Source organism: Zosterops lateralis (assembly GCF_965231275.1).
Source record: "Zosterops lateralis genome assembly, chromosome: 9".
Taxonomy (NCBI): Eukaryota; Metazoa; Chordata; class Aves; order Passeriformes; family Zosteropidae; genus Zosterops; species Zosterops lateralis.
The window spans coordinates 6657400-6779295 of NC_139769.1; the positions used below are offsets into that span (position 1 = coordinate 6657400).

Sequence of the window (121896 nt, forward strand, 5' to 3'; positions counted from 1 at the left end):
GCTTAATGTTTCTTACAACATCTTTTAACCTGGGCTTTTTCAGTATTTGAACTTCAAAAATAGTGTACTGAGCTATCGTTTGGTTATAAACTTGACTGTATTGCTTCACTACTATAAGAAAATACTCCCAACACATGAATACCAATTAGTCCACAGCTGTTTATGAAGTGCATAATGGCTGCAGCAGATCAATACATTTAACAAATAAATGAACCACAAGGCAACCTGGCAAATATGGGATAAAGAGAATATGACAGCTTAGATTCTTTATAAAAGCATAAAACCCATCTCCCACCAAGAGAATAATAAATAATAAACTTTTCATTTGAATAAAAGTATGGGTTTGGAGAGATAAGAAAATATATGAATTTATGTTAATGCTGCTTGTACCAGACATCACTATGAATATTAAGAAAGTGTAGCTTAATTTTAATCACAGTTATGATTTACATTCACAAAGCATTTGGATCCCTATGGTCAATTAGGAGGGTAAACATTTCACTTTAATTTTTCTAAATAGATAACTGTAATGAAATATGTTTGTAAATGGCTGTGCTGTTTGTAAATTACTGCAAGGCTGCACCTCTCACTCAAATCCTACTTTTGAAGAAAGCATTGCTGCTTCATGAAGGGCAGGAGGGAGATGGGGAAAACCTTATAAAACCTGATCTCTGAATCTTCACTGAGTCTGCACTGAATTTTTCTTGACAGTCAGTTTGGCATTGACTGGCTGTCAGCAGGAGCAGCACATCTGAAAATGTGAGAGTCCAGCTCCTCACAAGGGGTGGAGGGAGTTGTACTGAGGCATCTTCCATAACACTTTTTTACGAAGAGTCATGAATTCATTCTAAACCTTTTTTAGACAAAATCTGCTTTGCACTGTAATGAGATGAACACAAAGATCCAGTTTAACTAAATACAGGGCAATACATGACATCTGTTAAGTCCTTGCTGACCAAATAATTCTTCATTCTTGCAAGGAAGTCCTAGTGGGGTTGGTTGCTGGTCCAGAAGATGAAAGCCTGTGCTCTCCTTCCCTTCATGCCTATGAATCTAGAATCTGAGTTTGATTTTACTTGGGAAAAAATAAAAAGGTAACTGCCAAAAGGTAGCTGCCAATCTACTGTGCACTGTATCTTTTTAGGTTTATTTCATCTCCTTCTGTGTTTCTGACCCACTAAAACAAACTAACACCATGAATTACAAAATGTTCAGCTGTAGACAAGAAGGACGTGTGCACCACACTGATTATATACTCTGAGAGATTTAAACGTATGCTTAAATGCTGCTGAATTTTGACTTAAATATTTTCTCATGCACTAATTGAAATAATTTTTATAAATGGATGCTTTAATCACTATACTGTGGCACCATTCTCTGCCCATGCCAAACAAGATGTCATTATTATGATATGAAGGATTAGGATTTTGCTTTGTCCTATTTAAAAGTCCCTTCAATAGGCTGTTAGGAGGATGGAGATAGGGTTATTTAATTACTGTTTCAAAGAAGATGTATTTTTTTTTCTGGCTATTTTGTGAAAGAAAAATTCATAATGCTATTCTGTCAATTTTTTTTCTAGAGGTCAAGCTGTCCCCAGGTGAACCTGACGGGGACATGCTTTTTTGGGATTAGAGGTAAGTCTGGGGCAGGAAATAGATGGTTCTTAGGTTCCTGCAGATTCAGGAATCCAGGGCAAAAATATGCCAGATTTCTGGGATAGATGCCAAAAGGCTCTTGGTGCTTAGTGTTGGACTAAAAACTGGGTTCTTAGTTGTGGGGTTAGAGTTAAAAAGTAAAAGTCACATGTTTGAGATTTCTGCACATGGGCTAAAGAGAGTTAAGCCAACAAACAGCAATGGGAGGGAACTTAAACTAGGCAATAGACAGTGCAAGTGGAAACATCCAAAACTCTGGCTCTTTTGTATTTAAGGAGTTCTTTGAGGTCTGCAGTCAGTGAACTCTCTGAACAAGGTACAAAGACAGTAATACTTCCTATGCTTGAAATGCACAAGGGGCATGGGAAAGAACAGGACAAAGCAGTGAAAGCTTGTGATGAGAATGTTCTCAGAATGAAGGAATTTAGGTTAAATTTTGCTCCAGCTGAGGAGATTCAAACATCCACCTCCAACCTTCAATGAGAACATTCTTCCTATCCGCAAATTGGCTATTTTACAGTGCTAGCAAGGGATACCTTCTCCACCTCCAGCTGAAAGTGGGCCAATGTAAAACCAATTATGCAAGAGTCATGGGGACAGAGAGGGAACAAGCGAGGGGAAGTCTGTGACCTAACGGATAGAACTGAAAAACAAGAGTGTAGGACAATATCAGGATTTGAAAACGTGGCCACAGACATACAACTCGTTTGCCACTTGACAAGCAGATGCCTAAAACTTTGCATCATTATAGTCAAATAAAATTCAGAAAGTATCAGGGTTTGAGGATGCATTAAATGAAGTCATCCAGGCATAGCAGAGTTATATTATTATACTGATTAGTTTTCTGGACTTCAAAAGAGACAACAGTAGAGCACAACCAAGGGGACTTTATTAACACAGATCTGCAAACATCTCCATAGGAGCACTGTGCTCCAGAGTTCTCAACAACCCAAAATATGTATCAAGTAAGTCAAACCCATGCTTTCTCTGTGCCAGGGGAAGTCCAAAAGTTCCTGACCTCATTGCTGGAAGCAAGAACAAATAGGCACTGATTAGACTCAAGTTAAGTGTATTCCACCTGAGGGCTCATTAACTATAGGAGAAAGGGAATTCAGATGCCTTTTGAATGTAATAAAACACTGTGCTTGTGCTGTGAAAAAATACTGCCTTGGTGGCAAAAAAAATTGTATATAATGAGTTTTGTGCTAAAATTATAAAGCTACAGTTTAAGAAACAAATTTCCAACAAATAACAAGTAGCATCTGCAACAGATAACATTAAGAAAGTTTTCCATAGCTAATATTGATACCAGAAAACATAGAACAAAGCAAAAATGTAGCATAGGGCAAACTTATAAAGTTATACTATAATTTGCTGCAATGTTGAATATAATCAGAAGTCTGATTAGGAGACATGGAGATACAAAAAACCCCAAAACCCTACAAGCATAATGAGGAGACACTACTAAGTAAAGATAAAGCTTAATATTGCTATTAAACATGGAAAGAGTGAAAACAGAAATTGGCGCACTAGGTTTTAAGTGAAAAAGCAAGCAATTAAAAATAGTCTTTATTAAAAAGAAAAGAAAACCCAAACAACCCCAAATCTCACCAAAGCACAAATCAAAAACAGTAAAACAGGGAAAGGTGGGTAGTGACTCACCTGAAGGAAAAAATTAATGGCACCAAAAGGCCACTGGGAGCTCAGTATAGAAGTGTTTTCCTGCTATTAAAAATTGTGGTTTTTATTAATGTCTGTACAAGTAGCGCTGGTCTGTAATAGTTTTAAACCAGATGCAGAAGGAAGATGACTTTGTCACTGATGTTTACCCACATAAAATTTTAGTGTTTGATTAGTGCTTGCAGCAGCTCTGGATTCACAGATAATTGTTGATGCATCAGCCCAGCCCAGGATACATAAACAAGTCTTTCAGCAGCTTCACTGTAGAAAGCTCAAATGTTGGAATCAGTTTATAAACCCCAGAACTGATGAACTTTGGAAGATTTCTATGACTTAACAGAATATGTTTATTTCTCCAAATATCTCAAAATACATACTCCAGGTGATTTGATTTTGATATCAAAAAGTCTATTATGTGAGATTCTCAGTATTAGAACAAGAACAGCAGTATCTCTGACTCTGCATTGGTATTCAGAAAAGTAAAGTCCATGTCAGAGGAAAAGAGGGAGATTAGGCGCACTGAAAGAAAGTGTGAATAAACCAGAAAATCACACAATAATTATATGCTGGGCAATCTCTTACATAATTTATCTTCAGAATCCTAGGAAGGGGCCTTTAAAGCAATTATAAAGGGATATATGTTTGCTAGCATAGTGGATTTAGGAGAAACATGAGATAGACAGAAATATGTAGAGTTAGAGCAACAAGTTTGCACTTTTCAGGAGCCATAATGAGATAAACTTTCATGAGAGGAAAAAAGTGAAACATCCATTCTCAGACAGAGCCACTACTGACATAAGCAAGTGCCAAAACCCAGAAAGAGTTTCTATTTGCAAACTAGTGGTCTTTGTAATTTTTTCTTCTCTATAGGGAATAAGTTAGACACATTAGCAGCCAGATTTAATTTTAATAGATGATCTGAGACAGCTACAAGAGCAAGGAGTGCTCAGAAACAAGGTGAAGCAAAATGAAGAGATTTGTAAAATGCAGGTGTCATAACTCTGCATAAATCCATATTAACAAATATGGAAACATGGAGGGTCAGCTGATAAATTGCAGAATTTCAAAACCTGTACCTATGTCTGAAAAACATGACATAGGTACATTAAAAATAGGAAAGAGTCATGATCTACTGGATGCCTTTCTGAAATATTTGGGACACATTTTCCTTTTTATAGAGGGCTCTTTTCTCGATGGAAATTGAATGCTTAGCTGACAACTTTCCCCCCTTACAAATAGTTTAGAAATTCCTTCCAAACCAGGATGAACCTAATCGACCTCCCTCCTGAGCCAAAGGTTTTCCACTAGGTCTTGGTGGAGACAGAGACAAGAGAGCTTATGCTGATGCAAACCAATCTGTGTTTCAGGAACAGAATTCCCTTAGGTAAGTGCAAGAAATTCTTGTGCGACATTTAGCACATCAGAGATTCTGAAAATGAGCCTTTTTCAGAATATATAGGTACAGAGAAAATGTTGTGTTTTTCTTGGTAGGATCTCTGTGTTTAATTGGGATGTTGGAGAAACATGAAAAATGCTTTCAGAATTGAATTAGCATGTGAAACGACTTTCCTTGTGCATTGGGTTCAAGTGCTTCAAAAACAAGGAACAAGAGAAGACTGTTCATTATAATTTGTTTAATTATTGAACCATTAGTGCCAAAGATTAGGGACACTGAAGAAGTTTAGTAAATAAATGTACTGGGAATAGATATCATATGCTGATTACTTCATGCTGGCTATACAAAATACCAATTTAATGTAATGGAAACTTTCACTTGGGAACCAGTTTACAGGCAATGCCTAAGTTTGAAGTGCCTCCTGAAAGCAATGTCAAAAGGGTTAGACATGGAAGTATAAATACCAAAATGGAAGAGCTGTGTAAGTTATCATATAAGGTTCTCGAATTTATCTGTGATGATTTAAACAGATGAAGTTGCAATAGATAGAATTAATATGTTTTACCTTAAGATTTGCATCCTTTTTTTAGTAAAAAAATTAAGATGTTAATAATTTTTTTTTCTGTGATCAACATAAAAAACCAACAGGGACATTGGTATTGCATAGACCATTCATAGATCAATCTGGACTATAATGCATTTTTACTGGAGAAAACCTATTACGGATTAAAGCAGAATAAAGATGGTCATATATTTCCCGCTAGAACTATGTACCAGGCTTTATCCCAAAATTATGGTCCTAAGAAATTGCATTTAATAATTAGGCCATCATAAGGTATAATGAAAAAGGAATCCTTTGCTAAAAAAAGAGAACATTTAGACTACTAAAATAAATAGAAAGATCTCTTCAGGGATGAATGATGCTGAAAATAATGTATATTACATTAAAATGTGTACACAATAAGTTAATATAGATTACTTGCTTAATTGAAATGCTTCTGGGAGAAAATAGCAACAGTAACTGCATAAAAAGCACTTCAGACATGGGATAGCATTTTGGTAATTAAGATTATGTCTAGACCATCTAGTTACGACTGCTTTTTTCAGAGGTAAACCACATTAAGATATTTAGTTATGAAGTGCAGATTGTAAATATGAAACAACAGGGAAAGAATAAAATGCAAAAAACTGAAATGAGCAGAAGTAGGTGATAAATATTGGCTTTGCTACTAATCAGGTAGTGTAAGTTCTGTGCTGCCTGGTTCACAGAATATTTTTCTCTCTGTATAATAAAGTACATTTTGTTGTGTTGGATGTCTGTCTAAAATGCCAAACAAACTGTCTTTCAGAAAAATTATATGGCACTGTTGCATTTCAATGTGTACTGGAAATCTGACAGGAATAATAAAAAAACCCTGAGACGGGGAACTCAGCTAGGTTTTAAAAGTATGCAGTGGGAATTGGAGTGCTAACAAGATTTCATCTGCTCTTTGTATATGACCTCTTTTAAGCCTGAACCTGTGTCTTTTATTAATATTTTTTACAATCCACTTAGAGAAAAAAAAAAAATAAAGTATCTAATAAGAGACGCTTCCAATTGTTTGGGTATTAGAAAGAGGAATAAAAGGAGTAATACACCTTGCCCAGGAAAACGTGGCATCATCAGAGGAAGGAATTAAGAAGGTGTTAAGGGCTGGTACTTAGAAGAAAAATAGTGGAAGAAATACCCTTGTAAGGGAAGATTATTTAAATGTCCATCTGTAGTTGTCCATACTTCTGTTCCAAATGTCCTGCTCTCTGTCTTCCTGAAAATGTTCAGCTTTTCCTTGAAATCTAAATTCTCATTACACAATGAAAAGATTAACTGTACAATTAAGCCATATTTTTTTAATTTATAAGAACCTTAATGGATTTCCTCTGACAGTAAAAGATCAATATGTAATATTTTTCTGAAGAAGTCCCTGTCACAGGAGGTTCCATCATAGTTTCTGCCCAAGAGGCAGCACTGGAGACTATCAAAACTTGCCAGCCCAGGGAAAGGACAGGGTAAACAAAGGTTCCATGGAATCAACTGTTCATTCAGTCCATGGATATACTGATTCTGGGGAGGTCAAAATTTGACTTCTGCCTACATTGGCAGTATCTTTTTAATATCCAGCTGCAAGCGTCTTTCCAGCACTAAAATTATCTTTAATGTAATGTTTCCTACCCTGGATGAAAATAGTTTTTATAATCTAAAGTGGGACTTGAGCCCAGTATCCCAATATATAAAGCCATTACATTAACTAGCTGAGATGCTCTGTCATAAAAAGATAACTACCTTTACATAAATAACTCCTGACTATGCAAGCAGGGCTCGTCTTTGAAGGTGAGAGAGAACATTGTGGTTTATGATATTATACGAATGATAAAAATGGTATTTATAGACCAGACTACAATGACCCTCGTGATGAGCATTGAGAGATTTACACTTTAAGGGGAAAAAAAACTTTTTTAAGAACTGACATCATCATCAAACAATTTGTGTTTCTCGGTGAATCCACAAGCTGAGAGTGGTGTTTTAATGACTAAAAATCATGAATATTAAACTGGAGAAAAGTTGACAGTATTTAAATGAGCATCATTAAGAGACACATAAATTAACAGGATTTTTAGTTCTTGTGGAACCGCCGTTTCAATGTTAATTAAACAACTGGAGTGCTCTTGTGCATTCCCAGCAAACTGTCCCTAATGTGTTCTGCTGAATATCATTATGGGTGGCTGCCTTGCTGTTTAATTATTTTCAAGCTGATTTTTTTTCCCCATTGCTGCAGTGGTTTTATGCTTGTCTTGCATTCAGAAGGCGATGGGGCTTAATCCCAAAGGAGTCTGTCAGTTTGATCTACATGTGGTGCTTATACTGAAATACCCATTTTTGTAACTAATAAAACATGCACATATAGTGTTGCTGCCTAACCCTGCTGAAAAAGCCTCACTATTGACTGCATTATCTTTGTACGTAACAACCATTTGATGACTTACTGGGATTTTAGCAGGAGTTCTCTATCACAGTGGTAATCATTATTTATTCCATTCTGCACACGCAGGTGGTAAAGAATATGAATTTAGATATAGAGGAGGGAAGCAAAATAAGCATGAGATCTAGTTATTTTCTAAATGTGAGGAGAAATGCTACACAGAGCACTGTGTGCTGTATCTGTTTAGCAAATTCACTCCTCAGCTGTTCCTTTCCTGCTACCTGCATTATGTATGTGTACAGCAGGAATTAAAACAGGGTTTCTTTTTTATCTTGGACATTCACCTGCCCCTCTCAGCACCAGATCTGTAGGGAGAACAGGCTCTGTTTGACTGTCCTTCAGCACACCTTGCCTTGTCAATCTCCTGTAAGTGGCTCTGCATCCCTCCTTTCCCAGGCAGCTGGACTCCGCCTGGCTCGCAGGCGTCCCCACACTGTGTGTTAAGGAGACACTCCCCCAGATTTCCACATGGATCCAGGCTCCATGTTGGGCTGCCTGCTCACCCAGAGCCTGCTCACAAGGCTGGAGGGGCTCTTGGGATGCATGACCACCTCTGCTGTTCAGGTGCCTCTGCTCCTGCCAGGTGATGCCTGTGCTGTCTGTTCTCTCCACACCCAGCAGGCTCCTGCACCCAGCACACACAGGGAAACATCCCAGGTAAGGTCAGTGGGGATTAAACTGCAGTGTGCACTCCAATTGTGGTGTTAAAGCCATGCCAGGTGTCTACACAGGCTCCACACAAAGGGCCCACTGAGGATTGCTCCAGCCTGCAGAGTGAAGAGGATGTGGCTGTTTTCTGCCCAGGCAGAATAGTGTGAAAACTCCAAATATTCAATTCAATTCAATGTACTAAATCATCTGCTATTGCCCTGCTTCCATCTCTGCTGCTTTGTGGCATCATTAGAACCAGAGTACCCTGTCTTCAAGTTATGGCCATGTATTACTGAAAGCCACCAAATCTAAGTCTTTCCTTGTAGGCTGTTGATGCATTCCTGCACCATTGAACCTCAGTTGGCCAAGAGCCCTCAGATGGCAACATGGCCAATTGCTGTCTGGCCAGCCTGAGTGACACAAAAGGTCTGTGGAAAATTTTTTAGCCAAGGGAAGAATAAAGAAAAGATCCGAGTTTTCTGTCTGGGAGAAGCCAGACTCAGCAGTTGGTGCTACTTCCATTACTATTAATCTGTGACTATGTAAGGCCAAGGAGTGCAAGTGTTGAAAAAGTTCTACCATCCTACACATTCATAACCCCTGTAACAGTGAAGACACAGCTCTTACTGCTGGTGACAGTGGATTTCTCTGTGGAGCTCAGCAAGCCACAGAGATAATATGCTTGGTGTTACTGTGTTGAAGTTATGAGAAATAAAATAGATGGAAATCAAAATTCTGACAGGTTCCTCAGATTTAGGGTTATTTTTCACTCCAATTTTCTAAGAAATGTGACTGAACATTTGTTGATGGGGGAAAAGTATTTTGCATCCAGACCTCAATTTAATTAACTGAAAGTTGGTTTTGAATGTTTTTTCATCCTACCTACTTACTCACAGTTGCCTGTATTAATATAAACCATTGATAGATGTCTTTAGGGGAACTTCCTATCTAATTAGTAGATTTTTTATGCTGCATCTTGTCATTAAAAACAAAATTAAAATAACAAAACAAAGCTAATTATGTGGTGCTTTGAAATACCTGTCACATAGTTGAATATACATTTCCTCCTTCCCCTACTGTACATTACTTCAGTTAATAAGTATTTATATATCACGTATTTCACTTTTTGCTGGATTGCTGTTTTGACATCTTTGTTTAGAAGGTGATACCCAGGTCCTTTATGAACTGTTCCTGACTGAAGCAACAAGAAACGAGGTAGTTGCAATTCACAGAGCAGGCAGTTGTGTGATGCAAACAAATTCTTGGCTTTCTTTGTTTAAACTTTTATCATTGGAGGTCCTCCTCCTACCCCAAATCTCCAAATAGCTGATGACTAGAGATGTGAGTATTGAATGTGGGTGTGAAATAGCACAGAGATCTGGGTGTCTGGCTGTGAGATCTGACCTGGGCTACATTTGGTGCCTGATTTAGCCTTGTTTTGGTTTGAGACATTGAGAAAAATGATACTCTTCCCATGCCTTCTCTTCGATAATGTAAAATAGTCCTTGGTTTGGGACTTTGGTACAAATTTAATAAGACGGATTTCCTATATTATGTCCAGATTTGTTTCAAATGTAATTCTAAATTTAAGATAATGTGATATTGTTCCAATTTGGCTCAAGTTAGTAACAGCATTTATTTGGAGGTGGACCAGCTCTTCGATGAGTCACCTACTTAATGAGCTTGTACTAACTGACCATTCACTGAGGATTTCCAGACTGCAGGGAGGTGGTCAGAGGCTGGAATGTGTGTGGATAGATCCTCCACTGCACTGGGTAATATAAAACTCATGGAATATGTGCTGGGAATAGCTGCCAGAGCGGGTAACTAAATTTAAGCAACCTGCATATTTTCAGATTATATACCACAGGAAGTGTGCAGAAATGCAAACAGTTCTGTGTTTTACTCTTTGGAAATAATTGGGTGTGTTAATTCCTAGGACTACTTGCACCAGTGGAAAGTTGTAAATGCCAGCAGCAAGTGCAGACTGGTGGTGTTGGTGCAAAGGCAAACACAACTGCACTGGATCAAAATCTTGGCTACAGATTTTGCAAAGGAGAATGACAAACCTAACTGGAAACTAAAACTCCCATCAGGTCAGCCAGCCAGCAAAACCCCAAATAATTTAGTATCTCAAAATAGGAGTCAGACAATCCTTTACACAGAAATCTGTAGGAGGAAAAATAAAGTCCATAAATGGAAAACAATATCTCAAGGGTCATGACACAAACATGAATTTGTACCTTGTGTTGAAGGGCAGTGATCTGATTCATTTACATGTTACAATGGTTACACTGACATGGTTCTGAGTCATTAAATCTGTTTTTTACCTTTGCCTCATTTTCTGAATTTCTTGGAAATATCCAGTACAGTATATAAATTCCTGCCTTTCTTTTGTATGAAAGAAGAGATATGAACCTTCAAAAAGCTGTTCATAGTGAAGGCAACTGTGTCATCTTATTCTTCTTGGTGTTTAACTTCCCTAGTAAATACCATGGAGCACAAACTGTTATTCCAGCACAAGGCTGAAAAGGTATGAAAAGCAGTTATTTCATCTTGCTGGATCCATAGCATGGGATCAAGTACTGTTGTTTCGTTGCTAAGTATTTTGGAGTGTTTCTGTGTCATTTGAGTACTGCAAATTGCAGCCATTGTCTTGTCGATAGGGCCTTATACAGGTGAATGGCCTCGTAAAAGTCACCACAGCGACAAAAACATTTACATGCCTATGTCTCCTTGATTTGGATTTTTTCCTTTGCTGTCTTTGAATCTTCTATTTACCACCTGCGCCCTAAGATGGTTCTGAAGATGCCTGCAGGTTTTCCAGTGGAATCTTATATCCTAATTCTTGCATCTGTAAACTAAGCCCAAATACTTTTCTATCATTTTTCATTCAATCGATGATATATATTATTGCCATCTGTAATCTCTAGACATTAAAAACTGTGGATAGTTTAAAAATATATTTTATTTGTACATAGGAAGTCTACTGAGCTTTCTGGCTTTGTGAATATAGTGGAGGTGTAATGAGTCCTGGGTTCAAAATCTGAGTGCTGTCACATGTACTTCAATGGATATGATCAGTAGATGAATCTTCTGAGCAGCATTTAAGACTGGCCTGCTTGCTTGCCCCAGCTGCTGATGCAAGTTTTTGGTTGCTGAATAGGGGAATTCTGGGTTAGATTATCATCCTGTGTTCATTTATAACAATATAAATTCTGTACTGGGTCCTATTTTAAACTCCCCACAGAGGTTTCAAGGAATGCCCCAAAGAAAGAAGCCAGCTAATAACACAAGGGCTTGAAGACAGCCTGAAGAACAGGGAATGTTCTAGGGACAAGCAAGCAGGCAGAAGCTGAACTCTTGCTTTAGTGCTTAGTTTTGTTGATATTACTTTTGGACATGAAGATTTTTGGGACTAGATGCAAGCCCAACTTAACTAAAATAAAATCGAACCTGTGTGAGAAAAAAGCTTCTGAGCAGGAGGGTATAGCCAGTTCCCCATCCATTGAAATTCAGGATTTCAACCAGCAGTAATCTGATACTCTTTGCTCTGCAATTCTGAGCGGCTCCAGAGCAAACATCAGAGCTGTACACACAAAATCAGATATAAACCAACTTTTCAAAAAATCTTTCTTTGTTCAGAGCTTTTAATGTTTATTTTTCTTGTATACAATGACGATTTTAGTTAAAATAACACTGCATCAGTTGGCTCAGGTTACTAGATAATTGGGGAGTCTTTAAAGCAGATTTTCAAGTTGAGAGTAATGGAGACAATTTATAGTAGAACAGATGGTTGGCCTTCATTTGCCTGTTGACAGGTAGCGTGTTGTCAGCACTTCAGGTTGTTATCATACAGAGAACAGCAGTTCAGAATCTTAATTGGGACCCAAAAGGATATACTCTACAGCTTTTTCTGGGCATTTACAGGCACAGGAAGATATACAAAAGAGAGTGGGGGGGAGGAAGGAAAGCTGATGTCTACGTGTGACTCAAATGCAAAACCGGTGAGTTTGTGCACATTGATTTCAGTGTACAAATCTCTTGATGAGAATACAAAAAATGGAGAGGCTGAAAGAGGTCAAAAGAGTACTGCTTCCCAGGCATGAGGTATTGCCAGGGAGTTCATATCCTCACACCAGTGCTTCCTATTGTAGCAACAACAAACAGCTCATTAAAGCCATGCAGAATACACTGTGTGAGCAGCTATGCAGAGCACCTGGAAGAAATTTGTGAAAACGGAGAGATTTCTGATTGAAATTTTTTTTTCCACTGTGATTGGGATGTTCACTATATTGAGCAGGAAGCAGCTGAAATCACGTTCTCTGAGGCAGCAAAATCGTGATTACTTACCAAGTACTTGTCCTAGCAGGAAGAATGTGCAACAAAATCTGTCGTGCTTTTCAAATAGCAAGGTTTGCATAGGTATTGCTAATCAGTCTCTGGCTTTGTTACCTCCATATTTTATTTTATTGTATTTAATTACTTTTATTTTATTTTGTGTGCTACACTCCTCCTGGGATTCTGTGTTTTCAAAAGGTCTATGGCCCCAAAGGGTTTGAAGAAGAAATGTTGTTTGGATAATGGCTGGGGAACTAAAGTAGGTGCAGACTGGCACCGTGGTCTGTCAGGGACAAATTCCTCTCAGACATGCTGCTTAGAGAGATTCCCCGGAAATAATGCCATTATCCCCAAGAATATTGTCAACCTTTGCTCTTCAAATATTCTTTATCTCACACATCCAGTTATGAACTCCTTTCACAACTCATTATTATTATTGAGGGCTAACACTGTGCTTGGCCTGAGCGAGTAATATGTAAATCCTGCTCAAAGGGCTAACAAGCTGTGGTGGACTGCTTTCTTGCAGAAATGAAATCAAAGTCTAGAAGCAGGTCACATCCCAGCTGTGATATTTTCCCAAGGAAAGCAGCTTGGTTAAGCAGACAGCCAAACTGTGATCTCCATCTGAGAGGCACATGATGCTGTATTATTTAGGAGTGGAGTATTTTAAAAACTGAAAATCGATCTCTAAAAGGCAGCTGCCTTTTTAAATCTTGAAACAAAAAGGAAAGGAAGCAAACACTTCTAACATAACATTGTTTTTAGGGGTAATGAGACATCTGAGGAGACGCTGTTATAAAGCTGTTTGAGATTCCATACAGGAGTGCAACAAACACCTATTGCTGCAGAAATTTCAGGAACACGTGGGAGATGCACACAAGCTGGATTAGAAACAGAATGTCTTTAGCAAGCTTTTTTTTTTTTTTTTTTTTTTTTTTTTTTTTTTTTTTTTTTTTTTTTTTTTTTCCCCAAGCAAGCTACAGATGCTACTTTCATCCTCCAAGAGAAAACAGGGAGACAACTTAACATTGGATGAGAAAGTGGGAGAATTTCACCCCCCTGTCCCTTCCCTTGGGGGATAACCAGATGACCTCTGCCTTCAGCACCCACAGCTGCCTCAGCTGGACTTTGGACATATTCATTCTGCAGCAAGGTTTAGACACTCACTGCTTCACCCTTGCTAAAGATTATTTTGGCCAAATCATGATTAAAAAGGATATTTTTAGCTGGCTTCTGCACACAAAATGTCAGAGGATTTGTTTCTGAGTCAGAGATAGAACTTTTGTTCAGAGAGTTTCTGGAGCACTCCCTGCAATATTACAGTGTGGAGTTACTGAGTTTAATGTTCTTGGCTGATAATTAAGTGGGTGTTAATATTGGATTGGGAGCCACAGCATCCATGCATGGGATCAGTGACACTCAGCTTTAGGCAGAGGAGATGCACCATGAAATTAGCAGGCTTGCTTCTGCTGGAAGCTGTGCATGCTTGGAAAGATTGGAACCAAAGCTGAGTTTTGATGCCCTGCACAGATGTGACACAGGTAACAACACTAACAACTGGCCTGCTTCTCTCCACTGCTGCATTTGTGGGTACACCTGGAAGGTCATGAATAGGATAAAAACACAATTTATTTACTCTCTTTGCTCATTCAGATCTTGGAGACTTTGCTGACCCTGAACTGCAGAAATTAGCTGAGCTCAGGTGCTACGAACAGGTTCTCATGAGGAAGCAAACCAAAGCCTCCTGACCATATCTGTGAAAAATTGGGTTGAGATGAATTTCAAAAGTGCTGTTGATTTTAGGGCTTTTATTGGCCTCTGTGCCATTACTGCTCTCATTGGGTGTGCCTGATATTATTAACCTCCTACACAGTCCTCCCCATCTGACAGAAAACTGCCTACCTTGCAATCTTTGCCAAAAACTTGCTTAATCTTCGGCAGCTCTAACAACTGTGTGCACAATGTGATGAGGTGAACAGCTGTAGAAGTGAGAGATATGGGAAATAGACTAATTTTTCTTTTATGGCTAAGAATAGGATGAAGGATCTGTGCTAATTCTAAACATAGTTATACTAAACCTCTGTCTGCTTTGGCTGCTCTTAAGCAATTATTCTCTATCTGATGTTTTATCCTTTGAATTAATCTGCCTCAGCTGCAGAGGTATGAGCAGGTGCTTGAAGACTACCTTGCTGAGAGGGCTGAAAACACAGAGATGGTGGTATTTGACAGACATTTCACATTTAGCTTGCCAGGAGTGTACTGTATTCATTTGCAGCTGAACCTTGGGGAGACTGTGGAGATCACAAGTCGTTATGAGGGGTGGGATCACAATACCCCATCTGAAACCTGCCAACCCCTCCTGGCCAGAGCACAAGGGCCCCTGGCTCCCTGTTCCCTTGTGGAGCAATGTGGGGCATCTGCCAGGGATGAGTGGGGTCAGAGAGCCAAAAGCAATGCTTCCTATGCCCTTGTTTCCCATCCTGCACTCCAGGAGAAGCAGGTACACTCTGCCCCTAATTATCCTCAGATAATAATTAAGAGCTATGTTAATTTCTTTCTCTAAATCTTTCTCTTTCCCTTCCATTTTCTTTCCTTACTGTAACGTTTTCTTGTAGTACTGGAAAGCATTTCTTCATTGTTTGGATTAATTTCCAAACAGATTAAAAACTGTTGTAGCAGTCAAGCTTCAGTTCCTTCGTTTATTAGATTCAGAAGACAGCAAATTCCTTAAAATACAGATATAAACAATTATGGTAATGCATTCTGATTTTATAATTAGTTTTCATCACAAGAAACATATAAGTTTGGGCTTCAAGTTTTTTAGGACACTCCTCCCATCTTTGACTTTGAAGTTCCAGCGTTTCTGTTCCCAGCCTTGTTCCCAGCCCTTGGTGAGACATACAGAAAGGGACAGAAACTTAACTCTCAGAGGCACCAAAATATGAGAGAAGGTCACAGAAGGACATGGACCTGCTGGAGTGAGTCCAGAGGGGGCCACAAAGATCATCAGAAGGCTGGAGCACTTCTCCTGTAGAGACAGGCTGATTTGGGATTGCTCAGTCTGGAGAAGAGAAAGCTCCGGGGAGACCTTAGAGCACCTTCCTGTGCCTAAAGCGGCTGCAAGAGACCTGGAGAGGGACTTTGGACAAAGGTCTGGAGAGGCAAGACAAATGGCAATGGCTTCAAATTGAAAGTGGTAGACTTACATTAGATATTGGGAAGAAATTGTTCCCTGTGGGGGTGGGGAGGCCCTGGCACAAGTTGCCCAGAGAAGCTGGGGCTGCCCCATCCCTGGAAGTGTCCAAGGTTGGATGGGGCTCTGAGTAACCTGGGACAGTGGAAAGTGTCCCTACCTGGGACAGAGGGGTTGGATCCAAATGATCATTAAGGTCCCTTCCAACCCAAACAATTCTGTGATTCTATGAAATTTTTCAATTACATTTTTGGGCACAGAATCAAGCTGTCAGAGCTTCACTGAAAACTGAATTTGGACCCTTGTTGTTATTAGATACAACAAGATCTTCTTAATTTTTGTTTTAATTACTTTTTTCTTGCATATCCAGAAGGATAAGAAATGAGTTTTATTAATACATAGGGAGTGTAATGATCATTAAAGAATAAAGAAAGGATTGTAGTATTCTGGTGCAGTCCTCCCACACGGAGCCCTGAAACCTAATTGTAGCCCTTGAGGGTTTGAGCATTGCCCTGCTTAATGATAATTTGTGTCATTGCTCCAAAAAAAGAAGTGGCTGTTAGGGCAGAAAAAAAGCTCTGATGAACAATGGGAGAGATTAAATTAACATGAATGGGCAGAAGCCCCATCTGTGGTCACAGGCTCCATTAAGACAGGTATTTCCAGGAGAAAGAGGGAAGTATCAGGACTATTGTACAAAACACTGATGAGTTCAGAACAATCTCACCCTTATAATTCTCATAATTTTCCTTCAAGGAAAACAAAGTCAAGCTGAAACAGGTGCTGGAAAGGACAGTGCTTGTCACAGTGGGGTGACAAGGGGGAAGTGGAGAGCCTGCCTGACAAGTGGGGATGTGTCTATTCTGTGTATTGAAGTACAAAGAAAGCCTTGAGCGAGCACCTGCCCAAGCTCCTACATCCAGATGGTGCATTCAAATCTGGAAATAGCAGCCTTAGTGTAGCCCTGAACCTTCGCTGAAGCACCCTGCAATGCATAAATCCTTTGCTCAGGTGGAATGAGGTGTTAAAGCACCTTTACAACTTTCTAGAACTAGAGTTGGCTTGCACTGTTCTTATTGGACCGTAACACCCAACCTAAAATCTTGCTGGGCCTACTCAAGTCAAGACCAGAGGAGTAAAATTTTTCTCTTCATAAGGATAGACACTGAATTGTGTGCACTTCTGTGGGAAAGGTGAGTGGAGGAGGAAAAGAAGAACTAATTTAACCTGAGGCAACAAAAGGTGTACTTAAACTGGTCATGAAAACAGTAGGAACTCCCACTGGCAGAGGAGCAGTTTTGCAGTGGGTTTTCATTAGGAATATTGAACTTGGTTCATAGGAGATGTTTGTTGCCTTCACTTGAAAATTAAAGGACACCACAGCATTACCAGCTGAAGTTGTTCCGCCCCTTGTGGATGAGAAGTCAGGTGGGGGCAGATTTACAGCACATGGTACCCTCAGTAAAGTCTGGACATGGGAAGTGAAGATTTGGTTAAAACTACAGAGTGTTCTGGAGACCAAGTTCTGGTCACCAGGTTGGGGTTCTGGAGTGAAGAAGTTCCATCACTGTTGATGTCTATGGCAAAAAGTACAGTGTGAAATTCTTTGTTGGACTCACCCAGTGCATGATGCTGCCACTGGTTGATGTCTGCTGATGGCCTGAGATCTGTGCTAGAGCACTGGTTTGGTGTGAACTAAATAACTCCTGCATGAGTGTGAACTGAACTCCCACCTCCCAGGCTCTCCCCAGTCCTGTACGTGGTCTTGATTCATTTGTGATGGGTCCAAATAAAACTCCTACAACACAGAAGATGATGGCTCCTTGCCTGTGGCAGGGGACAGTCCTGCACAGGAGGCTGTTGGTGTGGCATTGCACAGAAGAGAAACTCAGCTGGTGGGAAGAGTTCTCTTGTGCTGGTGTGTGTGGGGCAGTGAGGGGCTGTGGGGCAGGACCCCCCTGAGCACAGGTGCAGGAGTGCTGAATCTCTGCTCTGTGTGCTCAAGCACTGCACTAAAGGCAGCATAGATGCATTTATTTATTTTCCTCTTCAAGGCAATTTATACAGACCAGAAGAGACAGAGACCATGGGGGTTAAATATTCAGGGTGGGGATTTAGCTGTGTGGATCCTATCAAGGTTAATGAAAGTTATACCTCCAAGTCCCTTCACATCACTCAGGAACCCTTGTACCATGAGCCTTAACAAGAGTTAGTCATAGGCAGTAGCAGCACTAGAAATAAAACTCATTCCATGAACTAAATGAAACTAGTAATTTAAGAACAGCAAGTATTGTTGTAATTGCTGTTGTGTTCAGAAGCTGAAGAAAACAAGGAGTTAAGGAAGAGATTAAGATTTTGTAGGAGGTGATTTCTGTTTTTCTGTCTGACATCCTTTTCTGAGGCTTATGATGCAACAATTTTCAATATTATCCCCATGAAGATGTAATCAAATTCTCTCTTTATCTACACTTAGAGGTAAGCATGTCGAGCTGTTGGTACAAACTGGGCTATAGTCAAAATGCAGTCAAGATATGACTTTAACCTTGGCTGTAGCATTCCCAAATCTGGAGGATCCTCCAGGAGAGCCTGTGATTGCCCTGAAGATGTTTCACTTGATAAAACCTTTATGTCTTCAAAAGTGGCTTTTGGAGTCACCTTTCCCAACAACTCTGTTCTTCCGTGGCAAGATAAGGGTTAAAAAGCCTTTCTACCTCTAAGAGAAAACAGTAGATTATCAGCCTCATCCTCCTCAGAAACATCCAGATAGAGGTCAGCCGAACCTTTATGTGAGTCAGGACTCATTTTCTCTAATATAATCATATGTTTGGTGATGGATTCAAAGAAAATTGCCCAGTACTTGCAGGGTTAAATCACTAATAATGATGTTAGTAGTGATCTGGCTGGCAAAGTATAATTCCCCCGAGATCACTTTCTCCAGAAAAGGCAGCAGTGTGCTGTGGTGGGTTTTGAGCAGGCATTACACCCTGGGTTCCTGTGTGGATTAGGTGACCACTTTCTCATCCAACCCTTTCCTGACACTTAAAGTTCATGTGGCTTATCAGAGAGGTGATGAGAGAGTGACATTCGCTGCAGTCCGACCATCTTTTGTCTTTATTTGTCTTCATTACCAGTTTTTTTGGTAACCTTGGAGAAAGAAGTTACAGGAACTCTCAGCCCAGGTGACAGATTTGCCAGCAGGGCCGGGGTGAGAGCCGGAGAATCTGATCCGAGATGAATCCTCGCTCCTCTTGAGTGATGCACCTTCGTAGGCTTCGCTCTTCGGGATGATTTGGTGTAGCAAAAAGGTGCGAAACAGGGAAATCCAGACCCAGGTAATTCAGCTCACGTTTAAAAGGAGGTTTTGCTTGTTGATTAGATAATCCTTCTCTAGGAAATGCACGGCACCAACTGCTTTTCATGCTAGATTAGTGCTCCTGTGGTCAATTTGCTTTTACTAATGTCAGGGCCCCACGGAGCAGGTTCATCTGTCGCATAGCAACTGCTTCAGCAGCAGTGGAGGTAGCCATGCATAAAAGATTACACATGATGGCAGGGCACAAGTGTGAAGATTTTCAAAATTAGATACAATCTCAGCATGAATATGAACTGCAGAATTGACATGGAAGGATTTTTTTTCAACTCATCAAGTTTCCATATTTATCAGAAAAAAAAAAAAAGTTATTTAACAGCGGTGCATGTAAAATGAAGGAAATGCAGAGGGCAGTAATTTAGAAAAAGGCAGCAAACAAGGCAGTGTCTGTACACAAATAAATGCAAACAGAAAGCCCCACACACTTTCTGCCAACTGTGAGGCCACCTTCAGTTTCATGCTACAGATGCCCTCAGGAGAGGAGACGATCTGCAGTGTTTTATGTACATTTGCAAAGGTCACACTCTGCAATGTCCCACAGTCACTGGCAGGGGCAGGTGAGACACTTGATGTGCAGCTCACCTCGACAGCCCCTGGAGCTCCCACACCCTGCCCTGGACTCTGCCTCTTTTCCTACATTTTTCAACAGGGGCAGGGACATTTTCAGCTTTTAGCGTTTGCTTTTGGTCTGGTTTTTGCTTTGTCACACAGATGAGCTTTCTTGGACGTTTCTTTTCAAAGTGCATTCAATCTTCTCTGGTAAAAGACGGACAGAGGGAGGGGGAGATTGATCGATTAGTTATTTTAAAAGCCGTGTGTCAAGGACTGTGCTTTGTTGCTAAATAAGGTTTTTCTCTTCTGTCTCTAAAATAGAGCAGAAGTGAGGGTTTGAAGATCTTTGTATTTGAAATGCCCTGCTAATTTGACAGGCTACTTTTGCAGGGAAGGTTTGTTTTTGTTTTGTACTTTATTCCCTCTTACTGGGAGGACAAAAGGCTCGGCTCACGCTGCAGAGTTCTGTGCCTGATCCTTTTGTATGCAAGACTAGCAGACTTGCCTGAAACAGGAACCTTGGAGGTGAATCAGGCTAATGAAGCAGCTCAGAGAGGCAGTGTGCATTATTTTGTATCCCACAATGATTTTAAAGTCAACACACATACAGTACCAAGTGTTTTGTAGCCTAAGACACCTGTAGGAGATCCAAGGGAAAGCTGTTCATTCAGTTTCCTCTGTGCTTTCATTTAACTGATAGCAATTAACTCTTTTTTTTTTTTTTTTTCATAGCAAGGAATGTAGGAACCATTTTATTCTCTGGATAAATTTTATCTAGGCAAGAAATTGTATTATGACAGTTGCTATCCATGACACTAAAATGCTTTTATTAGGACAATTACAGCTCTTTTTACTCTAGGCTGAAAGAGAAAGTGAAGAGCTGGCTTTGCTAGCAAGAAAGCAGTTTGTTAGGAATGGCCTTTTGCTGCAAAGAGATCAGGGTCTTCTGGATTAATCTTCGGATTATATAGATTTTCCAAGGATAAGACAGCTAAGTCATCCTCCGTCTCTAAGGAAGACAGCATTGTAGCTGCTTTGGCTAATCTAAGACAACAGCTTTTCCCTTAGAGGGTGTCAGTAATCCAAAAGATTGGTAGATAAAATAATTGAAGTTCTCAGGGGTTAAGTTTAGAGACTGCAGCCATTTTTGCAAGAGCAGCAGCTTATTAAACTGACAAAGCCACACTTCAGTACCCACTGGCCCTTCCTTAGCTGCCATCACAGTGTTATTTCCTTGGTGTGTGTTAGGGGCATTGTGAGTGGAAAGCAAAGTGGGAGAGAAAGGTTTAGGCCTTGTAACAGCCTAAGTCCCTCTTTGCCATTTTAGGATTGATAATGCTGAGCAGTTCATCTGTGTTTACCCACCTGAGGTACCAGAACATGCTCTAGGCTGTGATGATGAGGGTTACCCTTCACCACACAACAGAAATGCTTTGCTGTCCTCATTTGTAAGTGGGAAACTGAGGCACAGTGTTTAGCTGGCACCCCTCCCATCATGCTGCAGGTTAATGGCAGGAGGGTGGAGAATCTCCAAAACCCATGGACCCACAGGCCTCCATCCTTCTCTTCATCACTGTCTGTGTGAATGAGCAGCACAGCCTTGCAGGTCACTGCAGCATTTCAAGTGATGTCTCCAGTATCAACATCCCCTCACATCCTCCTCCAGAAGGCACAGAGCTAATGGGCTGAGGGAAAAAACTTGCTACATCAACACCTTGCTCACATTTGGTCCTGTGGAAGATGAAAGAGAGAGTTTGTCCCAGGGGCCACACAGCCGTGGGTCTGTGTTTTGCAAGCACTCTGTTAGTAGCCTCCACCCATTGCAGTCACTTACCATATTCAGAGTTCAGTTTTGATACAATACATGAAATAATTTTCAGCCTCTCCTTACATGATGTTGCCAAGTCTTCATTTCCTATCTTGCACTTGGGCTGCCAGTTTTATCAGACCAGAGCACAGCTGGCAACCACTATTTTTTCAAGCAGTCAAGTCCTTCCCTGTCAGTGTGTGAGCAGAAACATGCTGCCATTTTTCTGGAGCTATTAAGACGAGCCAGTCCATCATCCTTCTTCTCTGATAGGAAGGTGAAAGTAAGGACAGCAGTCATATCTTTGTGTCTAGATATTTTTAGGTTCATAATAATTATGTTTCCACAGGAAAACCCGTGTGTTTCTTAAATGTGCCTACATTGTACAAACACACCCATATGTGCCATTTTAGTACCTGAAATACAGATGGATTCTTTCATTCTTCTCTAAGCTGTCCTTTATTTCCTCCTAAAAACACACACACAAAGAAGAAGATTTGACTGCCCAATTTGACTCACAAGGATTTCCATTGTCCAATCCTTTAACAACACTCTATGACAGTTCCTGCAGGTAAAGGTGCAGTTATGGGGTAACTGTGGCCAGGCATCTTTTCCTACCAGTCCTGAGAGGGGAAGGATGGGGCAGATCCTGAAGCAAAGTGCTTCAAAACCATTTAAAAGAAGGAAAAAAAAAATAAAAAAGAATGAATTATCTTGTGCATAGTGCCTATTTGCTGCAGTTTAACTTTAGAGTCTTGGTGAGGTGGCAGTACCAGAATTATCAAGTTAATGCTTTTGAATTTGCAGCTGTTCAGTCTCATTGTGTTTTCCTTGTACTTCTGGAAGGACAAACACAATCACAAGGAACTGAGCAGGGCTGTGAAACTGCTTTTTTGACTTTTATCATAACCTCTCAATCTTTTTTTAGTGTAAATAGTCCCAATATCTGCAATTTCTCTTCACATTCAGTTTATGCTTCCACCCAGTAAAATAAAACCATTTTATGTTACCTTAAAAAAAAAAAAAAAATCAATAGATTGGGTATGGTGCAGACACTAATGTTAATGTCTTTTCCCAGTATTTGTGACTACTCCTGTTTATCTGTGATTTTATGCTTCAGCAAAACTGTATGCAGCTTCCAAACTCTTCAGCTGCAATCTGGAGGGCTCTGATGGAATTAATTTTGATTTTATCATCTTTATCTGCTCTTAAATATTTACCAGTACACCACAATCTCTTTTCTGTCCAATACTTTGTTCAAGACATTTTTAAAATGTGTTCTATGTTCTTTTAGAGTCTGACTGTAATAACAGCATTACATGATGTCACTGCCTTTTCCTTACAAATATTTCAGGTCTAATGGTATGATCACTGAATTCTAATTGTGTGTTTTATTGCTCAGCTTTGTTCATTTTTGGAAACAAAGCCCAGGGCAATTATGATCCTCTTGCATCTCATGCAGGTGGGGTATAAACCCAACAGACTCTGAAATAGAGAGAGTCCATCAGAAATTATGATTTTGCTACTGTTTTTTCCCTCTCCAATTATTGCTAACACGGTTTTCAAATTGTGAAAATTGGTAATCCTGCTTGATACAATTTTTTGGTTATCTTTAAATCTATCTACACGTTTATATTCTGTTTTGAAGATTTACTTATACATATAACTCTCTTTCTAGCTCTTCCTTCTTATGTGTCCCCTTCTCCTGGTTATATCACTGCTGTGAAATCTAAGGGATTTTTTTTTTCCTGTATTACTGGATTTCCATGATTTACTTGAGTCTATATTATTTTGGAAATTAATATTATCCATTTTTAGGCTTCTTAATGCAAAGAATATAATTCAAGCATTATACATACAGTATAAAATTTGTTCCAATACAGAAAAAATAGTCTTCACTTAATTTTTTTTATTGATAATAACATTTTCTTGCTGGAAGGAGCAATCAGCCTTTCCATTTTCTCTTACTTTGTTTTTCTCATTATACCTTTTCAGATTAATAGTATTTTGCTATCACCTACTTTCACCTGAGATTCAATGTTTCCATTCCACTGTATATCCAGTCCTACAATTAGCATTTGCTAATTAAAACCATCATATTTCACAGTTAATAGCCACTGTGTCCTCTTCATTTCTTTGTTCATGTACAGTTTATTTTTCTTAGTCTGCATTGTTTAAGTACCATGTCAGGACTGCCTCAATGCAGATTCAGAGCCTTCATCCATCAGTGACAAACTGAACTGTTTGTTCATCAAAAATTTTTGCTTAACTCCCAGATTCCTGAATGACTATAAGTGAGCTTGAACTCTTTACCTCTCCTCATCATCTCCCACGCTTCACCCTGGGGACTTAAATCTTGTTTTCAGTGCCACCCACCTGGTCTGAATTTTGGCCCCCACTTCTCAGTAGTTTCTGTTTTTTCTGTCTGCTCATGGACTCTCCTCTCCATGCCAGCTCAGAGGCATCATGGCAGTGGTTGCCAAAAAGGTACCAAAAAGCACTGGGATTCCAGCCTGGTTCCCTGTGAGGCTGCCAGCAGAGACAATGGAAAGAGAAAAACATTTCCAAACAGCAATTAATGTTACCTTAGGCTCCTGCCTTAGGACAGGCAGTAAACTCTGCATTGGCAGTTTCTCCTCCTCTCTCCAGTGCCTGCAGTGAGAGCTCAGGTGACCAGGTCAAAGTTTGTGGCTAAAGGTGGGTGTGATGACTCCCACCCTCGGGTTCAGAGCATCCAGTGATGCAGAACATGTTGCCCCATAAACCAGCCCTGTTGGCAAGGAACTGACTGGTGCATTTGGGATCCAGGCTTTCAGGCACTGTGCAGGTATGGAAAGAAGCAGCAGCCCCACTCCACATGGACATGGTCTGGACTGAGCAATGTCACTGCCCAGAGGGGAGTTTGCTGCTGATGCTGTCACTGATTGAGCCCTGAGCTCCTCCCAGTAATGCCAGGTTGTTCAGAGGCCCTGAGCTCCTCCCAGTAATTCCAGGTTGTTCAAAGGCCCTGGATATCCACACACTGGAGCACAGAGCCTCTACTGCAGTTTCCACAAGTTGGCATCTCATGCAGCCAACATGTGTACCCCAGTGACCTGGGAGGTCATTAATTTAATGTGTATTTAATCCTGCCTCCCTTATTTCTGGCCTGTCAAAAGATTTCAAATTCACCTTCAAGCTTAATTTTATAATAACCCATAGGTAGTTTAAATATTTCAGTCAGTTCACCTCCTAATCACCTTTCCTTGAGGCTAAATAATTCCCATTTCATCATTCTCTCAGCTACTCTGCCAGCATTCTCCAGTACATTAATCATGTTGGTTGCCCTCTGCTGTACTTTCTCCATTTTATTTACATCTGTCTTCCACTCTCATGACCAAAATTGGACGTTATATTCCAGACTTGGTCTACCACCACAGGGTCTTACACAGTAAAAATGTAATTTTATTGGCTTTGTTGCAGATATACCTCTTTGTTAATGTGTACTAGCATCTTACCAACCTTCTTCACTGCTGAAGGAGGAGAGCATGAGCTGGATCAGTCAAATACACCCAGGGCTTTTTCCTCTTCATGTTAACTACTTCATTGCTAACTCACCCTTTCTAAGTTTAGTGCATCTCAGTTGATACCAACATTATTCACTTTCCATGCACCAGTTTTCTGTGAAAAGAAAAGAAGAGGACATTGCAATATGAAGTGAGGATATTGAAACAAATCAGCGATTTTTTTTTTCTCAAAAATCTGGATGATTTAATTGGAATTTTAATTTCTCTTCCACTTTATATTTCATGTTTCCTTTATGCTCTTCACATTTACAGTAGTGCTATTGAAGCTATTCTATGAACATAAATATCTCAGAGTTTCATTGACCAACCCTAATTTAACATCATTTTTATTATTTAATAAATATAGAGAAAATTCCTGAAAGGCACAGTCTGAGCATAGCAGAGTAGGGATATAGGGAATGTTAAAAATCCTGACTAAATTGCTGGTCTGATTTTCTCAGAGGTACAAGCTCATATTTTTCCTAAAATACCCAAAGAAAATAGTACCATAACAAACAAACCAACCAACACCCCCCACAATTCATGTGTAATGTGAACAAAGTTTCTGTCCAGGTAAATGTGGATGATCCTATTTTCTGGACAAAGCCAAGTCTAATTTTCTTCCCTCAAACATTTTGTCACATAATCTTCCCAGGATTTCATGGAACCTTGTATTTAGACAGATTCAGAATTATGAACCTTATCATAAATCAAGACACTTTGTTCTTAAAAATTTTTAAGATACTGATCCAGAGTGAAGAAACAGAATCAAACACCATACAAGGTAAGTGGAGAGGAGCATGGGCAGAGCATACCATTTTCTTTTAAATTTCTTATTATTTTAGTGACAGATGATTCCAGTAGTTGTCAGGTTGGGACTTAGGAAATTTGAGTTCAGTCTGAGTTCAATTGAGTTCAGTTCCAGGGCAAGTCATGTAATTTATCTTTGCCTCAGTTTCTCCCTGATGACAGGTTCCCTGTAAATGCTGAGTGCACTGGATCTCACAGTCATAGAGACCATATAACAAAATAAAGGGCTCAGATGACAAGCTCATTTTAATCCCATTTTACTGGAAGCAAGGGGAATGTTTTTATGCAGCAATTAAACTTAAGCTGCTGATGACCAAATCCTGAGACATGGCCAGGAGTCCTGCCTGGGTTTAAATAAGCTGGAGGGAAGGACAGAGGTGATTTCTGGAGCAGCCACACATCATTAAACCAGTTTGCCTCCTGCACTTATGGGTAAAAAAGAAAAGTGACTTCCATATTTCTCAGGAATCCTTGTAAACAAGTGCAGCCAGAAAGGTATGAAGAGGATTTGCAAGGCCTAAAAACATGGGCCAGAATTCCCTGGAGATTTGTATTGTAACTAGACATTGTATTCTGAAAAAATATTGTCTCCTCTGAGAACAAAGCTATGATGAAGACTTTCAGGAAAGAGTATGCCTTTTGACTGGAAACATTCTAGGTTGTTTGGGTAACTTGGTCACTTAAAAAAAGAGAGTAAACTTGAAGTTTTTAATTAACCATCCAGAATCTTCCTCTACTCCTTTCTGCTGTTCAGACTTCACATTCTGCCTTTATTTCCCCCTGGGTACCAACAGGGTGCCATTGAGAGCTATTTTTAATGTATATTTAATAGTTACAGATTTTTAATTGTTACAGATATTTAATAGTTACGGACAAATTGTTGAAATATGATGCTTAACTACATTCAAGTGGTAAAGAAAATATCTGAGGAGTCCTGAATTTCTCTCTCTGCCTAGAGTAGCAGCCAATATTTCAATAGCTGTAAACAAATAAAGTAGATGCAACTTGATATACATTTGACAAAGCTCTGCTAATTTAGCTCACATGAGGACTTGACTCCAGTGTTTAGACTGAATACATATGATGGTATTTATTTCTGCCCAGAAGGCAGTCAGAGGTAGGATTTCGAAACACAAATTGTGCTGGCATAATCCATTTAGCTTGGATTTAAGGATTAAAAAAGAGAGTAAGAGAATGACTTGGATGCTCATGATGTAAATAAGATTAGATAATGAATCATTTCCTCATGTGTTGAGAAAATAAGATTAGATTGTTGATGGTCATGTGAACAGTTTTTCACTGATGACCAAATCCAAACCTCTGAAAATAATCCTCTGCTTGTCCTCATCTCTCACGTTGTATCAGGAAAATGTTCCTGTTGCTGATAATTTTAGACATCAGGAGTGAATACTGCAGCTTTGTGTGACTCTAGGATATGAGATAACAGAGAATTGGCAGTGCACAGTTTACCACCATTTCTGTTGCTCAGTTTTTGCCATTATAGTGAGTTTATGAAGATTGGAAGCAAGCTGAGAACATGGGAAATAATGGAGTTCTGCCACCACTTTCATCACAGCCAGAGTTTATTTGGGGGTTTTTATGTAGTTTTGCTTCCCACCATATGAGGAGCTGAACTCGACCAATTTGTTGTGGGATAATAACTAATAGTCCTGGAAAACAGCACTTGTTTAGCCATCAGCTAAACCTGGAAAGCAGAAGGAGCAAATGCTTCATTCATTGAACCTCCATCTTTGTACTTTTCAGGTTTCATTAAATGTTTTTTTACCGAAGTAGTTTTAAATTACCACATTAATTTCAAAATCAAGCTAAGTTCCTTAGTAAATAAACCATTTTCTTCAGTATCTGAAAGAATTCTTTATAAAGTTGATTCACTAAGAGCTCTCAACTTAATGCATCAAAAGAACATCACAATTTTCACTGTTCATTATATTCTTACAGTAGAGATTCAAAACATTTATTGAGCTGCTTACATTAGGGATTCATGTAAAACATTATAAAAGTATTGCTGTTTTTTTTTTTCCTTTTTTTTTGTAGCGGTTTTTCTTCCCATACATTCATATGGGGCCAGTATGCCATGGCAGATGCATATTCAGCTTCTGTAAATCAGTACAGCTCTATTGACCTCTTCCAAGCTACTCCAGCTCATAGAGATCTGACCTATTAAAAATCTTTATTTCTGCTTTTGCATGTTTATATCCTAGTCAATTTTCGGTGATGGGAAAGGTTGAGATGAAGGAGTAGATCAATGTTGAGACCAATTGTTAAAATTTTAACTGTGTTCATTTGTAGAAATAATGTGTTACTGTGAGATTTATATAACATAAAGCAGTGGGGTCCATTTATGAGATGAGCCCTCCTGTGCCACCACAGCACAAATAAAACCCTGGCTTTTCTCATCTAGCAGTGGCAGGTAATAAAAGTGAAAGAATAACTGTACAGGGGAGAAGGCAAGCAAAGGGTTTGGACAATTGTTTACCCGAATCCTCAGCACTGTGGTGATGTGTTTGCATCAGCCCTTTTTTGTTGATTGCTTTGTATTCATAATGGAGTTTTGATGTAAGTTCGAAGGAACTGTATTTGCCAAAATCAAAAGTATATTCTACTGAGTAAACAGCAAGAAAATCTTAGTATAGTCTTGTTTTGTAAATGAAATGAAACAATTCCCTTCAAAATGGAGTTTCCTATTGCATTGAGCATCCTGTTAAACTGAAAGTTAGAAAATTGTGCTCACATCTAGTGAGCAGTTTCCAGGGAAATCTGACTTTACATTCGACATGGCAAAGTGACTTCACCAAAATAACACAAAATATCACTGTACTGCCTGTCACACCTCTACTCTAACAGAGCTTTCCTGTCAGAGAGCAGATGGGAGATACCCATCTCAGAGATAGCCTAGAGGCTCCAGGCCATGATGATATTGGTTTAGAACTCTGAATATCCCTTTTCATAGCATGTTATAGTGAGCAGCTATGGCTTGTTCCAGTCTTTATTGGTAGCCTGTTCCGTATGAATCATTCCTGTGCTTCTGAAAACCATGGCTTATAGGGAGCTTGTAAGAGAATAGTTTTGTAGTTTATCATTCCTGAAGAAATTCTTCTCTTGGACATTTTCATGGAAAGAGATGTTTGGGTCCAACATTTCCAAAAGCAGATCAATATCTACAAAAGCAATAAAACACCTCAGCAGAAGGACAGCAAGAGCAATTCGAGAGCAATTTGCCGCTTCCAGGAGAGCCTTGGGCAGCAGGAACCTTGGTGAGGAGCATCACCATGTACCTACCCAGCACTGACAGAGCAGGAACAGAGCACAGGGAAGGGTAAGAGGCCTGATTGCAAAGAGGAGACAGGTCTAAAGCAATTAACACTTTGCCAAAAGAGTTGTTAAGCCAGGAGTTAATGAATGACATGAGCTGGATGATTTCTGTAGGGTACTCGTTGCTCATGTTCACCAAGGCAGCACCTTATGCTGGCAAAGGAAAGGCTTGGAAATCAAGGGCTCATGGACACAGTGGACAGTCCTTCACCCAGCTGGCCCCTGGACCACCAGGATAACCTAGAGTATATTTCACCTTCTAGAAGAACTTTCCTAATTGTCCCCAGCAGTGCTATACAACAACTACTCCCAGGTGGTAACCAGCTCTTCCTAAAATCAGGGATGTACAGGAGCCTGAATGTTGGGATCTTTTTCCAGACATGTAACACTGCACTTTCAGATAGGATATCTATATGCAGGCAGTGTATCAATGTGTTAATATTCTCTGGAAGAGAAGGCTCTGGGGGATTTGTTTAACTACTTGATGCCTCTGGGTGCATCACATACCATTTGGGTGCTTTGTGTGTTCTGGCAGTGGGATATAAACTCAGAAAAACTTCCAGCAGCATTTGCTACTTTGCCTCCATGAATAACTGAAAGGAAATGCCAGAGGTGTCAGAACCTGCTTTTAGAGAAATTATCAAAGAACTTTTGGGGTGTTCAGGCTATGGAGACGAGTTGTTCTGTCGCAGCACTTTCTGTGGGGAAGTCACATTGTGACTTTGTATGTTTCTATTGTTATATTATACATTTCTGGTTATCCAGAGTTAGATTAGCAGGGGCTGATTTAGGAATTCATCGAAATGAGCTTGTACCTTCCATAAAGGTTAACTTTGACTTGTAAAAATGCATTAAAGATGAACAGTCTTCAGTACTGTGCTCCTCAGAATTTTATAGTGAACGAGCTACATGTCATTGATTATTTACAGAGCACTCCACACCACAGTAATTCCAAAGTAATATCAAGATATATGTATCCTGAAGCTTGTTGGAATGGAAAAAACGTTACCAGTGATATTTTGTAAAATAAGTACAGTATAAAGGTCATTGTGGGGAGGTGTAAAATTATGGGATATCTTGACCATGAAATTCAGTTGAAATAAGTTCAGAAATTATTAATCTGTCCTTAGAGTGAAATGATGCATTGGCAAATCTGCAGTGAACTGAATTTCACTTAGGTTTTTGTTTTAAGTGGAAAGCTGAGGGGAAGAGAAACCCCAGCTGCACAAAGATTTTCGATTTCACCATGTTCCCACAGAAGAACTGCAGTTTTGACAGGGCTTCAGCTTCAACTGGCAGCACGTCCCACAAGAGATTTTTTCCTTTCCTTTCTTATACAAAGACAGTGTTTAGTATTGTATCTCTGTGTGTTTGCCTCGAGCAATCTAAGGTACGATGGCTTTTCTAATAGCAATTCACATTTGATTTTCATACTGTGGCTGTTCAAGGTTTGCAGTAGTGTTTTAGTTTTAATTTGACAGAAATTAATAAGTTTAAGGAGAAAGATATCGTACATCAGTGCTGTACAGCAGTATTGTCACACTTCCTAATTCGTTAGACAATAAGAATAATCTACCACTTCCAATTTAGACTCAGTAAAATAAACACATGTATATTAATGATTTTAAAATATTTCTGTTCAGTCGAGCATGTCTCCTTTATGCAGAATAGCATCAGATCAATAATTAGTTGCCATGCATTTTAATAACAAGAGTTTTTGGTTAGGATTGTTTTTCATAATTTTGCATTTATGTTTGACAAGTTCAGGAACTTGTCTTATTTGAAAGAAAAAATATTAATGCAGAAATTACTTCTCATTGTATTATTGCTTGCCAAATCTAATATGTAAATACCCAGTAGAACTCATGCTTATGTTAATGGAGAGAGGATCATAGAAATCTTGTAGACAGAGTCTATTTGTCCCACTTTGTTCCACACATCAGTATTCTCTGTGGTACTTAATTATTCAGCATTTTAATTTTAAATTAAAAATAAATACTGTACACGAATGATAATTTGAGTGAAACGATAGGAAAACATTGTCACAGTGAAATGCGAGATAAGTTTCCTTATGGTGTTCTTCTGGTCAAAGAAAATGCCATGAAGAACCACTCCTTATATTTCCTAAATTTAACTCCTTGCCATCATTATGGATTTAAAGAACACATATCAGTGACTGGTTATAATGTGGAAAAGAAAGGCAGTTGAAATCATTGTATAGCCAAAGGCATAGTGAAATTATTATTTAATGCTGGATTTATTACCTCTGTGCACATTTTGTGGAGTATGAGGATTGCCACTTTTAGTTACAAAATTCACGCCTGACATAAGATGCTTTTATATACGGATTCTAATTTTTCCTAATAAAAATTATCAAAAAAATTAATTACCAACAGGCTTGTAGCTGGAAATTTTGCCAAGATTTGACTGATCTAGAAGGTTGCTCTGACTGTAGTTGTTGGGTGGGCTGCAATATCTGTCTAAAACAAGAGGAAACTTTCAATTCCTGCATGGACATATCTGCAGAAGTGACCTTCCTCTAGAAAATGGCTTTTCATTTACTCTAAATGCAGAGATTGACATCAGACACAGTTTTCTACGGAAAACAAAAATGCTATGGACATGTGAAAGACTTAAAAACCAACTCCTTTAACTTGATACCAGGATGGATATGAAGCTTGATCACAGGAATAAAGATCTAGAAGTATCTGCTTTCCAATTCACTTTTGAATTTTTGGTGTGATCAAAAATGGCGAATGATGGTGACCACTACCATGAGGCTGTCACACCAATACACCCTTCCTAATTATCCTGTTACCACATTGCAGTGATTGAAATACAACAGTTTGTTCTCAGTGACAAACTTTCTCATTTTCCATCCCTATGTAATGAGAGAAGCAGCATCTTTTCCATCTCTGCTTTGGATGTGGATTTTGGCAGCTGCAGCTTTCTGCGTCACACTGAAAAAATATTGATTTGTGTCACCTTTCACTTAGAAATTATATTTTTTAAAGCGTTGAAAATTATTATTTAAAATAATAAACATACTATAGGTGGGAATGTAGATTAATGCAACCAGGTGTTAGATTGCATGGAAATAGATTTAGTCACTTGCCTCTAGGTTTCAGAACATGTCAAAATAATCTTATCATAGAAATAGGCCTAGAACTAGAAGGATCTTTATGGGTCACTTTCAAGATTTAAAAATATTCAACTGTAAACTTTGAAGGTAAACAGAGGTGCTGACCTCTTTTCAGAGTTATCATGTATTTATTCTTCAAAGCCCCATTTGTGTTTAAGTGTCTGAGCTGTTACTCAAGATACAGAGACACCAGCAATGATCTATATGTTAAAACTTGCTTCCATTCTCCCTCAGCCCGCAAACCTATACTAATTTGTAAAAGCAAACCAAATTTCACAATTCCTTTTCCTTGCTTTCTCCCTCTCAGGTACCTGATTTCACTCGTGGCCTTCACCTGCAGATGAGTGTTTTGTGACCAGGGACCTCCCTCCTCCCCAGCCCAGTTCTGGGATAGTTCCCTGGAGGACTCTCTGTCTCCCTTCCAGGTTATGTGTGAGGATGGTTTTCTTTGCTCTCTTTACATTAGGAGCCCTCTCAGATTTTGCTTTGCTGTGGTTTGCCACCTTTGCTTTTCCAGACAAGTTTGGACCTGGACCTGGACTAAGCTGTGATCCAGCCACTTTCCACCTCATTCCTTTTTAATACATTCCACTTCAACCACATTTTCAAACTCACCAGCTTGTTAGCTGCTTTTGCACTCAGTGCATTTCCTTTGGGGTGTTTGGAAGATGACCTGAGCTCTAGGAATACACAAACCATAAACCAACATATTGTTATTGATAATACAGTTCAAGTAAAAGTCTGATTGTTGCATTGTTTATTCACAATGGAAACAAGTAGGAAGTCAACCTCCCAGTTATTACTGGTGCTCAAATCACACAATCCTGTACATTTTTATTGAGTTCCATCTTGCAGATAGTTGGACTTTCTTTTGCTGCACTATTCTTATGGAAGCCTCTTCTAGAACAACTTTGCTCTTATGATTAGAAATCTTTTCCTTAAGTTATCCCATTTATACTTTTTCTTTAGTGCCAAAAACCATCTGTAGCAAAGATTATTTTTTTTAATCTCCAAGACTTTTTTCCATGTTAAACTGTTCATCTCTCTTTCTCTTGCTTTTATCTCTCATCCCTCTTGTCTCAGTTGTCCTTCTTTGCACCTGGTCGAGTTTTTTATTCTCGATTCTGAGGAGGGGGAATGTTCAGATGGTTTCAAAGGAGGTGCTGACACAAGTTCCTTGTGCAGTGATGTCAGTCCTTTGCAGCTGGAAATACCTCCCTGGTATTTCCTACAGTTGCATTTGTCTTTTTGACAAGTGCATTACTCTGACACCTCACAGTACCTGCAATCATGGGGGAGCCTGGGCTGGTAAATCCAGCAGCTACTGTGAGCAAGCTGGGCAAATGCTACTTATGCATGAAGGATGTGAATATTTTTTGCAATAAATCAACACTTAAATCTTCACTTTGAAAAAAAGTATCTGTCAGTTCTAATTGGTAAATTTTAATAGTTTGTAGGCTATAATTTAATAATGAAGGGCTGGGAATTCTAAATGAAACAGAAGACAAGTATCAAAGCAAAATTCATGATAGAAAAAGTTACTGCTAAAAGTCACATTATCCATTTATTATATATGGCCTTGTGGTTATCTGAATAAATATTCTTCTTTCTGTGCCAATGAACAAAATGGAAAGGTTTACTTGAAATGTTGAAGCATGAAATAATATATTATTTTTTGCCATCTTGTTAATGGAAGCAAGATAATTTTCAGTACAGGGGAGCTGGCTTCCTTCACTTAGAGGACAATTCAATAAAGAAAGGGACAGAAATAAGTCATTTACCTTAGCAACATATTCCTGTTAAGTGGGGCAGCAAATCAATACCACAGGACCAGAGGTATAGGACATTAATCACCTTTTCTAGATGTGAAGACAAGAATAGCCTTTTCAGTGGTACCAAGTCCAGGATATAACTGTGTACTAATAGGAGATACTTAAAATTAAGATTGGAGCCATGTTTAATAATTAATTCCTACTTCACAGAGAAACTATAATCTGATTTATGAAGCAGGGTAGGATTTCAGTTAGTTTTGAAATGAGTTACAGACATATCTCACATTAAAGTGAGCTGACCATGTGCATGAGGCTGAAATGGTGAATTCAGTTTTGACTTGGCAGCTATATCCCAGTCCTGTCATTAGATAAATCATCGAATCTGTATGTTTCCATTCCTATACATGAAACCTTCCATCAGGTACTAACAGTTACAATCAAATGTTCCTAAGCATATCTAATATACCAAATTTTAGGAATGGACTGATTTGATATTACAAAAAAAAATATTTGAAATACATCCGCTTCTCTATGAAACAAGATCACAACTGTGGCAAAGAACACTTGAAACTTTTTCTTCTAGCTTTTGATTTGATAGAAATAAGCTATGGATTAATGGGATTGCTTTGGAGACTAAACTGCATGGTTGGAACAACAGTGTGGTTCTTTGTGCATTGCAGAGATATTTCCACTCCCCAAACCTACAAACCTCCAGAACTGTGCACCTTGCTGGGGGTACCTGTGCTCAGAGAAAGGGTTCTGCAAATGTGGAACCTTGTATTTAACCTGGAACTCTGACAAGTGCATATTCTAGAGAGCTGTTTTTCCCTCTATCAACACAATCTCCATTAGACTCCATGATACAGTTTTAAGCTCAAAGCCCTACAAAGTCAAAACTACTGTGGAGAAGTGGATGGATTGCCATATCCCTTCTGCAGTTCCAATTAATGGGCCTGATCATCAAACGAGCTCACACCTTGGGCTTTGCAGTGGGTCCTGAACTGTCATTCATTTGCTAATCCTGCAGCCTGGTGCTGGTTTAGGGAGGAGGAAATAAAGGCAGGGTTTGACTGCAGACCTGAAAGTGAGATTTCAAAGGTGACATTAGAGAAACCCTCTTCTGACTTACAAACTTAACACAGAATCAGAGAAAGATTAAATCCAGGAGCTTTGTTTTGATGGGGGGATATTTCCAGCTGCAATGACACTTTGCACAGATGGTTTTAGCTGAATCTAGATGCTTGGTGGATGGGCCATACAGAACCCTGGTCCAACTGCTCACAGCATTAGAAGTTTGCTTTGCAATCAGACCTGCACATTCAGCTCCAGTGAATCTGCTGTTCTGAATGTGTGGAGCAATGCTTTCAAATATAAGAAATTATTGAATTCAATAAATATAAAAAAAAATTGTGTTATACTGTAAAAAGGATAATAACAAATTTTGGCAATGCCTTAGAATATAACATTCTTCTGATATTCTTCCATTGCAGGTATTTTTACTGAGAAGAAATTATGAAATTTCAAAATGGTGAAAGTCTCCCAGGAATGGAAACAGTGATCAACAGGAAGTGTAAGATCCAGAATCACAGAGGTAAAATGGGAATTGAAGTTAACTCAAAAGCAGCAACAGGAAAAAAAAAAAAAAAAAGTGGGGTTTTCAGCCATCAAAATCAAATGACAGTAAGGAAAGTAACAGTGAGGTTGGCTTGTGGGAGGACGGGTTTAAGATTGGCATAGTTGCTTTCCAAAACTGAGATGATTTTGTGGCTCAGTGCTTGATTTGGGCAATGGCTCTGAGTTTGGATGGGAGAAAATTGGCTTTTTGGGAGTGAGTTTGGAAGGCTGAAAATGATGCCTTTGAGGTAGAAGTAAAATTCAAGGAGTGGTTTCCAAGCATCTGTGTCCCAGCTGTCTGAAGGAATTGGCATTCACAACTGCACTTCTGCTTGAAGGGTATTTAGAACTGTGCTAAAAAGTAGGAGTGGCAAGAGAAAATTCAAATATGATTCCTGTATTCAAAATGGGAAAAAACCCCCCGTGTTCTAGTTAAATGTAGGCATATTAACATGACATCAGCAGTACACAAGGCATTAGAGGGCTTTTGGAAAGCAGAGGAATAGAGAGCATAGCAAATGGAAGAAGTAGGATAACACACAGAATAGGTTTACCGAAAGCAGATTTACGAGATTAACTTGATAATCTTTAGATTATCCTGATCTTTTTAGACAAAGAAAATGGCATTAGATGTGATGTGTGTACACTGTGAGAGAAACATCTGACACAGAGCTACATGGAGAATTGCTTGATTGGGAATGATGAAGATTAGGCCCAGGATTGTAAAATAAATAGAAACTGGCTAAAGGAGATAATAACAGATGATGCTGAAAGAGGAAATATCAGGCTGGAGAGAGCTAAAAGTGGAGTTTCTGAAGGCACAGTCTGGGGACCAATATCACTTAATATTTTCATTAATCAACTCGGCACAAAAAGAACCTGCTAGAGAAATGTGCTGATGGCTGGAGGTGGGAGGGTTTGTCAATAGCAAGGAAGTTGACAGCATAAAGAAAACCAGAATATCCTCAGGGACCAGGAAGAAATAAATGGGATTACACTGAACAGTTCAAGTAAGGTCAGGTAGCTGGGAACTAATGACAATTTCTAATGTAAGGTGGGGCTTGTTGGTTGGACAGATACAGAAGAATAGGGGATATATTTGGCACTATGTCAAAAGAAGCATTTCCAGTCAAGCTGGGAAAAAATTAATACCCTTTTGAAGGCCATAGTAAGACTTTTTCAGGAATGTAGGGACCAGTTGTAGCCACCTGTGTTTGAAAGAAAGAAATTCAACCTGGAGCAGGAGCAGAGAATGGTGAATAGTTCAATAGGAGAAGAGGGACTGTGCCTTAGCAGACTAAAGTCTGCAGAGAATCCTCCATAAACATGACAGGAATGAAGGGGATTGTTTTAAGATCAGACAATAAAAAACTGTAAGGTGGTCATCAGTAAGTGACCCTGCATTTTAGAAGAAGGTTTCTAATGAAAGATGGAGATTTCTGGAGAAGCCTTCCACAGCAGCAGTGGGGAGAATCCCTGTCAGTATTTCTGAGGGAGATGGGTAAGTGTCTGAGGGATGCAGCAGATGTCTGTCTGTCTGTCTGCTGTAGCAGCACACTGAGCTCTGTGACCACAGGACCCTGTCCCATCCCTCTGTTCTCATTCATTCTGGTCCCATATTCACATAAATCCAACTCAGCTTTTCCCCCTGAAGTCCCCTCAGCCCCCCTGGTACAGAGCAGGGTCACAGCAGCTCTGCAGCTTTGGCAGACGGGGAGCAAGGAGATCCTACAGCCTCAGGAAACTGGGAAAAGGAAAATGTTTTGCCTGTACCCACCTCTTTGCCTGTGAGAAATGTGGGGGTTGGGGGGGTGGGAAGCAGTCAACTTTACTCCATAAATATCTGAAATAAAGCTCCTCATAAATAAGAGTTGGAATTGTCCAGTTATTATTTTGCCTAGTCAGGCCATCACCATTTCAATCCAAAATGTTCAGCTGGAAAAACCAGCTTCTCGTTGACAAAATGAATACTGTCCCCTTCCCTTGCCATTAGGGTTTCTCAGTTTCTGCTAATATTTTTCCATTTTCCATATTTAATTTGCCTAGCAGAATGAAATAAAAACATGCTGACATTTTCAAGGAAATCAGATACTTCCCCTGAAAGTTTCGATGGAAATTTTTTCAAAGAGCCCCGAGGCTCAGGAGCTGTTTTTCCATCGGGGTGTGGCCACCTAAATCCTCCGCCTGGATCAGTGGGGGCGATGCCTGAGCATCTCTCAGCCCCTCCGGACCTCCAGGTGATTATTCCTCGGAGGAAAAGCTTTTTTCCCAGCACACCAAGTGCTCTGTGTGTCTCGGGCTCTGCTCTGGCAGCAGTTTCTGGCTGACCTTGATGCGAGTGGTGCAGAACGCGGAGCTCCCCCTCCCTCCCTCCCCTCCCTCCCCCTCGCACTGCGGAGGCGCAGCAGAACTGACCACAGCCCTAAACGCTTTATTTTTAACTTTTTCGCCAGACGACACGTGTATCTGAGGCCAAACAAAAAAAAGAGCCCGAGAATGGGGTGTGAGCGCTCGTCAGTGTCAGCCCCGATCATTGTCAAGGAGGGGCCGGATCCTGCGTGCGGAGCTGGGGATGCTCGGGATGCTCAGGAGCCACAGCCAGGGATGCCTTGAGAGATGGATAGAGGCAGACAGACACAGATCCGGGCTGACAGAATCAACCCGCCGATGGATGTGGCTTGAATTTACCAGAAATTAAGATGCTGAACTGCTTAAGAAAGAGTTCCATGATCTAATTAAGTCTCTTTTATGTCTCCCTTTCTGTTTTGCCCTCCAAAAAGTACTTTTTTGTTATTTGCGGGTTGAATTGGAGGAAAATTGTCTATGGACTGAATAAAATGTTTGCGTTGTTTTGTAGTTAGTATTGAAGGATTGTGGTTTTTAAAGAGGAAGAAAATACAGCAGGACATAATAATGTCATACATTCTAACTTGCTCTTGCAAATCAGGACTTCATGATATTTTCTTTTTCAATAAAAATGCTATTTATCATTATCAAATGAAGTGTTAACGGAATCGACTCAAACACAAACTCATGCATACATATATCTATATAAATAAATATAATGTATACATAAAAAAATTCCTCACTGCTGAGTATGATCAAGCACCTTGTCAGCAAACTATATTATATTTGTTAATTTGATTCCTGCCAAAAAATCACTTAAGTGAGACCTTCTGATTTCTTTCTTTAACGCTTGAGGCTCCTTTCATCTAAGCAATGTTTATTAACCTATTTCTGAAAATCAGCATAAGCACAAGCTATATTTAATTTGTTCTTTTCTTGCACTTTGGGTCTGGTTGTTTTTTGCTTGGTTGTTTCTTTTTTTTCCTCCCAATGTGTGTGTGTGGTTTTTGTTTTTTTTAAATCCCAGTGTAAGAATTAGAAATTTAATGTTGGTCAGTATTACAATAACCCACTGGTTCAGAGTGTAACAGCTGAGAGGACAAAAAGTAAGGCTTATCATATTCTTTTATATTCTTTGATATTCTTTTATACTCTTTAGTGGAGACTGACTTTACTTCAACTCTGGGACTAATAGTAGTGACAACAAGAAAAGTCACCTGAAGAATAACACTGTGACCTGATGACTGCAGTGTGGGGCACAGCTTCACACCCTCTGCTCTCTCCCTGTCTTGCCAGTGTCACCCTTCTGTTACCTCAAATAGCACCTCTCCCTGTGTCCACATCAGAAAGGTGGGTGCAAATTTATTGAATTCAGTTAATTTGAAATATGCATATTAAAAGTGATAAAGGATGGAAAATCTTGTTTATACTTTCACACCAAAAAATGACTTAAACATCCAGTAATCAATAAACTCTGCAGTGAAACCAGAACAAGTTTGGAGACAAACAGCCATCATAATTTTTACAGACATGAAAGTAAAAATGCAGCTATCCCTGCATGGAAGAAATCCTGGTCCCATTTCCATGAAAAAGGTTTTGCCACTGAGGTGAGTGTGCCCAGGGTTTCACTCACACTTTCCAACACCCAGGCTTGAACAAGGCAAACCTGCCCCCCTGTTCAGCAGGGTTTGTCCTTCTCCCAGCTCTGCAGCCAAGAAAAAAAAACACTTGCCAAAACTAAACCATCTCTTGTAGAATTGACTTGAAATGAGGTTGTGGCTACAGATTGATATAAGAAGGAGCTGTCCTGTCTGGACACCCCAATATTCCTACCAGAAAGGATAAACTTATTTTCCAAGTTGCTGTAAGAAGATGATTGTGGTAGCGAGATAGTCCTTTTAAAAATGATCATGATCTGAGAGCTGGAGCAGAGAGATACCAAATGGGAGTGGGTAAGAAAAAGTTTTCTTATTTTTTGACCCCATTTATTTAGAGAAGTGGATGGCCCTCTGTCAGGACTTGACATTGCATCCCTTAGAGGAAGTCCTTCACCTTCCTCGTCAGGCAGGCAGGGAAATCAATAGGATAACTTGATGAAATTTAGAGGCTGAATCAACCTCAAATTTTCTGAGAACCCAGAAGAAATAAGCTTTGCTCCAGCCACTCAGTTCAAACACATGCCTAAAAGATGTTATACCTCACAAGTATCACTTGCATTTGTATACATTGGGAAATAGAGTGGGTAATAAATCTTCTTACTATTTATTGCTCTGCCAATATGTATCTTGGCAATATTAAAATATATGCATGCATGCTTATGAATTTTATTTTTCTTCAAAGGAACCAGCTCCTTGTACTAACAACCACAGCTCTGACTTGATAGACTCCTCTTTACCTGGCATGCCTATAGAAATCTCTAGAGAATTAGAATTCTCATTAAGTGCACTGGAAAGCAGAATTTAATCAAATGTACGCCGAAGCTCGCTGTTAAAAATATGCAACTATAAATTGCATTTCTGTAGAAGTTGTTGCAGTCCTACAGTGACCACTGAAGTATTTTTATTTATTGTACCATGAATACAGAATAGATAAAATTAAATTCACCATAATCAATGGCTCCCATTTACATGTGTTGCTTGTCAAAGTGCCTTTCTCCAGTCCCCACAAAATGCTATATTATGTGACATCTCACAAGTCTTCAGGAATATCCTAAGATGAATCTGAAAGATAAATATTGCAGTTGTGAGTCTTTCTGTCATGACTCAAATAATTTTAAAATTGCAGAGATATATTCCTGTAACAATGTTAAAATTGTTCTAATGCAGGATAAAATTGTAGTTTTAGTCTCTGTAATTTTTATAGTAGCTTGTAATTTCCATATACTTGTTCCAATCCTCAGATCACAAAAATTACAGAAGAAACTGTTTTCAATGGAAAATCTGCTCTGCTGCTCATCTTCCCTATGAAGAATGTACCCAATATTTAGAATCCAGGAAGGCTTTTATGAGTTGTTTGATGCTGTGTCAAAGACAGACCATTTGATTTGGATTACTCATTCCTGGAGTCTGTTAAAGGGATGAGTATGAGCCCACCTCCTCCTTTCTCCCCAAAACCTACTTGCCCATGATGAACTCATTCAATCTCTTCTGTTTGGGCCACTCACCAGCAGGCTGGGAGAGGTCTGAGAACCACAAAAAGTCAGAGTGAAAAATTTGTGTCCTTTAGTTCTGCTCTGAATTGGTTTTAAGTTCCCCAAATTAGAATGTTGCTATGAATTATGCTATGATTACACCAGAAGAGGTTTTAGAATAAGCACTTGAGCAGTAAAATCTTTCCTCAAAATGCGGGTACCTGATGTCTGCTGGAGAGCTGTTGACATGTGCCACTATCATTCACCAGACTGCACTGGGACATGGGGCTGGGGTGGGGATTTGTACCTCAGTGGTGCTTTCAGGTGCCTGCGAAGGTGAATGCTGTGCCAGGCTGCACAGACAGGCACAGATCCATGTTTTCCTTTGGATTGAACTACTGGGGATACACTCTGGAGAGGTACAAGGCAGCCCAGGGGAAGCCCTGCACGGGTGTTTTGGTACATATGGAGGGTGGTAAAATCTACTCCAGGTAGAATTTAGGGGAGGGTTTGTGCAGCTGAGGAAGGAAGAGCCCCTTAGGAGATGTGACAACATATAAGGGGATATTTTGAGTTTATGTCCAAGGGGACAAAAAGGAAAATCATCCGCTTGTTGTGTGTCTAGGCCAGCATCCCTGTGCCTTTCTGTGTACCTTTGGGAACAGTCTGAATTTCCTGGCTGGTGAAGAGTCTGTTATTCTTTATGCCAGTGGTTGGTAGAGAACTGCCTGCATCCCTGCCCCATCCCCACAACAGAGAAAATAACTCTGCACTTAGGACAAAGAAGTTGTCCACAAAGCAAAGAGAGCAGACTCCCCAGGGTAGGATAAGGGACCAAAATGGCACATCCTGTCCTAAATCCATCAGGCTGGAATTAAGGGGAGGTGCAATATCACTGGCAGTACCTGGCAGGAGGGAATTGGAACTGGGGAGTGAGATGTTTTAAGGGGATGAATAAATAACACTAATTGCTTGTGTTTGACACTGAGAAACATTTTGTAACTCTGAAGCAGATTTTGAGAGACCTTTTTTTGAGACCTGTTTTCTTCCCTTTACAGTTAGTGCACAGCCTGCGTGCTAAACCCTGCTCTGGTGGGAGATGGGGTTGAGACCAAGGTCTCTCTGCAGTCTTTGGCCTTTTCTCATTCTCTGGCTGCCAGGACTGTCTCTGAGACAGGGCCCTAAATAACAAACCTAGAGAGGAACAAACCTGGCCTAATGCTGCCTGTGCTTTTACACCCTTGACCTCACTTGAATCAGAACCCAAATAAACACCTTCATTTTTCAAAGGGAAACTGCTGGAGCACCAGTGCTGTAGCACTCAGAAGCCAGTTGCCTGAGTGCTCAGTGCTAAACCCAGCCTTTTCTGTATCAAATCACATCTTTTTAGCTCATTCTCCTCATTCGTCATGTCTGAAATTCTATAATTGCAAATTAAGACAAGTGGGCAATACAGACTTTCAGCTAGAAACTGATAAACCTCCCTCCTCTCTTAAAATATATTTTGTTCTCATAAAGAGCTGTTGCATACAGCATCACCTCAATTATAATGAAACAGCAAAGAAATTCCACATTGGGAAAGGTTTTCTGAGGGTATATTTCAGTTACTGCTGAAGATTAAAAATAACTTTCTCAAGCAATAAATTGGTTGAGACAGTAACAGGACTAAAATCATAGTGAAATCTAGTAATGAAATATTAATGCTAGCATGTTAAGATGGGAAAATAATAAAAATTCATCTTGCAGAGCTGCATGGATCGTATTAGTGGTGTCCTTAGCAATCTTGATTTTAATATGCAGGGCTTTCTACCTGCGTGCTCTTCCTGTGTACAATTCCTCAATGTTCCTATTAGCAGAAAAGATGACCGAACTCTTAAGTCATGTAACTGCTTCAGGAAAGCAAAGAAACCCTGTTGGAGTACATGGCAGTAGCTCTCTAGAATTAGGAGGCATGTTGCGAGTGACACAAAAAGAGCTGTCAAGTACCTGGTGCTTTGCTTTACTGCTCCACTAAATGGCCATTGTAGAGCTGTGCCAGACATGTGGGGAAATTTCATTTCTAGGGCAACATTATTTTGCGTGAACTGAAATAAGATAAAAACTAAGCGTAAAGGTATGTTTGAATTTCAGATTGTGCTTGATCTTTGTGTGCCAAGAGGACCTCCCTTGGATACTCAGCCTAGCTGCAGGCTTTCTTTCAGGTCCTGGAACCTGCAGCTTTCAGAACTCAGGCCAATTTAAATTGTGTAGACTGTGCTGCTTTACATAACCCATTTGAATTTAAAAACCTGCAAGGTAAATAGGTACATTCTGCATATGCCTGTCCTGCTGGCTCAGGGGTAGCTTTAATGTCACACAATTAAACAAAGTGGGGAGAGGAAGCCCAGCAAGGTCCAGCCATGTGGCTCCAGGTGTGCACAGTGTTCTCTGGTGGGTGATTCAGTGCCCAGCTGAGGTAACTCCATTGCATCAGTGTCCCACATCATCCAGTTCCAGGGCCTCTGGATGCCACAGGGCATCTCATGTGTTGTTGGCAGTGGTATATCCCAGGTGGAGGTGGCTGGATTGAGCTCATGGGTGTGACAGGACTGCATTTGTTGCTCTGTACAGCAGGAACTCCAGAAAGCCAATGTGGGAGACAAGGGGCTGAGCCTGAGCTGCATCTTCACGGGGGCAATGGAACCCACAGGACAGGAATAAAGGTCTTTAACCAATCCACTGTGAAGGGAAGGGATGGAAATATGGATTGAGGCTTTAAAGTGATAGCAAGCAGGTATAGATTAGCTGTTGGGGAGGAATTGTTCCCTGTGAGGGTGGTGAGGCCCTGGCACAGGCTGCCCAGAGAAGCTGTGGCTGCCCCATCCCTGGCAGTGTCCCAGGCCAGGCTGGATGGGGCTCTGAGCAACCTGGGACAGGGGAAAGTGTCCATGCCCATGGCAGGGGGCTGGAACAAGGTGATTTTTAATGTCCCTTCCAACACAAACCATTCTGTGAGTTTATGATTTTGTGAAATACCACAGGTTTATTCCATAGGCCTTCAGAAACCCTGCTCCTCACCCCAGGCTGGGGTCTCTCCTGATGCCAAGCAGCCACTGAGTTTCAAGGCTGAATTAGCATCAGGACATCACTACTGTGCATTTTTTTTTTGCCTCACTAGGGCCTGAATACCGTAGGGGTTTGCTCCCCTTGAAGCCTCAGTGAGGCCAAATACAGAACTGCTTTGCTGCCTGTGTGTCAAGGATAAGAAAGCTAAAAAACCATCGCAGCAGCTTCCTGGAGAGCTTCCTGCCCCTGAGCATTCCTGGACAGGCTGCCTGTTAACATCACCTCGCAGCCAGGTCCCTCAGGGACAGACCCCCTGGCCTGGATTTTGCCTGTCCCTCTGAGATGAGCCTGGCAGCCCTTTGAGGGGACACCCCAGGGTGACTCTGCAGAGCGTGGGTGCATGTGCCCTGGGGCAGAACCTTGGCAGGGTGATCCCGGAGGATGAGGACAGAAATGGAGCTCAGAGCATAATCTGTTTTAATGGACCCTTCTGCTGCTGCTGAATAACTCCCCAGTTTGGATTACTTTTACTGCAGGCACGATTAGTTAGCAATTGACAGGGCAGGGGGTATCAGTGGGGAGCCCACAGCTAGCTAAGAATATGAGCCAAACAAACATTATTTTCCAGCTTATTGGGAGAAAAGCCTGCAGAGAGCAGAAAGTTTTTCCCTCACTGTTTTCCTGGGTAGGGGTGCAGTCTTGAAAGTGATGAGACAAACACTTGAGGATTGCTGATAGCACTGGAGTGCAGAAAAAACAAGGAAATGATACTGGATCCCAAGGTGTAGGAAAAAAAAAAAAAAAAAGACCTGCTAAAGGCAGCTCAGTATTAGAAGAAAAGCTTCCTGAAACCATGTGAAGTCACTAAAACAAGTCTCTGAAATGCTACACAAATGGCTCTCACCTCCTTCCACCTGAAAGAACCGGGCATGTTCACAACATGTTTCTTCAGTGCTTGCCTTTGAATAATGAAACAAAATATATTGGTCAGTGAAGTTAAGCCAGTAAGAGTAAATCAGTTCTGTTTCCATCAGAGAACAGGCTGGAATACCCTGTACCACTGCAGCCATCTGTAATTCCCACATCGATTTTTCCTCTCCGCGGCACCAAACACACAAAATCAGCAGGTGCCTTTGAGTGCTCTCTCAGCCACATGGAGAAAATAGATAAAAGCCCTCTGGGCCTCCTGTATGTCTATGTGCAACCTCACCTGTGTGACACCTGGCTGTGCCCAGCACAGAAATCAGCACAGGCAGGTTTGGCAGCCTGCTGAATCCGCATGTTTGTGCTGGAGGAGAAAGTGCTGCCAGGAAGAAGTGACCTGCCCCTCTGCAATGATGATGTGCAGTGTCCCAACAGGAGCAGCCTTGCTGTGTGCCAAGCACCTCTGGGACTAAGGAGGCCATGCCCAGTTTGGTAGAAATAAAGCTCAACCTCCTCCTTCTGTTATTTGCTGTTCTTGTGGAAACCGCTTCCCCCGATCCACTGCAAAACGTTTTCACTTTTCAAATTTCACAACTATGGCTGTGGCCTTTTTAAGAGAAAATGCCTTTTAAAATGTGTCTGAGGGCATGGCAGCTTCTTCACTGCCCCTAATGTTCCATTCACCTGCCCCTGCCCTGCCCAGGCAATGGCACAGTGCTGGTTCCATCTGAGGCAGCTCCTGGCATGTTCAGCGCCTGGAAAACCCTCTGGCTCCATTTTCTCATTGGCTGAGCACTGACAGCTCCTGTGTTCCTCCTTTAATTAGACACTCTAAAAACTGAGAACACCATCAAACAAGGTGAGGTCCCACTATTACTAACTAGCAATTGACTGTATATTTAGATACTAAGAAAAATCCAAGTAAAAACCCGTGAGCTTAAGATCAGAGACAAAAAAGCCCCTTTTATCTTTCTGAGCTCATTTGAGCTCTTGAGTCAGGGAATGAGCCCACTTCCCAAGACCTCAGAGCCAGAGCTGTGTCTAACCTCTGCATTCAGCATTGCTGCCACTGGTCACAGCACAGGGAGCAGTCATGATCTGCCCACCCTGCAGTGCAAAGGTGTCCCCTAGAAATTTGCCTTTTCCAGGCACCCAGGACATGGCACCAAATTGCAGGGAATTCTGCAGAGCAGAGCAGAGGAGCAGGTGCCCCCCTCTTTCCCAGTGTCTTTGCTGTGCTCGTTGGTCTGGGCAGCAGGGCAGCACTGAGCCCTGTGTCCTGCAGAAAACCACAAATGCCAGAGGAAGATGATGAAGTGTGAATTCAAAGGTTAGGCTATTTTTTTGCCCCTAAGCTCTAAAGGAGGGAATCACTACCTTCTGAGATGGATAGTATCATTAATCAGGCACCGAGAGTTCAGTCCCTTGTAGGATGCCAAATCAACTGGACTTTTATCTTCCTAGCCCTGCACACAAGACAAATCCAGGCCTGCTAGTGCTTGGGAAGGGAGGGGGGTGGGGAAGAAGTTATTAGGAGAAAATTTTTGAAGCATAAACAAAATTTCAGCGAAAGGTTGTTCCTGCCATGACACGATTATAAATGAGATGATCAGCCACAGAGAACACTTTTTTTGTGGCTTTAGCAAAATTCTGTTTCTGTTCTAATGGTAGAAGTAAAATATTTAAAGGGAGAAGGAGAGGGCTCCTTTAAAAATTCCAGATATTTTAATTAATGCCAATAGCATTAAAATATTATGGCTTGAGATGCTTATGAAAAGTCTCTTTTATTCATTAAATTTCCCAGACCCAACATAATTAGAATTCTTAACATTCGTGATCTCTCAGCATTGGCTTCCAAAATTAATGGTCTGAGTAATTTTTTACAGCAGATGAACTGAGTTTCAAAATAAATGTATTGCAGTAGTAAACATCAGCTTTCTGTAAAGGGAGGACATGCCAGTCAAAGACAACTCTCAAGAAAGAAAGCATCCTCCATTTTCTCTCCCCTGGATTTCCACATTCAAAAGGCATAATGAAGGATTGCATTCCTGTAGTTAGAATTTAGGGAATCCAGGGACAGAAGCTGCCTGCACCACCTGTGTGTGCAAACCACACTGGGGTTTTGGTGTCACACATTCCCTCTGCCACCCTGGGTGCAGGACAGGCTGGTGCTCAGGAAGGGTTTGGGAGCACAGGTGAGTCAGGGATGCTTTTCCCACAGGTGCCTGTTTTGTTTGCTGTGAGGGCTGTAGGAATGCAGCTGGGCAAGGGAGGATGTCCTGCATGGTCCTGCCAAAAGCTCTGTGGGCCTGGGAAGGCCGTTTAACCCAGCGTTTTGCATGGGGTTGCTAAATGTTTGCTGCTCATTTTGGCACCTGATTTCCAGAGTGTGGAGCACTTCCAGCTGCAGTTCCTGCTGGTGGGCTGCGAACCCAGGAAAAGCCACGCCGAGCTCAGAGCTGTAAAACCTGCCACTTCTGACTGGGCACAGTGGGATCTCACAGCACTTCCTGGCAGCCTCCTGATGGTGAGACTCAGGATCCTGGATCCCATTCCCAGCCCTGGAAAGCCAGCAACTCTGGTGGGTGCAAATCACTCTGCCTGTTGCCCTCCATCTCCTCCTTTTTCCTGTTCTACCTTTTCTCTCCCCATCTCTTTGCCTTTGGGGTGGGGCTACTCCCTTCTGCACAAGCTGGAGGGCAGGATGAGTCCAGCAGAAGAGGATCCTCAGAGCTTTTAGGTTTCTCAATGAAAGAAAAGTGTTTGCTGAAGAAGGCAGGTTGGAATTTTTCCAAATGCTTTCACTTGGCCACACTTGCATAGATTTTCATGGCAGTAACAAAAAGGCACATCCTTAATACAAAGGTCACAGATCGACTGAATTTCTACTCCCCTATCCAAACTGTGAGGAGTCGTGGTGCATCTTAAAGAAGGGGATGTCAGTTCTTTTTTCTCTTTTACCATTACAAAACAGTGCATTGTTCCCTGGCCTTGCCCTTGGGAATAGCTATATTGTTTTGGCTGAAGCTTTCCAAAAAAAATTCAGCCTGCGGCAGATGCCCAGGATGGAAAAATGACAAGTTACTGGTCAAAATATGACAGTTATAAGCAGCTGAAAATAGAGTCTTGTAATTGGAAATGTCAGACGGTCTTGACAGTAGGCAGTGCTACCAGCCCACCAACCTCGGGAAGTTTGCTCAGGATTTCATGTGTAGGTAGAGGCAGCGTGTGCACCTCCCAGTAGTCTTGGTAATATTAAAAGTGGCACAAAAAGGAGTGGCAAAGTTTTCTGAGTGTCAAAGCATGGCATGGACAGCATTCCTGATGCTGGCAGCTTTGCCATCTATTTGGACAGAAGCTGGAGAGCTGCTGGGCCAGCTCAGCACAACCCCACTGCTGCCTTCTGCCCCTGGGGCCAGGGGTGGACCCATCCACGCCTCAGCTTCCCTGAAGCTGTTGCATTGAGAGCAGAGCTGGATTCCCTGGCATCTGAGCTGCTATACTGGAGGCAGTTTTGGAGGGAGGGAGGAGAGGTCTGTGTGTCCCAGCCCCTGCGAGCAGAGATCTGCCCAGCATCGTTGTGTGGTGTGTGGTGGGATGTTGGACCTGCTCTGCTTTTCTGGTCAATTCTTGGTCTGGTGTGTGTGCAGAAACTGAGTTTGATTCTCACAACTTTCCAAATTTAGCCACCCATTAGGCTTTAGAAAGCCATTTGACTTCTGTGAAGTTTAGAAGGCTCCAGCCAGAGCTTGCACTTGAACCAGCTGGTCACTGCCTGCCTCTCAGACACCTTCCCAGGAGGGAAATTCACCTTTCCCTGGTGCAGGGGCAACCAGCCAGCCCTGTAGTCAGTCACAGCAGTTTCATTAAGTTTTATATTTAACTTCCCCTCAGCACCTGGGACCAGAAGGACTGTGTTAGTGTCTTGGAGCTGGAACACTACATTGAATTACCTTGTTGGTTTATCTGGTCATAATAGCAAGAGAGATCCCAGTGCTCCAGTTAAGAGTCTGTCAGCATTTCCATTATAAACCCCTTAGTCTCAAGAGGTTTTAACTTAGCTTTAAAAATCTGTTCCATTGCACAAATTTAGTTTATAACATAGCAAAGAACAGTATTTTATCTCTTAATATTGAAAATACACACAGAGTCAGTTCATATTGAAATATATATGAGTGTAGCCAAAGATACACTGGGTTGAGGCAGTGATCAACCTGATTGGTGTCTTCTCTGCTTTTTAATTTAGCTGACATGATATTATTGCTCTGGCTATTTTAATAGATAAGCTACTGTGCTTTCGCAATCTCTTCCATTACTGGCACACAACGCCTCTAATATATGTTAATATGATTATTCACAAGTGCAGCAGAGTCACACTGGAGGAAGCATAAGAGCTTTGGCACAAAGGGTGCTTGCCCTCCTTTTCCTTTCATTCCAGACACTCATTCAAGGACACTTAACTTACCCTCTGAAAAAGCAAAGCAAAAGCCTTGACCAGCTGCCTGGCAGTAAAGATTTGGCAAATGTGTTTCTTTAAACAAAAAGTTTCTTGATTTCCTAGGAGAAAGCAGCTGGGACAGGGTCCTTCAGAGGAGCAGTGCCTGTTTGTCTCACCTGAAGATCCAACTAAAGGATAATGTCTTTGGATTGGGAGGATTTGAACTCCACAAAAAGCACCATTCCCATCTGGGGCACATGGCCAGACAGCAGGGCTGCTGCACATGGTCCCTGCAGGGCTCAGCGAATTGTTTCCAAGGGTTTGTTTTCTTTTTTTCCAGACACAGGCTGGCAGAGAAAGGAAACTACCTCTCCCAAAGTCGTCAGCCATCCTGAGAGCAGGTGAAGCTTGGAGACACTGGGCAGGCTAAGCCTTGCAAGGAGCCTCCACAAGGAGTATCAAATAAAACATATCCCCTAGACATTTAACTTTTTACTTTTGCTCTTTATGTGTTAAGGAATTTTTTCCCCAGTCTCTCTGACTGCTGAAAGCCCAAGGCAAGGTAGCTCATGCCCAGGAGACCCATTTTCCTGGTACGGTTGCATTGGTGTCACAGCCTGGCTACTTTTGCTTTCCACCCCCACCCATATTGCACATCCCTCATTTCTTCCTGCTCTTCCCTCAGTGGGGCTGTGGAATTTCAGACAGGGTTTGCTCGAGCTGGGATACACCTGCAGCTGCTGCCTCTGGCTGTGCTTGTTGGAGGCAGCTTCCAGGTGGAGTCAGGATTTTCTTGCTCACAGCTTTCCTCTCTCTTCTCCTGAGCCCCACTTGCCTTTTGACACTTGCAGTTGGAGTCTCTTCTCACACACACACACACACCCTCCCACCCCTTTGACATGGCTATTTTTCAGGTCTGAAATTTTTTAAGATTCTATTTCTCATAAAAATGCTGGCGAAGGGCCACCCAGGTCTGTGGACCAGCTGATAGGGATTAATCTCAATCCCAGGCTGCCGGTTTCCCATCGATAGCCAGGGCTATGCAGGCAGGGCTGCAAGCCCATGATTCAGCAACTTCCACTGATTAATCGAGTCACTTGATTTTTTATGCATGCGAGTGTGCCCAAGGCAGCTGCGATAAGTCAGCTTCCAGGCAGAGTGTTAGCAGTGCTGGGGATGTCAAAAGGGTTGGTGATATTGATATAAATATATAGAGAGGCGTAGTATTCTGATTAGGTTGTGGTTTTAAATAGTCTTCGGCAGCATTCGTTCCGTTGATAGAACCCTTTCCGCAAATTTCCATGCACGTTGTACCTCTGATGCTGCGTTTCTTAATTACGGATACACTTTATCTGAGTTAAACATGTAGCAGGCCCCTCAGCATAAATTACACTCGGGGTGTGTGTACTGAGAGCACTTCCCAGGTGTGTGAGAGGATAAGTGCGTGGTAAAGCAGTACACGCATCTCAGAAAAGGTTTAGGAAATAATTTCATTTTCAAAAAAAAAACCCCACCCTGCTAAAATCCCTGAGAACCCCAACACGGAGCACTTTTTGTCTGTGGCAGGGGAATGCTCTATCTCATATTTCCTACCCCATGGTTTGGGGATGTGCAAGAACTCCAGATGCTGATGGGCTTGGTGGCATTAGTGTGTGCTTTGAGACAGCGTGTTTATGGTTCTTTTATTGATACAATCAAGGAGTAACCAGGGAAAATGCCAGTACATTTCCCAGCATCCCATTAAAAAAGAAAAGAGAAGGGCACCTGCATTTCAGAGATCACCAGCACAGCTTTGGTCATCCTAATGCTGCAAAAGACAACTTTTTTGAGGTGCACAGCTGGTGAGAGTGTGAGGAGCAGGTCCCAGGCTCATTTACAGCCAGTGAGTGCCCAGCAGACCTGGGGCTCAAAGCCAAACCCAGAAAAGGCAGAAGTGCACTGAGTTTGGCTTCCAGGCTGCTCCAGCCTCTTCCTCACAGCCAAGCCTGTGTTTTACTGCTGTGTCCAGGTCCAGAGGCTTCACTGCCTCTCTTGGCTATCAAGGTTTCATAGCCACTTCCTCAGTGCAGGAGATCAGAAAATGTGACTTAGGCTCATGTGGTTCTGCCAGGTGTAAAAAAAATTAAGAGCAGTGTGTTAGAAGGACATGGGAGGCAAAATCAGAGAATGAAGGCTTGGCTCCAAAGGAGTCAGAGGGATGGAGATATTTGTGCTTGTCAGATTTTTTTCGCGGCAGCAGTAATTGTTGATATTTATTTTTCCTCACTTCAGTGGAACAGTGTTTGTTAATAAATCTAATAATAAAACATCCACAACAATTGCCAGATTTGCCAATAATTTTGTCTTCAATAAACTGAGTATGAAAAAAAAGGATTTTTGTTTTCTGTTTTGTTTTGTTTTGTTTTTCCTCCCTGTAAGAATAGAAGACCTGGGATAAAGTTAAGGAACCTGTAAGGACCACCTCCAAGAGTGACTTTTCCTGGCCAGGAGAGCTCAAATATAGTTTACACAACTTGCATTGTGAGCTGCAACATTTATTGCAAATGCAGCAATATAGAAAAAACAAAACAAAACCCCAACCCTGCTAGAACTGACTCACAGATGGACAAATTTGTTATTGTTTTCATGATCTTTTGCAATGTGTTTGCAGGTTTCCACAGCCTTGTTTAAATTCAAGCAAGGACCTTTTTGCACCAACTTTGCAGGATTTAATTTGTGAGTTGTACATTTAATTCTCCACAGCAGATGGTGATGTGTGGGTGTACTGCTGTATATTTGCAACAGATTCCTTATCTTACAAAATTAATTGTCTCGTGTGCTGATTTAAAATCAGAATTGTATTGTTTGTAAAAAGCTAATTCCTGCATACCATTTTGTTGGGACCTGTGCAATTCCAACAAAATGCAAGGGAAGAAAAGTCTTAAGTGCTGCCTTAAAACAAATTGATAGTGGCAGCTCTAGTCAGTCCTGATGCTCAGAGACTGAGGAGGTAACGACTGTGTGTGTTTAAAAGTCACTTAATAACATTTAGTATTTTGGGACTGCCAGGTTGCCTCGATGTTGCTTGAGAAGGTTTCTGGGGCAGTTCAGCCACGCTCAGTGACACACACAGTGACACCCCAGCACAGCCAAGGCCTCCAAACTGAACCCTTTGTCCTTTGGCAGGGCTTTTTTCCTTAGCAGGGATTTATTTGTAAATGATTGCTCTTTCAATGGCATTGCTTATGTCCATTTTCAGAGTTAGGGGATTTTTGTTTCCTCTAATTGATAAAACTCTTTGTGTCATTATGAAACATCCATGCTCTGGTCATGCAGCATCTCAGGCTCTTGCCTGGTCTTGGAGGAGAAAAAGAACTTGGGAGCATTTCAGTGGAGGTCAGGCACTGTCAGACTCACCAGCCCCATGGCACCACCTGCTCAGCCAGCCTTAGGTGGCACCAAAAATGTGGCTTTGTCCAGGACAGGTCACACTGGTGGCCTTGGAAAATGGGGAGCCCAGGGCCTGAATGGTTGTGGTGTTAAGCAGCTGTTCAGGATGGACACAGCGAGGCCAGAGGTGGTCATTCACCTGCTCCTCCTCCTGAGTGATGGCTATTGGGCCACTGTGGTTGCCTTATCAGAAATAGAATTTAGGTAATTTGGTTTTTTAAGTGAGGGACTGGTGCAGTGGGTGCTGTGGGCCAGGCAAGAGAACAGCCTGCAGGGAGAGTCCCCAGTGCCAAGGACCCTGCCAATCCAATCCCAAACCCCAGTCCATGGGGTGGACTGACAGAGAAGTAAATCCTGTCCCATTTGCCCTTGACACCAGAGCAAGGCTGGGCTCACCCCAAGGATCACCCAGTGGCAGGATGAGGATGTCACACCTGACAAGGCCCAGGGGTCTCAGCAGCGTGAGGTGGCTTTTCTGGAGGGCTTGGGGACAAGACGTGTTTTTGGTGACGAAAATGAGCTTCTGGACTTGTTGGCAGATCAGTGCTCCACTTAGCACATAGGTTTGGGAGAGGGAATATGAACCTGCTTCAGACTGTGTTTGCCTGGAAGCAGCAGTAGCTGGGTCTCACTTGCTGGCAGCTCCAAACCCCAATGATGTGAGACAGGAAGTTTATTGTGGAATGAATAGAAGTTTTAGGATTTTTTGCTACTGCGCAAGAAAAAAATTGCAGCTCTGTAACTTTTAAAATCTCAATGAAGCTTAAGATGAAATATTTTAAAATATGCTGGACTGGCATTTAAAAATATCAGTGATACCTTAGGAGTGTGGCAAGTAAAACTTCCAACTGTGTCAGAGAAGCAGCTGTCGTGTGTGTGTGTATCCATCTTCCCAATTATTTCCACTGGGAGTAGAAACAGTATTTCAGAAAATGGCTAATCTGGAAAGGCAGTCTGATTTCTTGTCTTTAACTGCGGGTGAGTTAAATCAGGGTGTCTTTGTGTGACCTCTCCTTTTGGGCACTTTTCTTCCTAAAGCCCTTTCTCAGGCTTAGCTCTAGAAGATTTATAGGAACTGGCTTTTTAAAACACAGGTTTTGTGTTATGGGAGGTAGAAAAAAATCCAAGCTTGGTAACTCTTCAGAGTTTCTGTTCTCCTGATCACCCTGGTGCTGTAATGCACATGATCCCACTGGAATTTCTTGAGCACACCCAGTAGCACACCGTGTTTCTTGGAGAGGCCTCAGAAGTGCCTCTTGCAGCACCAACACCACTCCCCTGGGCACTGAAGGTACTCCCCTGTAGCAATGCCCCAGTGAGCATCCCACAGGATTTGTGTGTGTGCGGTTGGGGCCTCGTGTTCCCCTCCTGGAGCAGTCCCTGTTTGTGCCCAGGTGATGTGTCCCCCCGTGAGCTGCTGAGGCTCAGCTGGACTGGATCCATCCCATCTCCTGGGTTTAGGAAGTCAGGTATTTTTAGAAGAGTGATACTGTATTAGTCTGAGATGTCAGAGCTTTTGTGAAGTTATGCTGGATTTGATTTCCTTTCATTTTGCTCTGTATACACAATGAATTACTTTTGTGCAGGGAGCTCAGTCTGCAAGATCTCCAGGGCAGGGAGCAAATCTTTACTGTCACCACACTCTGACCTGGCTTTACCTCATCTCTCTGTAGCCATGTGAGTGAGATGTGCTAGGTAACAGCCTTGCCTGGCTTCTGGTGCTGGAGAATGGCTTTCCAGCTCCGAGATTGCCTCTCCCCTCAGTTATCCTGAGGGCTGATCCAAGTACCCAGGCAGCTGCCTCTGCCTGATGCAGTGCATCCAGACCCCCCTCCCCACCCTTCCCACTGCAAAGGGGGAGCACCAGAGTGCTCGTGTGTTTGGCTGCTGCAAGTTCAGGGACACCAGGAAAGCTGAATGGCCCCAGTATGAATTTAAGGGTAGCTCATTGCTCCCTTGGAGCTGTGAGCCATCATTTCCCAACACTGAGTCCCCTCTCAGTGCATTCCAAGCCCAGCTCTGTGTCTAAGGTAAGCTCTAGTGGAACACAAAGTAAATGCACTTGAAACACCCTCCCCCAGGTGATTTTCCATTTATGCAGCAGGCTCACTAATTGCAGAAAGAGTGATTACCCTTTCAAGAAGGAAATATAAACCTTGATTACTTTGAATGTGTGTTAGTGAAATGTGGTTCTGATCCCAGCTGGGCAGAAACTGCATTTCAGTAAAACTTTCTGAAAACGCTCCCATAGGATCAGCATGGGGAACCTTTCTGTGACTGTTTTTATCCCATTCCCATTTGTGATACTCTCAAAAGGGGGACTGAACTTTGCATCCCAGACCCCTAAAGGTGGCAGGGTCGTTTCTCTCCTGTTACTGGTGTGGTTCAGCTCACAGGAGCTCACCAAGCTGCTGAATGGAGAAACAGGTACCTTATGGGATGTAAAGACAAGGAGCCAACCTTTAAGTGGAAGTGGGGAGAACCTGAATCAAAGGTGACCCCAAATGCCCATTGTGTCCTGTCTTAAGAGCACCCAGACACTACAGTGATTTTCATCTCCCTGCTTTCTGAAGAAAGGACTGCAGAAAAATTAGATAGGTGACAGCCCTAACAAATGCTATAAAGCAGACAGAACCATAGTAAATGGTGCTGGTTAAAAAATATCACTTTCTTAAACAGAAAGTGCAGGGTTGTTTGGTTTTTTTTTAATGGGCTGGTGCATGTTGTAAAGTGTATATATGTATATAATCAGAATATGTGTATATACATATATAGATAGATGGAAGGATGATTTTCAGAGCCAAGTCTTTAAACAGACCAAATTAACCACTTCTGCTTTTTACTATGGCATGGTGAGGTGGATTTAAGGATGAAATTAAGCAAGCTGTAGATTTAAGAACAAACTCATTCTGTGGCTTGAAATTAATTATTATAACCAACATGGTAACTTAATCTCACAAAAACACGAGTTTATTAATAGGTGAAGGAGCTGAAGAACCACACAGTCCATCCAGCCCTCTGATAGAGTTTCCTAATCTCAGTTACGAAATTCAATGCTGCAGTTTTACAAGGTACATATTCTCAATTAGTGAATGTTACAGAACATAAACATGAAGTGAATATTTGTATTAATGAGATTCAAACAAGTCAACTGAAAGAAGTATCAACTCTAGTTATAACACATGGTGAAAAGAATCAAATTTGGAATGTGATCATATATACTTGTACATCAGACAATATGTACACTGTTTCATATTGCATGACATTCATAGCATATTCATAGAAAAGTCAAACTAAATGATGGCTTAAAAACTGTTATCACTGAAATTTGCTATGTTTTAAAGTGTTGATATTGACTGAGTTAATATTTTCATTGTGTAAAAATACTGTATATAGTAGAAACCCTTCAGCATCTTCCACATTCAAATAAATGAAAGTTACAGTTTGGTATTTGGTGTTCAACATCTTAAATTAAACGGCCGATTCTTTCTGGCCTTCGGAAGGAAAAACAAATCATGAATATGCTCAATCTGGTTTGACTAGAACGTTTCTCTCTTGAAGACCTTGCTTCTGGAACCAGAGACTAAACCTCTACCTCGGCTGAGGTGCGACTGGGAATACTAAAACATCTGAACACACTTAAAAAGGTGGAAAGTCCATAGCCATTCTACACACTTTCATTTATTGTCTGGACAATTAAAGTACAAATAATTCAAACACAACAAGGTTATGAAAAAAACATTTACAATACTTTCCCTCAGAAATGATCTAAACTAGCAAGGTTAACATGAAGTCATTCATTATAACTAAAGTATACAACTGCCTGGTCCTAAGAAAGATTTTTTAAATTATTATTATTATTCAGATAGTAAAACACATCGTAGAGAAAAGATTCTGACATGCCTTCCCCACTAATGCTTAGCAAATGCATCAAAACTTTCCCAGCAAACTGCGCTCATTCATAGCAGATGATGTATAAAGGTTTCCCTGAACATTGAATGAGTGTTCCTTTAAACTAAAATCTAACATTGTTAAAGTAAAAAACTGATAAAATTATGATGCAGCCTTTGCTTTTTAGTTATTTGTCTACTACAAAAGTTTGCCTCTTCAGTGTGAAAAAACAATACTTAGTCTACATGCAGTTAGTGGGTATAGCATGGAAAAAATGCACAAAATAAGCACAAGTTATAAATAACCATAACGTTTTATTACCATTAAGACTAAACTTGTATTGAAAAGATTTTATATAACAAGACAAGAAAAGCAATAGCAAATTTAACTATCAACTAGATTATGCATAGCGAGTAACTGTTTCTAGTACTCAGGGAAGAGCATGACCCTTTTTTGTTTTAAATATATAACCGTACAAAGCACAAACATACTAAAATGATCAGTGCACTGGACATGGGAGAGCACCCCCTCAGTCATTTTGTTCCCTTAGCTCTGTTTTCCCCAATCTGAATTACATTAAAATAAAGACCCAGTTGTTTTCTTTTCTACTGTGCAGTAAGAAAAAATATTCACAACAAACATGACAATATATCAAACAATATTTCTACACAAGTTACCTTGATACCTCTGTCACTTAAGTATCATAAGAAAACATTTTAAGACATATACAAACAAAACTAGCAAAGTGTTACAACTTATAATAAATTAACCAAAAGAAAAAATAACTTTATATATATATATATTTATATTATATATACACATACACACACAACAAAATGACACAATAATATGCTTCTTCCCATAGTTTAAGTAAACAAATAAGTAGACTAGCCAAACTAGCTATATTTGATTTTGGCCATATGCATCACATCGGCAATTAAATAAATAAGTGTTTCAAGCAACATAAACAGTGTTCCAAATGTGCCAACACAGCCCAATTATATTAGCTTGGGCTATAAAGTGAATTTGAAAATTCTTAACAAATTTAAAGCAAATGTATTTTTTTCTAAACACATTACATTTAACTATGATACTAAGATATGTAAATAATTTTGTAGCACCTACTGCTCAAACCAAGGAAGTTTTTGATCAAAAATTAATTTTTTTAACTTTTGTTCTGCTGATATCCCATACTGATGACTTAAAGAAAAACCGTCTTGCAACTCATCTCCTTGCTTTTGGGTTTTGACTGTGGGTAACTGCGTGCCTGGGAAGAACACTCTCCCGTACTGTATTTAATATTTTTATTACATGCTATGAAAAGATACGAAGATCATCTGTTTGTAGCCCATCCTTCAAAAAACAATCTACTAATCCAGTTTAAAACACACATCTTGATCTCTAAAAAGTTACCAGTGCAGTATGAACATGACAAAGTTGTCAATTTCCCCTAAATTAGCCAGTCAAAATATTTTTTCTCAAATCCAGATTCTCTTGTAAAAATTCTTTATATTTTATAAAAATAGATTTTTCTTGAAACCCATTTTCAGCAAAGAGACCACCTCTTTGGCAACATTGTTAATGTTATTTAAATTGTTATGTCATCAGGTATCCCCCGTTACCCCATTCCCTAACAGAAGACTGTTTAGTTCACATGATACAAAAGAAAAAAGGAAAAATAAAAAAAGTTGCAAAATTATGTTCTTCTTTTTGCAATTTTTATTGTTCCTCTTTAATTTGTGTGGGGGGTTTACCAATCTGATTCAATCAATGTTTTGAAAAACAGAAAAGAAAACAAAAATTTTTTTTTCTCGCTTTTAATCCCATTAGTTCGTAAAAATTGTTTTTTGTTTTATTATTTTTTCAAATGAGTGAATGGTCATCTTAAAAAGACCCACCTTCAAGGAAGGTAGTAAAACTAGCTGGCCGGGTAAAAATCCCTGCACATTGTTATCTATGTATATTATATTCAACAACGACAGCTATGAAAGAACATTCAATGCATCAAAGGTTTTTTTTTTTTCTAAGCATTATAAAATCCTTTCCTGTTCCTCACAGGATATCCAATGTTTTAATACTTAGGCAACACTGGCTTATAAAGTCCATGGTTGAATATAAGCCTTGAAGAGTTTTTTTTTTGTTTTGTTTTGTTCGTATATATATTTATATATATATATATTTTAGTAAGTAAGGATATGAAATTCAGGATTTGTGGGTTTTATTGGTTTTAAAGGAAACTTGCAATACTCTGTCTCCTAAACGGTATCCATTAAGGCTGGCAATCGCCATGGCAGCTTCGTCGTAGTTGGTCATGGTGACAAAGCCAAATCCCTTGCACTTGTTGGTGTTGAAATCACGGATCACCTTGACATTATTGACCGCTCCAAAGGGACCAAACAACTGCCACAGCACGCTCTCATCCGAGTCGGGGGACAAGTTGTAGACGAAGATGCACCATCCAGTCCCGGTGTGACCAGGGATATTCATTCCCACAAGGCTCGTCATACCATCAATTGTGATCGGAGAAAACCTACCGAGCAAAAAGAGGGGTCTATTCTAAATATATCTCTTGGCACGAGCTACAGGGGTCCGAGATTTTAAAGTAAATAAGCCAATGGTATGGAAGGTTCTGGATCCTGTCCCCGGAAGATGACCACAGAGCCACCCTTGCTCTCTAACTCCTGCTGAAGTGGAGGGGAGCTGTACTAAACAAAATCGCCAAATTTGGGCATAAATGCATCTCCCTCCGAGGATAAGCCCTGCTTAGATGTGTGTGTACAAAGACCTCAGAAAAGAAATGCTTGAGGACAATCTGAGTCAGAGAGGGCCTGCACATGCTGTGATAAACAACAGCTCATGTAAAAAGGGCCTGTAGAAATTTGCCACTTATTCCCAGCACTGATGTAAGTTTCAGGACAATGGAGATCTAATGCTTTATCTCCTACTAGTCTGCAGTGAAAAAAACCCAAGCAAACTTCAAGACCTATTTTAAAGATTAGTAAGAAATGCCTTTGTCAGGATTCAGCTGTAACAGTAGCTTCTTCAGCTAAAAATACCATTAGAGAGATGTCTCTAAGTGGAAGATTTTATTTCTCCTCCTAACATGGTCCTTAATTGACATACACTAGGGGAAAAAAATCCAGGTAATGAAAAGTCCTAAAGCCAGCCACATATCAAAGGAGGTTTATGCAGCAATTGTAGAATAAGTTGAACATAAATACAATTAATGAGCACATCAACTGATACCTTCATTCTGTGAGGCTTCGTTTCCATGACAGGCTCAAGGTTCTTCAAGAAGTCAATGCAGGGACTAACTCCCAGAATTCAAGAGAGCACCCTACTGTTTCTCCCTCCTTGTCCTTTGGGACTTCACCTCGAATATCCAAAGAGAGCAATAAAGCCAGGTGTTTAGGAACACAGATCCATCATGGGATAACAAAGGCTGGGCAGGATCTATGGAGATCATCTGATCAACCTCCTGCTCCAAGAAAAGCAAACTTCTCAAATGAGATCTGCTGCTCATAGCCCTGAGGAGGGAAGCTTAGGAAATCTCCAAGGACATGAACTCTGCTCCTGCAGCCCCTGCAGCAGGACTCCATCCTCACTGCGAATGAGTTTCCCTTATCCTCAAGTGGAATTTCCCCTGCTGCAGCCTGTCACTGCTGACTCTTGTCCTCCTTCTTTTGACCTCTGTGAAAAGCTCGGCTTCCCCTTCTTCCCAAAGCCCCTTGTAGGCGGCTGAAGGCAGCAGTCAGGGGCTAAACTCTACATTTGCCTTTCCCGAATTTCAGCGTGTTCCTGCAGCTTTCCAAGGTCTCCCCAGTGGCAGCCATGGCCAGCAGCAGTGACAGCCCCTGCTCCTCACCAATTTAGTGTCACTCGCTAATTCGAGGAGGGCGCAGCACAGCCCATGACTCAGGTTATTAATGAAGATGTTAAGCAGTATCAGCCCTCAGGATCAACATAATTTTCCTTTCATCAGCGTAGAAAAAAAATTGACATGCTTTCTGAAGCTACACTTTGGGATATGTTTTAAAATAACAACGGCACAGTGGAAACGTCTTAAAAATCCAGTTTCACGTGTACCTTCAATATGATGAGTTTTAATACCAGAACAGAATAATAATTCCTCAGGATTTTCTGAGCGATGATTGAGGGAGCAGAGGGAGGGACTCTGTTGCTGAGCGAGCTCTTGTGCTCTCCAAAACTTTTTACACTTGTAATAATTTTCACACACTTTTAGCAATCCGCACAGTATTATGCAGTGTATATTAAATAACCATAAAGGAAACTACACACTTGATGGTTGCTCACTGTTCTGTTGACGCCTGACGGCGCTTTTTATGTATGTTCAGGGAAAAAGAAGACACTTGGAATATACATCTTAAGCTGAGGATCATCACTGGGGTGTAGCTATGCTGTAAAATGAGCAGTTCACAAATGCTCACAGCATCAGATCCTCAGGAAGGTTTGCAGACAGTTTATTAAAAATACATGGCAATTTTCCAACTCAACTTCACTTTTGCAAATCCTCATCTCGACACGTTTTAGTTTCTCTCCTGCACAGTGAAACCAGTGACATTATCACAACAGTTCAGCACAGAAAGGCTGGACAAGGCCAATTTCTACTCCTCCTTCCACCACAGGTGGAATTAAGGATTGGAAATAAGGCAGCCAGGGCTTGTAGAAGCCAACAGCTACAGCTCATTTTGAAATCTGGAAAATGGGACTTCAAGCCCATCACTGGCAAGTGCTAACTGTGCCAGTAATATACATAAGCCAGCAAACACTGCTTTTCTGGAATGTTTAAATTTAATGCAAAATACAACACTAAGGGATACACCATGCTCTAAGTAAGGATGACATAAAACCTGTACAATGCACAGCTGTGCATGTCACAATGCATTACAAGGCTTTGCATTTTAAAGAAATGCTGCCTTTATATAAAGGGTTAATGTTTCCTACAGTTCACTGGAGAGCAGCTTTTCCCTGGAAACCTTTAGGAGCTATGCAGCTTTCAGCTATTTATGTGCCATGAGCACAGCAGCTGCTCTAAATCCAACAAAACATGCACGAAACTGGTGCAAGTGTATTGACACAAATACAAGATCACCTATCGCATAAGGAGCTTTGCTACTAGCAAGTGATCTGAAATTAGCCTCAATAAAACCTTTTTTCCACATCAGCATGTCTCATTTTCCATCAGTACCACACAGTTAGCACAGGGAGAGCCAATCTCCTGTTTCTGAAGCAGCTTCAGAAACTATCAGTGCAGTATTTTTTGTGACCCTGCACCTATAAATTCAGGTTTTGCTAGTGCAGGTACAATTGCCAAGGTTTGCTGAGAGGAGATAAGAACTAATTTAAGATGCCTGCAAAATGACTTTAAACACTGCTGTGTTTTTAGAGTAACACTGCAGACAATGTTGAGAAAGCACATGTATAACCTATAAAGGCAGGTAATTGCTCTTTTCCTCTGTTCAGACTAAGCCTATCCTGCACCACACGCCAGCCCCATTCCAGGGAAGGAGCGGCAGCAGCAAAAACCCAGGGAAACCTCCCAGAACAAACCCATCCTTCTGACATTGACTTGCACCTGGACAGACACTCAACTGGGAGTTTCTCCATGTTTCAGACAAGATATCAAGGTGGGAGAACAAAGGAGAAGGGATGTGTGATAAAATCAGGCAGGGGGTTCTGACTCACCACATCCCCATCACCACTAAGGATATCCTGACACAACCAACATGCCCGTGAACACCAGCACTAGGGCTTCTGGGGAGAAGCTCTGTTTTGATTTTCCTCTTGGGAATACTCAGGATTTCAGATCTGTACTGAGTTACTGAGGAATTAAACCCCACCTTACTGTCTGCTATTAGCTAGTGTAAAGATATACTTACCATACCTTTTTAGAGGATGAGCTTCAAAAAAAAGCTCAAGTAATTTTCAAGTGTGGTGAGCAGACCTTTTCAGAAGAGTAAGTAATACTTTTCTCATCTTAATCTGGACATTTTAGGGTAACATCAGGAATAAGACTACACCTTTGTTTTGCTGCAAGGGTAGCTTATGCTGATGTTGCCACTAAAGGAAACACTACCAACACATCATCTCATTTTAGCTACCAAGCATACTCATGGAAGAGCAGAAATGTTGACAAATCAGCTCAGCTTTCACACATGCGTGCACATACACACACACAGCTATTTTAAACAAACAAAAAATAAACTTCAAGGACTGAAAAAAAAATTTCAAAGTATTAAACCTGTAACAAAAGAAACTTTGGGCTGATTGAGGTGCACACAGCTGTATTTTCAAGCCAAATTTATGATGCCAGATGGGGAGAAAGGTGGTCTTAACTGTGAGACACAAGAACAGCCTAATTCTGATTTTTGACTTAAATTTTCCATTATCAGATCAGAGATTTATTAAAAACTCAAGTTAATAGTTTTGATTCTAGAAAAAGCATCACTTAGCAAAGCAACTGCAATTTCAATGCTTGTAGCTGTGGCACCTAAACCATTTGAGAAGCCCACCTGTAAATCAAAAAAGGTTGAAAAACCCCACAGAACTTGCGCGTGAGGCCTTTTAAAGTAACAAAACCAACTGAAGTCCAAACTTAAAAAGAATTTGACATGCTGGTGGAAGAAAAGAAGGGATAAAAAAAATAAAGTTAGTGAATTAAAAAAAAATAAATTGTAGCACCAATCTGTGCCAACACGGACATCTGGCAATCTGTGGAATTCTAATTACCTCTTTACGCCATAGGCCATATTAAGCAAATTGTCCAGCCTGAAAAGAGAAGGAGGGTCTTTGGGTTAATGTCTCACAGATGGCAAGATCGCTCAATGGAACTATTATTAATAGTGTTCCATTTTCAAAGAAGAAACGTTCAACAAGTTTCCCACACATCTAAGGAGCCTAACAACTCCCAGCCTGCTTTGTTAAGTCTGAGGTTGTGCTTAAATTTCCACCAGAGCATTTAAACGCCTTTTTTAAATTTGTCTGCAGTCTTAGAGAAAGGCTTAAACTCCAGATCTTGGTTTTAAAAAATCCACTTAGGATTTGTCTTTTTTTTTAATAATTAAATTTTTTTTGGTAATTCAACTGCTCACCTTATATTTACAGTTAACTTGGAAATAAAATGTGGAATCTAAAACTGCTGGAACTGGAAAAATTCTTGATAATCTGCTTTAATATAATACATTTCCCCCATTTTATTAAATATATTTAGTATTAATCCTTCATGATATGTCAACCTAAATGGACCACCAAATTTTGCAGAATATAATCATCTGCTTTCCATGGCAGCACAATAAAGTCTTTCTGTCCATGGAATGATTCAGTGATAACCTCAATGGACACAGCTGCGTGCCAAAGACACAAAAACAAGTGTAAATTTAATGTATCCAATGACTGACTTTTTATGATCTTTAATTCATTAGCACTTTTCATCACTGACAAACTAAAATTACTTCTGAATAATTCTCTAAAGCCAGTGTGCGACTCAGTTATGCAAATATGTCCAAGTTTTCTTTCTCGAAGGCAGATTTTTTTTATTTGAAAGCTGGGTTGCCTGAGAACTATTAAGTATAAAAGTAATAGGAACATCGCATATTGCTAACTCTGCCTTATGCATCAGATGGAAACAGTATACTCAAAATGCAAAGCATAAAACATCCCCAAAAGCATCTGAAGGCTCACACCAAAGACTAACACAAGGGCTCTTTATACTAAGAGCAGATATCTCAGGCTAATAAATTTAATGATACTCCTGCTGACTGGGACAGACTCAGCTTTTTTCCTGCTACCAATCCACTGCCATTAACATCAAAGTCTAAGCTGCATCAAAACTGTAATAATATAGCAGAAAATAAAAGCATTACCAAAAAGAGAGAAAGAACAGGACAGTCACTGCTCATTTGATTACCAGTGTAACTCTATCCTGTCCTCCCTTTTTCTGTGAGCCTTCATGAGATCTGATTGTACAGTACTTCAGTTGTTTTAGTAAATACAACATGACTACTGCTGTCAGCAGATTTTCCTCCTCATTCTCCAGGAAAGAATATTTAATTTTACAAAGAAAATCAGGTCAGCCTACGCAACTAAAGCTTATTTTCCTGCACAGCACCTGCCCCACATTGTTGTTGCTGGTGGAACTTCAGTTCTTTTCCAGGTAATTACCTGAATCTCTGAGCCTGGTGGTGAAGTGGTCCAGGGTAGCGTCTGTTGGGAGACTGATACAGCTGTGAAAGGAGTGCCTGGCTTGTTTTCTGGCTGGGGTTATTGGCAAACTTCACAGTAATTGGTTCTGTAGCACCACTAGGCTTCTGGCCATTTAGTCCCTTTATGGCTTCTTCTGCCTCTATTCTCTTATCAAAACGGATAAATCCCACACCTCGAGAAACCCCTGGGAAGTAAAAACACGTGAAAAGATAAATATTTGTAGGAACAGTCTCATCTATGAAACGAACATAAACTGAATGTCGGGTTCGACTTCACACAATAGGTGGTTTGTGCAATTTTTGCAAATTAAGAAAAGTCCTGTAAAGAAAAATCCTCTTCCCAATCTGTAATCTCCAAAATTAGCCCCTACTATACTTAATGATTTTAAGTAAACAATATTCTGTATTTTGATAGTCTCTCATTAAAGAGGCAGTAGTTACATCTCTAGTTACGCTTATAAGGAAACAGGTATTGCATTTTACACTAAAAGTCAAAAAAACCCAGCTGCAGACATTTGCAATTTTGCCACTTCCAGAAAAACATGCACATATCAAGGAAAGTTTTCTTTTAACCTGTGACTTGATCAACCAGAATCCGTGAGGTGATGATGCGCCCATATTGTGAGAATAACTGCTCTAATTCTTTCTGGGTCATGGTTTTGGGAAGGCCGCTGACATACAAGTTGGCATCCCGGATGGATGCTGAACTTGGACGGGCATATGACACCTAGGGAGAGAAAAGGAGAGGAGTGTTAGTGAGCTACAGCCACCCTTGGCATTTTGGACAGATAATATTCTGTTCTTTCACAAGACATAACCCTACAGTTCAGACAGGACCTGTTCTGCAAAACCAGCAGAGCCAGGAAAGGCTGGAGGAACAAAGGAAGAGACCTTAAAACAGACACAAGGGTTCTTGAAGTGCGGTGATAAAATAACTATTGTTCAGAGGTGGATTAATGTGCAACTTCCCACGCATGGCTTTGTGAATTTGCCCCCCTGGGTGTGGGTGTGTGTGGATGATTTGCCGTAGCCAACCTTGCGTGCTGAAGTTCCTGCATGTTTTTCTTTTTCCCCTCCAAGTGTCTGAAACCGATCAGGTTATTTGCAGAGTGATCTTTTGTGCTCTCTCTCTTTGTGTTTGCATCCTGAGCTGGCAAGATCTGTTCTGGATGAACAGTAAAGTACTGGTGAAATTAGACTAAATGAACATCTGCTCAGGGAGCTGTAGACTGACACTCATTGTCGGATCTGCAATTTATCACAAGAAGTTCCCTTGCATTATAAAGCCCAGGACCAGACCATAAAATATTACGACCAAGCAAACAAGAAAATCTAGTTGTGGCACTGCATGTGTGCTGTTGGAAAATTACTAATTCAAGCCTCTTAACTGCTCTTCTACCTATGAATCAGATTTATAATTATAATAGGTGCATAAAAAGCCTTCTGCACTTTTAAAATAATATATACATTTAGAATAAACACATTTAGCATCATAAAAACACTTCTTGGATAAAGCCTAATGGCAAATATTCGGCACAGATCATGAATTACTTTGCAGCACGTCTGAAAAAGCATTGGAACTCAAGCTGAATATTCTGCACTTCATTTTGATTTATTTCGATATAAACAGATCAGTACTCTCCCGCATTATGTCTTAAAATGTGTCTAGAAAGGAGGTGGGGGGGTTCCCATCACGAATACAATACATTTGGCAATTGTCTTTCCTTCTTCCCAAGCTTCAGTCTGAGCACAGATGATGTCAAATGCATGCCTGTGTGTTTTATGTGTCAAAGAGTTGTCTTTATGCGCTCTACACCTAAAAATAGATGTTGACTCAACACAGAAAATTATGTTAATGACTAATATTTGCTTCCACAATCTTCTCTGCATAATAGCAGACAAACTCTATAAAGATCCTATATTTTAAGGTTTGTGGCAATTTCTTTTTAACTTACATGTTTGTCCATAACCTTTTAAATCTAACACTTACAGAGAAGTCTGGAAAGAGGAAGTGGAAAATTCAGGGTAAGAAATACGAAACAGAGGTTAGATAAAACATTTGCATCATTGGAGGCAAGCTCAGGCACACAGCACAAAGGCTCAAGCAGACATGAGGAGCTGAGAAACCTTCAGGTGCTGAAAGGAAGAAGGATATTGGGGTAGAAATTATTTTGTGCCACAGCCCACGAGCTGATAGGATGCAGCATTTCCATCTCTTCCCCGCTGGTTCTGAACACCCCTCTGATGGATCCAGGACCAGAACACACATGGATGGCACCACTTGGCTTTTACGTAACAAAGCTCAATCCAGGCCCTTGGGGACACCAGGGGTGTAATCACATGGTGCTTTTACCTACAGTTTGGTTTGGTGCTGGGGCATTCAGAAAAGCAAACTCTCCCTCCCCACTCTGCAAATGCCTCACCTTGAGAGGTTAATGCAAGAGCTCGGGCACCTACAGTTTAACCTACTTTAGGAATAACAGTTAAAAAACATTTTAGACATCTTAAATGTTTAAAAAACATTTAAGAGTCTCTCTGGAGTGAGGGTAGAGATCTTACCTATTCCTCAAATCTGAAAACAGCAAAATGAATAAAGTTCCTGGGAAAACAGCCAGGGGTTTCCTTTGGGTTTCTCACTCTGGCACATTCATTAACCAAATGCCACATTACAGGGAAGATGAAAAGTATTGGGATATGCAAAAAACACTACTTCCCAGAGCAATGAGTGCCTGACATTTTATATCTATACACATACACACACTTCTCCTTACAGAAGGCTCTCTGCTCTCGTGGGCCTTGCAGGCAGAGGAAGGAGAGGCTGCTCACACTCCCAACCCTCCACTCTCAGCACATGTGAACACCTATGGCTGCTCAGGTCTAGTTTTTATTTCCACCCGCAATCAAACATTCAGGCTGCAGGGGAGCCTGAGCCAAAGAAAGAAGCTGCCAAAAGCAACTCAGCCGTCTTTAATATCAAGGAGAAAAGGTTGCGGAGCTGAATGGACTCAAGGCTAGTAATGTCAATTATTTATCTGCTTTTGAATCTTTTTCATCTTCCCTCTGAGGTCAGCCAATGACAAATCGATCGGTTAGAGTGTGCCATCCTGCTTTCAAGCTATTATTCAGTTAGTGCTGAGGACGGGATGTCTTCCCATGTGTGAGCTATCAAAGGAAGAAATCGCCCACCCTGACCCTCCATCGCACCAGAAGCTCCTTATGCTGTGAGTTAAAATGGGAGCAAAATCCAGCTCCCATTTTATCACTGCAAACTGCAAAGCGCTGGGTGAGGACGCTGCATTAATTCTTTATATTCACACTTAAAAATGATTTTTTTTTTTCCCCCTTTCCTTTGCTCACGGCAGTGTTAGCACCCTGTGCTGAAACAGAGCACTGAAAAAGAAAAGAGTATGAAATCCTAGCCACCACAAAGAATTCAAATAATGAGCTGGAGAACACCAAACTACTGTTTGACCCAGGCATTTCTCAGCATTAAAATGTTTGTCCTCTCGTACAACGGTTGAAGGTCGAACCATGGTGTTGAGTTTCACTGCATAAGATCATTTAGGAGCTCTGTGGTCAAATTTGCAAGGAAGATAATAAAGCATTGTACAATTCATTTTATGGCTTGCTGGCCTCAGATGTTAGTTTCTATAAATACATATACAATAACTATGAAAAACATTTAATAGGACATTTCTCATCTGACATTGAGCATTAGCCTGTGTAAAGGCTTCATAATAAACAGCCATCTCCAGAGGCTGCACCACTGTCTCCCAACACCACTGCAGCATCAGAAGGTCCAGCATTTCATATCTTCCATGGCAAAGCACATTTTTGTTCTGGTGCGCAGAAAATATCTCCAAGTTCAAGTAATTATCTTCCCTATTGATTTCCTACCTGTTTTCCGATACAGAAAACTTTTTGAAGAATTACTAACCTCGAGTCTCTTCAGAACATAAATTGAAGTGGTCTGGCCTTTCCAAGCCAGAGCCCACAGCAAAGACACCCAGAGGCATGAATGCATCCCATTTGTCTTATGGAACGAGCAACAGAAGCCATTTGAACACTAACACTTAACCACTTTGCTGCTGCTCCCTGTAAGAAAAGCCTTCAGCTCCTGCTAATCTTGGACTTCTCAAAAATCAAAGTCCATTTCTAGAAGCCTCCTTGTAAAATTTAACTCTGGTCTGCTCTGAAGAGGAATTGCATCACCCCTTCCTGGAATGATAAGTTCTGCCAGCAGAGCCACCCTGCCCTAGACACATCTTAGCAGCAACCAGGCTGCTCATTTTGCAGATACAACCTTCTCTGAGATGTGTTTTGCTCTGCATCTACCATTCCTCACCTGGAGAATGGGAAAAACCACACAGGAGCCTTGAATCAGGGTGCAGCACAGGCATCCAAGGACCACCAAGTCACCCAGCCAGGGCACCTGCAGTCCCTGGGACACCTCTCCAGCCACAAGCAGCTCAGGTGCAGGCAAGTGTTAAGTGACTCCCTGGGCAGCTTTCAAAAAGTTTGTGTAACATTCAAAAATACCAGACCTCTTGGTGACCTTAATACAGAGACTGTGCTTTGTCCTTTTGTGACACTCTCAGATACAGTATTTCTTGTATGATTTTTGGGATGAGTCACTTGGCTTTCTTCTGTCTGAAGTCCAGTCAAAAATAGAGACAACCCTTCCCTCACCTGGCTGCCCCTCATCCCACAGGTACAGAGTGGAAGTGCTTTAACACAACCTCTCAAAAGCCTCACATGTAAATAAAGCACAGTTCCACTTGTTTAATGCACATCCAGAACTAGAAGTAAAATCTGCTTAGCACCAGGGAACGAGCTATGGCAGAAAGAGACATTTCTCACAGCCACTTCCAGACCCTCAACTGTGTCCTAATTTTGTGCAAAACCAGATTTGAGATGTCCTCCTGTGAAAGCTCTGTGCTTTGTCAGAACAAGGAAACACATAAAAGCTCTCTGGTCCAGAGGCTGAAGACCAGGATCTGGAATACTTTCACATCTGGTGCTTGCACTGTGCTGTCCTCTCTCTTCCCTAAGCCCTTGGCTGGGGGATGGAGGGGAGTGACAATGCACTTTTACTGTTGAGCAATTCAATGCCATTTTACAGAGATTAATTATAATTGCAGGTACAATGGCCTATCCCATCATTTCAGGAAAGACATCCACAGATAATAACCTAGAAACACTCTTGGCTGTATCAAGAGCAAGGCTAAGAGAAATAATTGCTCTGGCTCCGTGGAATGAAAAGGACTCATTGGCAAAACTGAGGCCATAAAAAGAGAAATCACGATTAAGAGAAGATGGATGAAATTAAGAGGCAGAGACACTGGTGCCTGCTGAAAGCAGCAGAACCAAAGCTGAACCTTCAAATGCAGCACTGAATGGTTCTCTGAGCACCAGTATCGTTGCAGGCACAAACGGTGGAAGAGGGCTTGTTAACAAGCACTACCAACTCCAAAGGGTAAAGGATTACACTGACAGAGGGTCCTAAAGAGCAAAATGGGAATAAACTTCACTGAAGCTTTCCAGGTCTGTGGCATCTTTCAAGTTTCTTGTTCAAGATCTTGTCTTGGGGAGCAGCAGCCACAGCAGGCGACCTCTCTTTGACTAACTGAGCTACCATAAAAGAGAACAAGCAGATACCACAATTTTAGAAGGATCTATAAAATAGCTACCTCCCAAATCTGCAGTTTGTGCCTGTAATGTGAATTTTCAGGAAAGGGAAAAAAGGAGGTCCAATGCAACTGCACACAAGACACTCAAAGATACAAATCCCTCCATGCTGCAAGTCCAACATACTCAGCTACACCCAGCATTTTCTAACACCCCAACCTTCCATCTCCTCCTTGGAGAGCATCCAAGCTCCACCTGTGCCTTGCCCTGATCTCTCTGTACACCCTCTCCTTACCACCCAGCCTTGCTCAACATCCCATTTCTCCAGTAGGACAGGGGGCTGCAGAGTGTCCAGCAGGCTCAGTGGCCCTGGGGAAGCTACTGAAGAACAAGGTTGGAAAACACCAGTTTCTGGCGAAGCACTGCACCAAGGGCACCCAACACCAGAGCTCTGCTACCACCACTGCCAGCAGCCCAGAACCTTCTGGCTGCCACCCAAATTGTGCTGAGCTCCCCCCACACCTCCCAAGGAGTGTAGGATGGGGTGCAGGAGATGCAGGTCTCTTCCCCAGCACTCCCTGCTGCAATTCCTCCTCCTGCCCCGTGCCGCCTCCTCCGCCAAGCACGGCTGGAAGGCAATCTTTTTGACAAATGACTTTGTAGGACAGAGAAGTCTGTGGCTGCTGTTATTTGGTTACCCTACAGTGACAGGATAGTGTGTAGTTTTGTGGACAATTACAAGAATTAACATGGACAGATTTAGAGCCTGAGTTTTGTGGAAATAGCTGGCATTTTGAAAAATGCCACAGAAACCAAGATAAATGGGAAGATCTTTCAGCAGTAATGTTACTACTTTATTTTAGAAAAAGCAGGATTACTTTCTCCCACAGCCTTATTCGCTCTATTTTAAACTAGGACCATCCAGACCTATTGATCAAAACAAAGTAAAGCAGAAATACAGAATTTCATGTTATTTATTCAATTTAACTTAAAATTAAAATAACTAGAAAAATCCTCTGAGCAGAGAGGAATCATCTCATCCATTTGGTATTTTACCATCTGATAGATATAATGGATTTAAAAACTGGAGGTTAACGAGGGCTCAGAGAACCCAGATTCCTTCTCCCCTCTCTGGGGACAGCTCCCTTGGCTCCAGCAGTGTCACAGCATGTACCTGCTCCTGTGAGGGAAGGAAGAAGCAAACCTATTTCTCAGGCAACAGAGAAAAAGGAAGAGAGGGGTGTGCAAGACTGCACTTCAGGGGGTCACTGGCTCTTTTTAGATTTCAAACTTCCTTTCAAAACTGTTCTGCCCTTGTTCCAGTGAAGCCAGGTCACCTGAATCCCCACGAAAATTGTAAAACACTTCCTTCACATCCTTTCAGGCGCTGTCCTTTTTTTCAGGGCAACACAGCAGTTTAAACAATCTGTACCCCATGCATCACACATCTTATTTTCCTTCTGATATTTGATGCAACTGAATTGCCAGGCAATCTTCAACAGCAGCAGTGACCTTTCATATGCTTTTATGGATGGGCAAATTTAATTTCTAAAAATAGATTCAATTTCTGGAATATATATTTATTTCAACACACACTGTCTCTTCCCTTATTCTAAACTGTTTTGCAGAATTATGTCAAGCTTTAGCTGTAAAAATAAAGTGAAGCTTTTCTCTCTCACAAGAAGATGATGCTGCTATGAAATGGCGTAAATAAAATATGCACTATGATCAGCTGAGGAGGAACAAAATGTGTATAACCTATTACCACCAAACACAACACTTTCTCCAATGCTTTTCCCAAACAGATATTCTGTAAATCTTCACCTCTCAACTTTGACTTGAAAGGGCATCATTGACTTAAATAAAATGCACATAAATATTTTAGCTGCTAGAGTGAAAAGAGATTATTTATCATAACAATGACAGAATAAAAAGAACATTTCTTCAGTTATTTTAGTCCACACATCAGAGCCGACTGTGCCTGGCTGTTCTGCTGATCCTGCTATTAAAGCCAGTTCCTCCTGTGACTGCATGGCTGTTTTTTGCAAGGCATCAGGAGAGAGAGAACATTAAGCTGCCAGAAAAATGTGACAGAAATGAAAAGGACAGCATTTGGGGCCACATGCATAAAATATATACATTATTTTTAAACAGGAATTAAGTGTTGTGGGGTCAAAAAATGAGTGCAACTACAACTCCCCAGAGCCACCTCATGTTCAGTCTCAGTGCAAGGAACAGCAGAGCCCACAGCACAGGTGGGACACTGCCAGCAGGACCACAGTGACCTTGGCAAGCAGAAGTAATTTGCCACTGCAGAAGGGCTTTCACAGATTACTCATTTCAACTTTCTTTCCATCAAAACAGCTTCCAAAAGGCAGAGAAATTCTACCTGCAGGACTGCAACTATCCAACAGACATGGATGGACAGGGGCCAAGGTTCAGTCCATCCATCAATAAGATATTTACAGATTCATTCTGGGGAAAAAAAACCCAGCCATATTCATGAAGAAAGCAGAACAAAGTAATGTCCAGTACTTTTCCAGCTCAATGTTATTCTACTAAATATTTTTTAGTCTACAAAACTATATGCCACAAATTCCTTTCTAGATGTTCTCTTGAGAGAGATTTTTTTTAACACACCAACAGCACATTTTTAGTAACTGTAAAGGGCATCTGTAGCTAAAAGTAATTGGGTCTGATAATTAAATATAGTATTTCCACAAGTTTAAATACTTCAACTGTACAAAGAACGACAGTGAGATGCTGGAAAGCAGCACATGGAGGCAATGGGCAAGTGAGAAGGTTCTGCAGTGCTGAGTACTGTTCCTTATCACCTTGAAATCCTTTGGAAATCAGAGAGAGCTCAACAACTCAGCAACACAAATGCCACTGGCAGCACTAAATACACCTGATTCACCCCTCAGCATGAACACTGGGAAACTTCCATCCCCACTGCACAGTACGAGGGAAAATAGACCTCATTTATCAGGATTTCCAGAAGTAACATGTAATTAAAAATACAAAAAAAACCCCAAACCCCAAGGGGGTAAAGGTAAGGTAATGGCATGCAATTTTGCAATGAGAAATTGGGTTGGAAAGTGCTGATTAGATGTCCCTGTGGCCAAAACTTTGGCTGTTGGGATAGAAGGCTCCCTTGGTTTGATTTTAGGCAACTGCATAAACCCTATTTTATTAAAAAAAAATCCCAAACCCTAATGCTTCCTGACAGTCATAGAAGAACTTATGCAGCTCCTGTGCATGTAGATTAGATCAATCTCTTTGCTTATTATTAAATTTTAACAGCTTTCAAGAGCACCCAATAAGGTCCTTTATTGTACACCAGTCTACCACTAAACACAAAACCCCCCAAACAAACAAATCATTGTATTTCTAAAATTTATACTGAATTAAAAAAAAAAAAAACCAAACCCACAAATAAGATTTTGCATAAGAAGTTCCCAGATAACTAAAGTCTTACTATAGATAAGGTAAGACATAATGGTTTAATTTTGCATGTGAGAAATGTATAATAATTGGTGTGGGTTGGAGTTTCTGGAGGCCTTTTACAGCACCAGTTTCCTGTAACCTTGAAATATTATGAATGCAATAGCATTGCTCTGTTTCACAAAAAAGAAAAACACAGGCAAAGCAACAGAGGTACTTAGGGACAAGAAATGCAGTTCCTTCCTAAGGCTGAATAATGTTCAAAATATACATGTACTGCATTAAAAACTGATCTAGATTTTTCAAATTCTACTGAGTTTTTAATAAGTATTTTCAAAATATATTTTTCCCCAATAATGTGCCTTTAAAAGCAATTTGGACAGCAACTTTTCACTGTAAGTGGAAACTGCTGAGTCCAAGCCTGCATTTCCACCTGCAGCAGTTGATAAGATGGTAGATTTTGCTGCCTCGCCTTACATATTCCTGTAAGTGTTTCCATTAACTCCACAAAACCATGCTGTGAGCATTTTGATGTATGGCCCACATGCCTATCTGTGGGATGGAATCTGGATGGTCTGAGGGAGGTTTGGAAGCAGCCTTTTCTATGAAATCTGTGCGGCAGCTGCTCTACCACTTTCATAACCCTCAGCTCAGCACTTCTCCTCTTCACTGATCAAACAGATCAGGGGAAAAACTTGCTCAAAACAATCCTTAGAAATACACCAGAATCCAAGAAACATTTTTGCTTCAGGGAATACCACTTTGTCCAAACCACAGCCAGAATGTCAAAACCTACAGTACTAACCACATTACATTGTATTTTCTTTGCAAGCTACAACATCACTGACATTACTTGTACCAATATTCAATACAGTAAAAACTCTATTTTTAAATTAACATTTTTAGCTTTGAAATAAAATTAACTACAGAGGAAAAATTAAGAAAATGGTGCATTCAAAAAAATGATCAAAGCAGTCTCAGATAATGTGAATGCAATCTGCTGTTTGTTCCCCTTCAATTTTTTGATTCACATCCCTTAAGCTGTATTATTTGTCAGAATTTGGGATGTGGAAATCTTCTGTAAGCTGTTTCAGAACAGCTTTATCAGCCATGCAGCAAAAACTGTCACAGTGTAGAAGCTTGCTTTTCTTGTGAGACCACTAAAGAAGGTCATTGAATAACTAATGGTCTATTACAAACAATGAAATAAGAGACTTCAGTGGGAAGCCTCCAGCTTTTTAAAGAATAAATCAAATTAAGGATGTGGAAATTGAGAAAAAAATTTTTTTTGGAGAATGACATATTCTAACTTGTGAGAAACATGCTTTGAACACCGATAATGACAGGAGTGTCACTAAAAGAGAACTCTGTGACAATGTATTTCCCATTAAAACATAAGGAAACATAACTTGTTAATACACCATCACGAACTTCACCTGTTTATGGATAATGGTATCACTCTGGCTGTTTTATTCTACATTTAAGCCTCACTGTCACACTTTAAAGAGCTTCCTGCTACTTTCCCCCCTTCTTTAACAATAGCAGCAATTTCGGAGAAGAGAGATTTCATCTTCTGCACGTCTGCTCATTGTTCCAAGGAAGAGCTTGTTAACCCCCTTACAATGGAGAATAAAATAGTGGTGAAATTGTCAGAAACAGTTCCAACTACTTTCTCCCCTTCCTGAATTGAGCATTTTACATTGTCTTACCTTTATGGTTTTGGTCTGGAGTCTGAGTCCATTTAAAGTGTTAATGGCTTTCTCTGCATCCTTTGGATCAATGTAGTTAACGAATCCGTACCCTAAACTCTGCCCTGTTGAAACACAAGAAATAAAGAAAAAAGGACTCAGTATTTTTCAGAACAGGAACAACTTCCAAGAGTGGAAGCACAATTTTCTTATACTGTTCATTTCATCCCTGCTTTCCCTTACAGTCTCTACGCTGTTTTTCACCATTTCTTTATCTCCTTAATACAGGGGGAGCCATCATAACTTTAAATTGCTGCTCTGAGGATGCTTCTGTAAGAACAAGAAGCAGCAATCCCTCACCCTGCCTTCCCCAGGAGTTTACTGAAAAGCATATATGAGGCTTGACAGCAACAGAATTGTGTAATAGTTTTGTGCTGAGCTCCTAACAAATATAACTGGCTGACCTGCCAGTAACAAGGCCACATCTTCAAATTAAATAAACACACACACACATAATTTTGCTGCTGTTATAAACAAGTCTTGAAGCACTTAAACCGCAAAATTAGGAAACTGCATTTTTACACTAACCTTGAAGGAGCTGAGGAACAGAAAACCACCTTTACATCTCATTTTACTGCTCAGTGAGCAGCCAGTAAATAGGAGAAGGGACAGCCCAAATTGCAGCCGGGCGAGGGACAGCGTTAAAGCTCCCCTCTGAGTATTTGAGATGACAGCAAACCCAAACAGTGCAACAACTGCTGCTGTGCACGGGATGGCAGGAGCCCACTTCAGCAGCCAAAAGCATTTCACCAGCTTCTGTTTCAGCGGGGAGACCCAGGCGTGTGTTTGCAGCAGAAACAGACCCGGTTAATAACTGGAGAAAGCGACAAGGGGCTGGGGAGGCCGTGCTGTCGGCACTGCAGGGATCATGGATGTGCACAGGGCTGGGAGAATCCACTCCACAGGGATCTTTCCCCAATTCCCAAGCAGCAGCTTTGCAGCACCAATTCCATTAATGCAACATGACAGACAGCCGCTTCCAGATCCCTTCCTTCGAGCATCCTACTGAACTTGTTTTGCATGTTTGGAAAACACAGGTTTTTGTTTTTTTAAGGCCCATGAACTCAAACACACACAGATAATCACATTTCAAGAATCAGCAAGGCACAGGCGAATGGTTGTGTATTTCAACCACGCTCCCTCTTACACACCCTTCTGTGTATCTGGAGCACAGCAAGCCAGAAATCCACCTGCCTCTCAGTGCTGATGTGCAGGGGATCAAAATGCTCCTGCTCCCAGGCAGTGAGAAAGAAAACATGTGAAAATCCCTCCCAAGGAGAGGGGCAGCATTTGTGGAGGCTTCTATCCACGGGAGCAGCAAGCAGCAACCCAGCTCCTGCTCACCAGGAGGAAGGGGAGGTTGGGAAGGCAGCTGCACACCAAGTGCCTTGATGTCCCCTGGAGGCACAGATCCTGCCTCCCAGCACAAAGCTTTGTTTCTTTGTCTCCTGGACTACAAAAAAGCATCTGTGTGTTTCTCAAAGTCAGACGCCACCAAAAATACAGCGTTTGCTGTAACACAAATACAGGGAGCGCTTCTGTCTTACGAAATCAGATCAAAGCCCTAAAAGCTGCTAACTATGCAATGGAAGACTTTAAAAATCCATGGAAACACTGCAGTTCATGCCTGAAATGCCCACATGCAGGCGTAAGGATAAGAAATGGCTGTTTTAACATACAATACAGCCAGGGAGCAATTCCATCCCATCAATTTAACTTCAGAAAAAAGTATAAAAACATACTCTGTCTTCCTGGAGAGCTGAACTAATCGCAACAAAAATATTCTTACCCAAGAATATTACATGACATTAACCAAGAATGACCTGAAGTCTGGCTGAGCACAAAGCCTGGAGCAGAAATACTGTAAAGATGCTTTCCCTGCCATGCCTAACTCTGCTTGCCTACCTAAGACATACAGCCCCAACCCCTACACCTCTGAACATATAAAATCTTTGATACATTTAATCCTAAAGAATCCTAGGGAGAAGAAAGCCATTCTCTAGGAAACAAATATCTTTATGGGGTGAAGGTGACTCAAGGATCAGAGTTTGGTTAACCTGTGTTTGCATCCTTTTCCTGTTAATCATCTCTGGACTTCAGATGTACACAGAGAGTAGGAGTAGCTGCTGTGAGATTGGGATTTATGTCCAATGCCTGATCCTGAGTTTCCATGTCCAGCCGCTGCTATTCTCAAGGCACATGGACTGACCCATCTCTACAACGTAGACATTGTTTTCCAACAATCTCCCAAAGAAACAGTCTCACTTCTGTAAGTACTTGCACAAGAGACCATGGACAGCAAACCCACAGACAGCAGTAGCAGTAGGAAAGGAAAATAAATGGCAATACAAGAAAATCAGCTCACAATTACAAAGAACCTTTTTTCTGCATCTCGCAGTAACATTCAAGTTATTTAGATACCATCATCTCTCATTCTCACTACCAACTGGCAATGGATAAATATATTTTCTCCTAGGTGAAGGATAACAAATACCAAAACGAATAAAGCTGGTCTTGTCTGCGTGCAAGACTGCAGAACCTGGCTTAATAAAAACTATTACACTGCCATACCATTTTTCTTCCAAATAACAGGTCTGCAGAAACACGATTTCTTCTTGTTAGTGTATATACTCCTGAACATCAAGAAATATATGAAATTTGTAACAGGATTGCAGGCCTGTTACTCAGAAGCATTTGGTTATGAATTCATGTCCCACTGATTGCCATATCAGCTGTACTGTACTCTCACAAAAAAGGGTGAATGCTCAGAATTTTGAGCACTGAATTTCTGTTAATTCAATGAATACCCCTTTTATCTTAAAACCTCTCAAACTCCACACCCTTCACAGCCCATTGAAATCTCAGTGCAGTTGTTTCCATCAGCAAATTCCTTCTGCTGCTTCCTGGCATAGACCTCACTGTACCAGTGGAGCTGAAGGGAGAAAACCATCCATTAAGAGCTTTCCACTTCAGGGATGTATTTTGTTTGGTTATTTTGTATTTTCAACCATCTCCCCTAAATATTATTATGTGTTTGAAGATTGAAACAAACACCCCAGTCTCAAAAAATTGAAAAGAAAAATTCAGATGAGATTTTTGTCTGAAAAGCTTTATGATGACTGTGGCAAACATCATAAAGTTTTACTGTGCTAAACATTTGCAGTTAAGAAGCCAAAAAATTTTTATACAAGCAGCTAAAAACATGAGTTTCAAATTCCTCTCAAGAGCAATGTACTGTATGTCAGACAAAACAGACTCTAGATACGAAAGAACTAAAACCTGTTACAGGTGAAGAAAGGAAAAGGATTTGTTCCAGAATACAGTAAACAGTATGAACTTCCCTATTTTCTTCATCATGTGCTCTTACTGCATGTACTCCAAAAGGGTAACACTTCTTTGGACACAATCTGGCAGCACAAAGCAAGCAGCTGGACCTCTCAGTGGGATCCCACACAGACACTGTAGTTCATTCCCATGCTACACTTCCCAGGAACAGCACCGTAAATAGTAAATATTTTCTGTGATTTGGAATCCAATAGTTCATCACATGCTGTGATTCAGTAGGTCAGGCAAGAGATATTTCTAGATGATCCTAAAACAACACCTTGTTATCTTGCTATTCCCACCGCTCCTTCCGAATGCTTTCTCTAGCAGCAGAGAATGTATAAGGGACCTCCCAGAATCTGGTAAGGAATAGGTCTAAAAATGAGCAGTAACAGGGTTGGAAGTTATCAAGGACTTGACAGTCTTAAAAAAAAAAATCCCAAAAATCAAAACAAGCAAAGCCAAGCCCAAGCTGGTAATGTACATGTTTTGCATTTGAGAAAAGTTCCATTTCAGAGCTGAAAATTATGCTTAAAACAAGCCATGAGAAAGAAGATAGATTTTTTTTCCTATTTACCCTGTATTACTTATCTATACATCCAAAAAAATGCAACTGTGAAAAAGGCAGTGTCAAAGACCTGCATCTTCTTCCTTTACTTCCTCTGTAAGCCAGTTTGCTTTGGCCAACTCCATATTTATATTAAGAGGTAAAGGGAAAACACATAGAAAAAAAACCCTGTAAGTTAGAACAGCAGTATCATAGAAAACAGATTTTAAAAAGGCATGAAACCCCTCTGGCTAGTAAAAGTTGAAATAACAAAATAATTTCTTTTTAGGTTACAGAAAAAAAGATCCCTTAACACTCATCCTGACTCACCAAGAGATACTAATAGTAACAGCATGGAGACATCAGGCATTATGTACACCTGAAGAAGTATGTGAAGATATAACTAGCAACCCAGGTGAATACTGAATTATATATGTTTAAATGAAATTATCTAGATTACTTACAGAGAACAGACTCCACAAAAAAAAAGGGGGGGGGGTAATGGCTCTTTTGTGATCAACAAATTCCAGGAGCCTGGAGGAAAAAAACGTTTGCACTGAAATTCAAAGAGGGAGGACTGGATAGCCCAAGTACTTACAGGTCCAGCAGTCTAATGCCAAGCAAGGCAAAAATACAGAATATTCAATACTAGATTTTAATAATCAAGAATTAGTGAGGGGTAATAAAATCAATGTCAATCAATTTAAGTCTATGGAAAATAGATGCTGTCAAACTAAACTGACACCCTTCTTGATGAGATTACAAGTCTGACCTATAAATTTTAAGAATGCCATTAAATCAACATGGATATACTTAGTCTTCTCTAAAGGACTTAATTTGGTACTGCTTATTAATTGACTAAAACAAAATTAACACAGCACATATTAAATGGATTAAGAAAGCCAAGAGATCTCTTAGTGGGAATCGTGAACAGGAAATCACGAGAAAGATGCTTTCCTACAGGTCTGTCTCAGGAAACAGATCTTGGCCCTAAATTGTTTATTTCCACCAGTAAATGGAAAAAACCAAAACTCCTTGCTCGAGAAAACTGACTGCAGAAAGACAGGAAGAGGAGAGGATAAGCACAAAGAGGACAGAGGGAAGGTACAAAGCAATATAAGTTCCTCAGTAAATACAAATACACACATTTACACAGCACAAAGATTATATCCTGACAAACTATGTTAACTGTGGCATGCTTTAGGAATGCTGAAATCAAAAACTGACACAGGCACATCAAGCCTGCAACACTGACACAAGAGTTAAAACTATTCTTGCCACAAAAGTCACACAATCAGCAAGGGAAAGAAAAATTGCTGCTTCTGATCTGCCTGTGTTTTGCTGAGGAACAGCCCAGTCCTGGCGCACATGATCCAAGCAAGACACTGATGCCTTGGTGATGGGGCATGAGAACTGACTACAGCACAGGAACTCCTTCAGTTGAGATAAAGGGGACAAATCTCCCTACCTAATCAAAAAACTTGCGACACTAATTTGTATGAAGCTGAACCTGAACACTACTACACTAGTATTCACCTGAAGTACAAATTTTTTTTTTGTTCCTAATGTCTGCCCATGGAGTTATGCATCCAAAGTCCCATTGCTTGGCAAGTGAAACCAGACTAGAAACAGTACAGCAAATGCTGTTTTCCTGTGGAAGCCATTTGCTCTGTGTTTTTGACTTTGAAGGTAACATGAATTTAAGTACCTACCAACCATTTTGTCAGTTCTGCCACTGGAAAGGCTTGATTGTTTTTTTCTGAAAGCTATGCCCTAGCTCAAGCAGAAATTAATCCAGGGAATGTTTTGGCAAGATGTGTTAGGTGCTCTATAATCTCTTCTACTCTGAAACTCTACAAATGCACTGTTCCTGCTGGTTCTATGAAGAACAATCATTGCCACAAGCAAAGCAGAAGCAAACTACTTTCTCAGAGAGTCTGAAGCCTTCCTATTGTAGGACACTACTCTAACAGCAACTTAGAGAATAGTATAACTTTTAATTGCCCACCTACAATCCAGTAAGCTAAAAAAAAAAAAGGTTAGAAACATCCTTTTTATTTGGAAATTAATTACTGTGGAATGTATCATATTGAAGGGACTGGGGTCTGCACTATAAGCAGTCACCCATGAGAACAAGCACAGAATGAGACAGCAGTGATCCCAACTGCCTTAAATTGTGGTTTTGTTGTCCCCTGCCCAAATGTAAAACCCAATTAAAGCTGCCCCCCGACAGCCACCCCGCGAGCGCCGATGTTCCCTCCACAATCCTCCCTTCACAAGTAGGGCACGTCTGACAGCTCCTCTCGCATCAGCCAGGCAGGAGCCGTCAGACAGCAACAGTCTTCAGTCACTCTCTCTGCCTTTGGGACCAAAAGATAAATAATGCTCACCATGAATTCTCCACAGCTCCCCAGATCCGTTTTTGCCAGTTCAAACCTCTGTGAAATTTAGGGAAGAAACTGTTCACGGGGTGAGTTTCCCTCTATAGCAAAAGCTCAGCGCAACTTGCTGTCCACCTGTGGCTCTCTCAAGCAAACCTGCACATGCTCTTCCACTTCTCCCAGTGTTTCTCAAGATTGAAATGTTTGTAATACACAGCACCTATATGGGTGGCTGGCAGGAAGATTGCTTTCTGTCTTTTAAGCAGAAGTAACCAAAGAATTCTGACACTCAATGCAATCCCTGCTCCAGGTGGCACGTCCATTTCAGAATACCACCCTGTGAGCCTTCAAACCAATTCAGAAGCATTTTAAACACATTCCTGGGATAAAAAGCAATGACTGCAACTCATATGAAAAGCTGGATGAAGTAGAGGCTTTTGGAGAAGGTTACATAAATACCCTTGAGATGATATATTCATAATGTACAAAGAGGGTCAAGTGAAACGACTTTCATTTTTTTTTTCCTTGTTGTTGTTTCCACAACAGTCACCAACAAGTAGAGCTGTTCACCTAAAAAGGAGGGAAGCTACAGAGAAAATTCAGATCAAGAGAAAATGAGATCTGATCATGAGACCAGTTCAAAACCTGCTCCTTGTCTGACGCTTTTTTTATACCAGTAATGTCAGTCTCATTCATCCTCCACCTTTTTACCAAGGAGAATCACCTGCTGTCACCCCAGCAATGCACACTGCAGTCTCAGGAGAAGCAATCCAGGAGGGAAGCATCTTCTGCACACAGTGCTCCTAGGACCAAACAATAAAGCCAAGGCTGTCACTGTCACAATTCACTGCAACCCATCTATGAAGGGTAACTTGTTCTGGGCTTAGTGCAGCTCTATCACAGCACCCATTTAGTCTATAGCTTGTTTACAATACAGACTCCTTATGTTTGCACAAACTAGGATTTATTTAATACATGTTGTCCATGAATAGCAAGAAAGCATTCTCTCCCTATTAATGCTCACTTTTGCAAGAATTTAGGGGAAAATGCACAATCTTTCTCAAAGCAAAAACCAGACAATCATGGTCGATAAATCACTTGATTTTTGCCTTTTGCAGGAAGGCATCTGGGTTCAAGCTTTGTTTTGGAACCTTCCATCAAATTATTATACTTGGATTATCATCCTTAGTTCTTTCTAGAAGATCCCATTTCTCCATTAGGAAAGGTCAGCTATATTTAAATGCAATCCAACCTAGAGCCCCAGATATGATGTGATGCTACAATACACCTACAATTAAGAAACATGACTTGTCCTCGGTTAAAAACAGCCATCAGCATTATGTGAGTTCAGTAGATCCTTCTTAAAAAGACTATTGGAGAGGAAAGCCAGGTTGCCGACTAACAGTGAAATGCACTGTCAACAGATCCTCTCCTAAGAAACATGCCTATAGTTGCACAAAAAAAATAAAGAAGTAAAGATTCTCCCAAATCTCTGGGAAAAATCCTCCATGATACACAGCTACAGCGCCTGCAAAGGCTACACAATGACACAAAGATCCTCAGATGGGACAAGATCCCTCAAGCAAACTCTCCTCCCAACCATCAGAGCCCTGATACCCAAAGAGCAATGGCCCTCCCCATCAGGTATCTGCACAGACAAAATTCCTATCACTGCCTTAATGCCAGAGAGACTCAGATAAAAGCTCATTCATGCAGGAGTGAGGCCTTTTTCGGGGAGCTCGAGGGGAGAACATGAGTTGCACAATGAGGTCCCATGGGAGCCTTATGCACACAGGATTTAATAAACTCCAACCCAAGTGGAAGGGGCTTCTTCACACCAGGCCTTCCCCAACAGAGACGCTGCTACGTGATTAAAAAAATCCCCCAAAGGAAGCCCTTGCAAACAGTGTGCTACATCCCACGTAAAACTCTCCCTCGGGGAGAGGATAAGAGAGGGAAAATGAACCAGACATACAGACACCACTCACTCAATTTTAATATCTGAATGGGAAGTGCCAGATACCATGACAACAAGCCTAGAAAAATAAAAAGGGTAGAAAAAAGCGCTGCCCAAAATGCGAAACAAATCCTATAAATGTAGCTAAAGCAAATTATTACTGCTGGTGAGGTAACTACAAGCCCTAGACCTTCACATGTCACTGAAAGGGAACCACAAGGACCTGGACACATTGACCTCAAAATCAAAGCAAGACTCCCCAAACATATCTGCAAGCTCCCCACAACAGAAAGAAATATTCATCCAGCACCTTGAGCTAGAAAGCTTGATTTTGCCAGGCAGTGCCAGAGGAGATTACAAGTTTCGTCCTCTTCTGTAGTTCTGACAAATCTCTTAAGGCAAGATGGTGTAATTTGATGTCTTGATTTTCAGAGATGCTGAACCAGTAGCCATTCTTATATAAATTTAATAGCAATTGACACTAACTACCATTTCTCAAAATTAGATACAGTAATTGTTTTCGCTTTAGAATGGTCCTGTATATCCAACTCAGAGCACAGAAGCAGCATGCTTGGACAGCCTGCTGCTGCCCCAGCAGATCCTTCCAAAAAATCCTACCCCCAAGAGAAACCTCAAGAGGACTTCCAAAACCATGCAACTACTCCATTTTATATTTGACCACATCAGCACAGTAAGACACACCTGCTCTTGAAAATTTTGCCTTACAGTGTGTCCTAGAGGCTTCTATAATTTCAGATCTTCTGCATCCCACCTGAAACAAGGCTCTGCTCTTACCTGCAGAGTTCAACCAAGTCAGCTGTGCCACTGCTGCGCTTGAGGACTTGGACTAATCTGCATGCAAAGCTTAAGTGGCAGTTTGAGACAGATGCTGCTGACTTGGCTGGAGTCTTCTGTGGTTCCCATGGCCACAGCATGGAAGCATTTTACCTCTGAAACGCACCTTTCCTCTCAAACACCACTGAGGAAAGCACTTCCATCCCTGTTATGAAGAAAAACTGAAAGGCATCACACTTTCCAGGGTGAACTTGGACAGCGTAACACAGCCACTAAAACAGGGAGCTAAAACTGCAGCTCCCCCACTCTAAGACTGGAACCTTATCACTGGCCCATTGAGAGTTGTGCTGGGCTAGAGATATCTTGTAAACAACACACACATTTCATGCTTGGTAGAATATATTATCCTCCTTTTTCTTTTTTGTTTGCTTGCTTTTATCAAGTTTCTTTAAATGCAAAACTGGATTTTCAGCATGGGTGTGTTCGTACTACTGCAAGCAACTGATTAAGTAGGTTTTGAAAAGCTACTGCTCCTGACATACACAAGACAAGTGAGTTCCATTTCTGAACAAATATTTGGATTTTGCTTCCCTCAGTTGACATCTCTTGCTTCCCCTTCTTTTCATCTTCTCCTCCCCCTTCCTTCAAGGAGCACACAGCCTCTGAATTAGCAGCTGTTCCGAGAAGAGCAAGGCTGCACTCCTCCCCGCTTTGTCCCAGAACAGAACAGAGACTGTACTATAAAAATCCAGTGTTCTGGGGATGGGCATGAATGGACAAGAAACAGCCATGACTTGTCTATCCTGAACAGTAAATTCAATGCTGAAGAGACAATTTAAACACAAGAATGCAGACATTAGAAACAAACAGGCTAACTGAAAACAAGATTCAGTGAGGAAAAAGTGAAAACTAATAAAACCAGAAAAAAAAAAAACCCTAAAAGATGTAACAGTACAAAAATAGTTATCAGCACTGTGGAAAACAAATCTGCAAAAGCAATGAAAGAAGTCACTGCATTATATTAAGCACTCGATATGCTGTGAGAGAACTACTTAGTTCTCATCCCAAACAGGGGACGTCACACTGGGGAGAAAGGACACAGCATCACTGGCCAAGCAGTACAGAAAGAATGGGAAAGATCTCACAACTCCAACAAGGAATGTATGTACCAGAAAAAAGGAAGGCAATAAAATGAAGGCAAATTTCTGCAGTCACCACATTTTAAAAATAAGACCTAAGGCTTGAGAGTGACTTAAGATACAAGCTTAGAAGTGGCCAGTGCTAAAACACTAAGATATGGTATCCTTTGATGAAATTTGACCAAAGGGAAAGACAAAAGCCTATAGACATTTCTAACGTGTAAAGACTATGACTAGAGATGAAATATTAGAAGTGTGCTACATTTAATATTGTTACTCAAAAAAAGGATGAAATTACAAGAGGGTAGAAAGAATCACAGCCTGGAACCAAAGAGAAAAGGCACTCCAAGAGCATGAGCCAGCAGGTCACAGAAGAGGCACAGGCTTCACTACAGCAGATATATCTTCCCTCCTGCATATCATCCCAAATGCTGGCACTTCTGAAATTTAGATGAAAGCAGAATGCAGCCAAAAATTTAATACTGAACAATGGACCAGAAGCTTTAGGCAAACCAAAAGGAACAGAGTGATTATTCACTGGTCAGGGTTCAACTAAAGGCACAGCAAGTTCAGACTGCAGTGAGCCCATGCTGTACCACATACACAGTGCTGGTGCAAATGTACCAAACTTGTATGAAAAAGGGCAGACACCCGGAGCCAAAGCTTATAGGAAGCTCCACTAGAAAATGATGGCAGTGAGTGGCAGAAGAAAGGCAGAAGGATAGAACCAGGACAGAGCCTGCACACAGACCAAGGTTTCTACCTTCATGAAGTGTTAGAGAACTGCAGAATGGAAAGAGTCCTGGCTCAACAAAAATCTCAGTTCACAGGCTAGAGATTTTTATTAAAAGGCCAAGAACGTACTCTGTCAATAAGAAGGAAGCAAGCAGAGAACATGGGAAAGACACAGGTAGCGTCTGAAAATGCCAGTGCATCATCAAACTTGGAATCATTTCATGTAGAAATGGTGGCAGTAATGCTTCCAGGCTAAAGGAAATGGCAGAGGAACGTAAAACTGGAGAAAAACAAGAGTATGTTTTGCAAAACAAGAATATTAAGTAGGACATAATATTATATTGCAGTATCAATATCTGAAACATGTTTGACTGCAAATTCAAAAAGCCCTAGTAATTTTGTCATTAAATGATTTAATTCAGCAACATTTAAGGTTTTGTACCTCAGCCTTTGTCAAACACAAAAAAAAAGAAAAGCCACAACAATACTAACAAATTTCACAGTAATTTGGAACAATGACTCTCAATACCTTGTTCTGTCTCATCAGCCTAATAATTAAACTCTGAGCTCTACTAACCACTTTTTCCAATGCACAGAGGAAGGTAATTTATTACAGACCGGAATACAAAATTTAATATTAAAAACACAACTTGTGACTGCAGCATTTTTAATCTGATCAGCAGAAACATAAATAAAAAGCTGCAACCTGACAGCTAAGAAGGTTAATCTATAATAGTTAGATTTACGTAGATTACTTTGCACAGCAGCTGGAAAGATGCTGAGAAAGGTAAAGCTACTTCATCATATTCCAAAACATGCTACCTATAAAAATTTTGCTATGCATTGATATATAGACTGCAGGGAGCCTCACCACAAATTTGTTTCAGCTTTAAGACAGAAATTCCAGGAATTTTAAAGCAAGAACATGAATTTAAGTATGGTTTCAAATTTTTATAACATTCCTTTTAGGTACCTGCAGGTAATAAAAGTAATGAAAACTACTTCAAGGAGAAAATATTATGACTTTGTTTGCACATACTACTTTGTCCTTTCACTAAATCTTGGTAATTTTTTGAGAAGAATATTAGCATGACTATGCTTCTCAGTAAATTTTCTCCAGCATAAAAATTCTGTTCTTTTCGAGGTGGCAGATTCCATCTGTATCAGCTAACACCTTCCCTTATGACATTATCTACATGTATGGCACTGGATGTACCACTGACTGATGCCATTGTTGGCTGACCACCACTAAAACCAGTGCAGTTTTATACACAACACTTACGAAAGGCTTTTCCCAGTATTAAACAAGAAGGTGGTAAACCAACTTGTTCCTTTTGTTTCCAGTTTGGTAAAATACCTAACCTGGAGCAAGTGAGTACCACAATACTACCAACAACCAAAATGAAGGTACCAGAGCAGCTATTTCAATGCAGCAAAAAGCATAAGGGAAAAATATGTTACCAGTCAAGCTCCCAGGCTGTTCACGTTTGGGGCTGGGTTATTGGTTTTATTTTTTTTTTTTGGTTAAGACGAAGTGGCTACCAGAACAGGAAAATGTTTAAAGAAATAAGAGAACTGGGCAAAGATATGCACTGGTAAATAGAAATGACACAGATACAGCAAGGAGGAGAACAGAGGAGTCTAAAAAAGGAACTGCTGGAGAATACTTCTTGTTACATGTCCTATCTTCTCATGCCCTACCTACCATCCTCACAGCAAGGAAAGTCAATACACCCCCTCCATCCAGCCAACAGCTTCCCAGGGAAGGAGGAGGCAGCCTTATTTTTTGGGTCCTAGAATTCTGCAGCAAGAGGAAGGAAGCCTGTTGATACCTAACTTAAGGTGCTTCCAAATGTGTGCGAGCACAATTATCTGATTAGGGCAGCAGGGAGATTAGAGCTTGTACTGCAGGAACAGCAGCCCCTCCAGTGCAGCAACAATTAATCACACTGGCAACGTTGCCATTTGTTTGCTTGCAGGTGAGTATGACGCAGCTTTTTGTCCATCTGCTTTTGCAACACCCCTTGAAAACCATCTAACTGGAAAAAAAAAAGGCAGTTTGGGCTCTTGTAAATAAAAATAGTAAGTTTTCAGTCTTTTTCCCCTCAAGCTGATATATTCCACTGATTAAGCAGATGCTAAGAGAGTCATAAGAACAGAAGTACTGTGTCAGAGCAGAAGTCTGCCTGGTTCAATATCCTGTCTCCAGCAGCACCTGCAAGTCAGTAACTTGCACTGAAATTCCTAGCAGGGACAAGCAGCAACATCTGCAAAGTCAGTGATGGATCCAGCTCAGGAACAACAGAGAACAGCAGTTACATCCAACAACGTGCAGCAGTGAGTCAGCCAGAGCAGAGCCAGTGAGCAAAGCCAAAGAAATGGACTGGCCATGATGCTTTCTTTCCCTCTTTTCACAGAGTCAGAACTTCACAGGAATAAGGGTAGAGAGTGACCACAAGATTGTGGCATCACAGAAATGGGAAACATGGCACCTGAGCAAAACCTGTCTTAATAGATGTGGAGAGATGCAGAAGAGGCCAAACACAACTCAGGCTGTATCACAAATGGTTTGAAAACCCAGAGGCAGCAGTACCCTATCAATGACTGTTCCAGGAATGAAGCACAGGGCATGAAGAGAATGCTGATGTAATCCAGAGATTTGTTGGCAAAGATTGTGCATTAGAGCAACTTCCAATAGCCCAGATTCCCGAGATGGTTATCTGTGCTGACTCTAAGCACAGGACTGCCAGAGAGCTGCACACAAAGGCTGCTGGACTCCCAGTTCAGGCAGCAAGAGAAACCATGCTTTTTTAAGCAGGAGAAAAGAGGTGGTGAGCAGCATTAAGGGTGTAGAAAATACCCTCTTCATATATCCTTGCATATTAACAGCAAAATTAGAAGTTAAGAAGTTTTAAGTGTAAGTCAATTTAAAATGGTGGTCTAAGTCTCCAAGCAGTGAATCTTTGAAGTTTTCTGGAAGCAAAGGAAAAAAAAAAAAAAAAAAGGATTTAAGGCCAGGCAAGACCTCCATGCAGTAGATATCCCAAAAGGAACTTCGCCCTCTACAAATGGCATCTCACTTGACGAATAGATAGAAAAGAGGTTGGCTTGATCATGTAAATGGGTCTTTCCTCAAGTCACAGAGTAACTCCAAAAGTAAAAATCTGAAGGATGTACTGATGGAACCTGAATGATGACTTTGATCAGTTTAGGCACTGCCCATAAACTGAGGTAGCAGAAAAGAGAGGAGAGGCAGGAATGCTGAGGACACTCAGTCCTAGGAGCAGTGGATCCCAATATCAGTTTGAAGATCTTATGTTGACCATTCCCAGAAGCCAAGGTGAGGATCACCTTGGCAGAACTCTTTTAGCCGTAAAGAAAACAAACTGCTTGCTAGGGGGAAGTCAAATGATGATGGATCAGCTCTGCAAGACAAAAGGGGCAAAGACTCCCTGGCTCACTGATTCACAGAATCAGCTACTGCAGACAGGTCAAGTAACCCTAGTCACGAGTTTACTGAACACCATTTGAAAGTCAAGAACAAACTCCAAACGCAGTGGTGGTGAAAATTAGCCTTGTGAGAAAGGAGAGCAGGAGGCAGATTGCTTTCCAAAGCCCTTGAATGGTTTTACACAGGTCACTTCTGTTTCTGGACAAGTTGTGTAGCAAGAGCATGGGGACAGAGGCAGGCAGAGGTGACAGCCACAGTACAGCTGTGCTGCTACTCATATGTGTGGCTGAAGGGCAGAACTCCTTGAGCAGCAGGAATGGAGAAATGCTGGGGAAGTCAGCCTTGGAGCCCTGACAGGTACCTGGGTGTGCTGTCTGCTGCTGCCCCAAAGGACCCTGCCTCAGCTGGAAGGGAGTGCCTTGCTAGTGGCTGACAGTCTCCCAGAGCTTTTCTGGAACACTCCTCCCCTTACTTCTTGGGCTAAAAAGAAAGAAAAGAAAAAGTTAGAGAGAAGCAGCTGTGCCTAAGTGCGGAAGCACAGGTTCTGGGCTTCTTGAGGAAAGGGCAGAATGATCCAAAAAGGAGAGAGAGCACTAAAAGTGAAGGGTGGAGTGCCATAAAGAGAGGGTTGCACCAGAGCCATTTCATGGGCTGTTCCCTGGTAGACAGCTCTCTTCCACACAGGTGATACCAGGGATGGAAAAAAAGGCTCAGAGTAGAAGGTCAAGCAGACACACTGGAAAGCCTCGTAAGTAACCTTGCATCAGGAACTCATTTCAGAGGTGTAGGTGAGCTTGTGCTGTTGAGGAAAATCACACTGGTAATCCTACCACACTGAGCTTGATGGGAAGGTGGTGGTATTTACTCAAACCAAGCAGCAAAAACTGAAGAATACTCTAAATATGCATTAGAGGTGTTTAATACATTTCAGAAGCAGCTGAGGATTGAAACTGGTGAAGTTAATTAGAAAGCTCTCTTGCAGCACAAGGGTCATGCCTGCTTGCTTTCTGCCTATTTGCCCCAACACTCATTTCAACTGCTTTTTTCCAATAATCAAGAAATCAAAATTCTTTTGGTCGCCGGCACAGAGTCTGCACCAGGCGACTGCAGAGAAGTGATAAAGAAAATGATGGATGCTAATTTGACCATTTTCCTCAGCGCTCAGCACAGACATCAAACCACATAAAAAAACATTTTACAGATCCAGCACTGAGAAACCCGCTACCATTTCTGTGTCTCCTCCCCCACAGTGCTAAGTTCAGATACTTAATGCAAGTGTTCATTAAAATAATCAATATTTGGGGATTGTCTTGAATCTGCAGGCCTTAAAATAGGATATGCAACATGGAAATTACGTTTATCTCTGCTCCAGAACAGAATATACTTCAGGAAATAAGCTATAAAAATAACCAGGCTATGAAATTAAGATCAATTTATCAAAGGTCTTTAATAACATTCAGAGCCATATATTTAGTCCTTTAAAAATAATTCTAGATTTAAAAGACTCTGAAACATGTCTGGTTTTCTATATCTTTTAATATTTCATTCTCTGCACAAAATGAAAAAATAAAATGTAGTCTGTATTCCATCTGATTAGCAGAAAGAATTTTTTCTTTTCAGATCCAAATGACATTATCTTAAGACTTCTGCTTTCTCTGGGCACTTGACTTTCAGCTGCACTAATACTGCTCTAACCACTCTTTCCTCACTGCATTTGTCTATGCATTCAACACAAAGAAGTAACTTCCATACAAGTCTCCTTTTCCTAATAAATACAGTTAAGGCCAACGTACAGTCACTTCCTGAAAAACCTAAGGCAATTCACTTAATTTGGTATTATTTTTTCAGACAAAAGAACCCTAGCTGAGTACTCCGCTGTATAAATACTTTTCCTATTTCAGCAAATACCAAGTGTTTCGCTTTCAAGGAAGCCAAATGCAGGAGCTCCAATGCTTCTTACAGAGATTCCCTATACAGTCAATTTGAGGGGCACTACTAAATATGGCTTTTAAGTGCAATCAAGCCAAATGCTAGAAATATATATTCAATTTATGGTGAACACCACAGTACAAAAGCTTTTTTTTTTCCCAGTTCTGAATGATTGTGTTAATTCTCCTCTTCTACCAGAGCAATGAAATTGCTGCTAACACTCAGTCCAATGCAACAAGACCTGTGCCAAATAAATGACCAGAGATCAGTGACTAGTTACCACTGCTTTACAGAGAATTACTAAAAACCTCTTCCAAGTCAACAAGGGAATAAACTACCTCTACAAGGTATTTTTCTCCTAAACCCTGTTATTAGGTGGGCTTATGCCATGAGGCATGAGTGTTTACATACTTTCTAAAGAGTTTATAAGTCTTATCTAACATAATCCCTGCATTCTATAATCCTATCTGTTTAATGTATTTTAAGTGGGGAAAACTGCTGGAACCAGTAATATCTCAAAATGGAAGGCACTTCCAGAGCACAATCAGTGAATTGGACATCAAATGCAGAAGTAGTTTATGCTCAGATTAGACTTTCAGTCATCTCAGATCAGTACCCTAATGCTGTATTTCACTGTAAGTTATAATTATCTGCATATGGACCCTTTTTTTCTTTCCACAGGACACTTTTGGCACACCATTTTACAAAATTCTGAAAGAAAAGATAGATGAAACATCACCAGCCTTTGTAGGTGAGTTTTTTAGTGAATACATGTTCTATCTGCAGCTTCTAAGCATAAATAGCTTTGAACTATTTCCCTTAAATAAAAATAAATCTTTTCTCCCCTTGACAAAGCAGCACAATTTTATTAATATCTCTGCAATTTCCAGCCTAAGTGTTTCACCTGCAGACATAACCATGCAGTGGTTACCTATTGTCATGAATTGCATTACCAAAGGCTTGTTCCCTGTAATTAAATTTAGCCATTAGTCCCACTTCTGCTTTGTGTCTTTACATCAGGAAGAGATTCCAGAGCTCTCCTTTGACTTCAACCCAGATGGACCCACAGGGACCTCCTGCTTATCTACTCTATCATGCCTCAAAACTCCAATTAAAATACATAAAATTGGCTGCTTTGTACTGGGCCAATACTAGGTGATGTCTGCTTACCAGGGAAAGCTCAGGGAGTGTCTCCCTGGGCATCAATAATGTGCAACTAATGGCTTCTACTCCTGAGGATACAGACCTTCTCCATCCCTTGCTTTCAAAGCAGTCACAAAATCCAGATGCTGAAATTAAGGTTGCTAAATTAAGCTTCAAATGTCAGCAAATTGCCAACATGCAGCTTTGAACAGCATATTCAAGATAGAAACACACTAGCTCCCCATCACTTGCTGAGCACTTGGTCAAATAAAATCTGGGTCTCTGCTTTTTACAGCAGCACCTTTTCAGTATGGGCTTCTCACTTTACAGAGAAGTTGGAAAAAAATTTTTTTTTCTAACAATACCAACTTAGCTCAGTGTGGACAAACTTCTGGATTGAAGGAGCAGAACAGCCTTCCCAGGTCAACAATCTACTGGTTTCCACAGAAGAATGAGCACTGCACACTTCTCACGTGAAGAGTACCTTCCTGTAGTCTCATAATGCTGCATGGTTTCTGATTCTGCCATTTTAGTAGGTTTTGGTTCTTGGATTCTATGCTTGAACATCCAAGGAGTAAGGAGTGGACAATCCATGACTTCTAGACAGGACTACAGGTAAAGCAGTGAGCATTTCTTTCTCTCCTTTTCACTCACCGATATTTAAATTATATTTACAATATCACAATTATTTCTGAACTGTAGTTTTAATATAAGGCTGCATCAGTACTATTATAAATAACTGAAACTAAAGTGAAAAACTTTGGTCTTTGTACGTGATCTTAAAGGAATTGCAAATTCAGAAAGGAACAATTAAATAAAACCAAAACCAACAGAGTTACATTCTGGGCAGAGGAACAACAAAGTTCCTGATTATACATGCAAAGAACACCAAATTGTACCACACAGCAGAATTATGCAAACCCTGCCATAACTTAAGGGATGCACAGAAATCTTGTATCAATAAACATTCTGCTTTACAGTGCTCCTGGATCATTTCAAGATGCGAAAGGTTTGCAAGCCAAAGATTTTTGGATACCAATCATCTGAAGATGCAAAGATATAAGTTCCTGGATAAGTTACAAAGAAACAAACAAAAAAGAGGAATTTCAAAAGCTACTAAATGAATTAAAAAAATTAATAATAAACATCACCTTCTCCCCCACACAAACTATGACAACAAGGACAACTCAGAGGGCCAGCAGCACTTACAGCGTCTGACGGACACCACACTGACTGGATCTTTTGTTTGCAAACACAGGACAAAACAAGTTCAGTATTTCTTCTCTGGAAATTCTCATGAATTCAAGCCCTCTCCCTCAAGCAATGGATATATTTGTCACTGGTTTTCTTCAGACAAAATAAGAAATAAAGAGCATCTGCAACGCTCTCTAGCTTAGCATCTCTGGTTAGTGCTGAGCCTCCCTCACACCCATCTGAAGCCATAGGTTTCCTCCCTGAACTCACCTCCTCCCATCTAACGCTGCTCTAAAATGTTTATGCCACTTAGCTTTTTTTTTTTTAAACCCAAGTTCCTTCTCATTTTTTTGAGCGCAGCTGATTAAACCTGAACAACTGGGTTGTTGGACGAAATATGCTGTAGCTATGAAACGGTACAGCAGGGACCAGTTTCACTGTTAATTTAAAATGCTAGAATTAATTAGGTAGTGTAAATGAAGAATTTAATAAGCACACTTTACAACCACAAGTTCTGCTTTTATTAAACACCCCTGCCAAATGAAGGCAACTATCTTCAGTCTGTTTTTCCTTGTCTCATTCCCTTAAAATCTCTGCAGTGAAAAAAAAAAAACCCAAACCATTTTTGCTATTGCAACCCCTCCCCCATAATTAAAATGTATGCCTGACTTCCATCTCCTCTCTCAAGTCATTAGCATCTTCAAAAAATGCTACTGTATATCCTGCCTGTTCTGAGAAGCTACCAAACAAAACCCAAGTTTACGATTTTGGTTTTGAATACCAAATTAAAGGCTGTCTTAGAAGCTGTCATTCCTATTCAACTCAGTGTGGTGTACTACCAAATTAGCATAGTTTTTTAGTAAAGGAATATGCTTGTTTTAACATGTGCCTTTCCAAAGCGAGGGGGCAACTTCACAAACCAATTTTTATTAAAACTCCTACTACTGTTCTAAGACTGCAAAAAGACTTAGAGCAGATGACTATTCCTGTCATACATTGTTTAACCAAATTTAAAATTAATAAAAGAATTCAGGTCATGAATTTTATTGGAGAGATCCAGTATGTTTAAACAGACTCTCTATACCTTTTAACTCCTTGGAAAAAACATTTCAAAAGACTCAACATCATTCCAAAAAAAAAAAAACAAACCCAACTTTGCAGATCCTTGACAGGGAAAACAATCTCCTACATGAGCCAATTCAATGCTACCTTCAGAAATTCATTTGGGATTTTCTACTATGGTTTTGCCAGGATAACTTTAATCATTATTTGGTTTATGACCTTTTCTATTTTTCTTGAAGCAAGCTCTCTCCACAGCTTTTTATTCTGACTTTTTTTGATTTGCCTGATAATTCAGCCCAGCAAGAAAGAAGCAAACTTACAATTATATGAAGACAAACCAGACTTTTAACAGAAAGAACAGCACATTTGTTTAAAGGCATAACAAAACAGACCATGCTTAGCTTAGATTTATTAAAGCCACAAGATTTTAAACAGAAACAATGAAAAATCCAAAAGCAGACAAAATCTAAACTGTTTCACATATTCACTGCTTCAGCAATAGCTTAAGAATCCAATAGGGGTTTTTTGCAACACAGCTTTCACTGTCAGAAAAAATACTTCTATTGATTTTTAATAAGGAAAAAGCAAAGAACCCCTGAAAAGGCCATGATTCCTCTAGTAGCCTACTGGCAAACTTCCACCCCTCCCAAAAACCCAATCCTGAGGCCTAATGAAGGAAAAGCTTACATGATGATCCAGAAAGATGACCTGGGTATGACCGCAGTGCATTTCCATTTTGTTACTCTCCATGTTCTAAGAATCTTAAAAACATGAACTGCTTCTGGCAGAGGACTACATTTGATTTACTAACTCTGAATTCAATGTGAGGAATGAACAGGCATCCCCAAATTCAGTGATGTTGCACAATGCCTTGATAACAGGCCTGAAAACATTGGCAGATGAAATTCTGTTTTCAAAAACAGCACAGATTTTGGAGAAATTTTTTTCCCCGCAAATTTGGCTCTTTCGTATTTGTATCACCATTTAAAACACGTAGGGGTGATGTCCTCAAGATATCTGTGTAAGTTTTTTTAAAAAACAGTTCCTTTAAACTATTTTAGCGATCAAAGATTTACACACTTTATATGGAAAGAAAAAACATACGCAAAAAACTACCCAAGAATGTCAGCAGATCATATAGCAAATTTTTCACAGCTTGAAACAAAGACAAAAGCCTGGAAATGGAATGAAACAAAAAACATTGTTTCCTTGCTGATGAAGTAATGGCTGTCTGTCCAAAGACAACCCATTCCCTATGAAAACAACACCAAATATCTTAAGTCTTGAAAATATACTATAAAAATATCACCACAAATTTGAGGGATAAAGAAGTAAAAGCTAATAAAGTAAAGAATTAAAAGCTCATGAAACACAAGATCAAAATTCAAGCTAGGCACCTATAGATGAGGGTTTCACTTCTGCCTGAAATAACTGAACTAACCTGCTGTTAAATTTTTCAGATTATTTTCAGGCTAGAAGAAAAACAAAGGTCTGTAGAAAAAAAAAGTAAATAAAAGTCAATTCCATTTTTCAATCTTCTGTTTAGAGCACCCGAAGCTGTGTCCAAATCAGAAGATTTATTGCAATAGATACATCATGGTCAACGTGCTAAAGAAAGCTCTGCTGGACTACACTTGTGAGGACTCAAGCTGCCCTGCAGCTACTGCCATTTGTTATGTGCCTCGTGTTCAACCAGAGCATTGCTGTGTGTCAGGAAGTAAATAAAAAAAGAAGCATTGCATGCTGAAAAGCACTAAGCAGATCATCCTAATGCTGCCAATACAATGGCTGCCAGGATGTTATGGAAGCAGGTATGAAGATCTGCATTTTAATTCATCTTCCCATGGTGCCTCTTCCCACAGAGCACACACCCAAGTTGCCAGGAGAGCCTCTGAGGGGAGCTGACTCCTTTTCTGGAACCCTTTCCCTCCCAATGCTGCTGCTCTTTGTGCTAAACATAACAGCACTGGTGATGCACTGAACAGCAGTGAAATTTCAGCTGCTCCCACCTACGGTGCGAGTAGACACACAACCTATAAAACTAACCTATAAAGCGAGCTATAAAAGCTGATTGTTCATCCCATCTTGTGCACCAGTGGATTCCTGGCTGTGGCAGCGAGGATGTGGATTAGGCAAGGTGCATCTGCACCCATCCACACCTCCTCTAGTGACAGTGCAGGCACCTCTCCTTGTTGAGGCAGCATCTGCCATCGGAGGCTTGGATTCTGAAGGCACCTACCAAGGAATGCAACTTCATACGAAAAAGGATGGCTACAAACTAAAATGTTTCTGGGGACCAGAGTTAATTAACTATTATCTACAGGTGTCTGAATGAAATCCAGGGCAGCATGTCTCAACAACAGCCCACTGCTGCTGCAGAACACCATGGTCAATAAGCTGTGAGGGACATGCAGACCACCTCACCTTACAGTGCTCTTAAACAAGCAGAAATTTAATGAGGGTTTGGTGAAGCTCAAATGGCAGAGAGTCAGAATTAGGAATCGTCAGTTGGTCCAAGCCATTCAGACAAGTCCATGTTAAATAAAAATGAGAATGAACAGGAAAGCAAGGCCACTGTCTAAGCTCTCCTGCAAGAAGCTGCACAGTGTGTAACACACATGCAGACTGGCAATGTTCAGACTTCTCCCCCAGATCTGCAGACACTGAGAGACAAGGGGCTTTTCAGCTGTTCTAGATCCAGCACGCAGCACTGAAAACTAAAGGCTTGCTCCTGAAGTTTAGCACTGCATCTGCTGCGTTCCCTGTGTTAGCACTTGCAATACAAGCACCAAGGTCCTGCTGACCCCAATGCAGGCAAAACCCACAACACAAAGCTCTTACCTGTGATTTTGTCTCTCACGAGCTTGCAGGATTCGATTTCACCAATGCTCCCGAACAGACTCCTGAACTCCTCCTGGGTCATGTTCTGGGGTAAATAGTTGACTATGAGGTTGGTTTTGCTGTCATCTGTAGCAGCCCCTGTCTGCATGGGGGAAGGGCAGTTTCTACTGTTGCTGGAGGGTCCATTGGTTGTATTGGAAGTAGGGCCATTCGACACCTGAGGCTCCATGGTGCTAATTATCTATAGCAAAATAAAAGAAAAAGGGAAAAAAACCTCCCTTAAGTTTCATAGATACAATAGCTATTTTTAAAGATACTCACAAACGAATGAGTAGGTAGCATTCATGGCCAATTTAGATACTTCAACAAAAAAACCCGGCTTGATTCCTCTGTTATTGTTGCAAAGTAGGTCATGCTAGTCTTTGGCTGTGAGCATATACTAAGATGCAGTTAAAAAAACCTTTTTTTGTTAATGCGAAGCTGATTCCTGCTTTCATCACGCAGCCATTTTCACAAATGTAAATTTAAACCACATAAATTTAATTATAATTTAAGGTAATAATCATAATTAAAATTATAGTTCCATTAAATCAGATGAAGTAAGTGTATGGCTCTATATGAAAAGGTAAAATATTTTACCTATTTAATAACTGTATCACAGAGTGCAATGACAACAACATTAACCAGGCACAGTCAATCTGCACCGTGTCGTCACTCAGCTTGCCTTCAATTAATAAACTTGGTGTCCCAAGACATACCATTTACTGGTTCCAGAGATGACCTATATTCTCCACCTATATTTTCACTAATGAACTGACACCTTTAAATAATAAAGCCCTGGATTTGCAATCTTCACAGATACAAAGGTCTTCAGATATTTACTACAATCAAAAAGGTTTAATCAAAGAAAGGCTTATCAGGCACAGTAGAAGCTGGAATTGTAACAAGCACATCAACCTTGAAAACACAGAACTCCAGTTCTCACAGAAGAGACTCAAACAGACCTTTCCAAAAAGGGAGAAATAAGAATCCAGCTTAAAGTGTGTTGCAGGACAGCAGCCCCATTGTCACCAGTGCCGCCCATCACGTGAGCAAAGCTGGCTGCATGTTTATCTGTAGAACACAAGTTTTCATCCCAAAACAGCACTGGCAGACAAAGGAAGCAGAAAAACCTGGGTAATTCAAGCTTTTTCTATATAATTTGCCCCTACCGTGGCTTCAGCACTCTCAGCAGTGCTGTCAAAGGAAGGGCATCATCTTAGTCTCAAATCTGGATAAATTAAAGCAATGCAAATGGTGGCTTTTGCTGCCTGCTGTGAAGTTTGTGAGGTGCAGCTTCACTCGATCATCCCTTGGATGGGCTCAGCCTCCATCCACCAGAGAGCCAACGATGCAAACCGCTGCCCCAGGCAGGAGATTCCACTGCCCATGGACAGGGACAAACACAGGAGAACAGAGGGCTAAGGCACCACACACTCTGAACCTGGTATTTCTTCCGATGCTGTAATTATTATAATTACTCAAGACTTAATTTGCTTTCTTTTTTAAATCCAGGGAGGTACATGTTGTGACAAATTAGGCCTTTAATTCAGGAGGATGGGGACACACACACACCAAAAAAAAAGGGTGTCTATTCTAAAATTAACTGCGTGAGGGTGGTTCAGAGTCTAAATAGGTTATATTCTGGTCATGTCTTTTTTTTTAATTGAAATGCTTCAGTGTTAGTTTAATGCCTCATTTAGGAAATAACCCTCTTTTTTATCAATGGAAATAAGTTTTGAATTACCATTATTTTTATTATCAAGCCCAGGAATAGCTACTTGGTTTAACAGCTTTTAAATAAAAAGAAGCCTTGCCACATTGTGCTTAACAGAAATGCCTTAAAACCACACAGCAGAATCATCTTGAAAATAAACTGCACAAAAATAGTCACTTCTTGAAAGACATGGGCACATCCAAACCAGAATCCCCCTGCCAATTTTACCAGCCACGTGGCACCAAGTACTGCTGGCATCCTTGGCCAAGCTGTGCCAGCCCCACACACTCTTCCTTCAAGATTCCCCCTTCTACCCGGCACCGGCCATAATTCCTTCCCTTCTCCAATCTAATTCCATCCATGTATTTACTCACACGCACTACTTAAACGCTTCAGATGCTGCTAAATCTGTTTAGCTCGGGATTCCAGCTGGAAGATCATCCTTTGATCTCCGCACCTCGGTGACCCCACGGCGGGCACGGGCTCTGAGCTTCGCCGGCAGCAGCTGCTGCGGGGCCGGGGTTTGCACCCCAAGGCGGCCACGCTCCAGCTCAGCACAGCCCTGCTCCTACGGGCTGCAGCCACATCCACTTGGATTGAAATTGGGGGGAAAAAAAAAAATCCCAGTTCCGACGCTACCGCGCAGTCAGAGGGATGAGTGAAGCAGCTGACATGGTTAACGGCAGCTTCCCCCTGTGCCTTTACATCACTGGACCATGTTCTTCCCAACATAAAACCCCACAAGGTAAGATGCAGTTGTAGGGACTGATCCTGCCCCTCTGGAGCTGGCTGGAACACCAGACCACTGGTTTCAGTTTCAGCAGAAGCAGGACTTCAGCTCAACACACCGAGGAAGGTACATCAGCTATTATTAGCAACAGACTCAAAAGCTATCTATAGTTCCCCGCGGTAGACAATAACCCTGGATCTTTTAAAATCTGTGAAAGAAAACAAAATTTCAAACTGGTTGGTGTCCTACTTAGACATTTTGCAAATGCTTTTTAGTTAAATTCTCAGCATTTATATACCTTCACCACCAAGCAAAGGAACAGAATTCAACCCAAGACTTTTAACACATTCAGAACATTAAGAGTAAGCTGCTCGGTAAAAATCTGTTCCTGAACAAGTACATTTCCTCATGTACTTCAAAGTACCTTAGCATAAACTAAATAATTTTGCACCAGGTGCCAGGTTTTCTTCTTAGTTACTCTCAACTCCAATTAGGTTTTCCTGATTTTTTAATAGTGGAAAGGAAAACCAAGGCACTTACTTGGCCTTCAAATTATTGCCAAGTCATAGGTTACTGAAAATCCATTTTCTATATGCATATTAAAAAAAGATAATGGATAGAGAGAAATATTGAAGAATTATTAAAAGTATTTCTGATAAATGATTTCAGATTATTTTACTGCACAATTTTAACTCCGCATTTACAGAGTGATTTCTGTGCAGAAGCAGTTTCATAGCAGAGCTTGCATTCAAAGTCCTCACAGGCACAAATGAATAACACTTACTTTAGGTGTGCACACTGACTCCTGCCATGAGTAAAGACTTACACTACTAATGGTAACAAAAAGGTGAGCCCTGGCTCTCCTTTCCAAACATTCAGTCCTGTCCTCGACATGCCTGAAGCTCAAACCCCGGGCAGAGTTCAGTGTGCATGCACTGGGATGTTTATTGTCAAGCACTGTTTTTAATATTAAGTAGCTGTTGATTCCACATCAGTCAGCACATTACATAAGAAGAACATCATTTATTCAAATAGATTTCAACATGACAGTTGCTGTATTTTTTTTCCTCTATCCACAACACTAAGATTTAAATTTTTAATTCAATGCCTGTATCACAATATGAACAGTTTTTAAATCAATACTCCAGTTTCCAGGGCACACAGTTAACTTACTGTGCTTTAATTACTGGCAATAACTTTTTTTAATATAGGAAAATATTGGGCTGCAACTGAATTCTACTAAAATACCAAAGAAGGCCTTAAGTCTGCTTAACTCATCAAGGGCTCATCTGGATATAGGCATAACAAATGCTGAAAATTCGAGTGACTTAACCTCAATGTTAATTTTTTTAAAAACAAAATATACTGTTATGCCTGAAGGTATTCTTAAACCTTCATAAGCAAGTAAAATTACCAATATCTGTGCTCTAAGAAACATCACTTTTTGTAGACCTTCTCTGACCCAATTTAGGCAGTTACTATCGGTCCTGAAATATTACAGTGCAAATGCCATGTGTGATGACATTCACATGGTACTGGTATAGAGAGGCATTTTATTTTTTGGGGGGCAATAACTTGCCAAACTCCCAATACCACAATACATTACTCTATATACAGGGTAATAGCATCTTTGAAGAAGAAACTGCAGTTATTGTTAATAGACCTTTCATCATTCAGCCACCAATAATCTGAATATTCTAACATTGACAAATACTATCTGTGATAGAATTTCAACACTGATTTTGTAAGTTACATGTTTCAAATTGTGCATGTATTTCATCAGACTGCTGCTTTTAAAAGTGACGATTTCCTGCAGTACTACTTTTCTCACTATGGTAATGTATCAGCAAAGTATGAGGTATTTTAGTTTGACAGATTTCACAAATAAACGCTTTGGGGAAGACAACATAAGCTTTGCCAGTGTTTTGCAAAACACTGCTTACCAAAAGGCTTGGTATAAACCACTCCCACAGAGTATCTGCCACAAATACCCATTAGAGCAATTCCTACATTACTAATGTTTCAGAAATACTTCCATCACATCTCCATTGTCTTTTCAATTAATTCAATTAATTTCAATTCATTCCTGCTAAAATATTAGCTCCAACAATAACACAAATAAATACCTGTATGTATAAACAGAACTATTACAATTACAACTGAGTAACTGACACTAATCTTCACTTATTACAGTAAATGTGTGACATCCATCTACCATTACAAAGCACAGTTAATGAATCATTTGGAAAACTACCCACAGACTAAGACAGCCTTATCTCCCTATTGCATGCATAAGCAATAGCCAATGGCTCAATAAATGTAAATATACATTTTTTTATATTTACAAAATTTCTCAGCAGTCTAAAAGAAGGTCTGCATGGTGAACTGAGGCTGTACACTCACATGCACACTGAAAGGAGCTTGCATTCAGCAAATAATCAGCACCTATTCTTGTTATCTGAATTATGTGTACTCCACTGACCATATTCCACAATAAACAAACTGATTTGGTATGTACTAAAAAAGTCAAAATTAAGAATCTTAAGAATAAGTGTTATTTATAGGCACTAAAGAAGTGTTTTTAAACATACCACAAACAAGCTTTTCCTAAAATCAAAATCTGAAAAAAAATTAATTCTAAACCCCAGAAAATTCATGCAGACATATCCATTTTGAGGACTCAGAAGTCAAAAAAGTTCACTATGAATAATGAACTGTTCACAGCACCTAAATGCCAAGAAAAATGATCATGGCAAATTACACCTCATGAAGAATTAATGAGGTCTAATTTTATATTATTTCTAAGTGTTCATTAATGAACAAACTCAGAACATTCTCCCATAAAAAAGAGTTTAGATAAATAATGCAAAGCTCTTACTTCATCAAAAAAAGCTCTTTAATTAGCATTGCAAGTTGTTTGCTTTTACAAGTGAAAACAAATGGTGCCATGGCAGAGGTCCCACAGCCATCTCGTGAAAAACGATGACAAAAGAACAAACAAAACCTCTCAAAGAAAATAAATGTAGATTCACAAAGGTTTCCCTCATACAATGAAAACCAGGCTTTAACTCCCTGCGTATCTGCTCTTTTGAATGGAAGTCAGCACAGTACAAGTCTCTGTTCCCCTAGAACTTTTCTGCAGGTGAGAAAAACCCCATTTACAGGAGCTGCCTGACCAATCCATCCCCAGCCTCGCCATCTGCTGAGCCATGAATAGCCATGCCAAAGCCAGGAGGTTGGTCCATGGGCATGGAGTGGAACACACACACGTCCAGGTCCCCCAGCCCTGTTCCAGCCCAGGAACCCCACCCCAGTTTAAAATGCACCCAACTGCTACTTGCTCTATGGGGATTTAGCACATTTTTGCAGAATGAAGCACTGGATCACAAAATGTTCAGGACACATCATGCCACCTTCGCACAGGAGTGTTAAAGGAAAAGAACATAAAGTGATTTTAAGCTTTACTTGGTTCAAAAGCACAACTTGAGCCAGAGCAAGAAGCAGATGCACCTGAACCACACATGGGTTTCCCTCTAAAGTGACCTCAGGAGCAGCAAGTGATGCTCTGTGTGCAGCTCCACTACAAACTCTCTTAACTGTAACAACTGTCAGGTTTCACTGTCAATTACATTTTCATTAAAGCTTATGTACTGCACAACTAGACTTTGCTATTATTTACCTAATAAATACAGCATGAACATGAAATAAAGGAGGAAAATGAAGCTTTTTAGTCGATCTGCCTGGAGGCAAATCCAATACCCCAGAAACAAATCATTATCTAAACCTCCGTATTTTTGACATGTTCCCCACTCATATGCACTACATGCTACATCTTTACCTTCCTTGGAGTAAAAGTCATATTTAATATTTTAAATATAGATATAGCTGAAAGTCTCAGCTCAGGAAACCAGCAATCTCTGGCTCTCATGGCACAGATAAAGGCATCTTAACTTGCTTTCAGAGTGTGCTGCACTCAGGTTGAAATGGCGTTCAAACATTTTCAGCAAATTAACACTTATGGGTGCCACAGTAACTGTACAGAGCACACAAATGATCCAAATGGAGAAGACAACAAATGCGTTCACTTTAAGATGCAAGCCTTAGTTCAAATAAAGGAGAAAATTATTTTCTTTAATAGCTAAATTTATCCTGAACCAGTCCACTACAGGCTTTTGCATGAATATGCTAAACCAAAATACTCTGTCCCCAATCTGCAGTGAAATGAATGCAAAGTTTATTGGCAGTATTACTTGTTATCACAGCCTGAAGGACATAACCCATGGCAGCACCAAGTAGTGCTGTATAAATGGGAAGTAAGGCAAGGACTGCTGCCCTACCAACATAGTGACAAAAAGCAGAAAGGCAAAACCTGTTATTTTTTATTCCAGATTTAACAGAAGTGAAATAAAGTCAGACCAGGTGAAAGTACCTAGGCAAACTGAAGTTACACAGTAAGCTGTGACAGCCCCATAACACACCACTCTACCCTCAAACCTGGCCCACTGATAAGGTACAACTCCAACAACCTTATCAAAAAGAGAACCAGTATAATAATGATGCACCAAACCACAGATTTTTTGAGAGTTTCAGATAAATGCCTTCTGTTCCCACAAAGTATGGACTCCACAGTTTTGCATTTGATTTTAAGGACAAAAGGGAATGAGTAGGGGGGAAAAAAGTAGACACCAAAATAAGTCACAACAATTTCAACATCAGTAGCTACTAGTTGAGCAGTAGGGGGAAAACATCCTTGGAACTACACATCCAATAACTACACTAAAGATAGGAACAAAGGCACCATATCGCACACTTTGCATAATCTCTTACTCTTCCTGCAGGTACTCTGGGGGTAAGAAATTGGAGGAGGAGAACTACAATTATCATTCATACAGCTCAGCACTCTGCAAAGCTCAGAGGAAACACACAGGACTGGGGAGCAGGTGCACAGACAAGCACTCCAAGCACAGCAGTTTCTGGGAAGTGTGGCACATTTGTAAGGACAACAATGTTTGTCCAGAAGCAGAATATAGTTATAGTTCTGTGTTGTCTATTACCTCAACTCATACAACATGAAATTCTTTATGAATTTCTACTCAGCTTTACTTCCAATTATTTCCAGCTTTTTCTTTGCCTCTTGCAAAGATTATCAAGAAACTATGCCTATTGGAAACCTCAGAGTTGTTTGCCTTCATTCTTCAGTGTTCTCCCAATATCTTATTAAAGTCCACAGCAAGAGCACGTGGGAAATGATGAGGAAGGTGGTGTAATAGGTGATGGGCACAGAAGTTTCCTTCTGTCCCTGGATTGGGGCTGTCCTTTTCCTTAAGGCAAACTGACCTTTGGAATGCCAGCCATTTGTCCCCTACTTTATTTAGAATGGTTTCACCAGAATTTATGATTATTTCTATCACTAAATGCAATTCATACACGAATAGACGGGAAAACACAGCCTTGATTTCACAGCATTCAAGCACCACTCTGGAACAACGTGGTTTTGGAGAAAGCCACCACCAAAAACGCTGGCAGAGGAAAACGGATGTATCCTATTAGATGGGTTACACAACCAGCTCGGGTTAAAACCCCTTATAAACCACTTGTATCCCACAGACCACGGACTGTAACAGAGGCTGGTGGCAGGGAGGTGTCCTAGTTCTGTCCTGGGACACGGCCATCAATGGCTCCTGCCCACCCGTGTCCCCGGGGGTCACCTGCCGCCTCTGCTCAAAGGTCTGCACTATTTTTGAACTGAAATAAAGACAACACGGTCAGGCTTTCAGTTCTGAAGGAACATCTATTTCTTGTTCAATCACACTTCTACTTCTGCCAAATTCATACCAGGCAACCCTGTGCCTAAAATTTTACAAGGGCTTTATTTTAGTAATTTCCATCATTCCAGACTGCTTCTTATTCCCTCCTGTCTTTTTACTGAGGCTACTACTCATTCTCTCAAGATGCATATGAAGGCTAAAGGAGTCCAAAAAAAACAAATCTTAGCAAAAAGAGATCTTTCTTTGATCGACACTCCAAGCCAAAGGATGAAACCATCCTCTTTCTCCATGGGCCAGATTATTAGATACCACAAAGGCAGGAGGTCTCCCAGTGACTGCACTGTCCCTCTTGAAAAGAGACTGACTAAAAGAAACTATATTTGAAACCTGCATTAACAGGGTGATAAAAAAACCCCAGATATACCACAAAAAAAATTAAGTACATAAGGAAAACTCTGAAAGACTGAAGAGGGTCTCTCAAAAGCCTACATATTACACAATAAGAGCTTGGTAGAGATCAACAATTAAGATAGATTCTCAGCCTAAAGGATGTGCAGTCCAAAAATACACTGAAATGAAAGCAAAGGAAATTGAGAGTCTTTTTATATTTCTGGTTACTTTCTGAATTTTATTTTTAGCTCTATTTTGTTTCCTAATCACTACTTACTTGTTTGGTTTACTGACTCTGTTACTGAGTTATATATTGCTAATCTGTAACTGAATTCTATTACTGACTTGAGAATATGTATGTAGCACTGTGTACTGACGCACAGATTCCCACGGGGACGTACATGTTCATGTAAGAAGCAGACAGCTGCAAGTCTTCAGCTGCTGTAGACCTGTCACAATTCCACTTTATGCCTTTTTTTCCCCCTTTAAGAAAATAATCTAGAATCATTTGCAACCCCGGAGTTTAGACAGTGAAACCTGTGTTATGAGCCATACTGAAACCTAAAAACATCTACTTACCAGAAGGCAAAGCAAAGCAAGGACAGTGTAGGCTCTCCGTGAAGCCTTAGGAACATCCAACCCCCCACTGCTGTTATTTCTACTGAAGTTCTAGAAACAAAAAGCTACAATTTTTAGACGCCCTTAAGCGATTTAATATTCATTAAAGTTCACTGCAATAAGATTTCAGCTCCTAAGCCATAAGCTCTTCTGAAAATGCTGCCCATATATTTTTCATGCAAAGAGAAGCTTGTATTAGGCAGGAATGGATGGCTTAGCAAAACACACGCCCCAACCAAGATGTTTTAAGGCTCTGTCCTCAACAGGACCTTAATGAAGACACACTGCTAAATGCAATTAGGAAACACTAATCAACATGTGTACATCTCAACTGCTGGCAACAGCATCTCTATGGATACTGCAGCTTGCAGGTCTAAGCAAGACAGACCCTAAAATAGAAACCGTGATGTTCAGCTAAGTCTTATCTCCACCATTAGAAATGTTTGCCTGCTGCAAGCTATCAGTATTTCTCTTAAAATGTAACCAGATTAGTAATAAAAAAATACATTTACATGTTTTCCACAATTCACCTATTAGTCTGCAGCTCTGTACCACACTAACATTGCTTATGGAAATAACCATCTCATAAAATATAAGCATTCTTACTTCTGTAACACACCTATGGTAGACAAAGTTACAGTGAATTACTGAAAATAATCACTATCTTAAAGACAGTGAGCAGATAATAGAAATTGTAAACTTGAGAAGCTTCTGGGCACAAAATAATCAGAAATCGCCTTTGAGTAAGCAGAGGCAGCTGTTTACTCTGATGGTCTCACAAAATAACTACCTACAAAATGGCTTAAGTGAATGTAAGTTTTAAAGTACTGCATGGGATAAATATCTCAGTCATGCTTAAATTCAAACAATCTATGCTAAGCTCAAAGACACATTATTATAGATTGCAAATATATTACTTATTGATTAAGGACAAAATATCAAGTACATATCTATCACAGGTCAGGCTAACAGATCCTATTGTTTTATCCTAGACAAACTATTAATCTCTGTACTACGGAAGCATGCCATGGGCCAAATCAAACACCTTCCTTAATAAATGTAAATTAACAACCATACCCTGAATAGCAAGAAATTAAAAGTGTACCAAAGCTCCTCTTAAACAGGTGAGCAGACCTCATGCATAACAATCCTCTGGTTAAAGCAGTTCTGCTCAAGCACCCAACAGGAGTCCTGCCAAGCTCAGTCCCTGCTCAGGTGCCTGGGGACAGGGGGAACCCAGACCACCCCACAGCTGTCCTGACTCCAAGCCCCACAAATGACATTTCACTCAGATGTCAAAAGGCAACTGGAAATACAACAGCCACTATTAGAGATCAGGAAGGAGGAATACCCTAAGAGCCTCAACACACATGAACTAATGCTTAAAAAAGTCAAACCAACCAAGTTACTGTCCTCTGTTGGCTATACTCTCTCCATACAAGGCACAGCAGCTACTTTAGATCTGGATCCACTTCCATCCATTTCACCTCAAACAAGTTGGTGACAAAACTGACACTGCCATTATTAAAACTACTGCATCACCCTGGCCATGGAGGCACCCAGCCCAAGTGTCCTGGTCCAGCCTAGTGCTGAAATGCTGGAGGAGATCATGGCTCCTCCAGCAGCCGCATCAGCTACATATGGCTGCAAAGCTCCTTGATCACCACAAATAATGTTCACTTTTACACTTAGCAAAGACTAACGATGGAAATTAAACTCAATTTCTATCTGAGCATTTACATTTGCGAGCACTTCTTTCAGTAGTTGGGTGATGACAAGCACAGACAATAAAAAAAGGATTCTAAAAATACACTACTCTTTTTCCCTGGATTAGTGTGTCTACAGTTAAATATAAACTGTGCTCTATAAATTATCAAACACAATGTCAAATTCTGAAGTGCTCTCCGGAATCTCTCACAGAGCACACGAAATACAGAATGATAATTTTGTCCTGGCCCAGTTAGTCTAAAGAACAATATGCTACTGTGCTGGATCACAGAGTTAAGCTCCTATCAACGGTCACACTAAAAATGGCCACGGCCACCACAGTAGCTGCACACTGAATTTTTCAGGACCCTCCACATCAAGCAAAGAGTTTAATTCCCTGAACAGCTGCTCTCACAGGAAGGGAATCGACAGCAACATTGTCACAGTATAGCTGGCACAGGCATATTAGGAAGAATTTCCAGCATTCATGCTTTTTGCTAAAAATCAACTTCCCCCTACTCATCTACTGCCAGTAACTTCATTTGGAACAAAGACATATTAGAACTATTTTTATTTAAGAAGCATTTATTTACATACATTATTACTTCTACGGAGTCGTGACTGTGCCTTCTGCTTTACAGAAATAACATCTTTGCCCACAAGATATTCTGCATGTAGTAAAGCAAAAAGTCACTGACCACCATTCAAAGATCAAGAAGGACCAACAGAAGATTAATACGAGTATTGCAATTAACAGTCACATTTACAAACCCTTTAAAGCAGGCAGAAAAGCCAAATACCCCAAATACCTCTGATCCCCAAAGCAGAATGTGTTAATGCTCCACCACAGTGTAGTGACTTAAATATGGGTTATTTCATGCCGTTGAGTCATGAATTTCACATTATCTAACATTAAACTGCTGCTGACTATGGGCGTCTACATATCAGCTGAAAGGGACTGAAAAAAGGCCTGGCCTCCCCTCCACATTAGCATTCAACTTATTTAAAAGGTTAGTTAGTATTTTGCCCATGTAGTTTTTTATGACACTCCCTAACCAGAACTACTAGAACCAGGTCGACTTCTACATACACCAAGCACTTAACAGACACCAAGAGTCTTAATTAATCCATGTATTAAACAAAAATCTCCAATGTCAAACCTTCCAATGAAGCTCAGTCAAGCAATAATAATTCTCAAACTCACAAATATCAGTTTTGCTGTTAAGAGCAGTAGGGAAACATTGACTCCTGGCAACTGTCCTCACCAGCAGAAGCAGAGTCAGGATCTGAAATTCCATGTCCTTGCTGGGCAATTAGATGTAACATTACAAGAGGAGGCAGTTCTACCTCCAATTACAAATTGTGAGTAAACTGCTGTCTCTGCTAGTTTTCCAGAACGCAACCATGAGAGATTCTTAAAAGGAAGAAAACCAAGAAGGATGTGCATGCATTCTTCATCCCTCGTGTCCCTACTATGGCTTTTCAACATCACTCAGCCTGGGAGAAAATACTTGGAAGTGCTCAGGAAACCACTCGGCCTCTCCAAAGTGGGGTGCATGCAAACACAGGCCAACAGGTAGGACCGGGGCACAGTTACCTGCTCCAGCAGCAACCTTTTGGGGCCTCTACATGGAGATCAGGTGGGACCTTCTCACCAACCGTCCCCTCTGGAAGCGAAAACCCAGGGAAGCGGTTTGGGTTTCGTTCCGCGGCTCGGTGAGCTCGGCCGGGCGCGCGGCGGAGCGGCTGGATCGGAAGGACTGGCGCTACCAGAGAGGCTCCAGTGGCATTGCTGCCCTCTGCCAACACCAACATCACTTACGTGGGCACAGGCGCGTTACGTGCGGAACCTTCTCGAAGCACTGCGAGCGAGAGCCACCTCCCAATAGTCACTGGCGTCTGCTTTGAAACAAACACACATTATCGCGCCGCCTTCACCTCCAAGGGTTCCGAAGGCTCCGAAGCCACCAAGTGTCACCGCCCTGACTCCAAAAAATGCTGGCGCACATCCCCACACTGGGAAAACTACCAGCCACAATGTATACGGAATTTTATAGCAATTAGAGAAGTTTAATTTTAAAAGAATAAAATAAATGAATGCTTATTTTTCCCCCAGAATTCAAGGACAAATAATTTCCCATCACAACAGCATTGCTGACGCAATCGCGCGTGCCTTAGCAACGAAGGCGTACTACAGCATTTTATATACATCATGCCTCTAAATATTGTCAAAGCCAGGTTTGCATCTTGCTGTGCCACTACATCTCATTTCCAGAGAGGACGCACAAAGGTTTAGCTACCCTTTGTTTTAATTAATTATTTTCTCCTTAATATTCTGTCTTTTCTTCCCATTTAATTAACAATTCCTAACTGGTTCTCAGCATTTCCTGACTTGTAGAGATTTTCTTAGCCATTGAGGTGAAAGCCCTCATGTAAGACTCTGGCAAGGGTAGAACAATAGGTAAGTCGGGCTCTTCGCTGCCTCTCTACTTTTTGGGGCTCTGAAGATGCAATAATGCATCAGGAGCTCCATTAGGGATCACAGATTTTCACTACAGAAAATAAAGCCCAACCTAACATTGCTGAGCTAATTCTTAATGAATTCACACAAGCAATGTAAATGCTACAAATAAGACAATGTTAGGCAGTTTTAAGAATTAACTGCATTCTTATTATAATCTCATCTGAGAGTATTTAATTTCTAACACTGATGTTCCAACACTATTGCACACTCTGAATATTTAAATGAGTAAACAACAAACAAAAGGTCTCATCTTCAGTGCCCCAAGCTATCATCCAAAACTAGTTATAATTAAAGGTGCGAACAACAGAGTAACAAACCTGCAAAGTCAAGGTTCTGAGAAATTAATGGGCATCACACCACTGCACCAGTTCAAATTTATCACTCATTATCTCCCCGACTAGCACAGTGCTGTTTCACATATTAGTGCCTCCTTCTTTCCTCCAAGCCTTTCCTGCCTTTTCTAGATGGCTAATTTTATACAATTACTGCCTCTGACACATTGAGACCTTCTCTCCCCCCTTTCTTCTTCTTGCTGTAAAGCTAGTGACCTACAAAAGCCCCCTGCACCTAAAATATTCCAGTATTTAAAAAAGACTGATCATTTGAGTGAAAAAGCAAGCACACAGTTTGTAAGTAGCTATTTCTCCAACATCTTCCCTTTACATTATCTCAAATGGTTAAACGTACCAAAGGCTAAGACAAAGTACAGGCACCCTTTAAACATATTTTATTAGGATTAAATCTATTGTACTTGTTGAATCACAACAGTGCCCTCCTCTTCACAAAGTTCCTTAGAAAAATTAAAAATGTGCCTTCTTTTAAAGTTGCTCCAAGTCCCACACTGCTAGTAACTGGACATTTACAGAAACAATTGGGAAGTGTTACAATGCACAAATGCCCTTTCCCTCCTCATCCAAATCTCAGTGTTTTCCTTAACATCCATTCAAATGGGAAAGGAAAATACACATGCACAAACAGACACGCAAAAATACACGTGTACCCATCTCTTCCTCCACCCCACACAGAGAGGAAAAGAGCAAGAGAAGGAGAGGAGTGCAAGGGGGAGGGGTGACTTTCCATCACAGATTAGCAAATTTTGCAAAATCTGGCCCACTCCTTACAGAGGTATCATGCTTTTTAACATCACCTCAGTTGCAAGAAAACTGTTTGTTCCCACTTCTCCCCCAAAACCCCAATGACATTGAAAAAATACTGCATTGCAGTATTTGCCAGTGCATCGGAGTGTATCCAGTTAGCTGTCCCACAGACAAACAAATGTACATTTTAATGTGTCCAGGCATGTAAATGAGGTGTCCAGAGGACACAGATTGCCAAAACGGACAAGTGGATTTGTCAAGTTATCTGCATCTCTCTCCCTCTCACCATAATATTCTCTGCCACTGTCCATTTCTTGCCCGGGCTGTTTGCTGAAATTATTTTCAAACTCCAAGTTCCCAAAGAAGACACCAAATTCCCCTGACAGAATATGGGACACAATCATACCTTATTTCTTTTGAAAAACCTCAGGGTGTAAAGTGGCTCTAGGTTATGTACCAACAGTATGACAATTACTCACAGAAAATAACCTGCATTTATTTAGTACACTCCCAGCATACCAAGTAGGAAGGTTGAAAAAAAAAAAATAATTCCCTGCTACTTAGAAGATACTATTAAAAAAAAATCCATTAAATATATGTAAGAATAATGCAACTAGAATTTCTTTCAAAAGAGTCACAATATTTAACAGGACCAAATAAAGATGAAGAAGACTATTTCAAACCCATTCAAATGGGATTTTTAAGTATACCCCTTCCAGCTCATTTTAACCATCCTTTGTCACAACAGCTCAGGCTCACTTTGAGAGAGCTCAAAAAGGTAAAATTAATAAAGAGGAAGAAGGCAAAGGAGGCAACCAAGCCAGTCACCAGTGGAGAGGCTTCCCGGTATCTAACATGGAAATTTGATTAGCAGAGTACATGGGGACAGGATTTTAAACTGATGGCTGGTATTCACATTGCATCAATATCCAATTGTAAGATTTCCTCCTTTCTGACTAGCACACCAAGACAACAGTTTTTAAAAAAAGAAAAATGTCACATCTAAGGACAACTACATTTTCTCTACCTTTTTGTCTCAACAGAAAGAGGTTTTACATTTTCATCTTTTAGTATTACTAGCAATCTTAATTCTATTTCACTAACTTAATAGTTATTTTTCTATAGGAAGATTTACAATGCAACCTTTTACATGCAGAAAGAAAATGTCACTATGTACATGCAGGCTGTATTCATTAATATCATCTTAAAACAAAGAAAAGAGGAAGATCGGGGCAGGAACACGTGCACCATAAAACAAGGATTACATTATTTTTAAATCTTAGTAGAAACACGAAATTGAACAGAAAATGAAAATGTAACTACTAGCTGATGACTCTTAAAACAAACAATGCAGCTGTGTATAATAAAAGGCACCCTTATTTATTGTCATGACTAAGTTAACAGATTTAGAACACAGTATCTCTGTTTTGGACAGAAGAAAAATTATTTTACTCTCACGTACAACTACAATGCATGTCAGAATGCATCTCTGCACATGCACAGACTGTAAAATACGGAATTTTACACACGCACACACCCCCTCAAGATTTTTCTCCCCCTCTACATTGTAAAGCAGTGCAGTTTTCAGAGGGCCATTCAATCACTTTTTCACAGCAAGGACTGCAGCAGAAGCAAGACTTAAAACAAAGCAAATTAAAAGAGATTTAATTTTTTTATTCCTATTTCAACTGAGCACTACCATTCCTGCCTTGAATTTGCATTCCAAGTAACCCTGCACCAGAGAAAGGAATAAAGTAAAAATATCTGCAAATCCAAAGACAGAAAGAAAGGCGTGTTCTATATGCTTGCTTTGCTTCTTATGCCTCCTGATGTGTGATAGATGAGCATCTTCTGGGCAACCACATTTTTATATCTTTTACGCTACCGTCTATCACTTACCAGTCTACTATGCTTTTTTAACACTTCTAGCACCAGCAGCTATTTCCCAATATTGTTTGCCACTACAATGAAGAGACCATCACAATTAGAAAAATATTCAGCCGTGGTTTAAAAAGTAGAGTTGCCACAAGGAACCCAACACTGGAAGTGGATATTGCTCCAGCAGACATAGAATAGACTGTGGCTAAAGGTGGGGCCGGAGACGAAGATAAGAATAATTTCAGCATTTTTGTAAATTCCGCTCAGCGCCTAAACCCTAAAATATGGTGAACTTCCCTGAACTGATTCTTCTGCCATATAATCATCTGATTTCGCAAAAATACCAATATCACTTAACACAAAATCACTGCTTAGGGTAAATTCATTCTACCTACTGTTCTCATAGGGACATTTGCTGGAAAATTCTAAGAAATGATTTGCAGAAGCTATCAGCTGTGGGAGTTCACTATTATACCTCTGTCAACTTCATTCAATATAATTTACATTTTTTTTTTTATACTGCCTCACAGGATTCCTTGCAATTTTTTGCACGTACAATTTCACAGCAGGGAGGGGGAAAGAAAAAAAAAAAAATAACCCTCTTTTGCAAAGGAGAAAGAACAGATGCTTAAAACCAGATTTCTAGAAATCACTGTAAGCCTGAGCCAGAAATGTAATTAACACCTATTTATAAAGAATAATTAAAGTTGTGACTGCCACAAAGAACAGCAGAGATAATCGAGGTAGCCCCTGCTTTTTTTTTTTTTTTTTTTTAGATTTTTTTTTTTTTACACTGTTTGCAGTATTCCCACATGATTGCCACCTGCTCCCCCACTCAGCTTCCCCTATGCTCGTTTCCCCGGCAACCTTTCATTGGCTTTTCCTCCCAGCTATCGCTTTCAGTTCGGCTGCTCAGTCTAATCTTATTTGTTTTACACCCATCAAAACAAGCAGCTAGACAAAGACAATCCTGTAAGAATGGGAAAAGACCGTCGCTTTGTTTCCCCGGTTATAATAAATATCCGCGGCAAAAGTCTGCAAAAACGTTAAAGGAGGGGGAAGGGGGGGTCCCCGGCGCCCCCATCCCGGGGCTGGCAGCAGGGCCGGGCATTGTGCGGGCGGCCCCAGCCCCCACCCGGGTCGCCCCGCTCGGCGCAGCCCCGGTGCCCGCAGTTGTGTGTCTGATCATGCCATTTTGCACAATCTGTAAGGAAAAGCACAAAAGAAGGGGGACGAGATGAGCACACGTTCCGGGCTCCCTCCGCCAGGAGAATACGGGCTAAAAATAGAAATACTATTTTTCACATAAATGGCTTTGACTTCTCCCCGGCATTTTAAAAAAGCACAAAACAACGCGGCTCCCCTCCCTTCCCCCCCCAACCCCAAACCCCAGCCCCCACCCCGACACAAAAAACACACACCCTTGCTTCCATCCATCCATCCATCCATCCATCCATCCATCCATCCTCGACAGCACCGGCTCCATGGGAAACGCGATACCTGGATTTTTTAGAGGCGATTATTAGGTTTGTATTTAAGGCTGGTGTAAATAGGAAGGGAGATGAAAAGGCATCATCGGCCGCCCGCTCCGGCAGGCACACGCGGTACCATGACACCGTGACTGTCAGCACAGACCATCCGCGCTCTACTGAAACGCGGCGTTCAATGGAAACGCTCTGGAGTGCCATCGCAGCTACAGACGGTAAATGGATGTACAGATACATATGCACACACATACACACAAGGCAGACATATCCCCCAACCGAAAGAAAAAAAAAATTAAAAAAAAATAAAAATAAACAAGGCTCTCTAATTTTATTTTATGACTCACGATCCGCCGCCCTGAACAAAAGAAATTCGCGAGGCGCAGGAGAAACGAGACAAAACCCCACGAGCAGGCTCGCCCCGTTCACTTACCATTTTCAAGCCATTCCACTCCATCTGTGATCACAAAGATGGACCCTTACAGCCCCTCACAGAGTCAAAAGCAAAAAGAGCGTTATGTAAAAGCTGACATTCCTTCTTACAGCGCTGCTGCCCAACGATGCAACAAAATCGACATATACTAGGCACTGCAACACATACAAGCCTCCTCCTCTTTTTATGAGGTCACGACAGGAAACTCTTTGAAATACAATATGCAGCATTTACTGAAGCTCATATAAATCACCCTCTTTTAAAATTACCATACCTATTGCGCAGTCCACCAAAAAGAAAATTACCAATCTCGAGGCTTTTTTTTTTTTAAACACTTCCCCCCCCCTCCAACCCCCCCCCCCCAAGGATTTTGCTCTGCATTTGTATCTCCAAAATGTCAATGTGGAAATTAACTCTCCCCCACCCTTAAAAAAAAAAAAAAAAAAGCCTCTTTTTCCTTTTGCATTTTAGTTAGCCACATACCAGCCTTGCATTAGAAATGAGCTTTTCTCTTTATTCTGAGAGAAATCGCAATTACCTTAAAATGACAAAGTACATCCTTTATTAAAGGATACGCAGACATTAAATATGAAAGAGAGAGAGCGAGAGAGAGGGGGAAAGAGGAAGGGAGGGGGGGAAAGGGAGAGATCATGTACAAACAGATCAGTAGCAGAAAACTAAATTCATGGGAAAACACAGACTGAGAATGATGCAGATTCGGGGAAAATCTGTATGTTAGCTTCTATATCTACCTCTATATAAACCCGCTACGATCAGATTTTAAATCTACTAATACCTACCATAACCATTCTTAATGGCAAATATTGGGTGTCTTGAAAGGCTTCAACTCTTCTAACGGTTTTGCTAAGGTTTCAGGGAATTATTTTATTATTATTATTTCCTCTCTCTCTCTTTTCTTTTCTTTTTTTTTTTTTGGAAGATCCACAAAAGCGCACACTGCTAGACGTTTGTGCAGCGATAAATTACTATCGATAATAATAATAATAATAGCGGCAGCGATAATAATAATAATAAATAATAATAATAATAGCTAAGTATATTATCTCGTTGTCTCAGTGTGGTGCTGCGGCGGGAGGGCGGCGGCGCCGGCGGCGGGCGGAGCGCGGAGCGGCGCGGGGCGGGACGCGCGGAGCGGAGCGCGCGGAGCGGCGCGGGCCCTGCTGCGACTGGCGGCCGCCGTCGCCCCTTTACCGCCATTTATGGGACCATCTGTCAGCGCCGCCGAGCGCTGATTGGCCGAGCGCGCCGCGCGCGCGGGGGGCGGGCGGGAGGGAGGAGGGGGGGGAGGGTGTGTGTGGTGCGTGTGGGGAGGGGGGGGGGAGGCGTTGCGACATCAGGTGCTATTGAAATTAGCCGCTGCCAGATTGACAATGTTAATGATGCGGTGACCTCTACAACAACAGAGACCAGATTTCTGAACTGCTGCTTGTGTCTAGTAATTAAGGCCCGGCTGAAGAAACAACACGCAGCCCTGTATTTTTTTTTTTTTTTTAATTTTTTTTTTTTTTTTTTTTCGGTTCCCCCAGTTCCCACCCCTGGGCCCGGCGGTGCCGTACCTCGGCCATGCTCCAGTGCCTACATCTCCTTACCTCCTGCGCGCTCCCAGGTCCGGCGTATTTTAACCACCTTATCTTTTTCGACAGTTGCTTTCCGGAGAAATGCATATTTAATGATGTGCCTCTAGGCTTAAAGGCACAACAAAAGCACTTTGACGTGCATTTAAAGCTGCATTTATTTTCAGGTACTATTGATTTTAATAATCAACCCATCTCTCCTTCCTTCCGCCCGGTGAGGTTTTTAAAAATACGTGTTTTTAAAGGAGTGGATTTGATGCTGCTGCCACTTGACAATGTCTAAGGCACAGCAGACACCTCTTTATCGGGTGCTCCCCCCGAACGACAGTAGTATTTCAGAATTATTTTGCCACCTCGTTTCATTATTCTTCAGCTCGACAGGAAATAAAACGACAGCGAACTCCGGGTATTTAAAAGAATTTTCTTTTCCAGCCTTAGAGAAACGTGCTTAACTTAACAATGCACACTCATTAATCCTCCACTCGCTGCCACTGACAAACTAACAAAACTTCACTTCCAAACAGCAATATTTTACCCCCTTCCAACCACGGCAAGTTTTTAAAGAATTCTCACAAGTTCAGAAGCATTCATTTCTTTCTCTTACTCGAGAGGTATTTTCCTAAAGCATGTTTTGTCCAAAAGTAACAAGGCATGGCACTCTGTAATTACAGCAAACCTTGAATTTACATTTATCTCAACTAAAGCAACCGAGTATTACTCTATTAAAACACATAGGATCGTTTAGCTTTACCATCCACAGATTCATTTCAACAACTATTTTTTTTTAATCAGTAGCATTACAAGCATTTTTAAATGTAAGAGCTGAAAACTGAGAAAGCTAGGATGGGCCACATTATAAGCTCACTTAGCTCTTTCCTAGAGAAAGAAAACCTGACTACAAACCACCAAAACCATTTTCAAACCGTGTAAATCAAATCACCATTGTTCTACAAGTTCCATTTTTAAAAAAGTATAAATATTCCCTCCACACTGCTAAGCTGGGGACTGACATTCAGTACATTTTAAATTTCTTTAAACCATAGACACGCTCAAACACACACAGAGACTAAACACACCAATAAAACATCTGAAATGTAGTAAAGCTCATAAAATCTAGCCATACACAAACCAAGCAAGGAGAAAAATCACATTTAAAAAACACCATGCAATCTATTTGTGGGACGAGCAGTGAATTCAATTAAAATATCAACAATATGAAAGGCTGCAGAAGATTTCTCCCACCACGCATCTTTCTGAGCACATTTGTAGCTTAGAAAACTAGCATAGATTAAACTAGCCCGTAAGACACATTTCCTAACTCAAATTTAGGTGACCTATTAGGCTGAACACACAGACATCAAAATGCTACAACAGCCAGTATATTACCATAGATTCTTGTGCAACCATACCTCAAAAAATAAATTTAGATTTGTAATGCAAATTTTTTACTTAAGGTCTCTTCAGGGGTTAATAACATTGGAGAAGGCATTCAGAAAATATTTTTAAGTCAACTTCAGCTTACTTTGTTACTATAAATTCATTCTGCATATCAAGATTCAGCCATTTTTCTGAAACAATAATCGTACGCTGCACCTCTAAAAAATTAGCTAATCTTATCCGTCTATAAATCCAGGTACTCTGCACACCGACCACTTTCCCAAAAAGCACCCCACACACACAGCCCTTCCGAGAAACACTAAAACAAACGCTCAAACATCCTCAGAGGCCTCTCTGGAAAGACAAAGGCAGAATCCTATTGTTGAAAAAGTCAACCTTATTCTCGTGCTTCCAATAGTACCATTTATCTTTCAGGGAAAGGGACTGACCACCGCATCACGGTGGTGACATTTGTAAAGCATCAGATTCTCTATACAGTCTCTCCAGCATCAGCCAGCAAGCCCCTGAGCAAAGCATATTTTTAGTGCAATCTTCCATCCCCACAAAAAGAAACTTGTCTTAAACAGCTAATCCAATATCAAAATGAAATCACAGGGTTGTTTCCCAGCCCCCCCCCCTCCCTTTCCTCTCCTTACCATAAATGAGCAGTTTCTTGACTCATTAATGACAGTTTCCCTTAAAAGAAGTGATCTCATATCACTGAGCCCCTCTCCACCACGCATACATCCCAAAGGTTGCGGGTATCTTAGCATCAGTAGCCGCTAGCAAGCTCTCTCATACAGAGCCCAGATGGACTATACCAGAAGCCAATTCAGCGTTAATAACTACCTACTCTGTGCAGTTTAGAAGCCTTACGTGGCATAATGTCCTAGGCAACAGCAGCCGATTGAAACCGCAAATAAAAGACAACCCAATTCTCCAAAAGCATCAAAAGGAAAAAAATGATAAATTGAAGAATGATTTTTTTGGAAAAAAATCTCTTACTTGCATAAGATTAAACTGAATCCTTCACCAACATATGAAAAAGGAGAAAAAACAGATGCTGCCCAGAAAAAGTGACAAAATATTACCTCATTATTTAACAAAGCAGCATTAAGCGTCCTGCTGATTTCAAACATCTTGCCACAGATTTTGGTTAAGAGAAACAGAAAGAATCCTTTGCAAGCCCTCTGTCTGCAAAGGGTTCTTCAATTTTCTTGCGCACAACAGAATAGTCAATATGTTATTTCCCTAGAGTTCGCACATTAAAACATCTAGTCAGTGAGCTGAATTTTCCCCCTTATCACACTGTAGACTCCTGTTATATGTACTGCTCTCTTTGCAAGATTAGCCTGCCCCAAACATGGCTGTTGTTTAAACTATTCTTTAAAGTAACAGTTCACTCCATAACCACCAGGTGGGCAGTGTACACAGATCCAAGTAACCATCTTAAAGATTTTTCTTGGAATAGCTGCTGGTTGTGATATACAACGTAAATCCCCCCTACACTTATCAAGCAGGAGAAAAAAAATTGTCACTGTTTTATGCCCTTTCCTCCCCAGCAGTGAGCCCACAAACAAAACCCTAAAATCACTTAGCTTTTAACAGTTTTTTTTTTTTAAAGGGACCTTAAAATTTATACAGGAGCTTTTCATTGAGCAAAAGTGGTAAAATCCAATCAATTTTGAGAACAAAGTGTAATTAAAAGGGAAAACACACCCAACTAACTGGTTTGTAGTACAGAAAAACAAAAAACAGTATTACATTTACATTTCATGGAAAGACAAAAAAAGCATGTAAATAATTCTGCCAGAAAATATGAACTATACCTTCAAGCAAATTGAAGACAACTTGATAAGATACTGCTATGACTTACAGTGGCTTAAATTCATTTATGAAACCACTGTTGCACGCATCA

At 40.7% G+C, this 121896-nt stretch overlaps 1 protein-coding gene across 9 annotated transcripts; it reads right to left on the reverse strand.

Moving 5' to 3' along the window:
* Window positions 1-56161: 56161 nt before the first annotated feature.
* On the reverse strand, window positions 56162-121278 carry ELAVL4 (ELAV like RNA binding protein 4). 9 transcript variants are annotated; one of them, XM_083867447.1, is made up of 7 exons: window positions 121070-121278; window positions 98622-98862; window positions 76085-76188; window positions 65877-66030; window positions 65263-65488; window positions 63832-63870; window positions 56162-59611 (listed from the first exon to the last, which is right to left on the reverse strand). In XM_083867447.1, the coding sequence occupies exons 1-7, from the start codon at window positions 121115-121117 to the stop codon at window positions 59284-59286; spliced, it is 1140 nt and encodes a 379-aa protein (XP_083723573.1). In that variant the 5' UTR covers window positions 121118-121278; the 3' UTR covers window positions 56162-59283. The 9 variants fall into 9 exon arrangements, with proteins under 9 accessions (XP_083723573.1, XP_083723571.1, XP_083723574.1 ...); XM_083867445.1 differs by lacking the exon at window positions 121070-121278 and adding an exon at window positions 120635-120752; XM_083867448.1 differs by lacking the exon at window positions 121070-121278 and adding an exon at window positions 120428-120540.
* Between the last annotated feature and the right edge of the window lie 618 nt (window positions 121279-121896).

Bases quoted from the DNA above. Each gene is read 5' to 3' on its own strand.
- ELAVL4 (XM_083867445.1), bottom strand. From the start codon at position 120,751: ATGCTAAGATACCCGCAACCTTTGGGATGTATGCGTGGTGGAGAGGGG. The intron at 98,863-120,634 runs GTAAGGAGAGGA...ATTTTGCTATAG, and splicing joins CAAGAAACTGCTCATTTATG to ATAATTAGCACCATGGAGCC. The intron at 66,031-76,084 runs GTAAGACAATGT...TTCTCTCCCTAG, and splicing joins TCCAGACCAAAACCATAAAG to GTGTCATATGCCCGTCCAAG.